Here is a 114,147-nt window from a genome sequence, read left to right as displayed (position 1 = left end):
TTTACCTATTTTAACTAACTCACTTTTTCTACTTAAATAAATGCATTAAAATAATGTCATCACTGTACATATTGGGGCAATATTACTTACTACAATAAAAATAATCACAAGTAAGTGTAATTTTAAATGAAAATCGTTATAGATTAAATAAATAAGAAATATCTGTAGCAGTAAATCTAGTTGACTATCGAATGCCAAGAATTAGTATGATTGTAATCAGTTAAGTGGTGAAGGGGTTTTGTCTGAATCCCACTTACTTAAAATGAAGGTGACATTTCATATCAATAAGATAGCTTTTCAAAATTCAATATTAAGAATCTCACATCACATGTATATTGAATCAGAAAGTTCATAAGATTTTAATCCCATTATCTGGTAAGATTTGACATGTGTCAAAGAGTAAAATAAACATCATCAGAGCTACCAAACATGAGAGAGAGAGACAGAGACAGACAGAGAGACAGACAGAGAAAGAAAGAAAGAAAGAAAGAAAGAAAGAAAGAAAGAAAGAAAGAAAGAAAAGAAAGAAAAAAGAAAAGAAAAGAAAAGGAGAGAGGGAGGGAGGAAGGAAGGAAAAGAGAGAGAGAAAGAGAGAAAGCAAGCAAGCAAGCAAGCAAGCAAGAAATCTGATTTGTGTTTATACATGTGACTGTAAGGAAATACCCCAGAGAGGAAATTCATTAAGAAATCACTGAGTGGGGAAAGTCAGGGTTTTTCCAACTGCTAAGAAGGCCGTTTCATAGCGGTTATGTAAACTGAAGACTGAAAACTAGCACTCTTGATGGGGAAAATGAGTTTAGAATAAGTCTTACTATTCAAAATTTATAATCATTTATCAGCTTCAGTGGGTTGAATCAGTTGTTGTGAGACAGTATATTCAGTTTTGATTTATTTCCTAGAAATATTTACCTTTCACACTCAAAATTAATTGCTAGTCAAAATTATAGGAAAAAACTGACGAAGAAATTTTTCTCTTTAAAATGCCATTAAAATTTGATATAACGTAGGGGTGTGTGTGTGTGTGTGTGTTTAAAAACGAAATATAAAATTCTTCCAAATTCATTTTTTTAAGTTTATTTATTTATTTATTTTGAGAGAGACAGACACAGTTTGAGCGGGGGAGGGGTAGAGAGAGAGGGAGAGAGTGGATCCCAAGCAGGCTGCATGCCACCAGCACAGAACCCAATGTGGGGCTCAAACCCATGAACCGTGAGATCTTGAACTGAGCCAAAACCAAGAATCACATGCTTAACCGACTGAGCCACCCAGGCATCCTTCAAATGCCTTTTAATAATATCTGCTAAGTGATAGTAAAATGGTTTCATATCCTTACACAGCTACCATTTGGTTTAAGAAAATAGAAAGAAATCTTATAAAGTCTTAAATGTGTTGTTTCATAGTTTTTCAAATATTTTCAGCTATATCTTCAAATGAGTTCATAATCAGCTTATGTGACCCCTACAAGGAATCCAGCTCACCAAGATGAATACACATACATCAATAGAAATTATCTTGCAAATTCAACACTAATTGTAAGAAGATAATTTGCTTCTTCATTGTTGGGTCTCCCTATCTTTCTTACAGACTCATGGTGACTTTATTCAAGAATTGTGTAGTGCACAGCTAAACACACACACACACACACACACACACACACACACACACACACACACACAACGGTATTTTCTAGCCTTCCTTGTGGATAGAAATGGCAATGTGACATGGTTCTAGCCAATTAGACTCAAGAAAAATTTTGCTGGAGATTCTTGGGAATGCACTAATTTCTTATTTAGGTGCTAGGCTTCCTCTTTGTTATCTTTCTTCTTCCCCCTGAGCACCCAACTTGCTCCCTGATGATGAAAATCTACATTATGGATAGCTGAGCAGAAAGACAGAAAAGAGGAGCTCATCTGGAAAACAGTCTGGAGGTTCCTCAAAAAATGAAGCATAGAGCTACCCTACGACCCAGCAATTGCACTACTAGGCATTTACCCAAGGAATACAGGTGTGCTGTTTCAAAGGAGCACATGCACCCCCATGTTTATAGCAGCACTATCCACAATAGCCAAAGTATGGAAAGAGCCCAAATGTCCATTGACAGATGAATGGATGAAGAAGATGTGGTACACACACACACACACACACACACACACACACACACACACACACAATGGAATATTACTCAGCAATCAAAGAGAACGAAATCTTGCCATTTGCAACTACATGGATGGAACTGGAGGGTATCATGCTAAGCGAAATCCATTAGAGAAAGACAAATATCATATGATGTCACTCATATGTGAAATTTAAGACACAAAGCAGATGAACAGAAGGGAAGGGAAGCAAAAATAATATAAAAACAGGGAGGGGGACAAAACGGAAGAGACTCTTAAATATAGAGAACAAACTGAGGGTTGCTGGAGGGATTGTGGGTGGAGGGATGGGCTAAATGGGCAAGGGGAATTAAGGAAGACACTTGTTGGGATGAGCACTGGATGTTACATGTAGGGGACGAATCACTGGAATCTACTCCTAAAATCATTATTGCACTACATGCTAACTAACTTGGATGTCAATTTAAAAAATAAATAAATATATATATTATTAAAAAAAGAAAGAAAGAAAAGGGCAGCTCAGATCCCAAAGAGAATAATGAACCGTGCTCTGGGAACCTCTCCTGGATAGTCAGAGTCCCCTATTTCTGGAGAAAAAAAAAATGTCAGTCATCTCTGTTCAAGGTCATAGAGATCTGAGATCCACTTCTACGTTTTCTAACTTCACAGTCAGCCTGGGGTGGAGAGGGTGGAAAATTGGGAAATCACTAGTCTGCACCCTTGAAGCAAGCTCAGCACCATGAATCGTTTGCCGTCTAGAGCACTAGAACTCTGCAAAGGGCTAAGGTATTTCAATCAATACCCAGGAGGATGGATTTAGAGTTAATGTAGAAAAACTATTGAGACCTGAAATACACTTTTCTGTAAAGGGGGTGGGAGAAGATGTTGGGCAAAGAATACAGATTTTTTTGAATTCTAATATATGTCAAGATTCTCTGCTGAGCACAGTATATAGACTTACATACGTGACAATATATGACTGAATCCTCACAAAAATTCTGAAAACCTTTTCATTATCCCTTTATATATGAGAAAACTGACCGGATATTTAACTGATTTTCCCATGAATTCCTTCTCAGACTTAGAAGAGATGTGAGAGAAGCCCAATGACCAGCATCCTCCTTTGACAACTTGTTTAGTAGTCAGCAGACCCAGAGGAAGGTCTGGACCACGAGGGTTTTCCTCAGTGACGATGACATTGGCCATGGGGATGAAGACGATGACAAAGTGACAGACTGTTGCCCTGGTGCACACCTGGACCCAGCTGCCAAAACCCTTGGATTCTAGTCCCATGATGAGTGACCTGTGGTGGGCTCCTCGTCTGGAGAATAAAAGGATTGGACTAAAACTCTCTCCAAGTATCCTATGAGTTTCTTAAACACCCCTGGCTTAGGTTTGCTCCTCTCCCAGCAGAGAGCCTTGCCGCCATCAGGAAACTGAGAAAGTATGGAGAACGTCATGCCGCCTGCCGCTGCTGCGGGCCACACTCCCTAGAATGATCTGAGCAGAGGGTGCTGTGCAAGCAGCCGTAAAAGGCTTTGACAAGTGGCAACAATGTCCCCCCAACACCCGGTACTTCCCAGAATGTGAGCTTGTACGTAGCCAGGGGCTCTGCCTCTGACCCCCACCCACTGAATCCTTCCCAAGATGTGCCTGGACTTCCCAGAGCACAAAGAGATGAAGCCAGAGGGGGCACAGAACAAAGAGGCACTCAGAGAAGTGACAGTTGGACAGCAAGTCCCCATAGGTTGCTTTCAGTCTGCCCTAAGAGCCTGGGAAATGGGGAAATATATAAATTCTCCCAAATCCAAAATGAACATCATTGTTATCACTGGTTATGGAGTGCCTGCTTTTTGTAAGCTTTTGAGAGAGAGAGAGCCAACAGTGGAATTATTATTGTCCATCCCTATTTAGTAGGCAGAAAACTCAGGCGAAGACAGAACTGATTGACTTACTTTTACGAATGCGGGGAATAAATTCTAACTGGGACCATCACCAGTCTTCACAAGCTCTTTATTCTTAGGTGTTACTTGTAGTCTGTGTTATTTTCCAAACTTTGAAATTTATAAAGAGGAAGCAGAGGTATTTTTCATGTGTTGAATGTAAGTACAGTGAAGCCCATATCTTGTGTAATCATAACTACTATTCTGAGAAAAGGGCAGGAAGTCTCAGAGGCTGGAGAGCAAAGGACCAACAGTATACTGGCAGGAACAGCCAGTAGGAGGTTCTGGCTGAGAGCTCCCAAGCAGAAAGCTGGCCCGCCAGCCACCACTCAGAGGACTGGGCTCCAGGAACAGGTGGGCATGTTCATTTGCATCCTGAACTTTGGGGGGAGATGACTGTCCTTGGAATTGCCAGCCAGGAATCAGATTCTTACTCTCTCTTCCGAGCACTTGCATGAACTGGTGAGTCAATTCCCTGCTCCGGTTTGTAGTTTACTCACTTTCCAAACAAGAGAATTGGGTGAAACAATCCTTAGGTTTCCTCCAAGACTTGAGGTGACAATTTTCTACAGTTCTCCGCATTTCTTGATATGTTGCTCAGTCTTACACAGAATATGCTCTCGGAAAATACTGTGCAATTAGCCTGGAGCCTGCATTAGACTGTTGTTCAATGTATTTCTGTCATAGAGAAAATCGCTGTATGCAGAGCAGTCCTCTAAGCTATGATTTATCTCCAACATGGGGGTTTTAGAACCATCTGGAAATGTGGTGGGCCACCCCAAGTTTTCCTCCACTTGAATGTAGAGGGACAAAGTATCCCTCTCAGAGGGTGGAGTCTGAAGATGATGGCATTAGTCTGGGGACTTCTTGTGAAACCATACAGAATCCTGGTTCTACAGCATTCCCTCTAAAAAGCAGCAATACAAGTTATTGACAGCACAGAGCCTGCTTGGGATTCTCTCTCTCTGCCCCTCCCTAGCTCACATGTGTGCATGAGCTCTCTCTCTCTCTCTCTCTCTCTCTCAAAATACATAAGTAAACTTAAAAATAGTGATTATTATTATATTTGCTACCACGTATTAAACACTTTCAATGTGCCAGGCTAGGCACTTTGTGTATTTGAACTTGAACTTATTAGTCCCGAGTTTCCAATGTATACAGTGAGGTTAATAACACCTAAGTTGCTTTAAAGACCAGAGTTACAATGGCCTAGTTCCTGGAATTCAGCAAGCATTAAATAAATGTTCATATTAACAATTATTAAGCTAATAATAATATAGGTCCTCTGTGGGACAGGACCTATACAAGAAAGAGATGTGGAATAGGGTTAATCAGCATCTTTTTTAAAATGTTTCTTTATTTATTTTGAAATACAGAGAGAGAGAGAGAGGCAGTGTGAGTGAGGAAGGGCAGAGAGAGACAGAGAGAGAGAATCCCAAGCAGGCTTCATGCTCAATGCGGAGCCTGACACGGGGTTAGATCTCATAAGCCCTGAGATCATGACCTGAGTTGACGTCAAGAGTCAGATGCCTAACTGACTGAGCCACCCAGGCCCCCCAGCTAATCAACATCTTAATGGAAAGAAAACGAGACTATGAAGGAAGACTGAGCAGCAAAGGTGCAGCATAAAGGTACGATTCTGGGGCGTGTGGTGTGGGAGTGTGGCACAGGGGAAGCAGAGGTACACAGGAATGAGAGGGATGTTGGAAGCAGGGGCCATTGGAAGGACAGCGAGGTGGATCTCCTCAAGGCCGCAAGGAAAGTTCTATATGAATGGTTCACCTCTCAATTGTGTTCACAGTTTTCTCCCAGTGACACGCTTTCTGTCCACAATGGATGGACTGTGCCAAGCACGCTAGCTTTCCAGACTGCTCCCCACATTAACTTTCAATCCTAAAGGACAGGTCACCTCTTGGACAATGGAGAAAAATCTTGGATGGTTTCATATCTTTAAGTCGAACCTCAGGACCCAATTGAGTTCACTGCCTCTTCCAGCATTGTCAGGATCATGCTATCAAAGCCCAAGACCAAGGGAGCCTTTGACAGCTTTACTCCGAATGGCATCATCATCCCCAAAAGAGAGAAACCTAGATACAGCTACCAAAAAGAGGACAACCCACCAAACACTCTGCAAAAAGAAACTACAGTCCTTGGAGTAAGTCCACGTCACTGGAAGGGAGACACCGTGGAAAATACTGCAAACATACCCACACTACGTATCTACAGTGGATCTGGGAGAGTCTCTCAATTTTTTCTCTGACTCCAGGCCAACTGGGACATGAAATGGCGCTTTATGGGAAGACTGTGTCCTCCTCAGGCCTTTCTATAAACTAAAACCACTAGGTCTCCACTTGAAATCTACATAAGAAAGTCTCCTGTCATTTGTCTTTATTGTAGTGGATGTTGGATTTAAGCACATGATTTTACTCAATGTGATTAAATTAGATCTGTCTATTTTGAGCTCATTTCTTAACCATTTTGAGATGAGACGATCTGGACTAACCTCACCATACATTTTCTCCCTGTCTGCCTCACCGTAAGACATCCGAATGTCCCCAGTCATCATCCTTCATACTCAGGACTTTAATGTCCACCTGGTTCTGACTATCCCCTTTTAAGACCCAACTCCTATTCATTTCTGACTTTGGAAACCTGCCTGGTTGTGTCCTCTAGAATTCAGGGTCCGTTAACAGCATAATCCGATTCATTCCTGGATTTGTTTCTCAAAGGCCTCCTCATCAATCGTGCAAACAGGAACCTAGCTCCCAAGGGCACTGTTTCCACTGTGACCCTCTCTTCTGGGCATAGAAGTGAAGGCAGTCTCTTTGCTTCTCAGGGCACTTCTAGATCAGTCCTCTCCTCTCAGTCTCTAAAAGCTCCTATTTTAGAATCTCATGTCATCCAGGGGCACCCGGGTTGTGTAGCTGGTTAAGCGGCTGACTTTTAATCTCAGCTCAGGTCATGATCTCACAGTATGTGAGTTCAAGCCCCGCATCGGGCTCTGCACTAACGGCATGGAGCCTGCTTGGGATTCTGTCTCTCCTCTCTGCCCTTTCCCATCTTGTGCTCTCTCTCTCTCTCTCTCTCCCTCAAAATAAATAAATAAACTTTAAAAAAATAATCTCATGTCATCCAACTAAGTAATTCACTCCCACTTAAAAAAGAAAAATAAAACAACACAGTTACCCTTTTTATGTAGTATCTGAAAAGTCCTACTTCAGTCTTCCTCCCAAAAGAGATATTTTTAAAAATGTTACCTATATTTTGAGCACTGGAAACAATTATTTCAAGTAATTGTTAATAGTCACAAACTTCAAAAGTTCTTTTAGGTAATCCTAATATCAGGACTAGTTGCGAATTGATAGGAGAATTAAAATTTTAGAAGAATGAGTTTCATGTAAAAACCTAAAAACAATCAGTGTTTTAGAAAATAACATCAAATGACGTAGTGGCAATTTTGAAAAGTGATCATCCTTAGAAAAATCAGTTGATGACTATGTTGCTTGACAATAAAACCAGTTAACATCTGTCATTCTACTATCATTTACCAATACTCACTCCTTAATTTACTTCTTCCAGACAACTGGTTCTGTGTAGACCTGTCCTGCTCCCTATAATCTAGCCTACCTATGGCCTAGAATCACAAACACATTTCACTGTGTGCTTCAGCAATCAGTAAGAGATACTGGAAATGCATTTATTCATTTATACATTCAGCTGTCATTTTTTGAGCACCTTCACTGTGCCAGTCACTATTTTACACACTTAGGGTAATAGATGAACTATACAGTTAAAAGAAAAGAAAACAAAACAAAACAAGAGAGCCCCATTCTCACAGTTCTCTTGCTCTACAGAAGGATTCCAGGTCATTGCCACTATTTTTGCTCTCCTGGATAATGTGCCTTTTATCTTCAAGATACTGACTCCTCAATCACTATCACTCCCAGGGTAGAGTTCGTATCGTAAGTCTTGGCTATTTCAATACTCATGTATATGATCCCTCCAATATCATGTCCTGTCTGCTCCTTGACCTCTTCTCCCCAGGTATGTTGCCCATCCTTCCATAGACAAACATTTCCCGAGTCGTACCCTGGACCTTACCAATACTAACGGCAATAAACCCACCATTATCTACATTTCTTTTTTTCTTTTTTTTTTTTTTTAATTTTTTTTTCAATGTTTATTTATTTTTGGGACAGAGAGAGACAGAGCATGAACGGGGGAGGGACAGAGAGAGAGGGAGACACAGAATCGGAAACAGGCTCCAGGCTCTGAGCTATCAGCCCAGAGCCTGACGCGGGGCTCGAACTCACGGACCGCAAGATCGTGACCTGGCTGAAGTCGGACGCTTAACCGACTGCGCCACCCAGGCGCCCCAACATTTCAAGCATCCCATAGTCCATCACCTCTGATCTTTCCAGATCACTCCCTCCAACTCTATGTCGATGCTAACTTTCTCTAACCTCTCTGGGAGTTACTGATAATATCCCTATTTCATGGAGCCTTCCTCACCTAGCCACGATCAACAGCTTTGTCCTCCTTAAGGAAAAACTGCCACATTGGTTTAATTCTAACTCTGCCCCTTTGCCTATTCTGCCCCTGAACCCATGCAACGAACCTTGGCAAATACACACCCGGACTCCACTTTGGATTTGTGACCATAACCTCAAAGGGACTGTAAAAGCTGCTTAAAAAGAACACGATATGTCTTTCATCCATTCACTTTCCTGCTATCCCAGAAAACTATTTCAATAGGTTTCAATCCTTCTCCATTGATTACCTGGCTTCCTAACATACTAAGAAAACTGAGGCAATCTGGAGGGAAGGTCCACAAGCTGCCACACATCTGCAATTACTCCCATCGGTGCCATATATTCTCTCTCCCCTCCCCATTACTAACCAAATGCCCATCTTCTAATTAACGATGAGCCTCCCTTGGGCAGTGAATCCCATCCCTCATTACTCGTTCCAGTAATCCTCCCCATGCTCTCTGCAAATGTTTTGTGATCAGTTCCATGAGGAAAGAATCTTCCTGCAATTTCTCCTATCTTGAGAACAAAACAGCAGAAACACACACTTATAACTTCGCAGGCCCTCTAGCTAATGCCCCACCAGCAACTTGCCTTCTCAGCAACACTCCTCTATGGGGTGGGAAGTCTAATGTTTCCAGCTCCTCTTGAATGATATTCTCTCTTGAAACACATCCAATGGGATTTGTCCCCCTTGCTCCACATTAGTAACCCAATTTCCAAGTCTCCACTGTTAATGTTCTTGAACTAATAGAAGTGTTTGATGCAGCGGACTACCCTCTCCTACTCGAAACATTTTAATCATATGGCTTCTTGGACATCACATTCTTCTGGTCTTCCTCCTTCCCTCTTGGCTGCTTCTTTTATACTCCTTGATTGTTTCTATTTATTTATCTGACCCTCAATTTGGAGTGCTCCATTGCTCAGTCCCCATTTTGTTGCTACATCTGCTACAGTGGTAAACTCACACAGTAATATAGTTTTAAATATGATCTTCACTGATGGCTTGGGAAGAAAAAGATTATTTCCCTTACATGGCTCTCTCCTCTAAAGTTAAGACTCCTATAACCAACAGCCTATGTACGTTTCCACTGAGATATCTACACCTCTCCCGTAACCTGTCCCAGACGGAAATCCTCATTTTTGTCCCCCAACCCACCCCTCATACAACATTCCCCATCTCAGATAAATGTCAACACCATCATTTCAGATGCTTAAGCCAAAACCCTTGGAAGCAACCTTCATTCCTTTCTTCTATAATCCACATGCAAACTGTCAGTAAATCCTAGAGGCTGACTCTTCATCGTGCAACGAGAATCCAACTACTTCTTACTACCTCTACTATGAATGTCGTTTTCAAGTCAGCATCATCTCACCTGTGAATTACCACAATGCCCTCCTTATTGATGTCCCTGCTCTGTTTCCTTGTAATCTATTCTCGATGCGGCAAGCATTAGAATGATCTTTTAAAAATAGAAATCACTTTCTCAAAATTTTCCACTTCACTTCCCTTTTTACTCAGAACAAAAGGCAAAGTTGATAAAATAGCCTACAAAACCTTACAGGGTTTGCACTCTGTCCCCAGTACTCCTCGGGCCTCCTACTACTTTGCTCCTAACTAATTCCACTTTCCAAGGAACATCTCTGTAAAGGACATAATACATGGCCAGTGGCAGTGACTTTCATCTGCTTCATTTCCCTGGTGCTGGCACAGGACAGATATTCAATAAATATTAATTGTATGAATGGTTGAATTCTCTTGACTTTACATTATTTCTCCTATGTTTTTGTATCATCTTTTAATTGCATATGCATTAAACAGTGGGTAAGAGTGTGGATTCTAGATCAAAGTAATAGGGCTAAGTCCTAGTTCCTCCACTTGGCCATTTGTGTGGGTTCGTACAAGCTATTTAAACTCCCAGTGCCTCATTTTTCTCATCCATAAACAAGATGAGATAAATAACCAGAGTGTAGAAAGTGTTCAACAAATGTAGACTATTACCACTGGTGTCATAAAAACAGTAATTATTATCAAAATTCAATGATGAAGAAGGTGAGATGAATTATGGCTTTATTTTATTTCAATTGAAATTGAGCCCTTTATTAACTCTCCCTTGGTAAGTTTGCTTTCTACATCCATCCAACTGGACTATTGTCCAGAACAATTTTCTCCACCTACTTTTCCTAGAACAACAACAACAAAAAATGTCAACTATATTTTTCAAAATAAAATTAAAATGTATATATTATCACTTCCTGATTTGCTAGTTTACTAATCCTATCAGAAAGGAAGAAGTTAGGTATACATGAGTTTCTCTTAGAGAATGCTTACTGGCTCCTTGTAATACTGCCCCCCCCTTTTAATATGACACATTATAGCATATTTTATACTCCTTATAAACACAATGTACATTCAAATAATCGCTTTCATCTGTTCAAAGTATGTTCCTAGCATTTTCCGTCTTCTCTCTTGTAGATTATACAGATTATGTGCTGCCTGCTGATTTCAAGTTTGGGGGCGATTTTGGTTTCTGCTCCTTACTCTTCCCACTTCAAGCCAACAACTTCCACCATTTTGATGTCTGGGTACCCATTTGTAGCAGCTACACGTGTGAGTAGAATGGGGTCTCCAAGAAAGGATATGCTCTTTAAACGCTAAGTGGGTACTAGATCATGAGTGACTCAGTCCCAAGAGGTGGGGAGAAAGGAGCAGGTGGCCAAGGCCTCTAGCTTTCTCTCTGTCATCATCCCATGTCACGTTTCTCCCATTCGGGAAGAGCAGCAGAGGAGTCTAATCCCTCCTCCTGTGTCACCATCCCAGGGAGTAGCTGGCCAGGGCAGGAGGCAAGAGGGTGATACAGTGGGCATACCAGCACAATACTTCTTACCTGGCCTCACAGCCGACCTCTGGAAAAGTAGAAGATTTTTCACATTCTTCTTCGGGTCTTTGATGAGGCCACTGCATTCCCTCCAGTGTTAAGAATAATCCACCTGTCAGGTAAAGAGTGAAAAGATCATTTTTAAAATAAAATGAGCACCATGGGTAAATGCCACAGGTCTGCAGAGAATCAAACTGGTGATGGTAAGATTCACGGGAAGCAAGGACACTCTTGCTATGTGTTCAGAAGTAACCCTGAGAATTTGGAAAACTTTTTTTTTTTTGTTGCTACTTTCCATCTAACGGCTAATGGAAAGGGGGCCTTTTCTTTGGAGACTAGCCAGGGTCTAGTCATACCTCCCACAAAGGGCCACTTCTTTTCCATGTAGTATCCTACACAAAGGAGGAAAAATCACACATTCTGGGTAGATGAATTCTAACAGGGCATCACCTCTGTATGGATACAGCCTTTATGTGAATGCAAACTATGCAGTGATGCAGGGAAGCCCTGCTCCTGACCCCAGAGCACAACTTATCCTTACTTCTCTAATAAGTGGTTGAGCTCCCACATTCCCTTATGAAAGGCAGGAACAGCTCATGCTGGATCCTCTTTGTCTGTGACTACTACCAACCCCTAAGGCACAAGCTTAACCAATGTTCCAGCTTAGAACTTTCTCCCTCCACCAGCCAGATCCTTACACTACTGGGCTCAAATACTGACTTCTGGGGGCACCTGGGCGGCTCAGTCGGTTAAATGTCCAACTCTTGATTTTAGCTCAGGTCACGATCTCATGGTTCATGGGATCGAGCCCCTCATTGGGCTCTGTGCTGAGTGGGGAGCCTTCTTGGGGTTCTCTCTCTCTCTCTCTCTCTCTCTGTCTCTCTCAGCCCCTCCCTGCTCTCCCCCCCTCCAAAGTAAATAAATAAACTTAAAATACTGACTTCTGGGGCTTCAGGATGAGAGACTCTTCACACCTGACCCTGTACCTCCCCCTTTCTTCAACTCCCAGTCTAACTCAGGCCCCCTACACCAGTGCTTGAAGCTCACGTGTTTCTGTACCTTCTGTCATTGGAGCCCCTTTCCTACGTGCTTCTGTCGGCTGCTCCCACCTTCATATCCCTTCAAATCATTGGTCTTCCTCAACCTCCTCTCTTCCCACCTCGTAACTTAGCACTGTTCTTTTTCTGTGTATACCTCCGCTCCAGGCCACCTCAGCTCACAGTGATTTTCGCTAACATAAATCCCAATCCTCTGTGCATCTGCCCTTTCTCTAAAGTCAATGTTAAGCATCCTGAGAGTAGAAATAAGGCCTCTCTCTTAATATGGACCGACACCATTCCTACGGTGTTATCTCTCTAAGAGTTTTACATTACTTATTGATTGATGGATAGTAACATGGTGCACACATTTCCACAAGACAACTGAACTGATCATTTCTCTCTTCTCTGAGCAGTTTGCCATTACTGGATCCCTCTCGATCATTTCTGGGAAAAAGGCAACTATGCCCTTTGTAAGTATGAGAGCCGTCGAATCTCAGCTCGCCGGAATAAAAAGAACTTCAGAGGCAATAACTCTAGTTCAAAGTGTCCATTTGACAGCTTAGGGAAATAGGGCTCTGAGCAGGGGAGAGAGTTCTCACTGCTGGTCCGGTGACAGAACTGGGTGTAAACGCCAAATTCCCTCTTTCCTAGACCAGTACTCTTCCCCTATGCAATGTGCTCCTGGGTCACATTTCAAGGTTTACTTCAGTTGCTCGAATGGCAGACAATTTTAAATAAACCATGGAGTCTTTGCGGTTTGTTAGCTTGGCCCTGAACAGGGTAGATGACCTTCTAGAACCTAGACTTCCTTTTCCGGAAAAACCTGTCTCAGAATGAGCCAATTTCCCTAAACGGCAAGGTCAGAGGCAGAGGTGTGTGGGCTTAGATCCTGTGGCTCGCTCCCCCACCCCCTCAGAAACAAGGAATTAACAGACTGTAGCCACTTTCCTGACAAAAGTCAGGAGTGTGTGGGTGGCGTCTTTGATACTCTAGCAACCTTTCCCTCTGCCTTGCCACACACTCACAAAGATGACTTAGGGAAGGGCCACATCCTGACTCAGGAAGATCCAAGATCTAGTTAACTACGGTTGAGGGCACAGAAGATGGTGTTCTGAGGCTGGTATATGTTCCTTATACTGGAAGCTAGAATCTAAACCCCAGAACCAGGGGACAGAGTTCACCCCACTGGATGGAGTCAGAGTTCTGGACCCAGCACCAGGAAACTCTCGTCTCAGATCTGTCACTGACCCACGTGTGTGCTTGAAAAAGTTCCTTCCTTTTCTGGGCTTCAGTTTTCTCATTTATAAAATGGGGAAGAGGAACATGTGGCTGTGGCTCTCACAGGTGGCTTCCCAAGCATCCTGAAAGGGAAAACCATACTTGGGATGACCCAGCATGATGTGGGCTCCGCACGCAGGACACAAGACAGTACGTGGGCTCCAGTGCACACGTGGCAGCTCCGGGCAAAGGCGCCGCCCATTCCATCGGCACTTCCTTTGGGAACTCAGCACTTGAAGCCACACGGCTCCCAGGCCAAGGGAGAACGAAGGGCAGAGCAGTCATCCCCCAGACACACAGTATCCTTGAATGACGTTCAAAGAGAAATGAGCACATGCTGGGAAGCTGGCTCAGAGTGTGGCACCTCAGTGTCTTTGCAGAGGCATCATATTCTGCGAGAACCCTTTGCCCCGAAATATAGAATATGACCCAAATCAGAATATGGTGAACGTGGTTCTTGGGCCTGATCCACCTATAGGTAGGTATTCTAGCTTCTCCAGTTCTCTCTTTCATGGAAATAAAAGCCATAGACTGGTGTAGGAGGGACCAAAGGTCCGATTCTGGAAGGGCTGAAAGCAATAGAACGACTCTAAGGCTGTTGGGGAAGTCAGCAAGCCATCTCTGTCTTCAGTGCTGCAGAGAGCCAAGGACTCCAGAACTCCTATACTGGAGGAGGAGTTACGTGTGCATTCTCTCACTCAACAAACATTTACTTACTGTATCAGGTGATAAACCAGGTAGTGAAGAGGGATACAGAGGTGAATAAAACATAGTCTGTGCCCCCTACAAGTGCACAGATTACAAGGGAGACAGACTCAGGGACGCAACGATGTAGTACAACGGATGAAGGGTTAATAGCATCACATGCTGCTCCTGTTGTGACATCCCAATGCAGATTTTCTTTCTCAGGCCACGAGCACCCTGACCGCAAGTGCAGCGAGTTCTCTAGCTGCTGAACAGGCCTCTTCCTCCTTGCTGACAGCCTGGTAGCCTTGGAGAGGGCCTCTCGACCGTGTGACTCAGAAAGGGAATACCTATCCTCACTGGCTTATTAGGGGTACTATTATTCAACTTATGAATTCAAGGACTGTCTCCTGGCTAGTGTCAGTCTGACGGTAAGTAGTTTCAGACTGAATATCTTGCCCGTGAAATTCTTAGTTTCTCTCCTTTGCATAATCTCTGCTTTTTCAGCAGTCTGTGCCTGGTTGATCTGAATGGCTGGAAGCAGACCAAAAAAAAAAAACCCCAAACTGTGGTTGAGTCCTGTCGGCAGACTGCAAAATATGGGGGATGCATTGTGCCAAGTCAAAAAAGGAAATAAAGAAGACTTGTGGGTTCTAGACGTGTCTCCTCTGGCATGAGAACTAAGCAAAAATAAACTATTGGGGCTACACCAAAATAAAAAGCTTCTGCACAGGAAAGGAAAACATAAACAGAAAGACAACTTATATTTGTAAATGATAAATCCTAATAAAACAAATAATCCAATTAAAAAACGGGCAGAGGATTGAATAGACATTATCCCACATATGACATACAGATGGCCAACAGACACATGAAATGATGGTCAACCTCACTAAGCAGCAGGGACATGCAAACCCAAACCACAGTGAGGTATTACTTCACACCTATCCGAATGACTAGTATCAAAAAAATAAGAAATAACAAGTGTCGGAGAGGGTGTGGAGAAACGGGAAAACTCGTGCACTGTTGGGTGGGAATGTATAATGGTGCAGCCACTGTAGTAAACAGTATGGAAGTCTCTCATAAAATTAAAAATAAAAATACCATACGATCCAGCAATTCCATTACTGGGAATTGACTCAAAGAAAACAAAAATTCTAGTTTGAAAAGATATGTGCACCCATGTATTTACCGCAGCATTATTTACAAGAGTCAAGATACGGAAGCAACCTGAGAGTCCACGGATAGATAAGTGGATAAAGAAGATAAGGTCAGCAGTCTTTCTTGCATAGAAAACATCCCATTCTCAATAGGTTTAGCTCTCGGAGTGCCTCCTTTGTTGAAAAGGCATTTCCTCCCCCCTCGACGCAGGCAGAAATAGCCCTCTTTATTTGAATTTTATCCACATTAAGTTAGCTACAGAATTTGGACTTTTTAAGCCCAAACACATAATTATACTTTGGCCCAGCTGGGCTGGCAGAGTGAGAAGGGGCTGGGAGATGAGCCTCCAACGGATTCAAATCCTAGCAGAAATGCCATCATCTCTGCAACAGTTTCTTGCCACTTTTCCCCCCACGCTGGATGGTCACCAGTGGTTGACGATAAAAATATTGGCTTCGTCAATTCTCTATATACAGGCTCATAGTTTTAAAACCATAAACTTTGGCCTTTTAGGGAGAAAATTTTCTTCCTTTGTGACTCCTCTAGCAGGAGCCAGGGAGATAGATGAAATCTCTCCTATTCCCTTGGACGTGTCTCAGGAATCCCAGAACGTGTGTGCAAGTTTCCAGACTCACAGACTTCTGTGAGTCTGCCTGTGTGACCCAGAGGTTGGCAAAAGCAACCCCCCTGATGCAGGAGCTTGAGGAAGTGGAAGGGCACAGAAATGCATCTGGGTAGAAATCAGTGCGAGGAAGCCCAGGATATGGCATCAGCCTGGTGCAGAGCAAAGCCAGGAGGGTGAGGGAGACATCCTCCCTGCTGGGGCATGAGGGTTTAACTCAATGGAAACTAAACTCAATACATCAAATTGACTCCTACCCTCAGACAACCAGAGAACTTCCTGCAGAATCGGAGAAGTTGCAGTAGGACTTGACTTCAAATGTCCACTCTTTATTAACACAAAGATAACCGGAGCAAAGTAACACATCAAAAGATTCAAGATGTATATCTGAGGTTGGAAGAAGGAAGGAAGAGAGGGTGGGAGGCAGAAAAAGATCAAGGAAGAAAGGCATCGTTGGTTCCAGGAGCTAAGAAGGATCCTGCAGCCGGGCAACCAAGTAAGAGCTGAGACCAGAAAACCAGGGAGGCCTGGATGGGAATATAGGTGTTACAAGCTGGGATAATGGCATTTTAATGTCCATGACAAATCTGAAGCTCTTCAAGCCCGCACTGAGTGTCCTGCAAAAATGTTAGAAGCAGAGACTGAATATGTACCGTATTTATGAAAATAAGACAAGGAAAACTCTGCCCAACATCCCAAGGAGCTTAAAGAAACTCCACCATAAAAGTTTCTAGGATGAAATCATCTCACCAAGCCATGTGCAGGGATGGACAGTATCCAAATCCAAATTCCATATAAAACAAACGAACCTCAAATACAGGGATTCACTTAAAAACTGTTCCTGGGTCTGGATCTCCTGAGGTTCTATCAGAATCAAACCTAAAGTTTCCATCTAGGGAGTCATCCATAAACCCAACCAATGGGTCTGTCCTACATATCAAAAAATCCTCCCCCATCTCTCTCTGCTCCTCGCCTGTTCATGCTCTGTCTCTCTCTGTCTCAAAAATAAATAAACGTTAAAAAAAAATTAAAAAAAAAAAAAACAACTTGGTCGGTTAAGCATCCAACTTTGGCTCAGGTCATGATCTCACGGTCCATGAGTTCGAGCCCTGCGTCAGGCTCTGAGCTGGTGGCTCAGAGCCTGGAGCCTGTTTCAGATTCTGTGTCTCCCTCTCTCTCTGCCCCTCCCATGCTCATGCTCTGTCTCTCTCTGTCTCAAAAATAAATAAACGTTAAAAAAAAATTAACAAAAAAATCCTCCCCCACGTACCCATATACTGACATCATCTGAGAGGAAAAATATTTTGAAAAACCTAAGAAAAAAAACGGGTTATAGCAGCAAATATGAAAGTTTAGTTGCTCAAGAATTGGAGGTTATATACCAATTTGGAAGACCATAATGAAAACATATTTTCAACAATAAAGACATAAAGAAAAGGAATTCAAACCAACATGAGATAACATGACAGCAAGAAAAAAAGAGTAGATTTGAAAAAGAACTAAGCAGTATGATTAGAAATGCAAATTATAATCTTTGAAATGAACCATTTAGTGTTATCAGTTAAAAAGGAGATTCAACATATCCAAAGAAATAAACAGTGAAGTGAAATTGAGGTCTGATCAAATCACATCGCAGTGAAAATCTGAAAGATATGAGTGACGGGTTAACAGACAGGTAGGAGGCAGCGAACTGAAAAGAACCAGCACACATCTAATGTGAGCCCCGTAAGCCTGCCAGGGAGAGAGGACGTGCGCAAAGAGAAATAAGTGGGGTGAATTTCAGAATTAAAAAAAAAAAAAACATGAGATTTCAGATGGAAAGGATGAACTGAGACCATTTCTGGGTAAGTAAAAGCAAATCCACACTAGAAACATCACACCAGTGAAAACAACTAGTGATAAAGGAAGGGTTACTCTTGTCTCAGAAGGTGGGATCCCACGGTTCTGAGAGGAAACCGTTGCTGCTTATTTCTGTGCCTTATTCTCTCCACGGCTAGAGCCTTCACCCCCAGTCTCCTCTCAGTCAGGCACAGGGCTAGCTGATGGCACCAACTGTTCCTGTCTTGATTCACAGGGGGTGCTGGTGGTGATGCTCATTTTCACTGTGCTGGAACTCTTAACGGCTACCTACGCTTCCATCCTTTGGTGGAAACAGCTGTACTCCAAGAACCCAGGGGTGAGTACTCTGACATGTCACATGACACCTGCTGGGTCCCGACACTGGAGCTGTGATGTTCCGGGTCTAAAAAGTGGCAGAAAGAGGAGGCAACGAGGTTCACATAGCAGTCAACTTTCAGAGTGAGGAGAGAGTTCTATGAATGGGCTCCTTCACGATGACACTGGTATCGGAGATTATTAGTGCCTTCTGGCCCGCAAACCAGAAGACCTGCTTATTAGAATGGCTAAAATGGTTTTCGAAATCACCTGCCCCAAGGGCGACTGGGTGGCTCAGTCGGTTAAGCGTCCAGCTTCGGCTCAGGTTATGATCTCGTAGTTCGTGAGTTCGAGCCCCGCATCGGGCTCTGCCCTGGTGGCGCAGGGCCTGCTTGGGATTCTCTCTCTCTCTCCCTGCCCCTCTCTCTACCCCTCCCCCATATGTACTCTTTTTTCAAAATAAATAAACTCAAAAATAAGAAAGAAATCACCTGCCCCAACCCCTTATAAAAGAACCAAGGCTCAGATAAAATCACAAGGAGAACGAATGATGTAGGCTGATGGGCTGAGCATGAAAAGCCTGTATCTCCTTCTTCTTGTCATGAACACAGCCACCTGCCTCCCTACAGTCTCCATGACCCGGTTCCCTTGCTAATGCAGTCGTATCTTACTAGGGCCTCTCTGTTCTGCTGATGGTGTCCTGTGTTCTTCCTTACTTCCTCTTAGGGCATGACATTACAATTCGAAAATGCTGGTCTTTTCTCTCAAACCCATTTTTTTCTAAAGAAATTATTTAAAGGGCTTAGACCTCTGGAGAATGATCTCCTCTGGGCCCACCGGTGTAAAATAAACCTCCTGCCTTCCAAGACAAAAAAAAGAAATTATTTCAAGGGAAGGAATACATTATGACTCAATTATGATCTTATTGGTAAATGGTAATATGATTAGCAGATCACAGCATAGCATTTGTTCGAATGAATACCGATGCATTTTATATTTTGGTAAAGTTGGAAAGGCTACTACCATACGTTTGGGGGAAATGCATTTCAAATATGGATCAAAAAAAGCTTCCAAAATCAGAGTTTAAAACCCACTAATAAACTTTATCTTTTCCAGAGTACATTTTCCATGCCTCAGTCACAAGGTCATATCCAACATGTCAAAAATCCTTCAAGGTCATGCATAGGAGTAACGCCTCAGAAGAAAAAGGAGAAAGCCAGGGCTCCTGGCAAAGTGTGGTTAGACTCTCCTGAAATTTCAGCTACTTTAGACACTGAAAGAAACCTTTAGAAAAACGGTTTTTGTTTTGCACTTGCTCAGTGAGAGTCATTTTATTGCTCTTAAAAGTAATCTCTTGGGGTGCTTGGGTGGCTCAGTCGTTAAAGCGTCCAGCTCCTGATTTCTGCTCCGGTCATGATCTCATGGCTAGTGAGTTCGAGCCCCGCATCGGGCTCTACACTGACAGTGCAGAGCCTGCTTGGGATTCTCTCTCTCCGTTTCCCTCTTTGTTTCCCTCCCCTGCTCATGCTCCCTCTCTCTCTCAAAAAAAAAAAAAAAGAAAAGAAAAGAAAGGGAAAGAGTCTCTCAAATCCCAGGTGGGTAAACTGAACAGAAAGTGGTTCACCCAGCCCTAAATAAGAGGAGAAAATGTGCACGCTTGTGCTGGTGTAAAGTGGCCAAGTCACATGGCTATGCAGTCTCCACTTCCGTATTATTTTCACACTCATATTGCTTAAATGTTATATAGTAGGGATTGCAAGAACTTTTAAATTAAAAGTACTTCAAGAACATACAGCTCCGTTTCTGTCAACTGAATGAAATGCATGTCCGTCAATTGAATGTGGCTCAATATTCTGTCTCATTTAATGACTTTATTCTGAAATTTCTGGCTTCAAAGATTATAACTTACCACAATGCTCTTCCCCATCTAGGTTCTAGACCAAAGAAGAAATTAGCCATAATTTTATTACTGTACTGGAGTAAACAACCTCACCTACCCAGTAAAGACCCAAAAAAGGCCTTGGGTCCTATCCCCAGGGGAATATACTACAGACATGCACACACGTGTTTTCCAAAAACATGTACAGAAATGGTCATATAAGTAATACACATAATTGCCTCCAAAAGGAAACTATCTAAATGACTGTAAACAATAGAAGGGAGAAATAAAAATTCTGGTATATTCATACAATGGAGTACTAAACAGTAACATGAGTGGACAAACTACAATTACATGCAGCTGTATAGATAAATCCCACAAACATAATGTTCGGGGGGAAAAGGTCATGCATAGAAGAGTCCACTGACGGATGAATGGATAAAGAAGATGGATATTACTCGGCAATCAAAAAGAATGAAATCTTGCCATTTGCAACTACGTGGATGGAACTGGAGGGTATTATGCTAAGTGAAGTTAGTCAGCCAGAGAAAGACAAGTATCATATGACTTCGCTCATATGAGGAATTTAAGAGACAAAACAGATGAACATAAGGGAAGGGAAGCAAAAATAATATAAAAACAGGGAGGGGGACAAAACATAAGAGACTTAAATACAGAGTACAAACTGAGGGTTGCTGGAGGGGTTGGGGTGGGGGAGGGGCTAAATGGCTAAGGGGCATTAAGGAAGACACGTTCGGATGAGCACTGGGTGTTATATATCGGAGATGGATCGCTGGAATCTACTCCTGAAATCATTATTGCATTATATGCTAACTAACTTGGAGTAAACTAAAAAATAAATTTAAAAAATTACAATAATAAAAAGAAATTGGTTACATAAAAAGAGTACATATGGTCTGATTCTGTGTATATAAAGTTTAAACACAAGCTAAGCTAATAGTGTCAGAACTAGGAAAGTGGTTACCTTTGGGAGTAGGTAGTTACTGGAAAGGAACCCAGAGGGTCTATGGGCTCATGGAAACATTCTTTTCCTTGATCTGGATGCTGGAGTTGTATACATATAACTGTGTTCTCTTGTTTCTGTGTTATAATTGAATGAAAACACTTTTGAAAAAGCTACTTTGGACCCCTTGGCCCATCTAGTTACTGAGCCATCCCCCACTTCTCCATAGTCAAATCCCTTTAAAACATGATCTTCCAAAAACCTTGGGGTCATCTTTGGCTCTTCTGTTTTCTTCACACACCACATCCAGTCTAGCATTAAAACTTGCTAGTTTTAACTTCAAAATATATTGAGTCTGATTGCTTCTCACCATCTCATGAGCACTCTGGTTCATCATCTCCCATTGGCATTATTGCAATGAGCCAACTAGTGGGGCACCTACACCACTCGCTCTGTTCTCTGCATGGCAGAGAGCGAATTTTTTTTTTTTCCATCTCAAATCAGATCATATCATTTCTCTGCTCAAACCCACTCCATTTCATTCCAAATAAAAGCCAGAGTCTTTAAATACCCTTATAGGATCTGAACTCTCATTTCTGCTCTGACCTCTAACTATTCCCCTTTGCTCTCTCTACTCCAGTCACTTGATATATTCTTTCTTTAGAAATTTTACATCAGGGGGCGCCTGGGTGGCTCAGTCGGTTAAGTGTCCGACTCTTTATTTCAGCTCAGGTCATGATCTCACGGTTTGTGAGTTTGAGCCCTTCATCAGGCTCTGTGCTGATTCTCTCTTTCTCTCTCTGCCCCTCCCTCTCTCTCTCTCTCTCTCTCTCTCAAATATATAATAAACATTTTTAAAAAGTTATTAAAAATAATATTAAAAAATAAATTTTACATTGGTTGGCCCTCTGGCTGGAATACTTTTCCTACAATTATTTCCATGGCTTCCTTTCTCACTTCTTTTGGGTCTTTCTTCAAATAGCTTAGCTTCAGTAAAACTTCCCCCACCAACCTACATAAAATTACAGCTCTCTCTCCCTGTCACTTGCTTATTTTTTCCTCAAATCACAATGATCTGACATACTACGTATTTTATTTGTTTGTTAATTGTAGGTCAACCTGCACTAATCTAGAAGTGAGGGCACTCACTTACTAGTCTCTTATGAGGTTTTCAACCCCTATTTGTGTGTTTTCAAATGTGTGTGTATTAGTATTTTTACACTGGGGGTGGAGGGCCTTGGAGAATCTTCCTTGTTCTGTAAGCCAAGCAACAAAATATTTTTTTAAATTTATTTTTAATGTTTATTTATTTCTGAGACAGAGCATGAGTGGGGGAGGGGCAGAGAGAGAGGGAGACACAGAATCTGAAGCAGGCTCCAGGCTCTGAGCCGTCAGCATAGAGTCCGACACGGGGCTCAAACTCACAAACCGTGAGATCATGACCTGAGCCGAAGTCGGTCGCTCAACTGACTGAGCCACCCAGGAGCCCCTAAAATATTTAATCCAGGATCCATTTCTTATTCGTTTGTTTCTCTGGCAACAGAAAGGTTCTTAAGAATATCTGGAGAACTATATTTAGAATTATCTGGAATAAGATTTCCATAAGATTTCAAATAATACTATCTGGCATATATTCAGAATTATCTGGAATAATATTCCAAACTGACAGCAGGTGCAGTCAAGACATTGTGTGTTTCATTTGCAACTTCCCTCCACTCCCCCCACCTGGTCGTCTTTCATAAATGGCATGTCCATCTGTTCAATCTCTAAAGCTAGGGATTTGGGCGTCATTTTTTACTCCCTCTTTTGTCTCACTACTGTATTCACTTTGGGAACTCAATCAGGCAAGAACCACTACCAAGCAGGTCTAATAAATTCTCGGCAAGAAAAGGAGTGAACACTTTCGACCAAGTCTAAGCAGACATTGCACATATTTAACATACATATTAGAACTCTGTGTTCTCTCAACGTTTTAGAATAAAGTTGCAGGTTCCCCAAAAGGTAACTCACAATTACTGGCTGAGCCACACATACTCAAATCCATACCACGAGTTCTTTATCCTTCTTCCCATCTTAACCAGCATGGGTGAAGATACTCCCTGGTGGCCTGATGGGAGCGGTCATGTTGAGAAAGCAGGGAACTGAGGGCAGCCAACCAGCAAAACCCAGAGCCCTGAGTCATACAACCACAAGGAAATAAATTCTGTCAATAACCTGACTGTGCTTGGAAGTAGGTTTTGCCCACTTGAGACTACAGATGAAAATACGGCCTGTCTGACACCTTGATGATAGGTATCCATGTGAGACCCTGAACAAAGCCTCTCAGCTAGGCCCTGCTTCAACCCCTGATCCATGAAAATGGTAAGATAACACATTTGTGTGTTGTTTTGAGCCACTGTATTTGTGGTAGTTAATTGTAATTAAAAAAAAAAAAAAAACGAATACAGGGGCATCTGGGTGGCTCAGTTAAGTGTCTGACTCTCGATTTTGGCTCAAGCCTCGCATCGGGCTCTATACTGACAGCTCGGAGCCTCCCTGAAATTCTCTCTTTCTGCCCCTCCCCTGCTCACATTTTTTCTCTCTCTCTCTCTCACTCCCCGCACCCCTCTCTCTCAAAATAAATAAACTTAAAAAAAAAAAAAAAAGAACACACACACTAGATTGTTGCATGGAAGATGTAAGGGAAAGCCAAGCTCAAATTTCGGCCTCAACCCTTACCAGCATTAACATTGGACCTGTTTCCTCTTTAAAATGGGTGTGATAATAAAACCTACCACCCAAAGTTGTTGCGAGAGTGACATGGTAGCACGTGCACAAGGGTGACTCTAGGGAGTATCTCATGTTATTTAAAGCAGCATTGGCACATGCTAAGTGCTAAATGTTTCCTGCCAAACGCTAAGAGTGGTCTTCTGCAGGTTGAAAGCAAGAGGGAATAGAGGGAATATCATTTCCACCCAAAGAATATCATCCTGTTGGCAGCTGTCCCACAGAGATCCTCTCACCTCGCCTCTCCGTGGAATAGGCTAGTTTCTGCCTTCTGGTCTGAATTCATAGACTGAAATATTATCAAAGGACCCATCTTTAAGAAGAAGCAGGGGGAAAAGGCAGAGGCTGACAACTATAACCTGCTCAAAACAATAAAAGGAGATGTGTTTTTTTGAAAGGACCAAGGCAGATAAAATTGTAAGTGTCTCCTGTTTATCATCAGTTATTCTTTCCTAAAAATCAGGTATTCTTCATGAAGACGCTTCTTTCGCATCATTTTACAGGAAAAACCATATGCTATTAGTCAGCCCAAGCTCCCATACAATTTCTCCAAATGTTAAATAAAAGGCAATAAAATATCTATGTGTGAATGGCAAACCAACATGTCAGGTTACAAAATGCTTAATCTATTGTAATTCCTTGATCGTCAAATAATCACAATGGTTGGTAACAGGTGCTTTTCTTGCAGAGTGTGGCTGCAGTGTGAGTCAGCACTGCCCTGGGTCCACCTCCCTTTTATTGCCACGGCATGCTTTTCACGACTTCTCCACATGATTCTGGTGATCTGTCACTTCTGGTTAGAATTTAAGTACAGACCTGTCCCACACTTTGTTTCGTTTAAAAGGTTGCCTTGCCAAAAGACATGAATAGACACTTCTCCAAAGAAGACATCCAGATGGCCAGCCGACACATGAAAAAATGCTCCACATCACTCATCATCAGGGAAATACAAATCAAAACCACCATGAGATATCACCTTATAGCTGTCAGAATGGCTAACACGAACAACTCAGGCAACAACAGATGTTGGCGAGGATGCGGAGAGAGGATCTCTTTTGCATTGTTGGTGGGAATGCAAGCTGGTGTAGCTACTCTGGAAAACAGGATGGAGGTTTCTCAAAAAACTAAAAATAGAACTACCCTATGACCCAGCAATTGCACTACTAGGCATTTATCCAAGGGATATAGGTGTGTTGTTTTGAAGGGACACATGCACCCCCATGTTTATAGCAGCACTATCGACAATAGCCAAAGTATGGAAAGAGCCCAAATGCCCATCGATGGATGAATTGATAAAGAAGATGTGCTTATATTATATATATATATAATTATATATATTATATATTATTATATTATATACCATATTATAATATATTTTATATTATTATATTACATATAATATTATATAATTATATATAAATATATATTTAATATATATTATTCTATTATTATATAATTACATTATATAATAATATATTATATATAATTATGTTATATATATATCTCATATACTCATATACTCATATAATGGAGTATTACTCAGCAATCCAAAGAATGAAATTTTGCCATTTGCAACTACATGGATGGAACTGGAGGGTATTATGCTAAGTGAAATTAGTCAGTCAGAGAAAGACAAAAATCACATGACTTCACTCATATGAGGACTTTAAGACACAGAACAGAAGAACACAAGGGAAGGGAAGCAAAAAGAATGTAAAAACAGGGAGGGGGACAAAACATAAGAGACTCCTAAATATGGAGAACAAACTGAGGGTTACTGGAGGGGTTGTGGGAGGGGGAATGGGCTAAATGGGTAAGAGGCACTAAGGAATCTACTCCTGAAATCATTGTTGCACTAAATGCTAACTAACTTGGATGTAAATTTGAAAAAATATAAAATAAAATAAAATAAATAAAATAAAATAAAATAAAATAAAATAAAATAAAATAAAATATGGCGTTGCACCTTGGGCGCCTAAATTAAAATGTATCTGAATAAATGTTGGCAGAAAAATGCTGTAATGGGGCGCCTGGGTGGCACAGTCAGTTAAGCGTCCGACTTCAGCCAGGTCACGATCTCACGGTCCGTGGGTTCGAGCCCCGCATCAGGCTCTGGGCTGATGGCTCAGAGCCTGGAGCCTGTTTCCGATTCTGTGTCTCCCTCTCTCTCTGGCCCTCCCCCGTTCATGCTCTGTCTCTCTCTGTCCCAAAAATAAATAAACGTTGAAAAAAAATTAAAAAAAGAAAAAGAAAAATGCTGTATTGAGAAATACATACTCTCTCTGGAGTCTGGATGTGAAAAGGAGTCATTCTATCAGGAAAAAAAAAACAGAGAACACAGTCTGCAATTATTTCTCTACGTCAGTGGTTCTCACCCTGAAATGATTTTGTTCCCCACCCCCAAAGGACATCTGGCAATGTCCGGAGACAATCTGGGTTGTCATAGCTGGGACGTGGGACCGGCATCTAATGAGCAGGGGCCACAGACGCTGCCAAGTATCCTACAGTGCACAGGACAGGTCACCACAACCAAGAATTATCAGGCCCCAAATGCCAGCAGTGCCGAGGCTGAGAGACCCTGCTGGCCATGGTTGCCACCAACTAGGAAATACTCAAGATGACATTTGTACATACATGGTTTTTGAGTTTGTGAAACCATTCGCCTTTATGGTTTAATACTTAAAATCATAACAAATACAGGACTACAAAGAATTAAACATGAAAAGCAAAATTCCAAAAGGCACTTTATGTTCCTTTCATCATACTTGTATTGTTTAAACCAGAAAGACCTTGAGTAGGATGAGCTTTAGGCCTTTTGGAAGAGGGTGGAAAAAACACAAATTTTAGAGACAGACAAGTGGCTCCTTTCCCTACCCATTAGTATGTTACTTTGGGCAATGCAATCTTCTGTACCTCAGTTTCAGCACTATAGAACTGTTAAAAGACTAAACGTTAACAGATACCAAAACAAAACACTATCTACAGAATCTAGAACAGAATAGACATTCCGTAAGTTTTAGTTCCTTTATATCTCATGAGCATAGGTACTGGGATTTGTTTTCACGTACACCATCTATTTGTGTGTGTGTGTTTGCCACCTGTTTATACACAAACTGACAAGAAAGTAGGTCTTCCAGACAAGTGGATCCCAGGGGCTGGATGTGCTCTAGAATTCTAAGACTCTATGACGCAATGACTGTGATTCTGTGGTGGTAGGAGTGAGTAGGGCAACTGCTAAGGCTCATTGCTAAGGACTCCATGGGAGGCTAATGGAAGACCATGACTCTAGCTGTGCTTTTCAATCACTTACTCTTCTAATAGAGCTCTGCCATTGAATCATGGAGTCTTCATCTGAGGGCCAAAGATCATCCCACATCATGATACAACCAAATGAAACAGTACTGACTGCCCTTCCCTATGAGCCTCAGAGCTCTCTGCTGGATTTCCTGAAGGGAGAGCCAAAAGTCTTGGGGGTAAGTGCTCTCCTGTCCACGGGTTTTCCTCGGAAGGGAGAAAAGAAGCTATTTTTCCAGGTGTGTCTGAATAGACACAGGAAGGGACTTGATTCCTTTTCTTTTCCCTCACGTTTTGCCTACAATGTTTCCTTCTTCATTAATCACAAAAACCCCTAAGTTATTTGCTTGTACAAATAAGCAGATCTTCAGCAGAAGAGCCAATATGTAGCCAATAATACCATTTTCCTAGATTTTGATGAACAAGAGAAATAAAAATTCTGTTTAGAAATGCACGCAGAGGGCCTTAGAAATGTCTTATTTATGAACATGTCTTAGAAATGTTTCTTGGGGGGGGGGGCTCATTTAACCCTGCAATTAATAACTTCCCTAACCCTGAGGAAATCCTAGGGCTGTTTCATGTGGAGTTAATACTGTTCTTTGAATCCTGGCAGAGAGAAAGGCAGGAAACTGGTATAATTTCCCCAAATATTTTATTGAGGAGGTGACCTCAGGGCATGGTGGCATGTCCCTTGGAGCTAAAAGCCATGTGAGGAGAGGTTAAACTTCCCCTTTGTGCTGTTCCAGGCGTTGGGGGTTCTTTGAAAAGTCTCTCCAAAGCTTCGCCGTGAGCCACAACGTAGACATACAGACAAAACATTTTTCAGTCATGCATGTACCGAGGGGAGGGCTATGTATACAGCCTCTATCTTTAGTACGAGAGTAAAAGTACCACTTTGGGTGGAGCCATCGAGGTGTGGGCTGGGGGAAAAACCCAGAATGCTGGAGGAGAAGCTGTATCCTGAGAAGAGCCACCAGCCCTGCCAGACCACCAATGGTGCAGATTGCTCACAGGCCCGTGAGCCCACTGGGTTACTCTCACCTCTGGACAGGCCCTTGCCGGAAGAGCAGACGAGACATAAACCTCACCCCAGCCCCTCCACTCTAGATCAGCAAACTTCACAGATTTTAGAGAATGGGGCTGAGCCGTAATTCCAAAGGCACAGACTGGATATGGAAACATGTACTCCTATCTGTCCGGCGCAAGGTAAACTGGTAATACAGGGGGTATACTAAGTAGTGAAGGGTGAAAGTGAAAGACGTGAACCTGTAGGACCCAGGTAAGTGAGAAGAAGAGACACCGGACTTTCTGAAGCTCTGAGGGCAGTGGGCAAACGGAAGAGGAAGGCATTCGTGTCGAGGGAGGCGTGACATAAGCATAGTGGGATGTCCCAGGGGCCCGGGAGAGTCCCAAGAGGCTGGGGCACCAGTGACCTCATGTACCCATTTCTCTCCTCCCAGGCTCTCCAGATCCTGCTTGCTCTGATCACTGCGGGTGTTGGAACCATCTTTGCATTCAATTACTTCCATTTCTCCCAGAGATTTCCCCTCGTTTTCCTCACGGGATATCCATTCTGGGGAGCATTTATTGTGAGTACTACCAGTTAGGAGCTTTTGCGAAATTACTTTCAAGACTGGTTTGAACTGCGTCAAGTCAGGTCCCAGGGTGAAGAATCCCATGAATGTGGTCCCCAAGGAGACCAGATAGTCCCTTGTGTGGCAAGAGAAGCAACTCCATTTGGTCATTGCATCTACCATCATCACAGTAATAACTGCTCTTAGGCGTACAGTGTTTAAAAGTTTCCAGAGCCCTGTGTGTAGAGTAAGTCATCTGCTCCTTACTACCAACCTGGGAGATCAGATGGGTAAATACCCTACTTTCTCTTTTGCAAATATGGAAACGGAGGTTGAGAGTAGACAGTCTTTATTTGAGTACAGCCAGCAAAAAATGTTCCATTAGTTTCAGGTGTACGATATAGTGATTTGACAAGTTTATACATGATGCTGTGCTCACCCAAGTGTAGCTAGCATTTGTCAACATACAACACTATTACAGTGTCACTGACTGAATGCCTTATGCTGTGCCTTTTATTCCTCTGATTTATTCATTCCCCAGCTGGAAGCCTGTATGTCCCTCTTCTCTTAACCCATTTCTCCATTCCCCCTACTCCTCCCCTCTGGCAACTGTCAGTATGTTCTCTGTATTTATGGGTCTGGATCGCTTTTTTGTTTTGCTTATTCCTTTTTTTTTTTTTCAGATTCCACATATAGGTGAAATCATATGGTATCTGTCTTTTTCAGTGTGACTTATTTCACTAAGCATAATATCTTCTAGTTCCGTCCACACTGTCTCAAATAGCACAATCTCATCTTTTTTTATAGTTGTGTAATATTCCATTGTATATATACTGCGTCTTCCTTTTCTTTTTGTCTATTGATGGACACTTAGGTTACTTTCATATCTTGGCTATTGCAAATAATGCTGCAATAAACACAGGGGTGCATTTATCTTTTTGAATTAGTGTTTTTGTTTTCTTTCAGTAAATAACCAGTTGTGGAATTGCTGGATCATATGGTGTTTCTCTTTTTACTTTTTTGAAGAAACTCCATACTATTTTTCACAGTAGCTATACCAATTTACATCCCCACCAACAGTGTGCAAGCATTCCTTTTTCTCCACATCCTTGTCAACACTTGTTATTTCTTGTCTTCTTTTATTTTAGTCATTTTAACAGGTGTAAGGTTATATCGCATTGTGGTTTTGATTTCCCTGGTGATTAGTAACGTTGAGTATCTTTTCATGTGTCTATTGACCAAGTATATGTCTTCTTTGGGAAAAGGTCTATTCAAGTCCTTTGCCCATTTTTAAATCATATTGTTTGCTTTACTTGGTGTTGAGTTGTAGAAGTTCTTTATATATTTCAGTTATTAACACCTCATTGGATATATCATTTACAAATGCCTTCTCCTATCCAGAAGGTTGTCTCTTAAATTTTTGTTGATGGTTTCCTTCACTGTGCAAAAGCTTTTATTTTGATGCAATCCCACTAATTTATTTTTGCTTTTGTTTCCCTTGCCTTAGGACACATGTCCAGAAAAATGTTTCTATGGCTGATGTGAAAGAAATTACTGCCTATGCTCTCTTCTAGGATTTTTATGGTTTCAGGTCTCACATTTAGATATTTAATACATTTTAAGTTTATTTTTGTGTATGGTGTTAGAGAAAGTAGTCCAGTTTCATTCATTCTTTTTTTTACATATAGCTATACAGTTTTCCCAGCATCACTCATTGAAGAGACTGTCTTTTTCCCACTGTATATTCTTATCTCCTTTGTCACAGATTAATTGACCATATAATTATGGATTTATTTCTGGGGTCTCCATTCTGTTCTATTGAGCTATGTGTCCACTTTTGTGCCAGTGCCATACTGTTTTGATTACTATAACTTTGTAGTGTATCTTCAAATCTGAAATTGTGATACCTCCAGCTTTGTTTTTCTTTCTTAAGATGCTTTGGTTATTCAGGGTCTTTTGTGATTCCACACAAATTTAGTGCTTTAGTATTATTTGTTCTGGTTCTGTGAAAAATGCCATTGGTATTTTGATAGGGATTGCATTGAATCTGTAGATGGCTTTGGGCACTGTTACTAGTGTATAAAAACACTGCTGATTTGGGGGTATTAATTTTGTATCCTGAAACTTTACTGAATTCATGTATTACTTCTGGTTGTTTTTGTTTTGTTTTTTGTTTTTTGTTTTTGGTGGAGTTGGTGGAGTCTTTAATATTTTCTACATGTAGTATCAGGTCATCTGCAAATAGTGAACATTTAACTTCTTCTTTACCAATACGGATGTCTCTTATTGCTTTTTCTTACCTGACTGCTCTGACTAGGACCTCCAATATTATGTTGAATAAAAGTGGAGAGAGTAGACATCCTTGTCTTGTTCCTGATTGTAGCAGAAAAGCTCTCAGTTTTTCACCACTGAGTACGATGTTAGCTATGGGCTTTTCTTACATGGCCTTGATTATGTTGAGGTATGTTCCTCTAAACCCACTTTGTTGAGTGTTTTTATCATGAATGGGTACTGAATTTTTTCAAATGCTTTTTCTGCATCTATTGAGATAATCATGTAATTTTTATCCTTCATTTTGTTGATGTGGTGTATCATGTTGATTGATTTGCAAATATTGAACGATCCTTGCATCCCTGTAATAAATCTCACTTGATCATAGTGAATGATCCTTTCACTGTATTATTGAATGTGGCTTACTAATATTTTGTCGAGGATTTTTTAAATAATTTTTTAGAGTTTATTTATTTATTTATTTATTTTGAGAGAGAGAGAGAGAGAGAGAGAATGGAGGAGGGGCAGAGAGAGACAGAGGGAAAGACAGAGAATCCCAAGCAGGCTCCACACTGTCAGTGCAGAGCCCAACATGGGACTTGAACTCACAAACCATAAGAGCATGACTTGAGCTGAAGACAAGAGTTGGATGCTCAACTGACTGAGCCACCCAGGCACCTTTTTTATTGAGGATTTTTGAATCTATATTCCTCAGGGATATTGGCCTGTAGTCTTCCTTTTTTTTTGGTGTCTTTGTCTGGCTTTGGTATCAAGGTAATTCTGTCCTCATCAAATGTATTTGGAAGCTTCCTTTCCTCTTCTATTCTTTGGAATAGTTTGAGAAAAAGAAATACTAACTCTTCTTTAAATGTTTGGTAGAATTCACCTGTGAATCCATCTGGTCCTGGACTTTCACTTTTTTAAATTATTATTATTAATATTACTGACTCAATTTCATTACTGTTAATCAGCCTGTTCAGATTTTCCATTTCTTCCTGATTCTGTTTTGGAAGATTGTGTGCTTTTAGGAATCTACCCATTTCTTCTAGGTTGTCCAATTTCTTGGTGTATAGTTTTTCATGGTATTCTCTTATAATCCTTTGTATTTCTGTGGTGTTAGTTGTTACTTCTCCTCTCTCATTTCTGATTTTATTTATTTGTATCCTTCCCCTTTTTTTCTTGATGAGTCTGGCTAAAGGTTTAGCAATGTTGTTTATCTTTTCCAAGAACCAGCTCTTGGTTTCACTGATTTTTCCTATTGTGTTTTTTAGTCTCTATGTCATTTATTTCTGCTCTGATCTTTATTATTTACTTCTTCTACTCACCTTGGACTTTGTTTTCTTTTTCTAGTTCCTTTAGGTGTAAAGTTAAGTTAGATTATTTATTTGAGCTTTTCCTTGCTTCTTGACGTAGGCCTGTATCACCATATATTTCCCTCTTAGAACTGCTTTCACTGCATCCCAAAGATTTTGGACCACTGTATTTTCATTTTTATTTGTCTCCGTGGATTTTTAAAAGCTTATTCTTTGGCTGCTTCATTGACCCATTAGTTGTTTAGTACCATGTTGTTTAATCTCAAGAACAGATAATAATGTAAACATATCTAGCTAGCACTCATAGAATCATATACTCTCATAGCTTAAGGAGAATTTTAAAGATGACTATTGTTGTTTAATCCCCTCATTATTCCCAGAGACAATTTTATGAGTGTCACTCATCTAGTTATTTATAGAGCCATAATTATAATTCTTAGTGTACTGCTAGTTCTATTCAATCCCAACAGCTCTGGTTCCTAATCTTGTGCCACAATATTTAAGGGTACACTCAACACAGCTTTCCTCACTAGAACATACCCTCCCAAGATGGCAAAAGTATTATCTATTTTAGTTTCTGTTACATTCTCAGAAGCTAGAACCATGCTGCATAGTAGACATAACTCAATGAACAAAGGAATTAAATAATAATTCATTAAATAATTAAATGAGACTATTGTTTTTATTAAAAACCTGCTCTTTTGACAAACATAAATATTCCATGCTTTTTCTATAATCTCCAGGTCAAACACAACTAGTAGTATTTTCATTTTCCAAATAGAAATACTGTAATATGAACTATAATCTTCAAATTACACATGCCACACTGTAGAGAAACAAAAAGACCAACTCCCCACCTCCTTATTTCACAACAGAATTTCCCCAGTGTGACTCAGTGTGACCTGCACCGATGGATTCTAGTGAGGTTCTGGCATGCTGCTCTTTAAAACTCCACTCTTCACTGAGAAGATATTTACTGAGCACATAGTCTATCTTTGGCAGTGTTGTAGGTGCTGAGAGGCAAACAAGGCCCTCTTAGGGAGGTGGTGAATTGCTCCTCTTAGAAACAGATGGGGTTTGTCATATGATAGGGAAGCTGGAAGTGGAAAAGTGAAATTGACTCCACAGATACGTTATTTCACTTGCACTAAGTACTCTAAGAGACAAGTTCCAGATGCCCTGTGAAGATTTAATGGGGCATTCACCTGGCATGGAGGTCAGCGAAGTGCTTTGCACATAGGTGTTCACTGGGTGAAATGCAAGGAAAGCCTCCCCTGGCAAAGGCAAAGCATGAGTGAGAAGCTTGATATGGGAAAGAACAGCAGAAAGAAGACCAATGAGTCTATGGCACTGGCACAAAATGAGGCCAAAACTGTAGGATGGAACCAGGTTGTGCCAGCCCTTGTGGTCATATTAAGAATGTGGCCACTCTAGGGGCGCCTGGGTGGCGCAGTCGGTTAAGTGTCCGACTTCAGCCAGGTCACGATCTCGCAGTCCGTGAATTCGAGCCCCGCGTCAGGCTCTGGGCTGATGGCTCAGAGCCTGGAGCCTGTTTCCGATTCTGTGTCTCCCTCTCTCTCTGCCCCTCCCCCGTTCATGCTCTGTCTCTCTCTGTCCCCAAAAAAATAAATAAACGTTGAAAAAAAATTTTTTTTAAAAGAATGTGGCCACTCTAATATGAGAGCAAGGGGAACCCACTGATAATCTTTAAACAGGAGAGTGACATTTGAAGACTTGTTATCTTTAAAACATCATTGGGTTTTCTGAGCTGTAAACAAATTCAAGGATGGTAACAGCAAACCTGGGACAATCAGTTGAAAGGAGGCTGCAAGAATCCAGGGGATTCCCTGACCTGGATGGGCCGCAGTGGAGATAGAAAGAGATGGGAAGCTTTGAGAGCGCTTTGGAGGTAGAATCGATCCAGTGGTGATCTGTTGTGGGCAGTGAAGTGGAGGGAGGAATCAAAGGTAACTTTCTGATCTCCGTGTGTCACCTTGAGGTCCCTAACACTGAGACCCGGATGTCCTCAAGGTCCAACACCAATTCCGACAGAAGTTCTCATTCCCAGAATATTCAAATGAGTAAGGGGCTCCACTTTGGGTGACAGAGTTCTCCGTTTTCCTTGGGTTGTACAAGACTCTATGTTCCAGATACAAGAAGTGACTGAGATAACTATACTAGATTCCAGCCCTGATACCAGCCGTTAGAGAGTTCTGCCCTGAACGTCTTCCTCCATCTGCTGAGAGCAGACACAGCTCACCATTCCCTCTTCCAGGCCCAGAGTCCAGGATTACCTTTCTGTGTAGAGCCCAGCTGGGCCAAACATCTGGGTGGTATTTTGTGGACCTTAAAGAAGGGCCTGCCTCTCCCAACTGACCCTGGCAAAGGGGTGTTGTTCAGTGCTGGGCATATCCAACACAGTATTTCTTCTTACATCAGTGCCTGCCCTCCTTCCTCCCTGATGCTCAGGGGGAAAGACCATATAGTTGGGGAGATTCACAGACATAGAGATTACAATACAGTCTCTGAAGGAATTTATACTGTAAGAGAGTCAAACACACTACCTGCTAACTTTTATCTCTTTTCTTCTTAATAGTTTGTTATTACGGGATACATCACAGGAATCAATGAGAAGAAAAAATGTATGGTAAGTTACTTTCATGACTTCTATGTAGTTTAAAACCTTCTGCTTGCTTTGCATCATCTTTCTATATAAAGCCTTTAAAACAAAGGGTCTCCCAAGAAAATCTTTAGACATCAAATTTGCAGTTCAGGTCATCCCTACCTGCCGACGTCACCATTAGCTCTCACCCCCACCAACAGAAGTTTTTCTTGGGGACCTGCCCAGGGTCTGAAAGAAAGAGTCTGACATTGATAGCAGATCATTCTGGGATAGAATCAAGGCTATCACTCATTGCTGTGTCAACTGGGAAGAGAAAAGTTATTCAAAAGGTTATTCTGAGAATTTAATAAGATATTACATAGAAAAGACACTTAAAAATCTGTACTACCTTCCAATGACTCGTGTTTTTTTTAAGGCTATGGATATGTGAGCCTTCTCTTAAAGCTATTCTAACACTGTTTTTATGGTCCCCTGCCACTTCCCTCTAAGAATAGCTACAGACTATAGGAAAGTTCTGGGGGAACTATGGGAAAGCCCCCATCTTTCTCCACCCATAGAAGTAAGTACAGACACTACAGATAATGACCCAATGCTGTTCTTTTCTCTGTATTGGTTCCCTTAAGAGCTGAGGAATAAACTAAGGACAGGCAGACCTAACCCTGACTCACTGAGAGCTACGTAGACAGAGGCAGGCAGGATGCTCTGAATATATATATTCAAGTTATAAAGGAACATATATATATGGAGTAGGAATATATATATATATATATATATATATATGTATATGGAGTGAGTAAAGGGAATTTGGTAGGGCAATCTGGACTTTTAATACCTTCCATGTTGGGACACTGAAATCAAGAAAGGAAATCATTAAACCCCAGTCCAAATTTGTAGCAATCTGTAAATATGTTAGTGATTTGGTTGGTTATTGTTTGAATCCTCTGGGGGAATGAATATAAGCCACAGGAAGGCAGGACCTCATCTACTGTGTTTATTTTTGTGTCCCAGGGGCCTAATTCAGTGCTGGACACATAGTTGGGGTACAGTAAACATTTATTAAAATAAATAAATAAATGGATACTGCCCTAAAATTAGGTGACATTATTCTCATTTCTCGAGGTAGAAATTGAGCTTCCCAGAGATTAGTTACCTTGTGCAAGGTCCTAGTTCACTAGGACTCAAAATTAGGTCTGATTATAAGGCCAAGATATCTTCTAACACACCATTTTGCTTGTAGATTATGAAAGATGGTGCATTAGGATAAAATGAATGTCTTCTTTAGCATTAACCATACAGCACTCCTTCTCTACCCATTCCCTTTCGTGGCTTCCTGGCTCATTCTAAAACGTGGTTTGTCTTCTGACTTTGATGAATCAGAATTTGAGTTGTCTTGCCTTTTAAGTATACTGACCTGATGGAACAGTTCATCCTTGAGGCGTATCTGGAAAGACAAATGCACTAAGAATTTCTTACAAGGAATTTTTTTTTAATTTTTTTTAAGCACATGTTTTTTTAGATTATTTTTTTATTTTGTTATTTTAGAGAGAGAGAGAGAGAGAGAGTGCAAGCAGGGGAGGGGGCGGAGTGGGGGGGGAGAGACAGAGAGAGAGAGAGAGAGAGAGAGAGAGACAGACAGACAGAGAGAGATAATCTTTAAGCAGGTTCATGCTCAGCACAGAGCCCAGTGAGGGGCTCAATGCCATGACATTGGAATCATGGACCTGAGCAGAAATCAAGAGTTGGATGTTAAGCCAACTGAGCCACCCAGGCACCTCTTACAAGAATTTTTTTATTTGGTTTGGTTTTTATTTAATATTATTTTAAAACCTATTTTCTAGGGACAAGGTGTCACAGCCATGAATGTCATCAGTTCCTTGGTTGCGGTGGCTGGGATTACTCTAACCATTATCAGCTACAGGTACCAGCACAAGTACTGCCAGATGCCCTCCCTCGAAGGAATATGTGTTATAGGTAGAAACCTGTTCAATGTAAGTGGTCCTACTCCATATGGTGACTCTATACGATCTTATCTGAGCTATGTTCACGATGCATCAAGTCATTAATTTTGATTCTAATAATGGAAGTCGAGTCAGCATTTGAACAGACTCTTGAGAAGACACTGTGATTCAGGATCTGAACCCTGCTTGTGTGACTTACACACTTGTGACCTTGGCCTAATATTGTAACTTGCCTAAGCCCCAGTTTTCTTTGTGTGGAAAATGAAGATAATAAGGAGGGTTACTTAAATTAGAACACTGCCTGGCACAGTGTAAACAGTCAAATAGGTTTTGGCTATTACTATTAGTACGGATGTAGATTAGATGAAATTTTACCTTTCTAGAATTAAAAAGGAACAAAATGATCTAAAGAGTTTACTCAACTAATACTAAAAACAAAATACAGTGGGAGAAGATGTTTAAGCCACTTAATATGTATTCTAATAATTTTAGAACATAAACTATTTTACATAAATGTAGCAATGTTACTCACTACAGCAGATGAGATGTATCTTTGCCAGGAAATGCAACTGTAGGTGTAATTTTCAATATTTATCTAGTAAGTATTCAGTGACATTATTTTTATGCATGTCAGTGATTCCCAGAGGCCTCTCCCTTTACTTCCCCGAGTACATACTAGGCTTTCATTCTATTTCCGTCAGCCACATCTTGAAGGCTTTGGTCCCAGGATGTTAGTGAGACTTGACCTTTTGGATTGAAATGAAATAGAATCATGGGAAATTGTATCCCCAAATGAAGAGGAAAGAGAAAAGAACTACCAGTCACTGCATATGAGATCTTTTTACTCCTCATAATCACCTGTAAAAGCGAACCTAAGAACAATCCCATATATTCTGAGGTCAACTCCAGAATTAGACTCAAAAAAAAACTTACTAAGGAAAGCCAGAACACTACGTAAGGAACACAATCCTGTCCTAATTGGGCCAAGAATACAATATATTATAATTCCTTACTCTTTTTTCTAGTGGACAGGAGACCACTACTGTTCATTATGTTGGTATGAATCAGGGAGAAACCGTGTACCAAAAGGGTTAAATCTCCAGATTTATAAAACTCTGCTGTCTACTCTCAGCTCTGCACAGTTAGGGATTTTGCAGGATTAGTGCCTACATGCAGAATCATGAACAATCCGTTCCAAGACCTCATGTGTATACAACTCCACAATTCCTTAGTGTAATTCAAACATCACAAATAAGCTTTAAAACACACACACACACACACACACACACACACACAAGCCAGAACAGTGGGCTCTAGACATCTCCTGAATGGATATCTTCTGTCTCAAAGACAAATCTACTTGTCCACACTGTGGCCGGAGTCATCATTTAAAAATGCAGATCTGAGCACATTACTAAAGGGCTTCTTGTGAAATACAGAATTAAGACCCAAATCTTAAAAGGCTTACAAGACCCTGTAACACCTACCTTGCCTACCTTTCCAACATTATTCCGCGTCATTACCCTTCCCACTCCACACTTCTGGCACTTCCCCAAATTCCTTAATGTGTTAAATACCTACTGTCCCAGGACCATAAGACGAGCTTTCCCCTGCTTCCAATGTTCCCCAGCCCAGTGCCTACCCTCTTCCACCTACCCAATTAAAATTCCCCCTCATTCTTTAACCTCGGTTTAAATTTCACTTCATTAAGGAGGTCCATCCCGGGGCGCCTGGGTGGCGCAGTCAGTTAAGCGCCCAACTTCAGCCAGGTCACGATCTCGCGGGTCCGTGAGTTTGAGCCCCGCGTCAGGCTCTGGGCTGATGGCTCGGAGCCTGGAGCCTGTTTCCGATTCTGTGTCTCCCTCTCTCTCTGCCCCTCCCCCGTTCATGCTCTGTCTCTCTCTGTCCCAAAAATAAATAAACGTTGAAAAAAAAAAATTAAAAAAAAAAAAAAAAAAAGGAGGTCCATCCCGATCCCGTTTCTACCCTTCCCAGGGCCGACCTGTTCAGATCTCCCATTATAGTAGTGCATGGCTCCCAATACTTTCTCATGGCACGTAATGCAACGTACTTAAAAATAACTGTCTAATTACTTGTCACTCTTTGCCCCCCTTATTTGATGCAAATCCCACAATGACCAGGAGCAGGTCTATCTTGTTCAACAGCAAATTTACAGTAGGCACTTCATATATTTCAGTTTTACCAACAAATGGGGGGAAATCCAGGCTTCTGGAGGGGTTATAGGGAAACCAAGAATTAGAGACACAGTCACGCGACCAAGTTAAGTTTGGCCCGACTGCACCCAGCTCTTTCAGTCTTCACAGTCTAAGCTTTTGGACACCATGCTATTTCACATGCTGCTTCTTCATCTATTACCTTGAAGCAGAGTGTGCAAAACAGCAGTCTGTGAGCTGCATCCAGCCTGCAGATAGGCTCTATTTGCTTCCCACAAGTGAAGGAAAAGCTGGAGATTTTCACATTAAAAATCTGTATATCCAGCTTCCTTAGGAAAGAAGAAAGACCTCATGGGGTCCTTGTTCCCACACGGTAACTATTGCTCAGAACTGGGAAATGGACACATCCTAGGAATATCTTTATTCTCTACTGTCTCCCCTTCCATTTCACTTATTTGGGATGGTTGCCTGGCCCCTACAGGCATTAGGGTTTGTTATCTCTGCTTGTCAAAAAGACATAAGATGAAAATTGTTCCGTCACTGATGGCTGTGGGGGCATCTAAAATATGGGTTTTCCCTTCCTTACTTGGTCATACGATGTAAATAGTCCTTGGCTTTTACCTTTAAAATGATACAGCTTTCATTCCAAATGCCATATATCTATCCTCACTATTTGCAGGGAATTTTGTCAGTCTTACTGGTCACCAGCATAGTAGAGCTCGGCATCTCTGTGACTATCTCCTCCTTCAGAAGCAAGTGCTGGACAACCTCCGATGAGGTGCGTTGGATATTACTGCTAGAATGGGTTCCTGTGGGGACACTGCAAGGTGACCCCCAGCCTATTAGTGGGCAGGGCAGTATTCTCAGATGTTGAACTACAACTTCTGAGGTGAGGCAGGTCAAGGAGAAACAAGCTTAACTAACAGCGATGGCTGGCTCACTCCACCCTTTGAGGCAGCCATCCTGCCCTCTTTGCTGTCTGGTCATCTCTGTTCAGACATAGCTCCTTCTCTCCCTGCCAGAGTATATGAAGAGAAACAGACTTAATGGGAACCTATATTACTGTGACACGGAGAGCTTCTCCCTGGGCCACAAGGCTGTGTGAGTCAATCCCCTCACCAGAGGAGAGGCAGAGAAGAAAAATATTTAAGAGCCATACTCCTGTTATTTATAATTGTTACAGCTTACATTTACTAAATGTTTACTCTGTCAGTCACTGTTGTAATCACTTAACACCAACTTAATCCTAACAAAACCATCAAGATTCCCTTCCTTTACATATGAAAAACTAAAACACAAAGAGTAACCTCTCCAGGTTCACAGAACATCAAGATTCTGACTCAAATAATGTGGTTCCAGGGATGCCTGGGTGGCTCAGTCTGTTGAGCCTCCGACTTCAGCTCGGGTCATGATCTCACAGTTTGTGGGTTCAAGACTTGCATTGGGCTCTGTGCTGATGGCTCAGAGCCTGAAGCCTGCTTCAGATTCTGTGTCTCCCTCTCCCTGCCCCTCCCCCTGCTCGTGCCACCTTTCTCTCTCTGTCGGTCTCTCTCTCTCTCTCAAAAGTAAGTGATCATTAAAAAATATTTTTTTAAATAATGTGGTTCCTGAGCCTGTTCTCTAAATCCCAAAAAACAATTCCAGGACCCGTGTTAAGTGGGGTTTTTTCCCCCACTTTTCTTTTACATCAACTTTGTAGAAGTATAATTTACTAACAATAAAATGCACCCATTTTAAATGTATGTAATTCAAGGGGTTTTGACAAATTGTACACCCCTGTTTAGCTACCATTATAATTAAGATATAGTGAATTCCTATCACCCCGAAGGAGTCTCTGGAACCTCTTTGCAATCAGTATCTCCATCACCTCGATTAGTTTTTATTTTTTCAAACTTCACATATGTGGATCATAAATAAGTACATTTTGTGTCTAGGCTTCTTTCACTAAGCAGCATATTCATGAGATTCATCCATGTTGTCTCATGTATCAATACTTTGTTCCTTTTACGTGAGGGCACACCACAATTTGCTTATCCGTGTACTTCCTGATGGGCATGTGGTTGCAATGAACATTTGAGTTCACATCTTTGGGTAGACATATGGTGTCATTTCTCTTTTGCATTTCTCAAATCCATGACCTCGTTGCTAGATGGGATGGAAAATGGACGCTTAACTTTGTAAGAAAATATCAAATGGTTCTCCAAAATGGCTGTATCACTTTGCATTCTTATAAGTAATATGAGAGGTATGGCTGCTCTCTATAACCAGCAACACTTGGAATTGCCAGTTGTATTGATAATTTTGTTATTCTAGTGTGTATGTAGTAGAATTTCATTGTAGTTTTAATTTGCATTTCCCTGATGGCAAATGATGATGAGATTCTATGTGTTTATTGTCCTCTTTTTTTTTTTTTGAGATGTGTCTCTTTAAATTGTTAGCCAACTTTTTTTTTTTTAATTTTTTTTTTTTCCAACGTTTTTATTTTATTTTTGGGACAGAGAGAGACAGAGCATGAACGGGGGAGGGGCAGAGAGAGGGAGACACAGAATCGGAAACAGGCTCCAGGCTCCGAGCCATCAGCCCAGAGCCTGATGCGGGGCTCGAACTCACGGACCGCGAGATCGTGACCTGGCTGAAGTCGGACGCTTAACCGACTGCGCCACCCAGGCGCCCCAATTGTTAGCCAACTTTTATTGCATTACCTTATTGAATTACAAGAGCTTACATGATTCTTAACACAAGTCCTCTTTTGAGATATATGTATTGCTACTATTCTTCCCAGCCTTGGCTTGTCTTTTCATTTTCTTAATAGTTTCTTTCACATAACAACTTGTGATTTATTTTCTTTTATGGTTAGTCCTTTTCGTGTCCCAACAAAGCTTTGCCTACAAGACTGTAAGGATTTTTTTCTCTATTTTCTTGTGGAAATTTTATAGCTTTAGCTTTTGTGTTTAGATCTTTAACAGATGTCAAGTTAACTTTTACACATTATATAGCTCTGAGGTGAGAAGTTCACGCACCCCTGCCATGGAGATATATAGCTATGCCAACGTTATTTGTCAAAAATGCAATGTCTTCCCCCATCACCTTGGCACCTTGGTTGAAAATCAATTGACCTCATATAAATATTTATATTTATATGAGGTCTCATATGACCTCATATTTATATGAGGTCTTTTTGGATGCTCTATTGTGTCCCACTGATCTGCATGTCGATCCTTTCACATATTCCATGCTGTCTTCATTTCTGTAGCTTTCATGTAGTAATCCTTTTTTAGTGGCAAAATATACATAATATACTATTTATCATTTTAGCTACTTACAAGTATACAATTCAATGGCATTAAATTCATTCATAATGATGTGTAACCATCAGCACTATCTATGTCCAAAACTCTTTCCTCATCCCCATACAAACTGCGCCATAAAACATAACTCCCCCTTTCCTCCTCCTTCCAGCCCCTCATACCTTCTAGTTTAGGTCTCTACATCTACCTTCCATTATCTACTAATGATTCACATTTCGTGAGACCACAAAATGTACGATCATAACCTGAGCTGAAATCAAGAGTCGGATGCTTCACCAACTGAGCCAGCCAGGCGCCCCCATGAAAGGGTTATTTTTTAGTGGCATGGCAATGTGAAAAGTACAAAGAGAATGCAAAGATGTTATGTAATATGCACCCTGATCCCAAAAAGAGGAAAGAGTTATTTATCAAACAACTTCTCTGTGCAAACCACCGTGCCCCAAACATTATTTTATATAGTCTTCAGTAATAGCCACCCTGGAGTAAGGTGTAACTGAAGTGGTTATTATAAAGCATATATCAGAGATGAGAGGGGAGGGGAGGGGAGGGGAGAGGGGGAGAAGAGAGGAGAGGAGAGGAGAGGAGAGGAGAGGAGAGGAGAGGAGAGGAGAGAGAAAAGTGCAGGACCTAGAATTCAACTGCAGTGTATGACTCCTAGCCTCACCAGTTAATAGTTCTGGGACACTAGTCAGGTTACTTAACATCTCTGAATCTCAGCTCTCTCAGTTATAAAACAAGGAAAATAACCTCATATGAATGTCATAATAATTACTTGAGATGACTTTGGAACTCTGTCCAGCACCTGGCAATCACTGTTACCATTAGAGAAGAGTACATTTAAAATCATACACTTAAAATCTTGAATAAAGTTAAAGAAATTCCAATTCATGCCTCCAAATCTTTCTTTTAACAAATGAAAAAAAATTACAATTCAAATGAAACAAAAGTTTTAGGGTAAGTGAGAATGCATAAATCTCCCCTAAAGTACTATTTATCCTCACATAAATATCCCTCCAATGGTGATAAAATATAGATGTGAAAACAAACTAGAAGGTGGGGAATGACGATGATCATACAAGAGAATGTGGCAGGCATTTTATTTTAGGCCTGCCATCAATCAGAGAGGTCACCATCATTAGGTCATTTAACCACTCAGAGTTCCAATCACTTCATCAAACAGAACAAGTAGTCTATTCTGACTCTATGGATGACCTTAGAAAGGACACAGGATGGCAAAACTCAGCAGACTGAGGCTGTAATGACAGCCCCTTTCAAAAAAAAAAAAAAAGTAAAGACTGGGAAGCATTGGCTAGAGGTTGTATCAGATGCTGTCACTTAGTTGTTTAAAAAAACTTCAATAGATCTCATTTACCTGTAAAGGAAGGTCCGCATTTCCTGGCCTAGTGTCTTGGTACCTTCAGGCTGCTATAACAAAAATAGCATGGCCTGGGTGGCTCGAACAAGAAAAAGTCCTCAGAATTCTGGTGGCTGGAAGTCCAAGATCAAGAGGCCAGTAGATTCAGGCCTGGTGGATGCCAGATGGTTCACAGATGCCATCTTCTCACTGTGTGCTCACCTGGTGGGAAAGACAAAGGCGCTCTCTGGGTTTCTTTTATAAAAGCACTAATCCCATTCATATAGGCTTCACCCTCATGATTTAATTGCCTCCCAAAGGCCCCAACTCCAAACACCTTCGTGCTGTGGATTAAGTTTCCACTTATAAATTTGGAAGGGGCACACTCAATCTATAGTATTCCATCCCTGCCTGTCCCCCAAATTCATGCCCTTTCACATGAAAAATATATTATTTCCACCCCAACAGCACCAGAAGTCTTTATCTTGCTTCAGCATGAACTTCAAAGGCTAAGTCCAAAGTCTCATCTAAGTATCATCTAAATCAGATAGGAGTGAGACTCAATGTAAGATCCATGCTGAGGCAAATTCCTCTCTAGCTGTGAGCCTATGCAACCAAATGTGTTATGACACCAACCTTCCAAAATACGGTGTTGTGACAGGCATAGGATAGGCATTCCCATTCCAGAAGGGATAAATAAGGGGGGAAAAGGTCAGGTTCCAAGTAAGTCCAAAACCTAACAGGACAAACAGACCTTAAGGCTCAAGAGTGACCCCCTTTGGCTGGATGCTCTGGCTTCCAACCACACGTGGCTCAGCAGGAAGGCCCCACAGGAACTCTCTGCCTGAGCTCTGCCCCTGCAGCAGCTCTCTGCCTGGGCCCTTTGATTCTTCCAGGCTGGAGTCCCATGCCTGTGGCTCTGCTGGGGTGGGGCCCCAAGGCCGTGCTCCGTCACATGGCAGATTCTGAAACCTCAGTGGGGGTGGTCACACTCCCACGGCTCAGCTGGTTGCAGCCCATGCGGTGGTGCCCACCTCTGAGACACTGGGAGGGGGCATTCTGGCTTGGCTTGAACCAGAGGGATGGTCCTAGCCTTTGAAATCATTCTTCTTCCAGGGCTCTTACACTGTCAGCCCCTGGTAGGAGTGGCAGCCCTTGAAGCTCTCAGAATCACCTTTGGTGTCATTCTTCCATTGCTTGGAGAATAGGTTCTGGCTATCGTTGAGATGGCTGATCTATACTGATTTCCTTATCAAACAAGTCACGGCCGTACTCTTAGTGTTCTCATTTTTTTTGCAGAATGGATAGACTTGGTCCTGCTTTCTTTTTGCTTAACAATTCCATTTTTAAGTAATGTCTCTCTTCTCATATTTTACCATTAGCTAGCTATCTGAAGGATTCAAGCTTCACTTTCAACACCTCTTAGGAATAGCTTAGCTAGGGGTGCCTGTATGGCTCACTTGGTTAAACATCTGACTCTTGGTTTTGGCTCAGGTCATGATCTCATAGTTCATGGGTTCGAGCCCCATATCAGGCTCACAGAGCCTGCCCGTGATTCTCTCTGCCCCTCCCCCACTTGTGTTCTCTGTGTCTTTCTCAAAAAAGAAAGAAAAACTTAAAAAAAATAGCTTCAGCTAAATTTCATTATTACATAAAATATTTATCATTCATTATTAATAATTACTACATGAAATTCCATCATTTCCTTCACTATTGCAAGTTCTACCTCCCACAAAACATTAGGACACAAACAATTCAGCCATGTTCTTTGCAACTTTATAGCCAAGATCACCTTTCTTCCGGTTTCCAACAACATATTTCTCATTTCTGTCTGACACCTCATCAGGATGACCTTTATTGTCCATATTTCCACGAACATCTCGTTCAGGATTACTTAGGTATTCTCTAAGAAGACTAAGGCTTTATCTACAGCTCTCCTTTTTTTCTTCCTGGGCTCTCACCAGAATTGCCCTTAATGGTTCATTCATAGCAATGTAAGTTTTTTCTAGTATGTAGAACTCAAACCTCCTCCAGCCTCCAAACATTACCCATTTCCAAATATACTTCCACACTTTTAGACATGTGTTACAGCAGCACTCCCATTTCCTGGCATCAATTTCTATCTTAGTCCATTTGGGCTGCTATACCAAAGACAGAGTGGCTTAAACAACAACAACTTATTATTCATAGTTTTGAAAGCTGGGAAGACCAAGATCAAGGTACTGGTAGATTCAGAGTCTGGTGAGAACCTGTTTCCTGGTTCATAGCTGGTAGTCTCACTGTGTCCTTACATGGAGGGAAGGGCACGGGAGCTCTTTGGGGTTCCCTTTTATAAAAGCACTAATTCCATTTACGAGGGCCCCACCCCCGAACTAATACCTCTCCCAAACATTCTACCTTTAAATACCATCACACTGGAGATTAGGTTTCAACGTAGAAGTTTGAAGGGACACAAACATTCAACTTATTGCAGCTAGCATACCACCCAACAATATGTTTATCATCTGCCTTCACACTATGCTGCATCATAGCCTTGTTTTTCTACCCACTGCCTCTTCTACCTGCATTTCACTCCTATCTTACTTCATCTTACCTTTTTGCCAGAGGAATTCCTGTCCACCCATCAAGACATGGATCAAACATTCCTCAATGAAGCAATTTCCTGGCCCTCAGAATTAGGTCATGACTTCTACATTCCCATAAAGCACTTAGCACCTATTTATATAATAGCATTTGCTAAACTGTATTACTGTCTATTTATATCTTGGTATACCTATAATTGTGAGCACCTTATAGACAACGGCCACATCCAATTAGTTTTGATCTTCACCTAGCAAGTGAACAGTAAATCATTATAAAACTGAATATATGAATGCTGAGAAGATTATTTTAAATTTCTTAGAAGCTTCATAATATTAAGTATGAGAAGAATATTTCAGACAATCTTAACCAAATTCCCCTTTTCGATATTTGAGGTAATAGTGATAAATAGTGATAAAACCAGTGAGTCGATGGTAAAGACAATGTTAGTACTGGTATTTGTTTTCTAACTCCTTGTGTAGATGTTGTGTCCTCCCTACTGTCTTAAGGCAGAGGCGAAAAATAATTTGGGAATACAAGAAGAAAAGAACATCCAAGGTGATTGATTATTCCATTAATGTTTTCTATACCCCTTGGTTTTATAGATTGTATTTTTCTTGCCTTCGGATGTTATTCAAGAGAGTGAACTCTCTGTCCCTGAAGAAAATACTGCAGTACAATTTGAGCTTCAAGAACAGTCCTCCACTGCTGATTCAACAACAAACATACAACCTGTTTTCATTGGAGGCTATACTTTCTTCAAGTTAAGAGTCACAAGAAATCCTTTAGCTTTCAGACATTCAAGGAGGAGAAGCAGTAAAACTTACTACACATCTTCTGTGTCTATGCTAGATGAACAACAGAAAAGTATTTCTCCACCTTCACAAGTTTATGAGGAAAGACCTAAGCTGAAACCTTTGCTTCCCACATTGCTGGAAAGGTCCACAGAAAACATCCCATATGCCAAACAACTGAAAGATGAAGACCTAAAATCTGCTATTGCACAACGCCCAGAAAATCAAACCCAACTTCTGCAGTCCCGCGCTTTGCCACTCCAAGTTTTCCCATCCAGTTACATAAAAAAACTCCAAATGTTACCACCCCAGGCTCTGCCAGTCCTGGCATCTCAAGCCCCAACATACCAGGACACACAGTCTCCAGGCCTGACATCAGAAGACATGCCATACCAAGACATATCATCCCAAGAATCACAATACCAGAGCATGCCATCCCAAGATACACAAGCCCTAGACATGCCATATCAATATGCACCATCCCAAAACACACCATCCCAGAACACATTAGCCCAAGACATGCCATCTAAAAATATATTATCCCAAGACATGATATCCCAAAAGCCGCCATCTGAAGGCATACTTTACCAAGATCTGCATTCCCAACTACAAGCTCTGCCAGCACAATCCATGCTACTTGCAGCCCCAGCATTTCATGCAGCCCAGTCCTCTAATATACAACGCCTAGATCAGCAAGCCCTAGATCTTCAACATCGAAATCAGCAACTTGCACGTGTATCGTACCAAGACATGCAATCAGAAGTCATGTTACTGACCCAAGAATGGAAATCTCAGGAGGAATTCCAGAGCAGGAAATCCACAAAGTGGCAATCCCTAGACTGGCAAAATGAGAACCTGCAATCCCGAAAGTCACATGATTTATACAGGCAAAACAAAGGCTGGCAAACTCCAAAACAGAAATCCCAGGACTTGCAAATGCAAGGCCAGCAATCCCCAAGAAAGAAATCCCTAGACCAGCACATCAAGGACTGGTTATCCCCAAAGAGGCACTCCATAGATAAGCAAAGCCAAGTTAAGCAAACCAGACAGAAGTCCTCAGATCAGCGAACTAAAGACCAGCTGCTGGTCTTAGAGGAACAATCCCTAAGGCAGCGATCCCCAAGTGGACAACGTAAATATCAAGAGGACAAAGAGGAAAAATCCCCAAAGGAACAGCCCAAAGATAGACAAGATAAAGCTCAACAGACTGATACGGAGAAATCCCCCAAGAAGCAAACCCAACAGGAGCACACTAAAGATCTGCAAGTCCGAGAGGAGAAATCCCCAAAGGAACAACCCAAAGACAGAAAAGATAAAGCTCAACAGACTGATATGGAGACATCCCCCAAGAAACAACCCCAGTATGAGGAGGTTGAAAACCTGCAGGCCCAAGAGGAGAAATCCCTGAAGCAGCTACATCAAAACTGGCAATCCCAAATCCAGGAATACCAAGCTTGGCAATCTTCAAGCCAACAATTCCAAGACCGGAGAATTCAAGGCTGGAGAAACAAAGAGTGGAAAGCACAAGAATTGGCACTTGAAATGCCACATTCCCTGAGGTGGGAATCCCAAGCCTGGCAAACCCAAGATCTACTAGAGAAAGAGTCCCTAAAGCAGAAAGCTCTATACCAAGAAGCCCAAAATGTGCACGTCATAACTCGACGTCAGCAATTACAAAGCATTCCATTCAACGACAGTCAGTATCAAGATGAGGAACAAGACCTTAAATCCACAGATATCCAAAAAGAAGGTATGCAAACAGAAACCGTGCAAATAAGAGACAACAAACCAGAAAGCATGAAATACCAAAACCTACACAACCAGCAGTCAGAAGACAAAAATTCAGATTGTTGTTTCTCCTGCCAAAGCTCAGTACAAGACACAAATTTGGCCTATCTGTCTGATATAAATTCAGAACAAGATGTGCAAAAAAACATTTCAATTTGCTCAGCTTCATACCAAGATGATATGACTTTAACTTCTACCTCATGTTCCCCAAAAGACCAACAGCAATCTGAGGACTCTGACTAACATGGAAAATCTACCCAAATGCCACAATGCTCCCAAGCATGCAACCAAAATAAGGAAAAACAATATAGTCTCCTCCAACCTATGTTCTCAAGTCTGGTTGCTACCTATTCACTCGCCAGAAAACAAAGGGCCTGCAAAACACTCAAAGGATTTGCCCTTAACTAAAATAAAATGACAACAAACATTAACACCATAGTAGAATTTTCTGGGTTTGAAGGAGTAGCTCACATTTAAACTTTGTTGTCGGTGTTAGTCTTTCAACTTATGATCGCCAACTCATTTTACAGCTTAATACATTTTTACTGAAGTATAGTTGACATACAATACTGGCTGCAGGTGGACATCATAGTGATCTGACAATTCTATACATTATGAAATGCTCACCACAGCCAAGTGTGGTCACCACCTATCACCATGCAAAGTTATTACAATATTATTGACTATATTCCCTCTGCTGTACTTTTCACCCCCACGTCTTATTTATTTCAAAACCAGAAGTTTGTACCTCTTAATCCCCTTCACCTATTTCTCACACCACCCACCTCAACCACCGGTTTCTTCTCTATGAGTCTATTTCTGTTTTACACCTTAATACTTAATGGACCTGCTTTTCTATGGCGCTAATATTCCTCGCCTCTCACTCTGTGTATTACAGGGGCTCAGTAAGTCAACCAGAAAGAAGTCTGTGTAGGCTCTCAAAAGGTGCAAGAACCAAAAGAGTCTGTGGGAAATAAAAATCAATCCCACCACTCCCCTGGTTTCCGATTCCAATCACCCACTTTACTCCCTGCTCTGCAAATCTACGTGGAGGATGTATACTCTAAGTTTGCCCAGTTATTAACGAGGTATAATGTGGCAATGAGTACAGAAGTAGTGGACAGGGAGAGAACAAAACGTACTTAGAGACAGGGAAGTAGGAGGCAGGGGAGGGCAGGGATGCAGATGTCAAAACAGAAAGTAGGACAGACTGTGATACACTGAGCAAACTTCTACTCCCCTCCATATGCTTACACTCACTTCTAACTCACTACACTCACACATCTAATTTCATCCTCAGTGGTCAAAGAAAATTGACCTTTGATGGTCAAATTTTCTGGTGAAAAGCCATCAGTTACCCTGTATCCTCCAAGCTTAATAACATTTTTTCAATCCTCTTTCTCCTCAACTTCTCTGATACATTTGGACCTGGGAACCCTCCTTTCTCTTCATCTCGCTTGTTGGCTTCTGCATTTTTCTTCCCATTTCAAAAAGTCTAAGATAAGTATTTCCAGGGATCTCTCTCCAACCTCCTTCTTTTTTGAAATCTCACACTCTTTTAGTTCTCTCACATCCTTGTGAGTCACCCCATACTGGGTCATATCTGTGTCTTCAGAAGAATCCCACACAAAAACTTGTTTTCAAGTCTTTTTCAAAGGCATTCAGTCATTTTTTAAAAACATAAACTCTCCACTTAGAGGTGAGTGAAGTTATATGCAGTAGAATAATGAGGCATAGAGCCAGAGACACTGGTAATCTGCTCCTTGTTGCCTTTGCCTCTGTAGTAAGGATTAGCCTCCTGAGCTTCCCAAGTTGGTTCAACCTTGGTCAGGTCCCTACCTGAGTTGGCCTCCAGTTCCTAAATGGTTGCCACTTTGTATTCAACTGGCTCTGGAGAAGAATCCAACATGGCAGAGAAGTAGGGGGACCTGAACTCATCCCTCAAACACAGCCAGAGGATTTGTAATTCCAAGAGTCTGGGCTGCAGAGTGACAGAGACGTCTCCAGGGGCCCACAGGGACAACCTGGTGGGCCACAGGTGCATGATTGTGAACTGGGGGAGATAAAATGGGCAGCGTAGGCACAGAGGGGAGTGATCCCCTTCTGTGGAGAGACAAAGGGAAGAGAAAGAGAGGCTGTGGAAGGGGAGGATTGTATTCAACTGACTCTGAGTAATACTAATAAATCCCCCTTTTGCTTCAGCTAGATTAGCACATGTTTACATGGTGCTTATGTGATGTGTTTCAGTCCACAAACTTGGGTGTGGACTGAAATATTTGTAATTCTTCATCATATTCTTTAAGAATCCAACCCCTGCAGTCAGTTCTGCATTTTTCTCCATACCCATCCAACAAAGTCACACACACACATTGATGCACCATGTACCATAAGGTCTTGGGGTCTTAAAATAGTGCAAGTCCTTGGAGAGGTGATTCCTGTGGCTAGTCCACACCACTTACCACCGAGAAACTCATTGCTTTGGTTCATATTAGACCCTAAGTGTCCTGTGAATTTGATGCTTCTGTACCACACCTGGAATACAGGATCTTTTTCCAAAATTGCAAAAATACAGTGTCTAGGGTCTGGACTTACAATGTAAAAATGTAAGAAAGATAAAAACCATCTTCTGAGAGGTTTTTCCGTCCCACTGAGAATGATTCTAGGGAGCAAGTCAGAGGCCCCTAAAGCCCCCTGGGGCCCACAGCAACTTTCCAATCTGCAAGAATTCCACTTTTCTCTGCTTTTCAAAGGCAATCTCTCCCTCAGCTCCCCTTTTTGAGGTACCTTGTACTGTCCCATCAATGAGTTTGAGTCTAGAGCTGACAAAATCAAATGTGTTTAGGAGCCAACAAAGGAATGTAAATGTGTGAAGGAGCTGTTTATAAGACCAGGTGAAAAGGCTATAGGGAGCCAGAGCACTGATGATTTACTTAAAGGAAATCTAATTGTTGTTTTTTTTTTTTTTAACTGTCTTACTAAACCTAAACCTTACTAAACCTAACCTAGGTTAGGTTTTCATAAAATTGGAAGAGTTGATTTTCTTTTTAATATGAAATTTATTGTCAAATTGGTTTCCATACAACACCCAGTGCTCATCCCAACAGGTGCCCTCCTCAATACCCATCACCCACCCCCCCCCTCCCTCCCACCCCCCACCAACCCTCAGTTTATTCTCAGTTTTTAAGAGTCTCTTATGGTTTGGTTCTCTCCCTCTCTAACTTTATTTTCCCCCTTCCCCTCCCCCATGGTTTTCTGTTAAGTTTCTCAGGATCCACGTAAGTGAAAACATATGGTATCTGTCTTTCTCTGTATGACTTATTTCACTTAGCATAACACTCTCCAGTTCCATCCATGGTGCTACAAAAGGCCATATTTCATTCTTTCCCATTGCCAAGTAGTATTCCATTGCCAAGTAGTATTCCATGGTGTATATAAACCACAATTTCTTTATCCATTCACCAGTTGATGGACACTTAGGCCCTTTCCATAATTTGGCTATTGTTGAAAGTGCTGCTATAAACATTGGGGTACAAGTGCCCCTATGCATCAGTACTCCTGTATCCCTTGGGTAAATTCCTGGCAGTGCTATTGCTGGGTCATAGGGTAGGTCTCTTTTTAATTTTTTGAGGAACCTCCACACTGTTTTCCAGAATGGCTGCACCAGTTTGTATTCCCACCAATGGTGCAAGAGGGTTCCCGTTTCTCCACATCCTCGCTAGCATCTATAGTCTCCTGATTTGTTCATTTTAGCCACTCTGACTGGAGTGAGGTGATATCTGAGTGTGGTTTTGATTTGTATTTCCCTGATGAGGAGTGGCGATCATCTTTTCATGTGCCTGTTGGCCATCTGGATGTCTTCTTTAGAGAAGTCTCTATTTATGTCTTCTGCCCACTTCTTCACTGGATTATTTGTTTTTCGGGTGTGGAGTTTGGTGAGTTCTTTATAGATTTTGGATACTAGCCCTTTGTCCGATATGTCATTTGCAAATATCCTTTCCCATTCCGTTGGTTGCGTTTTAGTTTTGCTGGTTGTTTCCTTTGTTGTGCAGAAGCTTTTTATCTTCATGAGGTCCCAGTAGTTCATTTTTGCTTTTAATTCCCTTGCCTTTGGGGATGTGTCAAGTAAGAAATTGCTGCAGCTGAGGTCAGAGAGGTCTTTTCCTGCTTTCTCCTCTAGGGTTTTGATGGTTACTGTCTCATATTCAGGTCCTTCATCCATTTTGAGTTTATTTTTGTGAATGGTGTAAGAAAGTGGTTTAGTTTTATTCTTCTGCATGTTGCTGTCCAGTTCTCCCAGCACCATTTGTTAAAGAAACCGTCTTTTTTCCATTGGATATTCTTTCTTGCTTTGTCAAAGATTAGTTGGCCATACTTTTGTGGGTCTAATTCTGGGGTTTCTATTCTATTCCATTGGTCTATGTGTCTGTTTTTGTGCCAATACCATGCTGTCTTGATGATTACAGCTTTGTAGTAGAGGCTAAAGTCTGGGATTGTGATGCCTCCTGCTTTGGTGTTTTTTCAAAATTACTTTGGCTATTCGGGGTCTTTTGTGGTTCCATACAGATTTTAGGATTGTTTGTTGTAGCTTTGAGAAGAATGCTGGTGCAATTTTGATTGGGATTACATTGAATGTGTAGATTGCTTTGGATAGTATTGACACTTTAACAATATTTATTCTTCCAATCCATGAGCACGGAATGTTTTTCCATTTCTTTGTATCTTTTTCAATTTTCTTCATAAGCTTTCTATAGTTTTCAACATACAGATCTTTTACATCTTTGGTTAGGTTTATTGCTAGGTATTTTATGATTCTTGGTGCAATTGTGAATGGTATCAGTTTCTTTATTTGTCTTTCTGTTGCTTCATTATTAGTGTATAAGAATGCAACTGACTTCCGTACATTAATTTTGTATCCTGCGACTTTGCTGAATTCATGTATCAGTTCTAGCAGACTTTTGGTGGAGTCTATCGGGTTTTCCATGTAGAATATCATGTCATCTGCAAAAAGTGAAAGCTTGACTTCATCTTTGCCAATTTTGATGCCTTTGATTTCCTTATTTCCTTTTGTTGTCTGATTGCTGATGCTAGCACTTCCAACACTATGTGAAACAACAGCGGTGACAGTGGACATCCCTGTCGTGTTCCTGATCTCAGGGAAAAAGCTCTCAGTTTTTCCCCATTGAGGATGGTATTAGCTGCGGGCTCTTCATAAATGGCTTTTATGATGTTTAAGTATGTTCCTTCTATCCTGACTTTCTTGAGGTTTTTTATTAAGAAAGGATGCTGAATTTTGTCAAATGCTTTTTCTGCATCGATTGACAGGATCATAGGGCTCTTATCTTTTCTTTTATTAATTCGATGTATCACATTGATTGATTTGTGAATGAATGTTGAACCAGCCCTGCAGCCCAGGAATGAATTCCATTTGATCATGGTGAATAATTCTTTTTATATCCTGTTGAATTCGATTTGCTAGTATCTTGTTGGGAATTTTTGCATCCATATTCATCAGGGATATTGGCCTGTAGTTCTCTTTTTTTTTTGTTGGGTCACTGTCTGGTTTGGGAATCAAAGTAATGCTGGCTTCAGAGAATGAGTCTGGAAGTTTTCCTTCCCTTTCTATTTTTTGGAAAAGCTTGAGAAGGATAGGTTTCATCTCTGCTTTAAATGTCTGGTAGAATTCCACAGGGAAGCCATCTGGTCCTGGACTCTTACTGGTTGGGAGAGTTTTGATAACTGATTCAATTTCTTCGCTGGTTATGGGTCTGTTCAAGTTTTGTATTTCTTCCTGTTTGAGTTCTGGAAGTGTGTGGGTGCTTAGGAATTTGTCCATTTCTTCCAGGTTGTCCAGTTTTCTGGCATATAATTTTTCATAGTATTCTCTGATAATTGCTTGTATTTCTGAGGTATTTGTTGTAATAATTCCAATTTCATTCATGATTTTATCTATTTGGGTCATCTCCCTTTTCTTTTTGAGAAGCCTGGCTAGAGCTTTATCAATTTTGTTTATTTTTTCAAAAAACCAACTCTTGGTTTCATTGATCTGCTCTATAGTTTTTTTAGATTCTATGTTGTTTATTTCTGCTCTGATCTTTATTATTTCTCTTCTTCTGCTGGATTTGGGGTGTCTTTGCTGTTCTGCTTCTATTTCCTTTAGGTGTGCTGTTAGATTTTATATTTGGGATTTTTCTTGTTTCTGGAGATAGGCCTGGATTGCACTGTATTTTCCTCTCAGGACTGCCTTCGCTGCGTCCCAAAGCGTTTGGATTGTTGTATTTTCATTTTTGTTTGTTTCCATATATTTTTTAATTTCTTCTCTAATTGCCTCGTTGACCCATTCATTCTTTAGTAGGGTGTTCTTTAACCTCCATGCTTTTGGAGGTTTTCCAGACTTTTTCCTGTGGTTGATTTCAAGCTTCATTGCATTGTGGTCCGAAAGTATGCATGGTATGATCTCAATTCTTGTATACTTATGAAGGGCTGTTTTGTGACCCAGTATGTGATCTATCTTGGAGAATGTTCCATGTGCACTCGAGAAGAAAGTATATTCTGTTGCTTTGGGATGCAGAGTTCTAAATATATCTGTCAAGTCCATCTGATCCAATGTCTCATTCAGGGCCCTTGTTTCTTTATTGATACTGTGTCTAGATGATCTATCCATTGTTGTAAGTGGGGTATTAAAGTCCCCTGCAATTACCACATTCTTATCAATAAGGTTGCTTATGTTTGTGATTGTTTTATATATTTTGGGGCTTCCATATTCGGTGCAGAGACATTTATAATTGTTAGCTGTCATGATGGATAGACCCTGTAATTATTATATAATGCCCTTCTTCATCTCTTGTTACAGCCTTTAATTTAAAGTCTAGTTTGTCTGGTATAAGTATGGATACACCAGCTTTCTTTTGACTTCCAGTAGCATGATAGATAGTTCTCCATCTCCTCACTTTCAATCTGAAGGTGTCCTCAGTTCTAAAATGAGTCTCTTGTAGACAGCAATTAGATGGGTCTTGTTTTTTTTATCCATTCTGACACCCTATGTCTTTTGGTTGGAGCATTTAGTCCATTTACATTCAGTGTTATTGAAAGATATGGGTTTAGTCATTGTGATGTCTGTAGGTTTCATGCTGGTAGTGATGTCTCTGCTACTTTGTGGTCCTTGCAACATTTCACTCACAGAATCCCCCTTAGGATCTCTTGTAGGGCTGGTTTAGTGGTGATGAATTCCTTCAGTTTTTGTTTGTTTGGAAAAGGTTTATCTCTCTTTCTATTCTGAATGACAGACTTGCTGGATAAAGGATTCTTGGCTGCATATTTTTTTCTGCTCATCACATTGAAGATTTCCTGCCATTCCTTCCCGGCCTGCCAAGTTTCAGTAGATAGGTCTGCCACTAGTCCTATGGGTCTACCTTTATAAGTTAGAGCCTGTTTATCCCTAGCTGCTTTCAGAATTCTCTATTTATCCTTGTATTTTGCCAGTTTCACTTTGATATGTCATGCAGAAGATCGGTTCAAGTTACATCTGAAGGGAGTTCTCTGTGCCTCTTGGATTTCAATGCCTTTTTCCTTCCCCAGATCAGGGAAGTTCTCAGCTATGATTTGTTCAAGTACACCTTTAGCTCCTTTCTCTCTCTCTTCTTCTTCTGGAATTCCTATGATACGGATATTGTTCTGTTTGATTGCATCACTTACTTCTCTAATTCTCCCCTCATACTCCTGGATTTTTTTATCTTTTTCTCAGCTTCCCCTTTTTCCATAATTTTATCTTCTAATTCACCTATTCTCTCCTCTGCCTCTTCAATCCGTGCTATGGCCACCTCCATTTTATTCTGCACCTCATTTATAGCATTTTTTAGTTCCTCATGACTATTTCTTAGTCACTTGATCTCTGTAGCAATAGATTCTCTGCTGTCCTCTATGCTTTTTTGAAGCCCAGCAATAAATTTTATGACTATTATTCTAAATTCTTGTTTCGTTATATTGCTTAAATCGGTTTTGATCAATTCGTTAGCTGTCTCTACTTCCTGGAGTTTCTTTTGAGGAGAATTCTTCCGTTTTGTCATTTTGGGTAGTCCCTGTGGTAGCTCCAAACTGCAGGGTACTTCCCCTGTGCTGTCCAGAGTAACTTATGTTGGTGGGCGAGGCCGCAGTCAGACTGGTGTGTACCTTATCTTCCCCTCTCCCAGGGGCAGGACTCACTGTGGTGTGGTGTGGCCCCTGTCTGGGCTACTTGCACAATGCCAGGCTTGTGGTGCTGCTTCCATGGGATCTGGCCAAGGGCATATTAGCCGGGGTGGACCTGCAAGGTGCACAGGGGCAGGAGGGGCAGGCTTAGCTCGCTTTGCCATCAGAGGTCCCCTGTGGTAGGGGCCCTGCAGCACTGGGAGGGAGGCAGGCCCGTGGGAGGGATGGATCCACAGAAGCACAGTGTTGGGTGTTTGCGCGGTACAAGCAAGTTTGGTGACGGGCCCTGGTTCCCTTTGGAATTTTGGCTGGGGGATGGGAGAGGGAGATGGCACTTGACAGGGGAAGAGTTGATTTTCTTTTTTTTTTTTTTTTAACATTTATTTATTTTTGAGACACAGAGAGACACAGCATGAACGGGGGAGGGGCAGAGAGAGAGGGAGACACAGAATCAGAAGCAGGCTCCATGCTCTGAGCCATCAGCCCAGAGCCCGACGCGGGGCTCGAACTCAGGGACCGCGAGATCATGACCTGAGCTGAAGTCGGACGCTTAACCGACTGAGCCACTCAGGCGCCCCGAAGAGTTGATTTTCAAATACTACCTTATACCTACAGTTACCAAGACCCTGGGGGAAAAATGAGCTGACTGTTCACAAGTACACTTTCATTTGCTAGATTAAATTTCCCACTTACGGATGATGGCAGGTGAGAGGGATCTGAGTGGGTGAGAAGGTAACCACCAGTGGAATGTCGGTGAGGCAATGCTCACCACTCCTAGGCTTGGCTCCTCAAATCCCCTGTATTTTTCTCATAATCTCTCTTCCCTCCTGTACTGGCCAGATGCAGAGAATCCAGGACCCAGAAGATGCTAAGATGTATGGAGAACTGACCCAGTTCATAAATAACTGCATACATTAAATCCATTGCTGAACATTCAGTTGGCTTGTGACCTAAAAAAGAAAACTTTTATGGTACTAGGCCAAGGAAAGCTTGGAATTATTTGTCAGAGAGGTTAGCCTCCTCAGAGTAATAGAACTGCTAAGACAAAAAACCTTGTTCAAAATGGTTAACAGCCTTACCTTTTCCCCCTTGTATTAGCTATTGATGTGTGACACATTAACAGACATGCAGCTTCTTAAAACAGCACAAGTTTATTATCTCTGTTTCTGTGTGTCAGAAGTCCTAAACAGCCTGGTTAGATTATTTGCTCAGAGCGTCACTTGGCTAAAATTCGAGTACTGGCCAGGTTTGTGGTCCTGAGGAGTGCAGTCCTCTTCCAAGTCGGAAGACTTCTTATTGGAAGAACACAGCTCCTCACATCTGAGGTCAGAGGACCCTGCTTCCTGGCTGAATGCCACCTGGGGGCTTCTCTCTGCTCCTAGAAGCCACTTCCATTTCTTCTCATGTGGCCCTCTCCATCTTCAACACAACCATGACTTGTCAAATCCTTCTCAAACTTCTCCTGCTTCTAGTTCTAAGGGGTCCCAGGATTACATGGGACCCACTCAGATAATCTAGGATGATCTCCCTATTTAAAAGTAAACACAGTAAAATTCCTTTTGCCATTCAAGGTAACCTATTTTTGGGTGTGATATCCTGTCACATTCACAGTCCTGGGAATTAGGGCATGGAATTTTCTTGGGTGCCATAATTCTTCTGATCACATCCCTGATGCACAATAAAGAAAGAAAAAAGATGATTCAATACATCTTGATGCATTATTTTTCCTTTTGCTACATGAACTTGACTTGTCACACACGCAACCAAAGCAGTCATTTTCTAGGGTTCCAATAACCACAGTTCTATATTCACATGATTTTATTTTTTTTTTTTTAATTTTTTTTTCAACATTTATTTATTTTTGGGACAGAGAGAGACAGAGCATGAACGGGGGAGGGGCAGAGAGAGAGGGAGACACAGAATCCGAAACAGGCTCCAGGCTCTGAGCCGTCAGCCCAGAGCCCGACACAGGGCTCGAACTCACGGACCGCGAGATCGTGACCTGGCTGAAGTCGGACGCTTAACCGACTGCGCCACCCAGGCGCCCCGATATTCACATGATTTTAAAGATAACTAGTCATACGACATTATCTTGAGTAACAAGTAGCTCCACGTGGAACTCTAAACACCTCTAATTCAGCCACACACCAGACAAATATCATTTTATATGAATGCCTTTATGTGAAGAAAGTGAAGAAGCATGGATCTCCTCATTGTGGGAGATCAGAATTTAACTCCCTTTCCTCTTTCCAACCCCCAACATGATGACACAAATAAATGTTCCCCATCCTCCATTCTCTCTATAAACTCATAGTTTAGGCATAGAGACATGTGTTTTCTAATCTCTTTATATATGCCGCCAGAACTGAGCCACTTAATAAACTATTCTTTCTCTTGCAGTGTTTTTTCCTCTGTAATGGTGTTTTTCTTTACTTGCTTGCTTTTTCTTTTTTGTTTCCTTTTCAACTTCAAACTCTCCAGCTTTCTAAATTTCTTAACACATTGATTCATATCACAAATCATATCCATTTTTTCATTTTGAAGGAGTTTCTCCTGGAGAAACTTCTCCTGGAGAAGCCTACCCACCTTCTATTGCTGGTACACAGCTGTCATCCCCAAATCTCTTTTCCATTATCCCTGGATTTTTTCCACAGCCTTTTTTAAAATTTCACTGATTTCTCACTTATCCTCCCTTGTTATGAAAAATAAAACAAAATGCAAACAAAAGAAAGTACAGTAGACTTTTGCATCCTTTTGCCACATATGGGTATAACACATTTACTGATTTAAAATTTTTTTATTTGAGTATAGTTGATACACCATGTTATATTACTTTCAGGCATACAACATAGTGATTCAACTTCTCTGTATGTTACACTGTGCTCCCCACAAGTACAGCTAACATCTGTCACCACACAACACCATTACAGCATCACTATGTTCCTTATGCTGTGCCTTCTATTCCCGTGACTTACTCATGCCATAACTGGAAGCCTGTTATCTCTCACTCCCTTTCACTCATTTCCCATCCCCCTCTCCCTCTTCCTTTTGGCAACCATCAGTTTGTTCTCTGTATTTATGGGTCTGATTCTGCTTCGTATTTGTTCATACATTTCTTTTGTATTTTAGATTCCATATATGAGTGAAATCGTATGGTATTTGTCTTTCTCACTCTTGTTTCACTTGGCATAATTAGACCTTCTAGGTCCATCCATGTTGTTGCAAATGGAAAGATCTCATCTCACTTTTTATGGCTTCATAATGTGTGTGTGTGTGTGTGTGTGTGTGTGTACACATACACCATATCTTCTTTACCCATTTATCTATCTATGGATCCTTAGGTCACTTCCATATCTAGGCTCAATGTAATCCCTATCAAAATACCAACAGCACCTTTCGTAGAAGTAGAACAAATAATACTAAAATTTGTATGGAACCGTAAGAGACCGTGAGTAGACAAAGCAATCATGAGAAAGAAGAACAAAGCTTGGAGGTATCACAATCCTAAATTTCAAGATACACTACAAAGCTGTAGCAATCAGACAGTATGGTACTGGCACAAAAACAGACACATAAGAGACTCTTAAAAACTGAGAACAAACTGAGGGTTGACGGGGGTGGGAGGGAGGGGGGGTGGGTGATGGGCATTGAGGAGGGCACCTGTTGGGATGAGCACTGGGTGTTGTATGGAAACCAATTTGACAATAAATTTCATATTAAAAAAAACAGACACATAGATAAATAGAACAGAATACAGAACCCAGAAAAAAACCCACACTTACATGGCCAATTAATCTTTGACAAAAGAGGTGAGAATATACAAAGGGGAAAAGACAGTCTCTTCAACAAATGATGTTGGGAAAACTGGACACTATACAAAAGAATGAAGTCAACCACTTTCTGACACCATACACAAAAATAAACCCCAAACAGACTAAATGCCTAAGTTGAGACCTAAAACCATAAAAATCCCGGAAGAGAACACAGGTAGTAATTTCACTGACATTGGTCACAGAAACATTTTTCTAGATACATCACCTAAGGCAAGGGAAATGGAAACAAAACAAAATAAACCAAAAACTACTGGGACTACCTCAAAGTGGAAAGCTTTTGCACAGCAAAGGAAACCATCAACAGAATAGAAAGGCAACTGGCTGAAGGGGAGAAGATATTTGCAAATGATATATCTGACACAGGGTTAATATCTGAAATATGTAAAGAATTTATAGAAGTCAACACCAAAAAGCCCCAAACAATCTGATTTTTAAAAATGGGCAGAAGACCTGAAGAGACATTTTCCCAAAGAAAACATACAGATGACCAACAGACGCAGGAGAAGATGCTCAACATCTCTAATCACCAGGGAAATGCAAATCAAATACACAGTGAGGTATCATCTTACACATGTCAGAATGGCTAAAATAAAAAAGACAAGAAATAACAAGTGTTGGCAAGGATGTGGAGAAAAAGGAATCCTTGTGCCCTGTTGGTGGGAATGTAAACTGGGACGGCCACTGTGGAAGAGTATGGAGGTCCCTCAAAAAAATAAAAATGGAAATACCATACACTCTAGTAATCCCACTACTGGTTATTTAGCCAAAGGAAACAAGAACACTAATTTGAAAAAATATATGCACTCACACGCATATCGCAGCATTATTTACAACAGCCAAGATATGGAAGCACATTGATTTTAATGTTCCTAAGAACTGTTTTCTGGATCATTTTCTAACATAAAAATAAAAATTAATACCCACATATACTTTATTTTGGTACATACCTCAATAATATATATTTTTTTACTTTTCAAAGTCTGTGAAGTTTTTTTAACTTTACATTTTGAAGTATTTTTAGGCTCATTCAAAATTCTTTGAAGCTGCAAAGGTAAGTATCTGATGTATCCCTTCACCTACCTTCCCCCATTGGTTATATCTTATATATCTGTAACACGATATCAAAACCAGGAAATTGACACTGGTACATTTACAGTTAATTAAAATTATTCAGTTTCAGACATCTTTTGTCATCTATTTGTGTGTGCGTGCATGTGTTTAGCTGTGTCTAGCTCCATACGATTTTATCCTATGTATATATTTCCGTAACCATCACAACAGTCAAGATACAGAACTGTTTCATACCCACAAAACAACTCCTTTTTGATTCCTCCTTGTATTATCACCTCACCACCAACACTACCTCTGTCTCCTGGCAACCACTATTTTTCCTTCCCATTGCTTTGCTATTTCAAGAATGTTACTTAAATAAAATTATACAATATTCAAGCTCTTGAGAGCTTTTTTTTTCACTAAGCATAATTCTCTTGAGGCCCATTCATGTTGCTGTATCAGTAGTCTATGCTTTTTATAGCATTCCATTCTTGTATGGTCCCACCAGATTTTAAGCATTCATCAACTAAAGGACATTTGGTTGCTTCCTGTACTTTTCCATTATGAAGAAAGCTGTTAGAATCATTCCCGTACAGGTTTTTGTGTTAACGTGAAGTTTCATTTCTCTGGGATAAATGTCCAAGAGTGCAATTCCTGAGTTACAAAACCTGCCAAACTATTTTCCAAAGTGACTTTATAATTTTTACATTCCCATCAGCAACGTATGAGAGATCCAATTTCTCTGCATCCACACTAGCATTTGGTATTATCACTTTTCTATTTTAACTGTTCTAATGAGTTTGTAGTGATATATTATTGTAGCTTTAATTTACATTTTCCTTAATGGCTGATGAGTTTGAATACCCTTCCATGTCTCCAGTGGCCCTGTGAAGAAAAGCACGTGGAAAGTAACATTTGGAAAATGTGTATGTCTGAAAATGTTTTAATCTAGATATCTTCAAAAGTTTGATGGGCTGTCTTGGCTATAAATTATAGATTAGAACAGCTTTTTCTTCTGAATGTTTAAGGCTTCGCTGTCTCCTCAATTCTACTATTGCTGTTTGAAAAGTCCAAAGCCATTCTGGTTTCTAGTCCTTTAGGTGTGACTCAATTTTTTCCCCTCTTGGAATCTTAAAGGATGTTTTTGTTTGTACCAACTATACTGAAATTTATTCATGTGGGTCTATTTTCATCAATTCTTCCGAGAATTTAATTGCAAAATTTTAAATGATTTTCTCCTGTTTTTTCTCTTTTCTCTTTCTGTAACTGCTATTGAATGTCCTGAATTAGCCAGTTTATTGTTATTATTACTATTGTATTTTCTCTCTTTTACATTACCTTGCTCTTTTTTCTCCTACATTCTGGTTAATTTTTTCTACTACATCCCAATACTTTTACTGATATTTTCTTTTTGGCTATCAATTTTGTTTTCTTTCTTTTTTTTTCTTTTTTAAGGTTTATTATTATTTTTTTTTGAGAGAGAGAGAGAGAGAGAAAGAGAGCGCATGAGAAAGCACATGCTAGCAGAGGAGGAGCAGAGAGAAAGAGGGTGAGAGAGAATCCCAAGAAGGCTCCACATTGTCAGTGCAGAGCCCAACATGGGGCTCAATCCCATGAACCCGTAAGGTCATGACCTGAGCCAAAACCGAGAATCGGTCACTTAACCGACTAAGCCACCCAGGCGTCCTTCATTTTCATTTTCAAGAGATCTATTTGTTCTCTATTTCCATTGTGTAGTGTCTCTTCCCATTTCATGGATGCAATATTTCTTCCTACATTTCTGAGTATATTAATGGATTTTTTTTGTCAAGTTTTCTTCTCTTACATAGTCTCTGACCTTTTTTTCTTTCAGTTTCTGTATTTCACATTTCCTCATATCTCTAGTAATTTTTCGTTGTCTGCTCACATGATAGAGGGAAATATGAGAAAAGTTTATCTTTGAAAGGTTGGAACACACAGACCGTATTCGCCATCTGTAAGCTTCTCTGTTAGATATACTTACTGTATCACTGGTTTCAGAAACCCTACATTTCAGGGGCACCTGGGTGGCTCAGTTGTTGAGCGTCTGACTCTTGTTTTAGGCTCAGGTCATGATCCCAGGGTCTTGGGATGGAGCCCCGCATCCGGCTCCATGCTGAGCGTGAAGCCTGCTTGGGACACTCTCACACTCTCTCTCATGCTCTCTCTCTCTCTCCCCCTTCCTCCCTCCCTCCCTCTGCCACTCTTTCCTGCTTGCATTCTCTCTCTAAAATAAATAAAAAATAAAATAAAGTAAAAGGAAAGAAACCCTACATTTCAGTATCCTTCTTACTTTCTGATTAAAGGCTTTATTTTTAGTTTCTGATATATTGTATGTTTTTACTTATATGATGTTCTGGGAAATGATTTTGTTTGCCCCTTAGTCCCTGGTTAAAATAATCCCCTTCCCTCATATCCAATTACCCCTTCCGAGATATACCTGGGAGGGGCACTGGGTTTCATCAATCATTCATGGGATAAGATCTCTGTAATTGAAAGAGCAAGAGAAAACCAGAGGATCTGCAAACACCTAAGCAGGTGACATCTGGTCTCAATAGTTAGCTGCTACTGCCTAGAGTATGAATATGCATCTTTAAAAAGGGGAAGATTTTGCACCAGAGAGAAAGACAAGAAATTTAAAGGCAAAGTTGAGCTTCAGCTACAGGAAGAGAGGGATAACAGAAAGCACAGAGGGCCTTTCATGCAACTTTCTAGCATGGGAATTAGGGAAGCTGAGGGAAGAAGAGACTTGACCCCAGTAACTGTGAATCAGAGAAGGTCGGTCACTTGGATCATTGCAATTTTCCTGGAAAAGCCAGCAGTAAGAGGCTTCAAATGAAGCTTGATTTGGGAACACTGAGGAATACAGGGGTATTATACATTATTCCATAAGCCACTTTAGAATGAGAGCATTTTTCATGGAAATTGTAGGTTTTAGCATATTGGAAAATGAAAAGAAATGGAAAGATATAGGAAGAAAGAAAAGCAGTGCACAAATTTATCTCACTCATGTATCGAAGGGCCTAGATGCTTTATTATCAGGAGGGCTACAGCATTCCATGGCCACCCTGAAATGTAGAAATGAGGTAAAATAACTTCTGACATTTCTAAAGCTCCTATAGCTAAGATCACAAAAATCTGTTGAACACTTATCTGATAAAGAGCCAGCCAAAATAAACTTTGGAAATACTGCAAACACCAAGTAAAACAAAGCATTTAGCCACCATGATTAAAACAGCAATTATAATAAAAATAATGCTAACTGCTGCTATTTTTATAATTATAATTTGTTTAGCATCCACTACCTGCCAGATATTTTATAATTCACTCACAAAAGCCCTTCAAGGTAACAATTTTTATTCTCATTTTTAGATAAAAGATGCAATATTTGAATACATTTTATGACTATTACAACATTGTCCCAGTCATCATGCTGAGAGAGAGAGAGAGAGAGAGAGAGAAAGAGAGACTGAAAAAGGTTTATAGGAAAGCTACAACATGAGTAATGGGGATGAAATGGTATATTACAAAGTATACTGGAATAGAGTTTGCTTAACTAAGAGAACACTAACCCAATATCAAAGGATTTTCATAAAGGAAGATCACCATTAGGATTCCATGTTCTGAGAAACTGAATGCAAGAAAGTAAATTCAGAAAAAACTGTAAGGGGATTGGTACTTTAGTATGTTCTAACTGGAAAGTGGCTAGAGGCTGTCACATCAGGATTTTCAATTTAGGGAGACCTGATCTTACTGGGAAACACCAGGGGCACCTGGGTGGCTCAGTCAGTTAAGCATCTGACTCTTGATTTCAGCTCAGGTCATGATCTCACAGTCTGTGAGTTAGAGAGCCCTGCATCAGGCTGTGCACTGACAGTGCAGAGCCTGCTTAGGATTCTCTCTCTCTCTCCCTCTCTCTCCCTCTCTCTCTCTCTCTCTCTCTCTCTCTCTCTCTCTGCCCCTCCCCTGTTCATGTTCTCCCCCACCTCTCAAAATAAATAAATAAACTGTAAAAAAAAAAAAAGAAAGAAAGAAAGGAAAGAAGAAAGGAAGAAAGAAAGAAAGAAAGAAAGAAAGAAAGAAAGAAAGAAAAAGAAAGAAAGAAAGAAAAAGAAAAAGTAAAAAAAGGAAACACCAGAGGATGACAAAGGAAAGTATATAAATGAATACAAATTTTTCTCCTCCCTTCATGCAGGTCCTTGCATTATGACAGTACAGATCTTCCCATGAAGAGATGGAGTCTGTTTTCTTATCCTTAAATATAGGCCATCTCTGCAGTTTGCTTAGGTTAATGAGAGATTAGCACACATGATTCTGCAAAAGTTTAGAAAACATTGTGAGTTAGAGAAGAACCAAGAGTCTGTCAACTGCCAGCTATGTGACTGAGGTCACACTAAATCATCTAGCTTTGGCCACCCCACCAATTGACCACAGATGCAGAGAAAACCTGGCTGGTAAGAGCTGAGCTTGACCAGACCAGTAGGAACACCCACACGACCCATGGAATTGTAAGCAAAATCAAATGGTGATTGTTCCACACCATTCAGTGTTGAAGGGGTTTGTTCACAGATAAAGCTAATAAAATCCGGTGGCAAAAACAAAGTGACAACCTAAACAGCCACTATATACTTCAAGAGGTGGATTACTGATTAATTCTGAGGGCCTGAGAGCTCTTGTCCTCTACCTCCTGAAGACAGAGAACTAGAATGAATGTTCCTAATACTCATTTATTTGGGAAGGAAAATGTCCTCACAGATCATCTAGCCCAGCCTGATCAATGTGAATATATGGAATCTGAAACTAAGAGAGAGCACATGACTTCTCCAAGGTCACGGTGAGGTTCTGACTGCACTAGAACTACTGGGCAGGTCCTCTGACCTCCAGTCCTGGAAATTTTACTCACTAACCTCGAGATCTCGGCCAGTCCTGATATTCTATGACTCTATGACGCTGTGGTTCTATAATTCCAAGACAAAGCACAACAATGCCAGCGCTCCAGACAGCCTTGGAACAGGAGAAGAACATGGTCTAGACTGAAGTAACAAGAACATTTTTTCATTTTAAAATATCAACTACACCATCATGGATTCAAACTCTGCACACAATCCTGTGTTTCTTGTATTTCCTCCGGAGATCACTGTTTCCAAGTTTCAGTCACCAGAGTTTATAGCCACAACCTATGAATCCAGCGGCCCTTTTCCAAAATCACTTACCACAAAAATGAAAACCTTAGGGGTAAGTAAGATCTGCCCTAATGTATACTCTACTGAGGGTGTGTTAGGGACTGAATGTTTGTGTTTCCCAAAATTCATAGTTGAAACCATAATTCCAATGTAATGGTGTTTGGAGGTGGGATCTTTTTAATTAGTTCATGAGGGTAAACTCTCATGAGTGGGATTAATGCCTTTATAAGAAGAGGTCAGGGAGGTAAGTAGCTCTCTTTCCACCATGAGAAGTTACAAAAGAGAAGTTTCCAGCCTGTAACCCAGAGGGGGTCTACATCAGAACCCAACCTTGTGGCACCCTGCTATCAAACTTTCAGCCTCCAGAATCATGAGAAATAGATTTCTGTTGTTTATAAGCCATCCAGTCTATGAACCATGGGCTTAATCAGCCACCTCATCAGGGTATTATAGATTCTATTACTTTGTTCAGAAGCCTAAACTAAGATGGGGGTTGTGGAGGAGAAGAAAGAGAAAAAAATATTTGGTGGTGCAATGTTTCAAGGTAGGAGCTAATTCCAACTTTTATTTCCACTCAAATCAGAAGTGTCACATTTCTAAACCAACTATGTACAAATTTCTATGGATAGGAAAAGAATCCTCTGGGCTTTTGAAGGTCACAATTAAAGTAAAAATCTCCAAAATGACCAACTAGGAGTTTTTTCCTAGTCACGTTCAGAGAAAAGGAAGAGAAAATCAAGTAGAAGTCAATAGATCAGGTTCTATATCCTGGGTTACTGAGTTGTACGGTTTTATATTTTCCCAATCAGAACTCAGAATTCATTTTGATAACATGATATGGTATTTTTATATGCGGGGCTTTTGCAGAAAATCCCCTTAATACTGTAAATGTTCATCTCTCCACCCACCTATCCATTTCTTGAATATTAATTATTTTTTATTTACCAATCCTCCTTTCAGACAATGTGATTCAGTATGTTTGAGGCTGTGACAGGGCCTATATCTCATAACATATTTGTCTTTTCAATCCCAAGCCTTCAAGGATGGAAAATAGGAAAAATTTTTTTTTTTTTTTTCAGAAAAAAAAAACAAAGTAGAGAAAGAGGGCCCACTGACATGCAGGAAACGGCCAACAGTCTAAACTGCTTTCACATCTATTTAAATATAATGGTACTCAAACTTCCACTAAACGGTTCATATTACTTTAACAAATATGGATTGAACTATGTGCAAAAAATTACGTTAGACACTATAGGGGGTTACAGAAATAAACACAACCCACTTTCTCTCATTGAGAAGAATAAATACATAATTTAGAAATAATAAAGTGACAATATTAAAAACCACATTTCAATGTAGCCTCTAATAGGAGCCATATATGGTGGGGGGGGGGGGGAGGGGGTTGGAACCCAGAGAAGGAACAGTTACTTCTACCTAAAAGCAATGAGACTGGGGCTCCTGGATGCCTCAGTCAGTTAGGCATCTGACTTTGGCTCGGGTCATGATCTCGTGGTTTGTGGATTCGAGCCCTGCGTTGGGCTCTGTGCTGACAGCTTGGAGCCTGCTTCGGATTCTGTGTCTTCCTCTCTCTCTGCCCCTCACCCGCTTGTGCTCTGTCTCTCTCTGTCTCTCAAAAATGAATAAATGTAAAAAAAAAAAAAAAAAGGGTTAAAAGCAATGAGACAACATCATAGCAAATTTGGCATTTAATCTGAACCCTGAAGGAGTGATGGAATTTTCTTAAAGTTTTTTTTTTAATGTTTATTTATCTGAGAGAGACAGAGCATGAGTGGGAGAGGGGCAGAGAGAGAGGGAGACACAGAATCCAAAGCAGGTTCCAGGCCCTGGCCCGTCAACACAGAGCCCCACGCAGGGCTTGAACCACAAACTCTGAGATCATGACCTGAGCCAGAATCGGATGTTTAACCAACCGAGCCACCTAGGTGCCCCAGAAGTGATGGAATTTTAATAAGTAGAAATGAAGGGAAAGGAAGAAGGCAGAATTTTCTAGATAGAGAAAGCACTGTGAACAAAGAGCTCATGGTAGCGTAGTTTGGGAATGGCAAAGAAGACTTGGGAGAGAGCAAATTAGACTTGAAAGATTTAAGGGGATTGACTAAAAGACAAACAAACAAAAAAGAAATAAGAAAAATCAGGATGGATAAATAAACTGCGGTACATCCACACAAGGGAATGTGACTTGATGGTCAAAATAAATAAGCCATCAAGCCATGAAGAGACACATGGAGAACCTAAAATATGCATTGCTAAGTGAAAGAAGCCAGCCTACAAAGACAACAAACTATATGATTCCAACTATGTGACATTCCGGAAAAGCCAAAGTATGGAGACAAAAAGATCAGTGGTTGCCAGGGGATGAAGGGAAGAGGCAGGGTTGACTATGTGGAGGGCAGGATGTTTAGGGCAGGAAAACTATTCTGCACAATACTATAATGGTGGATACACACCATTGCACATTTGTCAAAAGCCGCAGAACATACAACACCTAGAGTGAAGCCTTTGACAGTGATGTGTCAGTGTTGGTTCATCAATGACAACAAATGTACCAGTATGAGATGTTGGTAGTGGGGGAAGGCAACAGGAAGTACATGAGAACTCTGTACTTTTCATGCAATTTTGCTGTGAACCTAAAACCGCTTTTAAAAGTAAAGCCTCTTGGGGCGCCTGGGTGGCGCAGTCGGTTAAGCGTCCGACTTCAACCAGGTCACGATCTCACGGTCCGTGAGTTCGAGCCCCGCGTCAGGCTCTGGGCTGATGGCTCGGAGCCTGGAGCCTGTTTCCGATTCTGTGTCTCCCTCTCTCTCTGCCCCTCCCCCGTTCATGCTCTGTCTCTCTCTGTCCCAAAAATAAATAAACGTTGAAAAAAAAGAAATTTAAAAGTAAAGCCTCTTAATTTAAATAAAATGGTAAGTATGGTAAATTTTGTTATGTATATTTTACCAAAACTATTTGAAATGTGAAAAATCACCTTTAGGAACTAACTGGGAGAGAAAAGGAAATAACCAGGAAGGTAATTTGTGGAGACCTAATTGCCAAGAATCTTATATCCCACCCCTACTTTGATTTTACAGTATAGACAAGTAGCTTCCAATCTGTGAAACCAACAAATCACCTAAGGAGCTTTATAAAATATATACATCAGGTCCCTGGGCCTTGTTCCGGAACCACTGAACAGCGATTTTGAGGGTGGTGGTGGTGGTTGAAATCTGTAATTTTTAAACACTTCTCTGAATTGGATGACCGCCAGATTGGGCAGCTTTGTTTCAAACAATGTTGGGCAGCTTTGTTTCAAACGGACTGGTTCTGTCTTGCTATCCTACTTCAGCACTGACACAACACTGGAATAGAGAAAAAGGAAGCTGGTGCGGAGAAGCCAGGCAGGAAACAATTTTAATAGTTTAGAGGACTGGGCGGTGGCTATTGCGTTGAACTTACTCAAAGGAACCTGGGCTTGAGGAAAAGGATCTCATTCACAACTCACCTACTTATGGTCATAGTTACCATGGGAGTGAATGAGATTACTCAGACCGAGAAGACAGACGGAGAATAAGAGGGCAGAGAAAACAGACTCACACATGGTACCCCTTCCATTCTTTATGTCACGCTCACCAATCTTCCCTAGCAGTTGTTAAACCCTGGCTTTATTTGTATTCATTATTTGCTTTATTTTTCATTTTTGGAGGAATCTCCACACTTTTTTCCATGGTAATACATCCCCACCAACAGGGCAGCACATCCTCACCAGCATTTGCTCTCTTGTCTTTTTGATGATAGCCATTTTAACAGATGTGAAGTCCTATCTCCTTGCGGTTTGGATGTGCATTTCCCTGATGCTTGGAGTTTGACATGGACTTCTCAGCCTCACCTGGAGATTCTACTCACTAAGTATAGGATACAGGATACAGGGCCTGGGAGTTTTCATCTCTAATTCCCAGCAGATCCTAATGTTGCCAGTCCATGGACTACATTTTCCAGAACACTGATTTAGATCACTTTATCTATTGCGAAGTATCAGATAAAGGGATCAAGAAAACACCTGGGAGTATCATAAGAGGGCTTCTGCTATCCTTCCCTTATTTAAAAGGAAGGTAATTGCCAAATCCTTTTAACCAAAAGAGGATCATGCACATTTTTGAAAAGGGAACCTACCGTCTTGCTTTCTCCTTATCATGACTTTTCCTCTATTTACAGGCTATCCAGATCCTGTTTGGACTGCTGAACTTTTTCTTTGGAGTTGTTTTCCTTTTTACCCTTGAAAACCCATACCCAAGGTTCCCCTTTATATTTATTTCAGGATATCCATTCTGGAGCTCTGTTTTGGTGAGTATAGGCAATTGAGTTAAATTTGAGGCCACGCCAACAGGAATACTAGGGAATTCTTAATTACAAAATGAGCTGCATTCAGTTGCATGATATGCTTTGAAAAGTTAAAAGAAAAATCAACTTTGTTGAAATTTTTTCCCCATTAATTCATCAGAATTGCTGATGTTCCATCACTGGGCCTCGAAGTTCCTTTGGGAACATTTCCTTGGATCTTGACATTATTTGTCCATTAATTCATTCAAAATAAGTTGCCATCTTTATAAGCCAGACACATGGAGGAAGGCAATGAGGATCCAGAGGTTAATAATACATGGAACCTCACTATGAAAGACGGTATGAAGTTTCCTCAAAAAATTAAAAACAGAACTACTATATGATCCAGAAATTCCACTTCTGGAAACATATCCAAAGGAAATGAAACCCTATGTTAAAGATATATCTGCACCTCCATGTCCGTAGCAGCATTATTCAAAACAGCCAAGATAGGGAAACAACTTAAGTGTCAATCAACAGATGAATGCATAAAGAAGTGTATATACATACTTGTGTGTGTGTGTGTGTGTGTGTGTGTGTGTGTGTGTGTGTGTGTATTACTCAGCCATAAATAACCAAGAAAATCCTGACACTTGCCATAACATGGTTAGACTTTGAGGGCATTATGTTAACGTGAAATAAGTTAGACAGGGAAAGACAAAAACTGTACAATCTCACTTATATTTAGAATTTAAAAAACCTCATAGAACTAGAGCTCAGATTTAAGGTTTCCAGGGGCAGAGAGTGAGGAGAGAAGGGATGGAGGGAGGTGTTCAAAAGGCACAAACTTCAGTTATGAGATAAATAAGCATAACTTCAGTTATAAGACAAATGTACGACAGGATGACAGTTAACACTGCTGTATGATACATATAGAATTTTTTAAGAGAGTCAATTCTAAGAGTTCTCATCACAAAGAAAAATATTATTTTTCCTCTTTTTCTTTCATTTTTTTGGGGGGGGTTGTTATATGAGATAACTGATGTCAAGTAAACTCATTATAATCATTTCACACTATGTTTAAGTCATATCATTATGCTGTACGTCCTAAACAGCACTGCATGCCAACTATATCTCAATTAATCTGGGGGGAGGTGGGTAATAAACAAACAAAAAGAGTAATACATGGGCACTTCCTTCAAAGGGCTCTCAATTTACCAAGAAAGCAAACATGTAAACAGGTCATTTCAAGGTACTGGGATTAATGATACCACAGAGGGTGTAGAAAGTGCTTACAGAAGTCGAGATGAAAGTAAAGTAGGGAATTCTTAATTAGAATTTTTTAGAAAAGTCAAGAAACTTTTTAGAAAAACGTTTTAGAACTGTTTAGAAAAGTAAAGAAACAGAGGTATCTTTGAGCTGCACAGAGACATTTAATCACATTTCATAACATTCAATAAACATTATTTTGGGACCTAGTATAGTGCCAGAGAATAGATAGTGTGTGGGAATTCATAGAAAAAGCAGTTCTCGGTCTCGAGGTCTCTCAAGTGGAGAGTAGGATGATTACCATATGGTGTGATGAGTGAGAACAGACACGCAAGCTGCCTCTAGAGGAAGGGCACCCACAAAAAGGAGGGGAGACTTCCCAGGGATACTTCCAGTCTCATGGGAGTTTTAAAGGGCCAGTGGTTAAGCAGGAGGAGGGCACACACAGAGAAAGGGAGTGGGGAATGGCTGGGGGTAAGGGGTAGGGATATCTTGCTGCCAAGGGAGAAGGGACACTTTCTATTCTGAGAACTGTGTGTTCAGCACAGAGAGTGAGGGTAAGAGGGGAGGCTGAAGAAATACCAGGCAGTGGGACCAGAAACTTAAAAATGGGTGTGCTGTAGTCCCATCTGGAGTTTCCGTCAGATAATGGTGCTACCAGGCATGACTCACCTCCATGAAAATCCTGGGAATTTTTTTCAGAATGCCCAGCCTATTAGCTGGGAGAACACACTGGATCGCAAATGGGCATGAAGGATGTTTCTTTTTATTTTTTTTTAATATGAAATTTACTGTCAAATTGGTTTCCATACAACACCCAGTGCTCATCCCAACAGGTGCCCTCCTCAAGGAGGATGTTTCTTAAAAGGATCACAGAACCTGATCCTATTGGCTGTGAACTGATTTGACACCAATGTGTCGTGATATCAAAGCTGAGTCCACAATAGCTGTAAAAGGAAGATGGATGAGAAAACTAAAGCCCAGTGTTCAAATAGATAGTTAAGACTAAAGCTACTTTCTAGTTCAGTATTTTGTCTGCTACTCATTTGTAGATAGTCACCTGAGGCATCTCGCTCACTGCTTTGAGGATCATAGGAATTAGGAAGGCATGTACAAGAAACACGGAGAGGTCTGTTCTCTGACCTCTGACCTAAACAAGCCCATCACTAAGATATTTATTCTTTTTAATAGTTCATTAATTCTGGAGCCTTCCTAGTTGCACTGGAAAGAAAACCCACAGGAAGCCTGGTGAGTTAGATTTCTCCTTTCCTAAAAAATGTGTAACATTGAAATAATTAAGTCTAGCCTTGAAAATGAATTTGGAAAAACTTTTAACCACTACAATTCCACAAACTGTCAAGTACTGATACCAATTGATGGCATTTTGGGTTTTTTTGTCCATAGAATCATAAAACACTAATGCCAGAAGAGTTTTCTTTTTTTTTTAAAAAAATTTTAGTGTTTATTTTTGGGAGAGAGAGACAGAGTGCAAGTGGGGGAAGGACAGAGAGAGAAGGGAGACACAGAATCCGAAACAGGCTTTAGGCTCTGAGCTGTCAGCACAGAGCCGACGTGGGGCTCGAACCCACGAACTGTGAGATCATGACCTGAGCCTAAGTTGGACGCTTAACTGACCGAGACGCCCAAGCGCCCCTAGTGCCAGGAGCGTTTTCTAGGTAATCCAGTTTCTTATTTATGAAAACACTGAAACATAGAATAAATCCCCAAGTTCCTAAGCCAAAAGTAAAACGGGTCTCAGCATTTCAGTGACATACTCAGTCATTCTTTTTGTAAGTATTTGTGGTCCCATCTCCTGCCAGACATTTCAACAGGCACGAGTTTATTAGCTCACATGACAGGCATACCGTGAAGACAATCTAATTAAACCTTATAAGCAAAAGTTCAAATAAATAATATAGTGTTAATGAGTGTGAGATTTCAACTTACAGATAAATTATAAGTAGAATATTTTTACTTTTCTCAAAGAATCAAAAATGTGAGATATTAATTAACAAGCCAAGAAAGTAATTCCAGCTCAGGGTGTCCCCTGCAGGTTTGAAGTTTGGGGAAGAACTAAAAATTGCAAAGAAATACAATGTTCAGTTAGAGTCATGAAACAAAAACGTTAAGTAGGTCATGACTTTTACCAGGGCATCAAAATGCAATGCAAGGTGACAACGCCTAAGTCCCTTTTTGTCCAGTGTGCACTCCTTCCCCCAAGTAAATGGGAGTTAACTCGGGTACAGATCATGGAGGACAGAAGGATTTTTTCAGAGCTCCCTGGATCCCATTATTCTGCGGCTGAGAGCCCGAAGCCCCAAGGGATGAAGTGTCTCACAGATGATCACACAGCTGCCCAGTGGCACTGCAATGCTGTGACTAAAACCCTCTCCCGGTCTTCCCACTGCTGCTCTGCCTATAGCCTGCGTGTTATGTTCATCTCTTTCAGGTGAAGACAACCCAAGCAATGAATTCTCTTAGTGCCTTGGCAGCAACAGCTGGAATTATTCTCATCGCACTTGGTCTCGTTCTAGATCAAAACTATTTTTGTGGCCATGAAGACACAAATAGCCGGTGCCGGGCCATTAATACCCTATTCATTGTAAGTATGCCACATTTTTACAGTAAGGGATAATGGGGGTAATTGTAAAGATTTATTAGCACCCGATCAGCAAAATCTAAATGACATTGTGGACACATGCACTGTCTTTTATTTACGAACATTTACAGAAATAATAGGATCTTCTAGGTTATACCAGGCATTGTGGAATAGAAAAATAAACGCATTACGACCCCCACCTTTAGGATTTCACAGATGAGTAGAGAAGGTAAAACACGTACCAATGAGTGTAATATAAAAGACCGAGTGTTACAAGAGGAAAACTACAGGTAGAGCAGGTCGGTAGTAATTCATAGCCCTAGAGGTACATTAGAATCACGAGGGGAGTGTTTTTATGGTTTTGGTTTTGGCGTTAATATTTAGTCTGGACTTCTGACAAAACATGGTATACATTGAAAACAGGGATTTATTTCTAATCTTTCCAAAACACCACTAATATTAGTTTAAGGTAATGTAAAGGATGTAAATCTACAGAAAAGACAGTCAACAAGACCCATCAAAATTTGCAGAGAAAGCTGGAAAGTAATCACCTGAGGAAAAGGGAGTCCTTACAGAAGCAAAATATGGTGGGGCACTTGGGTGGCTCACTAGGTTAAGTGTCTGACTTTGGCTCAGGTCATGATCTCACAGCTCATGAGTTCAAGCCCCACATCGGGCTCTTTGCTGACAGCTTAGAGCCTGGAGCCTGTTTCAGGTTTGGGTCCCTCTCTGCCCCTCCCCTGCTCATGCTCTGCTTCTCTCTCTCTGAAAAATGAAATTAAACAATTTTTTTTGAAGTAAAATATTGGGGTGCCTGGGTGGCTCAGTTGGTTGAGTGGCTCAGGTCATGATCTCCTGGTTTATGGGTTCGAGCCCCGCGTTAAGCTCTGTGCTGACAGCTCAGAGCCTGGAGCCTGCTTCAGATTCTGTGTCTCCCTCTTTCTCTGCCCCTCCCACAATCATGCTCTGTCTCTCTCTCTCAATAATATAATAAATAAATGTTAAAAAAAAAAGTAAAAAAAAAAAAAAGTAAAATATGGACATTGCAAGAGCAGACATCCTTCCTCATCTTTTCCCTGTGCTTAGAATGAAAGCATGCATGGGGCACCTGGGTGGCTCAGTCGGTTAAGCATTCGACTTTGGCTCAGGTCATGATCTCACGGTCTGTGAGTTCAAACCCCGCATCGGGCTTTGTGCCGACAGCTTGGAGCCCGGAGACTGCTTCAGATTCTGTGTCTCCCTCTCTCTCTGCCCCTCCCCTGTTCATGCCATCTGTCTCAAAAATAAACATTAAAAAAATTTTAAAAATAAAAGAATGAAAGCATGCAGTTTTTCATCATTAGGTATGCTGTCGGCTGAGGGTTTTTTATATGGACTTGATCAGATTGAATAAGTTTTTTCTCTTCCCAGTTTGTTAAATGTATTTACCATGTGTGTTGAATTTAGTGAAATTCTTTTTCTAGATCTACTGAGACAATCATGAGGTCTTTGTCCTTTATTCTATTATTATGCTGCACTGCATTGATTGCCTTTTTGTCTTAAAGAAACCTTACATTCCTAGGATAAATCCCACTCAGTCATGGTATATAATCCTTTACAAATGTTATCAGGTTCAGCTTTCTAGTACTTTGTTAAAGATTTTTGCATCTATATTTATAAGGGATACTGGCCTATAGTCATCTTTTCTTGTGACGTCTTTGTTTTTTGTGTCTGGTTAATACTGGCATTATAGAATGAGTTGGAAAATATTCCTTCCTCTTATACTTTTTGTTAAATTTTGTGAAAATTGGTATCAAATTTTCTGTAAACGTTAGGAAGACTCACTGGTGAAGTCTCCTGGGTCTGGGTTTTTCTTTGTGGGATGTTTTTACAATCACTGTCATCCGTGTATTTAGGTTTTCTATTTCCTCTTGGATCAGTTTCAGGAGCTTGTCCCTTATTGTCGGCCTGAGTGAATGAAGAAACATGACGATACTGATTTTCAAGGAAGGTTGCCATGGTAATACTGTGTATGTAGGGTTGTCTACCAATAACCTAGCACCTTGAACTAGCACAGAGGAGATAAAATAGCCAAGATGATAAGCCCATCGCCATCAATGGCATCTGTCATTTTGAAGGGGGAATAATTTTGTTCTGGTCATCTTGAGCAGAGGAAGCAGCCTAGTTCCTAATTATGAGGAGCACAGGGCCACCTGTGCATTAGCTGTCCTAATCTTTTAGACCATTTGCTTCCGTGAGGTTTCTAGATTATAGCTTGATGTCTATAATAAGTGTGGTAGTGGTGGTGGTGGTGGAGGTTTCCATGAGATCTTATGAAAAAAGACTCAAGTGTACTCTTTCCCTGATGGTATTTCCAAAATAACCAATCCCCTGCCTAAGGTCACACAAAAATGATTAGCTGGCTGGCAAGGGAAAGTAGTCCACATCTGTTTGGGGGGGGGGGGGGCAAGACAAATTTTATAACCAGTTATCAGAAGAGAAGTTATATAATTCACCGAGATATAACACAGAATCAATTCCTGAGGATTTAGTCAATGATTACCAGGAAGTAAGAAGATATCAGGGACAGCAAAGGCCTTAGAAAATCTACCCCTGCCTGCAGATACAAGAAATCAGCAGCCTCCAACAGGTGGAATATATGAAGAAGAGTCTCTCCTACAGCCAATTTCCTACACATAGACAAGACTGGAAAAGGTTTCTTACAAGTTTTTACTAAGCGATCCAAGATAATTGGTCCTAGAGAGGATAGTGGTCAAAAAGACATTTTACTCATTAGTCCTGGTGGCTGAATAAGAAGACAGAATTTTAAATCTATAATTATTCCTTCCCTAAGATTTATTCTTTTTTTTAGTGTTTATTTTTGAGAGAGAGACACACAAGAGTGAGAATGAGGAGGGGCAGAGAGAGGGAGACACAGAATCTGCAGCGGGCTCCAGGCTCTTACCTGTCAGCACAGAGCCTGACGCAGGGCTTGAACTCACGAGCCGTGAGATCATGACCTGAGCTGAAGTTGGACGCTTAACCAACTGAGCCATCCAGGCGCTCCCCCACCCCATGATTTATTCTTATAGATACACAAAAACATAGATAAAAGGCAGATTGGAAAACAGGATGGTTAGTGGCAAAGCTTTGGCAGACTGTCTTTTTCCTCCCCCACCAAGTAAAAAGTAAACAGGAACAAATGTGAAGGGCTAATGAAAAAGTCCTGGGAGACCTGATTTCTAGGACAAATAAACACTATTCAATAAAAAGTGCTAGACTCCCCTTATCAACACGGATGTGCAAACCCTGCACAGGGTTGCTCAAACAGATTCAGTGGAATAGTCACTAAATGAGTCAAAGGACCAGGACCAAAATGGTGAGGGGTCTGGCTAGACCTCTCTGGGGGTCTCTGTGACTGTCTGGCACCTTCAAAGACCACCAGGAAAATCAAAGGCAGTTAAAAGCTGAATGTATTAAATCTGCCAATGAAAGGAGAGCATAGGGTCTCAGATGCAATAAGGGGAAACAGAAAAGAGCATTTATAGGCTTTCATCAGCTGGAGTAGTCACAAGGTAATTTTAGGGGAGAGGAACAGTAGTCTGGAAAGGATCTGGTCAGAGTTGCAAACTAGAATAGTTGCAAGGATAGTCAGTGGTCTAATTTTTGGAAAACATTAATTCACATGGAATTACCATTAAGACATTTCTCTGTAGTCTTACCTTGAACATAAGGCTCTGAGAAGCCTTATGTTAAAACCTTGAACTTAGATATTTGGTCTTGCATCCATATCACGCTTTGGTGCACTTCAATTTGCTGAGTCAAAGTACAGTTACTTTTCAAATCACGATTTCTTTCCATGATCAATTCTTAATAATCTTAACTAAAACTAAAGACTATGAAAATTACCAAAAGGAAAAAGTAGAAGCCACTGGACTAACAGTTAACTTCTCAAAAGCAACAATAAAAGCCAGAGACTGAACGATATCTTCAGTGTTTTGAAACAAACAAAAAAATACCAACCAAGAGCCTATCATTCATGGCCCATTAAAACATCTTATAAGAATGAAGTGACATGAAGTCTCTTCAGAGACACAAAATTCAAGCTTGTCTCCTGCAGAGCAGCATTAAAGGAATAATAATGAACTCCAAGTACAAAGAAAATGATAGCACAATGAGACACAAGAAGGAAGGAAGAACAAAGAATGTGATAAACACATGGACAAATACGAGTGAAGGCTGCTTGTGTAATACAGCAATAATAAGATACACTGAGATTAAAAATAAAGTATTTAAAATACCAGTCAGGGGGCGCCTGGGTGGCTCAGTGGGTTAAGCGGTTGACTTCAGCTCAGGTCATGATCTCGTGGTCCATGAGTTCGAGCCCCACGTCGCGCTCTGTGCTGACACCTCAGAGCCTGGAGCCTGTTTCAAATTCTGTGTCTCCCTTTCTCTCTGACCCTCCCGCGTTCATGCTCTGTCTCTCTCTGTCTTAAATATAAATAAACGTTAAAAAAAAATTAAACAAAATTAAAAATAGAATAATAATAAAATACCAGTCAGAATTAACATGTAAATAGAGAAGGGAGCAAATCGTGTTTTTGCTATTTGAGTTTGCTAAGGGCCTGAGTTTTCCCTGAGAAGAGGGTGAAGGTTTGAAGAACTTTAGACTTTGATATGTTTTAAAACTTAATGGTATCATCAAAAGTAAAAAACTAGCTCACAGATATATTTTGTCTACTATTCCAACAACAACAGAATACACATTTTTGTAACACACACACAAAAAATGATTATATATTGGTAAATATGACAATTTCAGATTAATACCAAAGGTTGAAGTCATAATGTATGTCCTATGCAATAAAACCATAAACAATGATTTAAAATAATTTCAAAAGCCCCTACGTGGTTGGATATGAAGAAGTGTGCTTCAAAGGAATTATCGGATCAGAGAAAAAATTAAAATATAAATCCAAACATGTTCTGAAATGAAAGCTCAAAACCTTGAGGGCAGAAGGTAGAACAATACTTTAAGGCAATTCATAGCTTAGAAATGTAGATACTATAGGGGCGCCTGGGTGGCGCAGTCGGTTAAGCGTCCGACTTCAGCCAGGTCACGATCTCGCGGTCCGTGAGTTCGAGCCCCGCGTCAGGCGCTGGGCTGATGGCTCAGAGCCTGGAGCCTGTTTCCGATTCTGTGTCTCCCTCTCTCTCTGCCCCCTCCCCCATTCACGCTCTGTCTCTCTCTGTCCCAAAAATAAATAAACGTTGAAAAAAAAAATTTTAAAGAAATGTAGATACTATAAATTATGAAACTTTGAAAAACAATGGTCCAAACATTAATCTCAGGGATTAAAGGAGAGAAAAGTTAGCCCAAAGAAAGAAGAATAAATTAATATATAATGACAAGAATGGAAATTAGTAAAAAAGAAATCATGCATACATTAGAAAGGAGTAAAACAGCCAATGACTGGTTTACAGAAAACACTCATAAAATATACAAATCCTTGGGGCACCTGGGTGGCTCAGTCAGTTAAGCGTCCGACTTCAGCTCAGGTCCTGATCTCACGGTTTGTGGGCTTGAGCCCCGCATCAGGCTCTGTGCTGACAGCTCAGAGCCTGCTTCGGATTCTTTGTCTCCCTCTCTCTCTGTCCCTCCCCTACTCATGCTCTGTCTCTGTCTCTCAAAAATAAATAAACATTAAAAAGAATTTTTAAATATAAAAATCTTTTTTTATGGTTATGACAGAGTAATTTATATCAGAGCATCCCTCTAGTGAAAACCACTTTAATTAAAAGCTTATTAGAATTTCAAAACATTTCCAGCTGTTTGAATATACATGAAAGATACCACAGCCACCAGGATTTGAAATGCAAGGATCGTGTAAGAATTGTACACATTGAAGTAAACCCAAAATGCTCCATCGCATTCCTCCACAAGTTATTTGCTGACTCCTAACGTGTAGGATGCAAAGCTCAGAAGCCAAGCTGATAGGAAGCTAAGAGGCTAAAAGGCCAAGAATAGATTTCAGCAGTCATGCAGTGCTAGGGACAGACACACAAACTGTTCAGAGTCCACCAACAGCAGTGGTGGAGTCTAGGAAACACCCCGAAATTTCACTTCTGAAGAAAGACTACACCCTAGAACCAAGGACAAAAGAAACAGATCAGCCATCCCACAAAACTGAAATCCATCCTTGGAATTATTCTGATCAAGGTAACCTTCCCCTAATCTGTCTGATGGAAGAAAATTACATCATCTCCAGAGGAAGACAACATAATTTAGAATTTCTACCATTTTTTGCATATTACGTTTAAGTGTAAACAAACAAACAAAAACCAGACAGAACCACTTATGCCAGAAGATAGGACATCCCATTCAAAGGAATAAAGGTAAACTTCCAACTGACTCTTAACTTGGAGGCCTGATAGAGGCCGCAGGACAGCGGAATGACATTTTTAAAGTGCCGAAATAAAATAACGCGTGGATGGCACAAAAACAGACACATAGACCAATGGAATAGAATAGAAACCCCAGAACTAGACCCACAAACGTATGGCCAACTCATCTTTGACAAAGCAGGAAAGAACATCCAATGGAAAAAAGACAGTCTCTTTAACAAATGGTGCTGGGAGAACTGGACAGCAACATGCAGAAGGTTGAAACTAGACCACTTTCTCACACCATTCACAAAAATAAACTCAAAATGGATCAAGGACCTGAATGTGAGACAGGAAACCATCAAAACCTTAGAGGAGAAAGCAGGAAAAGACCTCTCTGACCTCAGCCGTAGCAATCTCTTACTCGACACATCCCCAAAGGCAAGGGAATTAAAAGCAAAAGTGAATTACTGGGACCTTATGAAGATAAAAAGCTTCTGCACAGCAAAGGAAACAACCAACAAAACTAAAAGGCAACCAACGGAATGGGAAAAGATATTTGCAAATGACATATCGGACAAAGGGCTAGTATCCAAAATCTATAAAGAGCTCACCAAACTCCACACCCGAAAAGCAAATAACCCAGTGAAGAAATGGGCAGAAAACATGAATAGACACTTCTCTAAAGAAGACATCCGGATGGCCAACAGGCACATGAAAAGATGTTCAGCGTCGCTCCTTATCAGGGAAATACAAATCAAAACCACACTCAGGTATCACCTCACGCCAGTCAGAGTGGCCAAAATGAACAAATCAGGAGACTATAGATGCTGGAGAGGATGTGGAGAAACGGGAACCCTCTTGCACTGTTGATGGGAATGCAAATTGGTGCAGCCGCTCTGGAAAGCAGTGTGGAGGTTCCTCAGAAAATTAAAAATAGACCTACCCTATGACCCAGCAATAGCACTGCTAGGAATTTATCCAAGGGACACAGGAGTACTGATGCATAGGGGCACTTGTACCCCAATGTTCATAGCAGCACTCTCAACAATAGCCAAATTATGGAAAGAGCCTAAATGTCCATCAACTGATGAATGGATAAAGAAATTGTGGTTTATATACACAATGGAATACTACGTGGCAATGAGAAAAAATGAAATATGGCCTTTTGTAGCAACGTGGATGGAACTGGAGAGTGTGATGCTAAGTGAAATAAGCCATACAGAGAAAGACAGATACCATATGGTTTCACTCTTATGTGGATCCTGAGAAACTTAACAGGAACCCATGGGGGAGGGGAAGGAAAAAAAAAAAAAAAAAGAGGTTAGAGTGGGAGAGAGCCAAAGCATAAGAGACTGTTGAGAACTGAGAACAAACTAAGGGTTGATGGGGGGTGGGAGGGAGGAGAGGGTGGGTGATGGGTATTGAGGAGGGCACCTTTTGGGATGAGCACTGGGTGTTGTATGGAAACCAATTTGACAATAAATTTCATATATAAATAAAAAAAATATTCAAAAAATAAAAAATAAAAAAAAAATAAAATAAAATAACGCGTGGAATTCTATGTCCAGTGAAAATGTTCTTTAAAAGTAAAGTTGAAATAGAGATATCAAACCAACACAAACTGAAGACAATTGGCATTGGCAAATTAGCCCTGAAGAGTATTGAATCAGTAATCAAAAACCTCCCAAAAGAGAAAAATCCAGGACCAGATGGCTTCGCTGGAAAATTCTACCAAACAGTTAAAGAAGAATTAATACCAATCCTTCTTAAACTCTTCTAAAAGGTGGAAGCATCCAAATTCATTTTATAAGCCCAGGAATACCCACACCAAAACCAGACAAGTACACCACAAGAAAATTGCAAGCCAATATCCCTGATGAATATAGATGTAAAAATCCTCGACACGTTATTAGCAAACTGGATTCAATAGTATATTAAAAGTCTTATACACTATTATCAAGTGGTGTTTATTCCAGGGATGCCAAGTTCAACATACACAAATCAGTCAATGTGATATACCACAATAACATAATGAACAATGAAAATCATATGACCATCTCAATAGATGAAGAAAAAGAATTTGACAAAACTTAACATGCAAAATTTAAACATAATTTAAATTCTCAACACACTGAGATAAAGAAACCTATCTCAACATAATAAAGGCCATATATGACAAGCCCACAGGAACGAGACAAGGATGCCTACTCTTAACACTTCTATTCAACAAAGTACAAGAAATCCTAGCCAGAGCAATTGGGGGAAGAAAGGGAAAAAAATGAAAAAAAAAAAAAAGAAGAGGGGAGGGGAGGGGAGGGGAGGGGAGGGAAGAGAAGAGAAGAGAAAGCACCTAAATCAGAAAGGAAGAAGTAAAAATGTCTCTGCTTGCAGATGACATATTATACACAGAAAACCCTAAAGACCCCACCAAAAAAACTATCAGAACTAATAAAATGAATTCAGTAAGATTGAAGGATCCAAATACCAATATATAAAAATAAGTTGCATTTCTACATACTAATAAAGATCTATGAGAAAGAAATTAAGAAATCACATCTACAATTGCATCAAAAAAGATAAAGTACCTAGGAATAAATTTAATCAAGGAGGTGAAGGAACTTGAAGACACTGATGAAAGAAACAGAAGGCACAAATAAATGGGAAGATATCCCCTGTTCATAGATTGGAAGAGTTAATATTGTTAAAATGCGTATACTACCCAGAGCAATCTGCAGATTCAATGCAATCCCCATCAAACTACCGATGGCATTTTTCTCAGAAATAAAAAATAATCCTAAAATTTGCATGGAACCACGAAAGACCCAAAGAGCAGAGCAGCAATCTTGAGAAAGAAAAACAAAGCTGAAGGCATCACATTTCTTGATTTCAAATGTACTATAAAGCTATGGTTCTCAAAAATAGTAAGGTATACAAACAGACGCACAGGTCAACGGAATGAATACAGAGTCATAAATAAACGTATGCATGTATGACCAATTAATTTACAACAAAGGAGGGGCGCCTGGGTGGCTCAGTCAGTTAAGTGTTCGACTTTGGCTCAGGTCACGATCTCACAGTTCATTGGTTCAAGTCCTGCGTCAGGCTCTGTGCTGACAACTCAGAGCCTGGAGCCTGCTTCGGATTCTGTGTCTCCCACTCTTCTCTCTCTCTCTCTCTCTCTCTCTCTCTCCCTCTCTCTCTGCCCCTCCCCCACTCATTCTCTCTCTCTCTCTCTCTCTCTCTCTCTCTCAAGAATGAATAAATGTTAAAAAAAATTTAAAAACATTCACAACAAAGGAGCCAAGAATATATGATGGGGAAAGGACAGTCTCTCCAATAAATGGTTATCAGGAAAATTAAAAGGCCACACACAAAGAAATGTAACTAGACCACTATCTTACACCATACATAAAAATCAATTCAAAATAGATAAAATCTATCTATTTTGAATGAATAGAAAAATCATTCAAAATAAAGACCTGAACGTAAGACCTAAAATCATAAAACTCCTAGAAGAAAACATAGGTAGTAAACTCTCTGATATCAGTCTCGGCAATGATGGTTTGGATTTGATACCTGAGGCAAAAGCAGCAAAAGCAAAATAAACAAGAGGGGCTACATCAAACTAAAAAGCTTCTGCAAAGCAAAGGAAACCATCAATAAAACGCAAATGCAATCTATGGAATAGGAGAAAATATTTACAAGTCACATATCTAATAAGGGGCTGATATACAAAATATATAAAGAGCTTGTACAACAGCAAAAAAAATTAAAAAGTGGGCAGGGGATCTGAATAGACATTTTTCTAAAGAAGACATACAGATGGCTAACGAGTACATGAAAAGACACACTATATCATGAGTCATCAGGGAAATGCAAATCAAAACCACAATGAAATATCACCTCACATCTGTTAGAAGGCTATTATCAAAAAGACAAGAAATAACAAGAGTCAGTGAGGCTGTGGAGAAAAGGGATCCCTTGTGCACTGGCGGTGGGAATGGACATCGGTGCAGCCACCATGGAAAACAAGACGGAGGGTCCTCAAAAAAAATTCAAAATAAAACTACTATAGAATCCAGCAACTACACTTCTGAGTATGTATAAGAAGGAAAAGAAAACACTAACTCAAAAAGATACGAGCCACCTTCATATTCTTTGCAGCATTATTTACAATAGCCAAAACATGGAAACAAGCTAGACGTCCATGAACAGATGCATATGTGGTTCACTTACAATGGGATATTATTCAGTGATGAGAAAGAAGGAAAGCCACCTGTCTGTAACAATACGAATGGACTCTGAAGACATTATGCTAAGTGAAATCTCCATCCGACTAGATGAAGGAAAACAAGTACTGTATGATATCTCTTACATGTGGAATCTTACAAAGCCAACTTCATGAGAACAGAGAGTGGAATGGTGGTTACCAGAGGCTGCGGGGTGGAGAATTCGGACAGATGCTTGTCAAAGAGTACAAACTTCCAGCTAGAAGATGAATAAGCTCCGGAGGTCTAATGCACAGCAATGTCAATATTACTAACAATACTGTATTATATACTTTAGTGTTGCAAAGAGATTAGATCTTAAATATTCTCACCACCAAAAAAAAACCCAAATTGATAATTAGGTGACATGATGGAAGTAATTAGCTAACCAATGTGGTGGTGACCATGCTGCAATATACAAGTGTATCAAATCAACATATTGTATACCTTAAACTTACACAGGCTTATATACCAATTATAACTTAATTAAAAAAAAAAAAAAGTAAGTGAAAAGGCAAGGCACAGAATGAGAGTTAATCTCCTCAATACATCTATCTGACTGAAGACCCATATCCAGAAAGTATTAAGCACTCCTGGAAATCAGTAATAAAAAGACAAAAAAAAAAAAAAAAAGAGTAGCACTTGAACAAGCTCTTCACAAAGAAAGACATGCCAATGGCCAGTAAGCACGTAAAAATTTGTTCAACATTATCAGTTATGAGAAGAATGCAAATTCAAATCACAACATTTGTATGCACACCAGAATGACTTTAATTACAAGGACTGGCAAAACCAAATGTTGGCAGGAATGTGAAGCAAATGGAATTCTTGTACATTTTTGGTGGGAATGTAAAATGGCTCAACCACATTGGAAAACTACCTGGCAGTTTTTCTGAAAATTAATCAGGCCTATTTTATGTCTCCACAATATATATAAGAATATTCATGGGGCGCCTGGGTGGCTCAGTCGGTTAAGCGTCCGACTTCGGCTCAGGTCACGATCTCGCGGTCCGTGAGTTCGAGCCCCGCGTCGGGCTCTGGGCTGATGGCTCAGAGCCTGGAGCCTGCTTCCGATTTTGTGTTTCCCTCTCTCTCTGCCCCTCCCCTGTTCATGCTCTGTCTCTCTCTGTCCCAAAAATAAATAAACGTTAAAAAAAAAAAAGAATATTCACAGAAAATCTATTCTAATAGTAAAAACTAGAAACAATTCAAATGTCTATCAACAACAGAGTGGCTAAAGAAACAGACTATTCAAACAGCAGGATATTACTAAGAAACAAAACAGAGGGGCGCCTGGGTGGCTCAGTCGGTTAAGCCTCTGAGTACAGCTCAGGTCATGATCTCCTGGCTCGTGGATTCGAGCCCCGCGTCGGGCTCTGTGCTGACAGCTCGGAGCCTGGAGCCTGCTTCGGATTCTGTGTCTCCCTCTCTCTCTGCTCCTGCCCCGCTCATGCACAGACACACTCTCTCTCTAATATAAATAAACATTAATAAATAAAATAAAATAAAAACCATGTGACTCTAAAATAAACAGTTTGTCAACCTATACTCACACCACGTAGACACGGTTGCAGAACAGAATGTGAACCCTATGATCTTCACAAACTTTCACTGGCAGAACACTGCGTGTCCAGCCTCTGGGCTCCCAACAAAGTGTATATGCTGTTCGTGCTCTTTGGTGCCAAGATACAAAGCGTTTTAAGGGTCTCTGGCAGTTATAAAAAGAACGGAAGATGGTACTATTAGCCTATGCTTCGATCTGTATGCCTTTTTCGACATGTTCCTCTTTTTTCTGGGCCCTGTAGGGTTTTCCCCTCTCTTCTTTCTTTCCTTTTCTATTTTTGCTTCTTTTTTTTTTTTCCTATTTCTTAATCTTTCTCCTTCAACAGACTTTTTTGATATCATTTTTTATATTGGTATATATTTATGAAATGGAGGCTTTCCTGCCTATAATACAGAAATGTATTGTTTTGTAGGACTTTCTCAAAGAAAATAATACGCCGTCCTGCGCTATGTTAAAATGGCTGTATATTCTTATGATCTTGCACTAATTTGCTTCGTAGGCACGGGATGCACTTGAGACATGTGGGAGAGCTTTTCCCACCTGGGCATTTCTACCTCACTGTCATCAGAAAAATCATTATTGTGCTAATACCATGATTCTCCTTTTTTTCCTTCTTCTTCTTTTTCTTCCGTTCCAGGGAATTTTGATTATGTTGATGGCCTTCAGCGTTATTGAATTATTCATCTCTCTGTCTTTCTCAATTCTGAAGAGATGCTTTTATTGTTGCAACTGTGACTAATGGTGCTGAAGCGTACTGTGGGAATAAAGATGTGTTACAATCTTTAGGTGAGTTCCTCCTCACCTCCTAAAGAGGTGAGATCCGTGTGGGAGAAAAAGCCAGCAGGAACATAGAACCTTAAGGCTGGCAACTGTCTGAAGCAAAAGGGGAGTGACTTCAAAGGGTGGGCTCTGGGAACATTCTGGCTAATAAAACACATCCTTGCCACGTCCTCCTCTCCCTCAATCACATGGTCACCTTGTTGTCGCCTCCTGTTATTCGTTCATCCGCTGAGCAACACAGCATCGCCACCGTACAAATAGAGAAATGAGCCAAAGCCCACGGTGTGGGGGTGAGCAGGTCCGTGACGTCTCCCGCCGATCTCTCCAAGAGACTCTACCTAATGGCTCCTTCTCCATGGTTGTATGGAAAAATGAGGTGGTCTGGAAGAATGGCTCGACCCACACATTTTACAATGATCCTGCAAGATCATTAATGTTAGCCACTCATAATAACCAGAACAGTTAACAATGAAGGTATATATCGGTAAAAGCCACTAGAGCAGTCCGGGCACTGTGCTGTTTTAGGTGTGTTACTCATTGAACCTCACAAAAAGTCTAAGAGGTGAATGTTACTGTTATATTCATTTCATGGGCCAGGGAGCTGAAGTCAAGAGAGGGTAAGTAAAGTGCCCCTGGTGACAAAGCCCACAATGTCAGAGCCATGACAGCAACAGGCGGCCTGGCTCCAGAGTCCAGGGTTTTGATCCCTACACCCACGTACCAACGTCCCTTAAACTCTTGGTCTCAGAACCCCTTTACACTCAAAACAATTATTCAAGACCCATCACACATAATACAAGTAACATTTTATTAACACAACATTTTATTAACATGACATTTTTTCCAAAAGAAAAAAGAAAATTAGTGTGGAGAGTGGTGCTGTTACATAGTTTTACAAATCCTTTTTTTTTTTTAGGTTACTTAACGTTGTTTTTATTTTTTAAAGGTATAGTTTATATACCAAAAAAATGCACACGTTTCATGTATACGTATTCCCTGATGCTATCCCCATACCCAAGGTACTCAGCATATCCATCACCTCTAAAAATGTTCCTGTGCTTTTTTGAGGGTTTTTTGTTTGTTTTTTGGCAAGAACACTTAATGTGAGGTCTATTCTCTTCACATATTTTAAAGTGTACAATTCTGTATTAGTAACTAAGTACTCTGTTGCACAGATCTCTAGAACTTACTCATCTTGAATAACAAAAACTTTATACCCATTGAGAATCAAATGCCCATTTAACTTTACTGCACATTCAAATCACCCGAGCAACTTTTATAAACACCCCCCCCCTTAATGCACCACCCCACCCCATGGCAATCAAATAAGAATGTGGTGAGAGCTGGGCATCAATAATTTGTAAAGATTTCCAGGTGGTTCCAGTGCAGAGCTTCTCTCTAGCTTAATGGAAGGCAACTGGATTCTGGTAACTGCTTTCGCAGCCTGTCTGATGTGATGGCTCATGTTCTGTGGCCTGTGGAGAGACCGCTCTAAACTTGTGGAAAGGGGAACTAAGGTCTCAGTATTATTATGAAAGCGATCTTGAGGTCACAGACCCCCTGAAAGAGCCTCAAGGACGCCGGGAGATTCCCAGGCTGCATGCAGAGACGGCCGCCTTACACTGCATTTCCTTCCGCTGACACTATCCGCCAAGTACTGGGGATCTTCCCTCTGTCTTTCCACCTGTCAGGACAGCCCTCTGAGGGAGCTATGTGGAGCCTGCCCCTTAAGCATGAGAACCAAAGCTCAAAGTGGTTGAGTTTTCTGAGACTACAAAAGGGAGTAGGATTTAGAACCAGGATTTGAATCAAGACGCCAAACTCCAAATCTCATCATCCTATGCTGCTTTTGGCACAGAAAACGTTTAGCATATGCAAAGAAATACACTATCAGGTTTTCGTTTCTGCCATAAGCTGGAAGGAGAAAGGCCTATGCATACATGTGTGACGGTAGGAGACGGGGGAGCAAGATTCTGATGAAAAATAGTCATTTTATTTACTTAAATTATCTATTTCCAGTGGAGTCATGTTCTGATGAAAACTACGCGGCAGCCGAGTAAGGCTGAGATGTGTGGATATATGAGATCTATTTAAGGGTGGGAACACCATCGCCTAACCATAAGGGCTTTTAAGTCAGATCCAGGTCTCAGTGTTAGTTTTGCCATTTAAAGCTTAAGGACTTGAACAAGTTACTTAACCTTTGTGAGCTTTGAATTCCTAGACTAAAATGCAACAGTAATACCTACCTAATGGGGTTGCCGTGAGCTTTAAATGAAATGTGAACTAATTTAACCAGAGCCTAGAACTTAAAAATCGCGTCGTAAATGGCAGGATTTCTTTCAAATTTGTAATTGAGGGTTTCTTGCTTTCTCAACGTCACATTTCATCACTTATGTGACTCGGGGCCAGTTTCCCTCATTTCCTGAATGTTCGTCTCCATAATCCTAAAACGGAATCAATACTACAGGTGTTATACGGACACTGCTTGGCATATAAGTAGGTGCTCAACTAGTAGTATTTGCCTGTTAAAAATATAAAGTAGTTTCTCGGATCAGAAGGAAGACCTCACAAACTCCAAAGCTCTTACGCACTTGAATTTATGTTTTCCTTTGGTATCAGTGATTTACAAACACAACAGTGACATTTTCCAAGTCATAACCAAGATCTATTTGCAGTAAGATCTTTAGTTTCGCCTCTCAGGAACCCTGCTTCTCCCTTACCAATTCTCTGAAACCAAAACCCTCCAACACCAGATAATTCGGGGTCCCCGATGCCTTGCTGAGCAGCACCTTGTCTTGGGGAACACACCATAATATTACTTCCTGATACTGGAGAGAGCATTGTGATAATCATCTGGAGAGGGAGAAAGAACCAAAACAGAACCACAATCTCTCAACAATCAGAAAAACTGGCCCTGCTTTCAAGGGACGTGTAGTAAGGCTGACTGAGTGAGGCAAGGACAGATATCATTGTGCTGTAGAATGTAGTTTTCATAGGAGAGGCAAAATGTCCCAAGAATTAAAAAAAAAAAAAAAGTAGGAGTGTTAGGAGGTGGGGGGATAAAAGGAAGGCAAACTGAACTAAATTAAAGTTTAGTTAATAAACTTGTGTGTAGACTTTAAGAGAGAGACCATCATCAGAAATAAGAAAGCCACTAGGTAATGACAGGAGGTTGAATTCAGAGGGGGAGAGATTTTAAATGGGTGGCAGACCCAATATCCTCAAACATTACAGAGAGAAAAAAAATTATAGAGCAAGTGCTACCGGCAAATCCAAACTGTGGTGGGGATGTCGACACACTCAAGCACTGAAAGGTCAATCAATCCAAACTAGCAAAGGTAAAGTGAAAGTTTGTTTGTTTATGCAGAATCAAATTCAAGTTTATTCAAATTCAAATTTATTCAAACTTCAAATTCAAGTTTATTTATCATAGAGCCACCTAACTGATCTCACTGGCCACCAAGAACAGGGTAGCAAACACTCTAAGCCAGACATGGGCAGAACAGGGCCGACACGAGAAAAGGATGTGGAATTCAGGTTGTGCAAACCCAGTCCGAGCCTCACTGATGCCATACGTGAGCAAGCCCGGACCCTGTTTCCATGCTCACTGAAATGAAGGTGCGCTCCAGTGACCACCCACCATCCTGGACTCCAGCCTCACGCCTCCCCATCATCCACAACTCCGATGTCACGTTAATGATCATCCCCGGCACCGACCGTTCAAGCAGTTCAGCGGATCCTCAGACCCACAACCAGAATCTGAGATGGATGGTGGAGCTTATGGTCCCACTTCCCTTCTACGAAATTTATGGGAGGTGACTGCGTGCCTTTCACGTGTGGACACTGATGACAGCAAGTCCTCTATTCAAATGGTAGCCCATTCCACTGACAACCTGCTTCAGTGGTGGGGAGGTGTCGTTTGTTTTTATGTTGCACCCAGACCAGCCACTCCAGAACGATTACCGCCCATTGCTTATGACCCTCCAGTCTGAACCATCTTAAAGAATAGAGAGTGAGAAGGAGAAATAGAGAAGAGAGGAGGGAGAGAGGAGGAGAGGGAGGAGAACAGAGAGAGGGACAGAGGGAGGGAGAGATGGAGGGAAGATAGGAATTAACTCAGATTTGGCAGGAGTGCGGCCTTCTTTCAGCACTAGATGAAGGCAAACAATTGCTTAGTTACAGCCCTGACTCCCTAATAAGATAAAGCGATGCACAAGGAAACTAAAAAGCAATAAAAAAAAAAAAATCCAACAACATGAACATAGGGGTTGTATAGGTGGAGGCAAGGGGTACGAAACCTTTGGGCAAAAATTCCTTTCCCAAATGTTCACACTTTCCTGGCCACCGGCTTCTTCCATCCCTCACTTGATCTACCCCTAGCACAGCTCCAGGCCAGACTGAAGAGAGAGGCGACGCAAGAGAACCAGAAAGATGGTGGGAAAAGTGAGTCTGTAGGTAAAAGTGCTACTTGAGTTTGTATCCCCAAACACGCAACTCTTGCCTCAAGCTTCTGGGTCTGTGCTCTACAATACCAAAGTATATTTTTTAGGCCATTTCTAGTAAATCCCACACGAGACATACGTGGTCCCACGAGGACCCTAAGTGCGGGCAAACGTGGACAACAGTTGCAGAGGGATACCTGCAATACTCCCGAGCAACCGGGCTTACTGATTCCCGAATCTCTCTGCTTGGATGACTTCTTCCCACCCACTCACTCCTAAAAGTGAAGTAAAAAGGTAAAAGTCCTAGCAGCCCATCTGTAGAGAGTTTCTAGAGCCCTTCTTGCCCTTGGGGACCCACCGTCCACACCTGCTTACAGGGTGGGGGCTGCAAAGTTCTTCTAATTAGGGGAGCGTAAAGTACGCCAGGCAGTCCCCTGGGATCCTTTTCGAGAAGTGAAACCTCGTGGTAAGGCAGAAACTTTTTTGTATATCCTTTGGCTCTGGCATGTGTGCATTAAACCAAAGTGATTGGGGCAAAGGCCAAGGTAGCAGAAGCCACTGATTTCCTGTCACCTGGTATCTATCAGAGGCCCCAGGCCTGCCCTATGTCACTCACCTCCTGTGTACGTGGGACACCAGCAGTGGAAGTGAACTCGGCAGCCAGCATCCGAGTCAGCCTTGAGACCTAAGGCCTCAGACACTCAGGTAAGCAACCAGTTTGCTTTGTTTAAGCGACTAAAAAGGGGGCGTCCGGGGGGCTCCGTCGGTTAAACGTCTAACTCTTGATTTCGGCTTCGGTCATGAGCTCACGGTTTGTGGGCTCCAGCCCCGCGTTGGACTCTGCGCTGGCGGTGTGGAGTCTGCTTGGGGTTCTCTCTCTCTCTGCCCCTCCTGCACACTCTCTTTGTCTCACAATAAATAATAACTTAAAAAAAAAAAAAAAAGACTAAAAGGGAGTGACGCGTAAAGCATAGGATGGTTTTGGAGACTCGAGTTTCTCGTTCCCCGGTTGGGTTTTCTGACAGTGTCACAAGTTGAGGAGGGGTACCAGGCTTTGCTGCCCACCCGCTTTCTGAACCACTCCCTCCCTCAAGAAAGACGCTGGCCAGTGAACTGGGTGTCCCGAACAAAAGCAGCAGACTGTAGCACGTAGACGAGAGCGTGGTTACCAATCTGCTGGGCTCCAACCGGAGCTCCACCGCCTATAAGGTATCTACAGTGGTTCACTTCCACTGCTGGTGTCCCACGTACACAGGAGGTGAGTGACACAGGGCAGGCCTGGGGCCTCTGATAGATACAGGCAAGTCACCAAACCTCTACATCCCTGGTTTTACTCACCCACAAGATGGGGGTGACGGACGGTTAACACTCGCTGCTTTACATAAGATTAAATGAGCTAAAATCCTAAGGTTCTTAGAACCACCTGGCACTGAAGAAGAAAATAATCAGCCGTGGTTATAATGAAAATATTTCCATTTCTCTTGCTTTGAATGATTTGGTCTCCAAAGATATGCTGCTAAATGTGAATACCCCAAATGTTGTTAAACCTCGCAGGCTAACATGTTCTGGAGAGGACTGGAGGACTGGGGCGGGGGGGGGGGGGGTGGGGGACATGAAACGGAGCGTCAGATCCCGCCTCAAATCCATCACAGAAGCCTGCAGTGAGAGTGGGCACTGCAGATGAGGAAGATCTAATGAAGGGCAACAAAGATGAGCTTTAGCCATGTCATAATTGTTTCCTGAACCAGTATATAATGTGACCGCCTTTCCCTGTTTTCCACAAAATGGCCTGATGTCACTGATCATCAGGTGAGGTGAAATGACCACCCTTTGGTCCAACATCCTGCGGGCTCACGTGGGAATCTTCGCTGAGGAAGTCGTTCGGTTTAACATCTATCGAGCCCGTAGTACATGGAAAGCAGGTTCTCCACGTAACCCTAGCAGGACAGCCCGTGGGGAACATACCCCCAGTTAGAGGAGAAAACAGCTGAGGACAAGTAAGGAATACAGAGAGCTGGGGCCTTTGAAGGAGTCCGTGCCGGGAACAGTCCCAAGGATGTGAATGTCTAATGGGGAGACCGCGAAGGGGGCAGGAGGGGAGCATTTCAAAGCAGAGAGGGAAGAGAGAGGAAGATACCTCCAGACCAGCGGTCCAGCAGGGAGCGGTGCGGTGTGGCTTCCGAATGGGACGCCGAGATGCTCCGTGAAGGCCATTGGGTGGGGGGGCCAGGCGCAGGTTTTCCCAGGAGGCCAAGACAGACTAGACAAAGAGCTGAAGCTCAGGTCGAGCAGGACTTAAAGCAGTGATTCGGGCCTGCTCTAGCCGCCCCTGTGGAGGATGGATTAGACGAGAGCAAGACTGAAGGCAGAAGAGTACAATTTTTGTGCTCAACCAGTGGAGGAAATGAGAAACTCAGGGGGTGACACTGGAGGTAGAAAATGGTCCGCATGCAAGAGAAGACACCTTACAGAGGAAGAAGCAGCAGGACCTGGGCCCTGACTGGGCGTGGAGGTAAAGGGGCTGGAGAGAACCGCGGCTCCAGCTCTTGGAACCTGGGTGCCAGGGGGACAGAAATAAAGCCATCTGAGTGCTCACGCCTGAGGAAAGGCCGCTGACTCTGCAGGGCAGTCCTTGCACAAAGCGGCCTCAGCCCAGTGGCTCCGCCCACCTGCTGCGAGGCCCCCAGAGGGGACAGGTGGGGAAGAAGTGGAGGGACAGAGTGGAAGGGCTCTGAAGACGCCGGGGATGACAGAGGGGGGCCTGGGCAGTGGCTGCTGGATGAAAGGAAGGGGCTTTGGGAATGGGGATGCTGTGGTACATCTCAGTCCTACAAAAGACACAGTTATCCTCTGAGCTTTTACTATATTATAAATTGCAAATTCTCCCACGTTCTCAGACAGTACTTTGAGCAGCGAGGTCACAGACGTGGCAGGCCCCAGAGCTGGGACTAGCACTTTCTGTGGCACGCGAGTGCACACGGACTGAAGACACAAGACCCGCTTGCCTTGAGTGGCTGCCATCCTGGAGGAAGGAGGGGGGCTGGAGAGGGGGTGAGGAGCCCAGGCAGAGGGAATGGAAGCAAGAACATTCCTCCTCAGAGCTCAGTGCACAGGACCAGAAAGGGCAGAAACACAGAACTATTTTGAGTGGCAGGGGAGGAAGTGGAGGTAACGAAAGCTAGGCAGCTTTGAACTTCTCATTAAGTGATGTAATTACTGGACCTAAACAGTCATTATTCAAACCCAAACCCATACAGGCTGTGAGACTGTCCTGCAGTGGATGCACCCAGAAACAGTGGTGCCTTTGAAAAACCAGAAGAGATTTGCAGAAGTCGCTGTAATAGAGTGAGGCAGTGTCAGATAAACCAAGCCCTGAGGGTGATATAGTTTAGTGAGCACAAAATCCTGCTGTTACCACATTTTGGCCAATGTGCTCAGTCACCCCTGCGGATGTACGAACCGGGCTTTGAGCAGAGCTGTGTGCCGGGCACAGTTTTAAATCACCGTGAACAATTAAGAAACAACCAGAGGGCAAAGCTGCGGGAATCTACAATATCCTTGGGAGTATGTGGTCTAATTTTACGTATTCCCATACAATGAAAATTTTCAGTTCCTGGTCGACAATGCCCTGGCATTGAAATATGTACATATTTTAGAAAGCTTATTTCCATACAAAATGATGGGTATGTTTGTGTTTATAAACTATTTTACAGTAATATGTGTTGAAGCCTTCAGAGGAGTACAGTTGCCATAATGAGACATCATTTTTTTAAGTTTATTTATTTATTTTGGGAGAGACAGAGAGTACAAATGGGAGAAGGGCAGAGAGCGAAGGGGGGAAAGACAGAGGTTCCGCAGCAGGCTCCACACTGACAGCAGAGAACCCGATGAGGGGCTTGAACTCACGAACTGTGAGATGATGACCTGAGCTGAAGTCAGACGCTTAACCGACTGAGCCACCCAGGCACATTTTTACCAGTGAAATAAAATATTTCCCCCCAGTGGTCATTACTGCCATTAGCCATTACAGATACAGCCGCAGCAGAACTTGCTTACGTTAAGAGGTTTATCTCACCAGTAACAGTGACACAGCCTCAGGCAGCTGAAAAATAAGGAGAAATTCAAACCACACTAGTCCCATCATTTCCTTCTGTCCAGATAATTGATGACCTTTGCTCTTTAAGTTGTCCTCGCTAAAATGAGCCCCCTGGAGAGGAATGTGGTGACTCCCAGCCCATTCCCTTCCTACAAATGGGGAAACGAACCAACCCCTCTGCACCTGCATTTCCACACCTGCAAAAAAAGACAAGATGCCTTCTGGGTAAGACAGGTGTTGGGCGACCTGGAACTAGATGTGCGGTAACCCCGGCACATAGAGGATGCTCCATAAACAACTACACGACATGGTCTGGCTGTGGGGCCGCAGAGAGAGCACCGGCCTCAGAGCCGCGGTGACTGCCTTCTGGTCGGCTCTGTCACCAGGTGCAAGGTCTGTGACGAGGCGCGGCCCATCCCTGGGCCACAGTTTCCTCATTTATCAAATGGCCACAATGGTTTCTGAGCTTCTGACCAGCTCCCAAAGTTCTGCCTGCTGGCCAGAATCAATCTGGAGGCTCCTTAGAGGCCTACCTTGGTACACTCCTTTTTGTCAGTCATCTTGTTGGGTGTGGTTTGTGGTGCAAAGCACCGAGACCTCCAAGACCGCACGACATCTGGTAATCGGCAGGTGGGGTGAAATCAAGTGCAGAGCACCCAGCCGAAGTCTCCTCTGTCCTCCTGACAGGGAGTCTGTTTTCAATTGCTTTATAGTAGTCATCCAAACAGCACATCCACCTGAAGTAGGGAGAGGTTCATAAGTGAAAGGCTGACCCCTGGTCTGCACGCAGACAAAGCAGTCATAGATGCCTCGTTGGAGAGGTCCAAGCCCTCACTTTCGATCTCCAGTAGTCATGTAACTGGGAACAAGGGACTAACTATTCTGTGCCTTTACCACCTTTTCTACAAAATGAAAGCAACAGTTCATCCCTTGTCTACTCTGTGAGGCTTCAATGAACTGAGGATGCGAAATCTCTTTGTAACCACACACTGGGTGCAAACGTAAGGCCTGGGTGACTCCCAAGGACCTGTCCTATACCACAGTGCCAGGCTTGGTGTGACTTCAGTACGATAAGCAAGCTGGACAGACAGTCTTTGTCTCCAAGGCTCCTTACGTGACTGACAGCCAACAAGGACGAGACCAAAGGTGCATCTCTAAGGAGAGTTCCAGGGCCCAGGAAAGACCCGATAGAATTCACGAAAGTAGCTGACGCAAACATAAATTCCAAGACGAAGCACAAGATGAAGAAAACTGGGCAGTCTTAAAACATGAGAGCTGGAAAGGGTCTCAGTAATAATCACCATCTAACTTCAGAAATGAATAAAGCATGAATTCTAAGAACAAACAGCACTTGCTCCTTTCTCCCCATGTAGGAGGCATTTTCACGTCTGAACTTCTTTCTCACAACATGTCTGTGACAGGGACGTTGTTCTCATTTTTCCAATGGGGAAAAATATAGAAACTAATGCCTACTGAGGTAATGATAGTAAAAACAAGAATAGCGACAAAAACAGGCAATAATTATTCAGACATGGGTGCTTTACATACATTTATTTCCTCAGTAATATTAAGAAACTATTCAATCCAGGTACCATTTAGATACTGAACAAGACAGATAAAGTCTCTGCTTTGAAGGAATTTATATTCTAGTGGGAAGAGACTGACCGTAAACAAGCAAGCAGATAATCAAGGTAATTCCCTGCAGTGATATGGGCCACGTACACAAATAAAACGGGTGCTGTGAAAAAGACTGCGCTGTGGACCGAGGATTTGGGGAAGGCTTTTCTGAGAGGCTGACATTTGAGATATACCTAAATGAAGACACCAGCCACACACAGCTCATCAGTCCATTTGAGTCTTACAGAAACCCTATACCATAAGACAAGAATTATTATTCCCATCTTACAGCTGAAAAGCATAAGGCCCAGAGTTTAAAGAATTTTCCTGTAGTTTCACCGCAAATAGAATTTGATTTAAACCTAGGCAACCCGTGTCAGGAGGCCAGTCTTACATACAACCTCTGAGAACCTCCTTAAAGTGATTACTCAAGGTTGCAGAGTTGGTGGTAAAGGAAGACTAGAATCGGCCTCTGCTGACTAAGGACGGTCCTCATCTGACTCTCCCTCTCTCTCTAACATTTTTAATGTTAAAGAGACATTATGTTAAATTTAATGTTTTAAAATGTTTTAAATTTAATGTTATGTTAAATTTAATGTTAAAGAGAGAGAGACAGAGACAGAGCACGAGTGGGGGAGGGGCAGAGAGGGGCTCGAACTCATGAACCGCGAGATCATGACCTGAGCCGAAGTCAGACACTTATCTCTCATGATGCCTCTGGCCCATCACAATGGACAAAGGCAGAGAAGCAAAAGGACAAGGAAAAGTCAATACAAAATACACTGTCCAATATGAGAGCGTAAGAAAAGCATTCAGGGATGAGAAACAAACAGGACATGTGGACACATGAGCATGGTGTTCTCTTCCATGATAAAGTATGCCCCAAACATTGTTGTCAAGAATACCGGCAGGATTTCCAGGGGCCCTATGTCCTTGCCTGAGATGCTAGAACATAGTAGTAGGCTTTGCCTCAGACCCAAAGCCACTGGGAAAAGTCCATGTCTATCCTCAACGACACTCAGGGAAAAGTATGCCAATGCATGAGACAAAAGACCGCTGAAAATCCTATTCTCTCTCTCCCCCGTTTTATTATTTATTTTTAGGAGTTCTGAGGGTGAAATGGCGACACCCAGAAATTCAATGAGTGGAACTCTCCCAGCAGATGCTATGAAAGGTCCGACTGCCATGAATCCTGTTCAAAAAATAATTCCCAAAAAGATGCCTTCGGTGGTGGGCCCTACACAAAACTTCTTCATGAAGGAATCTAAGCCACTGGGGGTAAGTCAACTGTGCTCCGTTCCATATCAGCGAGACTCTCTGGCCTAGACAAGCAGAGGCTATAGGCCAGGTACAGGATGCAATCCAACGTGGGGTGTCCTTTATGTCGGACACAGCGTGCCAAATCAGGGATGTACAGAGAAGTTGTCACGGTGATCTTATGTCTCCTTTTGATTTTGCGGTCTGCATATTTAGGGGTCTCCCATCCCAGTTTGTCACCAGCATCCCAGACATATCTGCCTTGGAAATGCCCCAGGTGGTGAGGAAAGCGGATCGCAACAAGACAAAGATCTTGGCACCTTCCCCACTTCCTTTAGGCGTTTTACACAGCCCCGAGTCCGGAATCAGGGCTTCCAGCCTTTGCTTTCTGACTTGATGATGACTTGAGCTCCTCATCAGACCCCTAATTCTCTCTCCAGGCTGTCCAGATTATGAACGGGCTCTTCCACATGGCCCTAGGTGGCCTCCTGATGATCCACATGGAGGTCTACGCACCCATCTGTATGACTGTGTGGTACCCTCTCTGGGGAGGTATTATGGTGAGTAACAACTAACAGCCCTTTGGGCAGTGATGCAGACAAAAAGGTTTAAAAGCTCCACAATAGCATGCTAGATTATTTCTGTGATGAGGCAAGTATGTGGCTGGGAAATAGGTTATGAGGTGACAGTAATTTAGTGGAAGGAGAGGCTGACGGAACCGAGTATGAATCTCCCTGAGTCAGTGGTCACACTTCATGTACATTCAGAAAGAGGTGCCCTGCATGGATCTACACAGGGAAGGAAGACCGCTCAAAGCAGGACCCTCCAAAGTCAATGTGGAGAGGGGTGAGAAGGGCACTAAACATCTGGACTGTGCGGCAGGGTGTTTCCAGAAGCAGGAAGGAGCAGGCGCATCCCATTTCCTCCCACCTATTCCTTCTTCCTACAATTCTCTTTAGCTACTATCTCAGGTGGTGACATCAGTCCCATCGCAAATGAATCTCCTCTGGCTGACCAGCAGAGCAGCAATCTGTCATGAGCAATCCTCATGACTGTTTCGTGTACATGTTTTCTAACCGTGTCTGGGTGTGGTACAGAGGAGTCACGTTTACATCCCCATTAGACTTTCACAGTTACTACCAGAAAGATACGCCCAGGACTGAGATGTTCAAAACAAAGAGAGATGGATGAGAGCAAGCGTCCCCTCCATTTCATAGCCTGAACAAGGAAGATGGGAAATGATCACCATCAATTCCTGTAGCAGCAAACGTTTTAATGGCGTGTGCCCGTGGCACTCAGGCCACCTTGATTCATTCTTCCCTGGCATCACAATCAGTGAAATCACTGTGAACTCCAAAGAGAAATTCCACAAACTTAGAAAAGAGAGAAACTAAAAATAAAGCTTTTAAATTCACAGTGTTAGTAGTATTCGTTGGCACAAAAACTTGTGTTCTGCCTCTGGTCTTACTATATTCCTGGTCGCAGCTCCCCAGTTAGTTGCATAAAAGGCATCAGCTGAATATAGCTGAGCATGCAAAAAGGAGAACTATGACTGCTGAAAAATGAATGAATACTGCAAAAATGGCTGGACAGTTTGGTGAAAGTGGTTGGAAATGTGGATACCTTTTTAACAACCAGTTCTCCATGTTAAAAGCCATCTCCCTCTCTGCCTCCCTCCCTGTCTGCTTCCTCTCCCATCTATCCCATACCTTCCCCACCCACCACCTCTCTTTTCACAGTATATCATTTCTGGATCACTCCTGGTAGCAGCGGAGAAAAACCCCAGGAAAAGTTTGGCAAGTAATCGTATGTCCTTCTTCCCCACGCATCCGAGAAATGCCTACTTTCTCAGTTGAAAACAAAAACCCTTACACACCTTTGGAATCACAGTAGCACTGAGTTCTCTCTCAACCCCAAAAGGCAAAAGATTCTCTAGAAAGCTGTTGTGATTTTATTCATGAAAAACTTGGAAATGAGGCCTACCTGAATTATGTCCGCGGAAACAGAATTAAAGGCAGACCAAAGAACAGCCACGTGCTTATGGTCTTATGAATGTTAAATGTGTGAGACTAACAGGTCTCTTTGAAAGCCGTGTACTTTCTCTCAGACCACCGTTTAGGAAAACTCTAATCAATACCGTGATTAACTCAATCCTCGTTAACTTTGAGCAAGTCAGTTTGCCCCTCCGTACCTCTATAAAATGGTGCTACCATATGGTCATGAGTATGTAATGGAGTAACATACACGCAGGTGCTTCAGGGGCTATATAAGGAGCTACAGAGGGTCTTGTCCTATAACCCTCCCAACACACTTACACCCAGGTCATGAGCTTACCAGCAAGTTTCCTCCCCCAAGTTTTTTATACTTACTAATAAGCTATTGCTGACTTGTGGCACTTCCAAAGCCAGTGACGGATGGAGTGGATTGAAATGGCTCCTCTCAAGAGGTGGTCTGCTAAATTCAGTTTTTGAAGAAAAAAAAATATTTAGGAAGATCAAGTTGTTTTTATTCTCCAGATACAGCAAGTCCTACTGACTTGCAATCTGTAGGTCCTACAGCCAGGGATGAACTATATAGGTCTTAAAATAACCATCAATAATCCCATACTATTATGGTACCTGTCACTTATATTTTCCTGGTTTGACCTTCTATTATCCCTGCAGGTAGAACTCATTCTGACACCCTTCACCGGTGCTACCCCGAGGCATCGGACCTAATTATGTTTTGGAAGATGGTAGACTGAGGCTGATTGCAACCCATGTCAATAGGGAGTAGGTGGTGGTGTTCTTGCTACTGTTAGTTTCCACTTGATGGTAGAGACCCAGAGGGCTCTATCTGCGCTTTCCCTCCCTACACCCACTTCATGGTGATGCAAGAACCTCCTTCCCTTTCTTCCCTCTACCTTCTAATGCAGACATATATAAGCTGAAGACTATTTATCTTCACTTAGCCAGTATTTACCGAATGCCACCAGCGTGGCGGTAGGGGCAGTGAAAGGAACTGCAAGGATGCAAAATAGAAGAATTTAGGAGTATTCCTAAAATTTTCTCTTGATAAACTGATTGGATGTGACAGGGTAAAATGAGATGAGGAAGACTGAGGAAGGAACAGGAATGAGAGATGAAGGTTTTCATTTTATGGTGACAAGGACATTAAAAACCACTGAGAGAAGTGTGGCTTAGGATGATTTGGGTGCAGTGCCTTTATGAATGGGAGGAATGGGATCTGGAATTCCTTCCTACCTGGTATTCTCCAAATGAAATCAAACCCCATTAACATGTCTTTATGTCTCCATTTCAGGTCAAAGGGAAAATGATAATGAACTCACTGAGCCTCTTTGCTGCTATTTCTGGAATGATTCTTTTGATCATGGACATATTTAATATTGCAATTTCCCATTTTTTTAAAATGGAGAATCTGAATCTTCTTAAAAGTCCCAAGCCATATATTGACATCCACACCTGTCAACCAGAGAGTAAGCCCTCTGAGAAAAACTCTCTGTCTATAAAATATTGTGACAGCATACGATCTGTTTTCTTGGTAAGTGTGAGACTGGATTTCTTCTCAGGAAAGAAGTCTGGCATTTTTGTTACGAGTGCCAACTCTGGATCCAGACTGGCTACATCTGCTACTTACTGCCTATCTGGCTTTGGGGCAAGAATTTTAACCACATTCTGCCTCAGTTTCTTCAACTGTAAAATGGGGAAAGTACCAGTACTTACCTCACAGGGCTGTTCTGAGCAGTAAGTTAACATATACAAAAACATTTAGAACTGGTACACAGAAGGTGCTATGTGTTTGTTTAACATTTTTACATTAGTATCGGTTAACATTTATTAGCACGATTAAGGTGAACATTGAAGAAGCACCTAAGTTTTATGAACACCTTTTGCCTCAGTGAGTTTTTAGTGGAGACTCGGAAGGGGAAAATGCATCTCCCGAGTATAGACAGGTTTCCTTGGTTGTGACACCATAACACCTAAAGCTGGATACAACTTAATTTGGGAGTCACTGATTAATTTTTCCTACATAGAATTGATTCTTCAACTAATTGCTGCTACCTTATTTCCTATCAGCAACATGCATTAACCGTCTGTGAAGGCAGCTGTGCTAAGGGTCGGGGTTATGAAGATAACTAGTAGTGTTTACAGTTGGTCATTACTCACCTATAGAATTCATCTTCTAACGAACCCATCTTCTACAGAACTGATCTTTTAATCATTTAATTGTAGCCAAGAGTCATTTACTGAGTACCAACCATATTCTTTAAGCTGTTATCACATTCTTGCCTTCACTTTTTCTGTCGTTCCTCAGAGCATTTTTGCCGTGATGGTGGTCTTTACCTTATTCCAGAAACTTGTGACAGCTGGCATTGTTGAGAATGAATGGAAAAAACTGTGCTCCAAACCTAAAGCTGTGAGTAGTAGCCATCCTGTCCACTAAGCCCCTCTAGGAAATCACGTCTACAAAAACTCATTTCTGGAGAATGTAATCTGACGTAACTTTGAGACTAGGAGCTTCATGAAAAATGGTCTAGGCAGATTTCTGGAAAGCAGAGAATACCAATAATGAGGAAAAAGTGTCTTGAAATTTGAAGCCAGTCTAAAGGTTAGACAGAGGATACAGCCCTGCAGTACGTGTGCTCACGAGCCTTCAGCTCTGCCCCGCTCCAGGCGTCCATCTTGATTTCGTGATCCCACATGTAACGTGCAGAAGCCGGACAGATCGTCCACTTCATTTCCCAGCATTCCCCTCCCCACCCCGCCCCACCGCCACCCTTTCATCAGATCCCACTTCCAAAACTATGGGTCAAAGAGGCTCCACAATTGGGAGATACGAATATCCCCGTGACAGAGCTGCATCAACTGCTTCAGAACCACAGAATGTTAGATTCACGATACAACCGAGAGACTGTCACAAGTCCTTCATTTTGCAGATGAGAAAAACAGGACTAGAGAGAAAATTACCTTCCCAAGGTTATAGGCAATAAAAGGCAAATCAAAACTCGAATCTAAATTCGCCCATTACTGCAGCGTTCTTTCCCAAAATACTGTGTGATCATTCCAGGCAAAGTGGCAAATATCTGCTGATCTTGCAGATGAGCTTTGATGGGTGATTTGGTGAGGATCTGGGCACGTGGGAAATCAGTCCTGGTATCTGGAGGCATATAGGAAAAAGCATAAACGGCACAGAAAACAGAAGGTCTTTGATAGACATTCACAGACACTGCTGACAAATGCACCAAAAGTAAAGGTCTAGAAACGCTTGTTTAATTTTGTATTCCAGGATGTAGTTGTCCTGCTAGCTGCCGAAGAAAAAAAAGAACAGCTAGTTGAAATAACAGAAGAAGCGGTCGAGCTGACTGAAGTATCTTCCCAACCAAAGAATGAAGAAGACATTGAAATCATTCCAGTCCAAGAAGAGGAGGAGGAAACGGAAATGAACTTTCCGGAACCTCCTCAAGACCAGGAACCTTCACCGATAGAAAACGATAGCATTCCTTAAACTATTCTTTTTCTGTCTTCTGTTTCCTTTTCTTAGGCATTAGTGTTCACAGCTTCCAAGAGACGTATTCACCCTCATTTCCTGAGGCCCTCTGCAGGCACCCTCCACATGTCTCTCTGGCCTTCGCACGGAGTGACCACAGCTCACTGGCACTCGCTCGCGCTCGCTCGCTCTCTCACGCAGAGAATCCAGCCATGGCAGGCGACTATGTCGGCACGTTTCCTGTCTGGGGCAGCTTACTGAAATTCAAACAAGGCAGAGCAAGGGCTGCACCTCGGCAGTGCTCACCGGCCTCCTTCCCGGGTGAGGCTTTGCAGTGCTCACCGGCCTCCTTCCCGGGTGAGGCTTTGCAGTAGCGGTCGGAGTAGAGGTTCCACCTCGTCCCTCTGCAACAGAGAGACTCTGCCCCTGATGAAAAAGATAAACCACTGTGCAGGCCATCCCTACACTTCCTTTAATTCGTTCCACATCTACGTATGTTGTGGAGTCCCTTGTGCACCACTGTCCTAAAGAGAGTAAAAAGTAATGGTAGGGAGGTGAGATAAGGAACTAGTCCAGCTATCTTTCTACGGGGCTGACACTGTGGTACACTCTTAGAGTGCCTACACCCCACCAGGGAACTTCTTAGTGGCCAACACCCAGCTCTTTCTTCATACAAACAGCGCAGCTTATAAATGGGCATGTCTGTATCTGTCTTAACTTTCCCTAACTCCTGCTCTAGGCTCTTGGTTGCACTGTCTACCTACTTTCAGCCTTTAGGCAAGAGAAGAAAGAATCAAAGAAGATGCCATAATGAGTACCCACATCTTAAATGATAATCAACGGTTGTATTTGTAATTTCCATTTCACAGAGTAGTTTATCAAATAATTACATTTGATCTTCCATCATCAAGAAAAAAAAAATCCCTATCCATATTTTACAAATGATTCAAAGAGACTAAGTAACTTAAAAATAAGTAAAGGTAATTTGCTAATGGTCACAGCTAGCAGTTTTGAGAGCCTTCTTTTGTACCCATATCTTCCTACTCTAATCCTAAAATGTTTTAAATAACCAAACAGCCTGTATAAACCACCTGAGCAAAGTCAACAGGTTTTAATAAGCACCTACTCTCTGATCAGCATAAAATAGGTGTTCGGAGAGACACAGAAGAGTCAGAAATCAAGTTTTGCTTCTCAGGGATAAAAAACACAGACATTCACAACATTTGGCAAACTACTCACATCATTAATATATACTTGGTTGTTAGGTTACATAATGCAGACACTAAGTACTATGGACATTCTCAAAAAAGATCATGTTTGAAAATAATGTAATTAGTTACAATGCCAAATCTCAGGCAATCGCTACCCTACTTCTCAATTCCTGTTCATATTCAGAGATACTAGTACCCTACATAGGAAGAATGTTTATAATCTATCAATTACATTTGGGCATTTTCTATATGATAAACCCTGCCAGATTCTGGCAGGTCAACAGTCAAAGCAATTTCCATGCCTTGTGATATTTCTACTTTGTTAGGGACCACCGAGAGGTCTTTCCTGTGCTTAGAAAAAAAAAAAAAAAAAGAGATGAAACATCTCTATATGTAAAGTCCTGAAAATTAGCCTTAAATAAATAAAACTATATTTGTGTTCTTGTCTGAAACAGATGATTCCAACACAGTGTTTTCCCAGTCTTCTCTATTCTTGTAACGTCAGACCACAAGGGAGGCTCCTATAGCCTTAAGTTTATATTCACATAATCCCAATACGGGTTTGAACTGTGGGATGTCAGGACATCAGCTATGTATATCAGTGTATTCTTTTTTTTTTTTAAGTATTTATTTTTATTTTTGAGACAGAAAGAGATTGTGGGTGGGGGAGGGACAGACAGAGAGAGGGGGACAGAGGATCCGAAGCAGGCTCTGTGCTGACAGCAGCAAGCCCAATGTGGGGCTCAAACTCATGAACTGTGAGATCATGACCCAAGCCAAAGTCCAACGCTCAATGGACTGAGCCACCCAGGTGCCCTCGGGTGTCAGTGTATTCTTACACACATGCATTCCCAAGGAAAATTTTCACAGAAGATTTAATAATCGAATAACTGATTTCTCACACTGAGCACTCCGGAATGTGCCTGAACTAGTGGAAAGGGAAGAGAGCAATGGCAGACCAAGGAAAAAACTAATGAGAAAATCTTCAAAGAAGATAAGCTCTGTCTTCTATCTTATTTTCTCCATTTCTGAAATATATGTGAGGATCCCTCTCCAAAACCATTGTGTCTTTAAAATTTTTATTTTATTTTCTTGGGGCGCCTGGGTGGCTCAGTCACTTAAGTGTCCAACTCTTGGTTTTGTGAGTTTGAGACCCTCATCGGGCTCTGCGCAAGCAGCATGGAGCCTGCTTGGGATTCTCTCTTTCCCCCTCTCTCTGCCCCTCTCCACTCATGCTGTCTCTGTCTCTCAAATAAATATATAAAGAAAAAAGTTTAAAAAAATAAATTTTATTATATATATATGTATTTTTGTTCAAGTATAATTAACGTAATGTTATATTAGTTATTTTATTCATTTTTATGATCTCAAATCATAATCAGTTTGTACTAACCTCACATAACTCCTTTTGAGACACCATTAATGTCTATTGTTAAAGAAGAATGAAAATCATTGCTATGACTTTTCTCTCCAATTATCCCTTTGGCAATTTGTTCCTAAGAGGGTGACTGACCATCCCAGTCTGTCTGGGACTGAGGGATTTCCTGAGATGCAGAACTTTCAGTGCTAAAACCTAAATAGTCAGAGGCAAACCAGGATGGTTGATCACTCCAGTTCATAGTAATACATAATTGTACCTGGCTGCAATCACTACATAATATAATGTTTTTTTTATAATTAACATTATATCATAAATATTGTTCCTTATTGATATATAATTCTCATAAGCTATTTAGTTGCAACTTAGTACTTCATTAATCAATACAGAATAATTCAATATTCCTCTATAATTGAGTACTAAGGGCCTTTTTATTTTATTTTATTTTTTTTTTTGCAAATCACTTTTGGAGCTGCAGAATGTGATTTTACACTTCAAACATTGACAAAGTCTGTAATGACATATGTTAAAAGCCAGGAAATTAATTTTACACTTCGGCAGGTAAACAGCCAAAGATCCAATACATATAAATGGTAGCTTCAGACTGAGTTAGCACGAGTTCATTTATGGATTTGATATGTTTTAAAAACCTAAAACATTGATGGGGAAGGTTCAAATCAGAAATTTTCCTACATTAAGTCTGCAGTGCTTTTTAACTTTTATTTATTTAAGTAATCTCTACACACAATGCAGGGCTCAAACTCACAACCCTGAGATCAAGAGTCGTGTGCTCTTCTGACTGAGCAAGCCAGGTGCCCCAAGTCTAAAATTCTTAAATGGGTTTCCTTTAATTTAAAAGCTGGTTATATGTTCCGAGCTAATGAGGACCAAGTAATATAAAATGAATATGGTAGGATCATATGGTGGCAAAATCAAAGCTAATTTCAGATTATTCTCTGGAGTTATGTTTGCTCTTCACTCATCACTTCCCTTCCTGACTTACTAGAAGAAACTTATTCATGCCTCCTATGCATTCTTCTGCAAGAGAGAACAAAAATCCTAAAGTAATTCATTCATCCAAAAATATTTGTTGATCTCAGGCTTCTGATGAGCAAAAATAAGCAGAGATCCCTCCTCTTAGAGCCTCACTATCTGATTGGAGAAACAGACAGTAGCAAAATATCCACCAGGCACCTACTATGGGTAAGGAATACCGTAAAGTATAGAGGGGTATACCTAAAGATAAGAGAAGCTCCAAGTCCTCAAAACTTGTAGTGCTTAATTAGAGATGATTTAAAAGTGTACCTATTATAAGCAAACTCTCAACAAAGTTGGTATAGAAAATATGTACCTCCACATAGGGGCGCCTGGGTGGCTCAGTCGTTTAAGCATCCGACTTCAGCTCAGGTCACGATCTCACGGTCCGTGAGTTTGAGCCCCGCATCGGGCTCTGAGCTGATGGCTCAGAGCCTGGAGCCTGCTTCCAATTCTGTGTCTCCCTCTCTCTCTGTCCCTCCCCCATTCATGTTCTGTCTCTCTCTCTGTCTCAAAAATAAATAAACGTTAAAAAAAAATTAAAAAAAAATATGTACCTCCACATGATAGAGCATTTATGACAAACCCACAGCCAAATCATACTCAACAATGAAAAAAATGAAAGCTTTTCCTCTAAGATCAGGAATAAGTATGCCCAGTCTAATTACTTTTATTCAACAATGTATTAGAAGTCCTGGACATAGCAATTAGGCAAGAAAAAGAAATAAAGACATCTGTATTGGAAAGAAAGAAGTAAAACTGTCACTATTTGCAAACGACATGATACTATATATAGAAAACCTTAAAAATTCCACCAAAAACTCTTAAGCTAACAAATGAAATATGTAAAGTCAGAGGACACAAACTTACCATACAGAAATCGGTTGCATTTCTATACACTAATAATGAGCTACCAGAAAGAGAAATTAAGAAAATCCCATCTACAACTGCATCAAACAGAATAAAAGACCTAGGAATAAATTTAAATAAGGAATTAAAAGACCCATACCTGAAAACTGTAAGACATTGATGAAAGAAATTTAAGATGACACAAATAAATGAAAAGATACACTGTGCTCATGATCTGGAAGAATTAATGTTGTTAAAAATGTCCATACTACCCAAAGTAAACTATAGATTCAATGCAATCCCCATCAAAATACCAATGGCATTTTTCACAGAACTAGAACAGAGAATCCTAAAATTAGTATGGAACCAAAAAAGACCCAAAATAGCCAAAGCAATCTTGAAAAAGAAAAACAAAGCTGGAGGTTATCACAGTCTTTGATTTCAAAGCTATAGTACAAAGCTATAGTAATCAAAGCTATAGTAATCAAAACAGTATGGTACTGGCACAAAACAGATATACATCAATGGAATCAGACAGATATACATCAATGGAATAGAATAGAAACCCCAGAAATAGACCTACACTTCTATGGTCTATATTCTTGTCCCATATCAAAAAAAAAAAAAATTTAATGGGCAGAGGACTTAAATAGACATTTTTCCAAAGAAGACATACAGGTGGACAACTGTCACATGGAAATGTGCTCAACATCACTAATTATCAGAGAAATGCAAACGCAAACCACATCAGATATCATCTCACACAGATCAGATTGGCTATTACCAAAACAGACAAAAAATAACAAGTGCTGGTGAGGATGTGGAGAAAAGGAAATCCTCATTCACTGCTGGTGGGAATGTAGACTGGTGCAGCCACTATGGAAAACAGTAAGGAGGTTTAATTTCCTCAAAAATTAAAAATAGAACTATAATACAACCCAGCAATTCCACTTCTGAGTATCCAAAGAAATAAAAAAATTTATTCACATTTTCAAAGAGATATAGGCAAGTCCATATTCATTGAAACATTATTTATAACAGCCAAGATACAGAAGCAACCTAAGTGTCCACTGATAGATGGAGAAAGGTGTGTGTGTGTGTGTGTGTGTGTGTGTGTGTGTGTGCGCGCGCGCGCGCGCGTGCGTGTGTGTGTGTAATGGAATATTACTCAGCCATAAAAAATAATGAAATCTTGGGGCATGGGGTGCCTGGGTGGCTCAAGCAGTTTAGCGTCTGACTCTTGATTTTGGCTCAGGTCATGATCCCAGGGTCATGGTATTGAGTCCTGAGTAGAGCTCTGCACCAAACATGAAGCCTGCTTAAGATTCTGTCTTTCTCTCTGCCCCTCTCCCTCTCTCTCTTTCTCAAAAAAACAAAAACAAACAAAGAAATAAAGAAAGACAAATACCACATGGTTTCACTTATATGTGATCTCTAAAAGACAAAATGAATGAATAAACAAAACAGAAACAGACTCATAGCTACAGGAAACAAACTGGTGGCTGCCAGAGAGGAGGGATGGGGGGGGAGGGGTAGGCAAAATAGGTGAAGGGTATTAAGATATACAAACTTCCAGTTATAAAATAAATAAGCCATGGGGATGTAATTTGCATCACTGGGAATGGAATATAGTTAATAACACTGTAATAACTTTGTATCGTGACAGATGGTAACTAGACTAATTTGGGATCATTTCAGAATGTATAAAAATACTGAATCACTATATGTATACCTGAAACTAATAGGATATTATATGCTAATTTTACTTCAATAAAAAACAAAATAAAGTAAAATTAAATTAAAATAAAATAAAATAAAATAAAATAAAATAAAATAAAATAAAAACTATTTTGTTGGGGTAAAAAAGATAACCACCACAGGTTCAGGAAAATTCAATGGAAAAAGAATAATCTTTTCAATAAATTGTGGTGGAAAGACTGGTCAGCCACATGAAAATGAAATTGGACACTTACACCATGCACAAAATTAGGTCAACATGGATCAGAGTCCTAAACATAAGAGCCCAAACTAGAAAACTCTTAGAAGAAAACCTAGGTGGAAACTTCATGATATTAGATTAGGCAATGATGAAAAAATAAATTGGACATGACTGAAATTAAAAACTTATGTGCTTAAAATAAAACTTTTGTGCCACAAACATCACCATAAAGAAAGTAAAAATAGAATCCATCGAAGGGGAGAAAACATTTGTAAATCTTATGTCTGATAAGAGTCTAGTATCCAAAAGTATCAAGAAAGCTTATAACTCAACAATTAAAAAGACAAATACCCAACTTAAAAAGTGGCAAAGGAACTGAATACGTATTTCTCCAAGTGAAGCATACAAATTGTCAATAGGCACATGAAAAGATGCCCAGCATCATTAGTCACTAGGGAAATGCAAATCGAAACCACAATGAGGACTACATCACACCCACGGGGGTGGCTATAAACAAAACGGAAGTAAGAAGTGTTGGTGAGTATTTGAAGAAACTGGAAACCTCATATAGTGCTAGTGGTAATAGAAAATGGTGTAACTTCTTTAAAAATGTCTTTGGCAGTTCTTCACAAAGCTAAATGTAAAGTTACTATAAGACCCAGTGGGCCACCCATAGTCTCAGGAGAACTGAAAACATACGATTACACAGAAACGTCTACACAAACATTCTCAGGAGCATCATTCGTAACAGGCAAAAACCAGAAACAACGCAAATGTCTACCAACCGATGAACAAAGAAAATGTGGTGTATCCATATAATAAGACATTATTCAGCCATCAAAAGGAACAATGTACTGGTACATGCCACAACATGTACATGCCACAACATGGATGACCCTTAGAGACTTCACATTAAGTACAGGAAGCCAGATACAGAAGCCATAGATTTCTTATTCGATTTATACAAAATGCCCATGATAAGCAAATCTATGGAAACAGAGAGTAGATTAGCGGTTGCCAGAGGCTGGGAGGAGGGGGAAATGTAGAGTAACTCTCAGGTTTCCTTTGGAGGTGATGAAAATACTCTGGAATTGATAGCGGTGATGGTCATAAAACTTTGGAAATGCCATTTAAAAACACTTAAAACAGGTGAGTTTTACCATGTGTGAATTGTATTCCAATAAAAATAATTTTAAAAGAGATAGAAGACAGCCAGGAAGCACTAAATAACAGTCAAATGCCCTAGTTCATAGCACAAAACAACTGCTCAATACTGTTACGGGATAGGACTGAGCTCTATGAAGGCTTAGCGCATCACAAGAAAATCTCATGGAATAGGAGGAATTTGAGTTGAATTGAGAATAGGTAGAAATTCTATAGTAAGAGAGTAAGGAACAAATACTCCAGGTAAGTGGGGCAATAGCTATACAGGATGAAAACAGAAACATCCTAGTTGTGTTCAGAGGCAATAACAGAATCACCTAGATGGACTGTGGTTAAATTAGTGGGTAATTAGACTCAAGGCAGTAGAGAAAGGCCGGGGCCACACTGTGCGGAATCTTAAATCCCCACAGCATCCAGACTTGAATTCATAAGCATCAGGGAATCGCTGCAGATGTTTGAGTAGGAAAGCAAGAAATTATAATTAATAGTGTAGAAAATAAGAGAAATAACAGGAGTAAATAAGAAACTAGTCCTGCATTAAGTAGAGAGAAGGGCGAGTGTTTAGAGATATTTAAAGTGTATTTAAAGATATTTGGGGGTAGACAGGACTTAATGGATGTGAAGGACTTTATTAGCTATAAAAGGGAAGTAATCAAAGATCTCTCTCAGCTTTGAGTTTGGATGATAGGGGTAGGAAGGGCATGAAATGGGGACAGGGCTAGTGGAGAGAGATGGGACGCCGAGAAACCGGAAGCTTGGGAATTGGATCACGAGCTCAGACTGGGCTGGTTCTACAATTTCACACTGCAGACTGAAGGGTCATTCTGATATGCAAATACCTGCAAATACAAGTTTGAAAATCAGATGGGAGAACTGGATTGAAGATGGAATTGCACAAAAGATTCACTTACAAATTGACAGAGTTAATGAATGGAAGCTCCCAGGAGAAGGTGACAGACACTTTGTAAGGAAGGCCCAGGTTTAGCTGTTGTCGGAGAAAGTGAAATCAGTGAAGATGACATTGAGGACATCCAGGAAAGCAGGAGGGGGACTTAAGAGAGTGTCCTGTTTCGGAAGCTGAGGAAGCACAAGTGTCTCAAAGGGGAAGGAGGCAGCAGAGCAGTGTTGCCGGGAAGAATCCTAAGGAATGAGGACGAGTAGAGGCCACCGGGGTCAGGAATTGGGAGGTCACTG

The 114,147-nt window shown here is 41.3% G+C and overlaps 4 protein-coding genes across 8 annotated transcripts; all 4 read left to right on the top strand.

Annotated features, from left to right (window-relative positions):
- The first annotated feature begins 4,261 nt into the window (after positions 1-4,261).
- Positions 4,262-19,959, top strand: MS4A7 (membrane spanning 4-domains A7). The gene is given in 8 exon segments (XM_025915610.2): positions 4,262-4,519; positions 6,053-6,212; positions 11,063-11,197; positions 12,919-12,975; positions 14,693-14,735; positions 14,738-14,898; positions 18,325-18,426; positions 19,521-19,959. Coding segments are annotated over 8 exon segments (840 nt in total). The 5' UTR covers positions 4,262-4,511; the 3' UTR covers positions 19,695-19,959.
- A 7,259-nt stretch (positions 19,960-27,218) lies between these two features.
- LOC112851856 (uncharacterized) lies at positions 27,219-49,475 on the top strand. 2 transcript variants are annotated; one of them, XM_086677294.1, is made up of 6 exons: positions 27,219-27,486; positions 28,768-28,896; positions 35,062-35,112; positions 36,927-37,076; positions 39,900-39,998; positions 47,068-49,475. In XM_086677294.1, the coding sequence occupies exons 1-6, from the start codon at positions 27,352-27,354 to the stop codon at positions 49,285-49,287; spliced, it is 2,784 nt and encodes a 927-aa protein (XP_086533420.1). In that variant the 5' UTR covers positions 27,219-27,351; the 3' UTR covers positions 49,288-49,475. The 2 variants fall into 2 exon arrangements, with proteins under 2 accessions (XP_086533420.1, XP_086533421.1); XM_086677295.1 differs by lacking the exon at positions 39,900-39,998.
- A 17,627-nt stretch (positions 49,476-67,102) lies between these two features.
- LOC112852167 (membrane-spanning 4-domains subfamily A member 5) lies at positions 67,103-88,648 on the top strand. 2 transcript variants are annotated; one of them, XM_025915669.2, is made up of 5 exons: positions 67,103-67,367; positions 71,528-71,656; positions 74,093-74,149; positions 75,351-75,503; positions 88,336-88,648. In XM_025915669.2, the coding sequence occupies exons 1-5, from the start codon at positions 67,215-67,217 to the stop codon at positions 88,435-88,437; spliced, it is 594 nt and encodes a 197-aa protein (XP_025771454.1). In that variant the 5' UTR covers positions 67,103-67,214; the 3' UTR covers positions 88,438-88,648. The 2 variants fall into 2 exon arrangements, with proteins under 2 accessions (XP_025771454.1, XP_086533424.1); XM_086677298.1 differs by lacking the exon at positions 74,093-74,149.
- A 4,797-nt stretch (positions 88,649-93,445) lies between these two features.
- On the top strand, positions 93,446-107,040 carry MS4A1 (membrane spanning 4-domains A1). 3 transcript variants are annotated; one of them, XR_015240797.1, is made up of 8 exons: positions 93,448-93,625; positions 99,737-99,911; positions 100,331-100,450; positions 101,630-101,686; positions 103,191-103,430; positions 104,205-104,306; positions 105,177-105,703; positions 105,740-107,040. XR_015240797.1 is itself a non-coding variant. In XM_025915699.2 (7 exons), the coding sequence occupies exons 2-7, from the start codon at positions 99,753-99,755 to the stop codon at positions 105,393-105,395; spliced, it is 897 nt and encodes a 298-aa protein (XP_025771484.1). In that variant the 5' UTR covers positions 93,448-93,625; positions 99,737-99,752; the 3' UTR covers positions 105,396-107,040. The 3 variants fall into 3 exon arrangements, 2 of the variants coding, with proteins under 2 accessions (XP_025771485.1, XP_025771484.1); XM_025915699.2 differs by having other exon boundaries at positions 105,177-107,040; XM_025915700.2 differs by lacking the exon at positions 101,630-101,686 and having other exon boundaries at positions 93,446-93,625; positions 105,177-107,040.
- The last annotated feature ends 7,107 nt before the right edge of the window (positions 107,041-114,147 follow it).

This window comes from Puma concolor, chromosome D1, assembly GCF_028749965.1.
Source record: "Puma concolor isolate L17-30 chromosome D1, mPumCon1.1.hap2, whole genome shotgun sequence".
Classification (NCBI taxonomy): domain Eukaryota; kingdom Metazoa; phylum Chordata; class Mammalia; order Carnivora; family Felidae; genus Puma; species Puma concolor.
The sequence above is the reverse complement of the archived record's forward strand: the minus strand, read 5'-3'. Positions and strand labels throughout refer to the sequence as shown.

Bases quoted from the DNA above. Each gene is read 5' to 3' on its own strand.
- LOC112851856 (XM_086677294.1), top strand. From the start codon at position 27,352: ATGGAGTCTTCATCTGAGGGCCAAAGATCATCCCACATCATGATACAA. The intron at 35,113-36,926 runs GTAAGTTACTTT...CCTATTTTCTAG, and splicing joins ATGAGAAGAAAAAATGTATG to GGACAAGGTGTCACAGCCAT. The intron at 37,077-39,899 runs GTAAGTGGTCCT...CACTATTTGCAG, and splicing joins TAGGTAGAAACCTGTTCAAT to GGAATTTTGTCAGTCTTACT.
- LOC112852167 (XM_025915669.2), top strand. From the start codon at position 67,215: ATGGATTCAAACTCTGCACACAATCCTGTGTTTCTTGTATTTCCTCCG. The intron at 74,150-75,350 runs GTGAGTTAGATT...CATCTCTTTCAG, and splicing joins GAAAACCCACAGGAAGCCTG to GTGAAGACAACCCAAGCAAT. The intron at 75,504-88,335 runs GTAAGTATGCCA...CTTCCGTTCCAG, and splicing joins CCATTAATACCCTATTCATT to GGAATTTTGATTATGTTGAT.
- MS4A1 (XM_025915699.2), top strand. From the start codon at position 99,753: ATGGCGACACCCAGAAATTCAATGAGTGGAACTCTCCCAGCAGATGCT. The intron at 100,451-101,629 runs GTGAGTAACAAC...CTCTTTTCACAG, and splicing joins CTCTCTGGGGAGGTATTATG to TATATCATTTCTGGATCACT. The intron at 101,687-103,190 runs GCAAGTAATCGT...TCTCCATTTCAG, and splicing joins AAAACCCCAGGAAAAGTTTG to GTCAAAGGGAAAATGATAAT.